Source organism: Eutrigla gurnardus, assembly GCF_963514095.1.
Source record: "Eutrigla gurnardus genome assembly, chromosome: 3".
In the NCBI taxonomy this organism is placed as follows: Eukaryota; Metazoa; Chordata; class Actinopteri; order Perciformes; family Triglidae; genus Eutrigla; species Eutrigla gurnardus.
In genome coordinates, this window is record NC_139917.1 from 20,839,423 (window position 1) to 20,978,280 (window position 138,858).

The 138,858-nt window shown below is 42.8% G+C and overlaps 15 protein-coding genes across 29 annotated transcripts in view; 5 read left to right on the forward strand and 10 right to left on the reverse strand.

Moving 5' to 3' along the window:
• The window catches only part of LOC311011032 (N-acetylaspartate synthetase-like), a 4,026-nt gene extending 1,533 nt beyond the window's left edge, over window positions 1–2,493 (reverse strand). The window contains exons 1-3 of one of the 2 annotated variants that reach the window (XM_084005721.1): window positions 2,254–2,493; window positions 1,238–1,402; window positions 1–494 (exon numbers count right to left, since the gene is read on the reverse strand). The exon at window positions 1–494 is cut by the window's left edge and continues 1,533 nt beyond it. In XM_084005721.1, the coding sequence (XP_083861847.1) occupies window positions 106–494; window positions 1,238–1,402; window positions 2,254–2,422 (723 nt within the window). In that variant the 5' untranslated portion in view covers window positions 2,423–2,493 and the 3' untranslated portion in view covers window positions 1–105. Of the gene's footprint in view, window positions 495–1,198; window positions 1,403–2,253 lie in introns of both variants that reach the window. The other variant, XM_084005720.1, reaches the window with a different exon arrangement.
• Window positions 2,494–13,143: 10,650 nt separating this feature from the next.
• On the reverse strand, window positions 13,144–16,478 carry rtn4rl2a (reticulon 4 receptor-like 2 a). Its single transcript, XM_084005767.1, has 4 exons — window positions 16,406–16,478; window positions 15,682–15,908; window positions 15,325–15,558; window positions 13,144–15,063 (listed from the first exon to the last, which is right to left on the reverse strand). Exons 1-4 carry the CDS (start codon window positions 16,461–16,463, stop codon window positions 14,203–14,205), a joined length of 1,380 nt encoding a protein of 459 aa, XP_083861893.1. The 5' UTR covers window positions 16,464–16,478; the 3' UTR covers window positions 13,144–14,202.
• Window positions 16,479–27,354: 10,876 nt separating this feature from the next.
• On the reverse strand, window positions 27,355–37,618 carry crybb1l2 (crystallin, beta B1, like 2). The gene is made up of 7 exons (XM_084006116.1): window positions 37,233–37,618; window positions 31,737–32,841; window positions 30,793–30,893; window positions 30,384–30,502; window positions 29,695–29,827; window positions 29,414–29,556; window positions 27,355–28,118 (listed from the first exon to the last, which is right to left on the reverse strand). Exons 2-7 carry the CDS (start codon window positions 31,957–31,959, stop codon window positions 27,947–27,949), a joined length of 891 nt encoding a protein of 296 aa, XP_083862242.1. The 5' UTR covers window positions 31,960–32,841; window positions 37,233–37,618; the 3' UTR covers window positions 27,355–27,946.
• On the forward strand, window positions 34,959–39,069 carry LOC311011276 (beta-crystallin A1-like). 2 transcript variants are annotated; one of them, XM_084006117.1, is made up of 6 exons: window positions 34,959–35,228; window positions 35,538–35,614; window positions 35,732–35,850; window positions 37,703–37,844; window positions 38,082–38,224; window positions 38,698–39,069. In XM_084006117.1, exons 2-6 carry the CDS (start codon window positions 35,540–35,542, stop codon window positions 38,843–38,845), a joined length of 627 nt encoding a protein of 208 aa, XP_083862243.1. In that variant the 5' UTR covers window positions 34,959–35,228; window positions 35,538–35,539; the 3' UTR covers window positions 38,846–39,069. The 2 variants fall into 2 exon arrangements, with proteins under 2 accessions (XP_083862243.1, XP_083862244.1); XM_084006118.1 differs by having other exon boundaries at window positions 34,959–35,220.
• A 158-nt stretch (window positions 39,070–39,227) lies between these two features.
• unc93b1 (unc-93 homolog B1, TLR signaling regulator) lies at window positions 39,228–48,819 on the reverse strand. Its single transcript, XM_084006115.1, has 13 exons — window positions 48,676–48,819; window positions 47,397–47,510; window positions 47,132–47,273; window positions 46,868–47,021; window positions 46,595–46,756; window positions 45,864–45,993; window positions 45,688–45,781; window positions 44,370–44,494; window positions 43,180–43,362; window positions 42,793–43,066; window positions 42,581–42,702; window positions 42,329–42,451; window positions 39,228–41,211 (listed from the first exon to the last, which is right to left on the reverse strand). The coding sequence occupies exons 1-13, from the start codon at window positions 48,676–48,678 to the stop codon at window positions 40,945–40,947; spliced, it is 1,893 nt and encodes a 630-aa protein (XP_083862241.1). The 5' UTR covers window positions 48,679–48,819; the 3' UTR covers window positions 39,228–40,944.
• Window positions 48,820–48,966: 147 nt separating this feature from the next.
• Window positions 48,967–52,280, reverse strand: timm10 (translocase of inner mitochondrial membrane 10 homolog (yeast)). The gene is made up of 2 exons (XM_084006119.1): window positions 52,065–52,280; window positions 48,967–50,220 (listed from the first exon to the last, which is right to left on the reverse strand). Exons 1-2 carry the CDS (start codon window positions 52,133–52,135, stop codon window positions 50,025–50,027), a joined length of 267 nt encoding a protein of 88 aa, XP_083862245.1. The 5' UTR covers window positions 52,136–52,280; the 3' UTR covers window positions 48,967–50,024.
• A 287-nt stretch (window positions 52,281–52,567) lies between these two features.
• Window positions 52,568–58,552, reverse strand: LOC311011548 (uncharacterized protein). The gene is made up of 5 exons (XM_084006582.1): window positions 58,135–58,552; window positions 57,123–57,209; window positions 56,365–56,821; window positions 54,138–55,985; window positions 52,568–53,333 (listed from the first exon to the last, which is right to left on the reverse strand). The coding sequence occupies exons 1-5, from the start codon at window positions 58,405–58,407 to the stop codon at window positions 52,951–52,953; spliced, it is 3,048 nt and encodes a 1,015-aa protein (XP_083862708.1). The 5' UTR covers window positions 58,408–58,552; the 3' UTR covers window positions 52,568–52,950.
• Window positions 58,553–60,422: 1,870 nt separating this feature from the next.
• Window positions 60,423–83,338, reverse strand: ctnnd1 (catenin (cadherin-associated protein), delta 1). Of its 8 annotated transcripts, none has more exons than XM_084005756.1 (23): window positions 83,275–83,295; window positions 77,498–77,645; window positions 74,396–74,470; window positions 74,147–74,272; window positions 73,627–73,913; window positions 73,376–73,466; window positions 73,041–73,231; window positions 72,440–72,701; window positions 71,859–71,930; window positions 70,891–71,041; window positions 70,361–70,562; window positions 68,705–68,822; window positions 68,010–68,166; window positions 66,948–66,965; window positions 66,635–66,700; window positions 66,304–66,431; window positions 65,637–65,787; window positions 65,307–65,502; window positions 64,951–65,144; window positions 64,730–64,777; window positions 64,471–64,553; window positions 63,018–63,072; window positions 60,423–62,547 (listed from the first exon to the last, which is right to left on the reverse strand). In XM_084005756.1, the coding sequence occupies exons 2-23, from the start codon at window positions 77,636–77,638 to the stop codon at window positions 62,489–62,491; spliced, it is 2,871 nt and encodes a 956-aa protein (XP_083861882.1). In that variant the 5' UTR covers window positions 77,639–77,645; window positions 83,275–83,295; the 3' UTR covers window positions 60,423–62,488. The 8 variants fall into 8 exon arrangements, with proteins under 8 accessions (XP_083861882.1, XP_083861885.1, XP_083861883.1 ...); XM_084005759.1 differs by having other exon boundaries at window positions 62,978–63,072; XM_084005757.1 differs by lacking the exon at window positions 83,275–83,295 and adding an exon at window positions 83,013–83,034.
• Window positions 83,339–85,634: 2,296 nt separating this feature from the next.
• On the forward strand, window positions 85,635–90,995 carry LOC311010828 (equilibrative nucleobase transporter 1-like; the record flags this gene model as incomplete). The annotated part of the gene is made up of 12 exons (XM_084005472.1): window positions 85,635–85,827; window positions 86,647–86,776; window positions 87,247–87,293; window positions 87,382–87,458; window positions 87,557–87,649; window positions 87,748–87,887; window positions 87,961–88,133; window positions 88,352–88,492; window positions 89,149–89,256; window positions 89,598–89,784; window positions 89,907–90,030; window positions 90,117–90,995. The coding sequence occupies 12 exons, from the start codon at window positions 85,635–85,637 to the stop codon at window positions 90,273–90,275; spliced, it is 1,572 nt and encodes a 523-aa protein (XP_083861598.1). The 3' UTR covers window positions 90,276–90,995.
• A 6,203-nt stretch (window positions 90,996–97,198) lies between these two features.
• LOC311010641 (equilibrative nucleobase transporter 1-like) lies at window positions 97,199–104,294 on the forward strand. Of its 2 annotated transcripts, none has more exons than XM_084005217.1 (13): window positions 97,199–97,320; window positions 98,231–98,593; window positions 98,693–98,822; window positions 99,818–99,864; window positions 100,945–101,021; window positions 101,129–101,221; window positions 101,683–101,822; window positions 101,910–102,058; window positions 102,593–102,736; window positions 102,881–102,988; window positions 103,074–103,260; window positions 103,831–103,954; window positions 104,137–104,294. In XM_084005217.1, the coding sequence occupies exons 2-13, from the start codon at window positions 98,401–98,403 to the stop codon at window positions 104,284–104,286; spliced, it is 1,542 nt and encodes a 513-aa protein (XP_083861343.1). In that variant the 5' UTR covers window positions 97,199–97,320; window positions 98,231–98,400; the 3' UTR covers window positions 104,287–104,294. The 2 variants fall into 2 exon arrangements, with proteins under 2 accessions (XP_083861343.1, XP_083861344.1); XM_084005218.1 differs by having other exon boundaries at window positions 103,904–103,954; window positions 104,137–104,267.
• Window positions 104,295–104,297: 3 nt separating this feature from the next.
• On the reverse strand, window positions 104,298–112,953 carry LOC311010640 (E3 SUMO-protein ligase ZBED1-like). 2 transcript variants are annotated; one of them, XM_084005216.1, is made up of 7 exons: window positions 112,664–112,953; window positions 109,868–110,199; window positions 109,606–109,670; window positions 109,313–109,470; window positions 108,687–109,202; window positions 106,812–108,307; window positions 104,298–106,402 (listed from the first exon to the last, which is right to left on the reverse strand). In XM_084005216.1, the coding sequence occupies exons 1-7, from the start codon at window positions 112,902–112,904 to the stop codon at window positions 105,725–105,727; spliced, it is 3,486 nt and encodes a 1,161-aa protein (XP_083861342.1). In that variant the 5' UTR covers window positions 112,905–112,953; the 3' UTR covers window positions 104,298–105,724. The 2 variants fall into 2 exon arrangements, with proteins under 2 accessions (XP_083861342.1, XP_083861341.1); XM_084005215.1 differs by lacking the exon at window positions 112,664–112,953 and adding an exon at window positions 110,659–111,192.
• A 666-nt stretch (window positions 112,954–113,619) lies between these two features.
• LOC311009431 (nocturnin-like) lies at window positions 113,620–123,802 on the forward strand. Of its 2 annotated transcripts, XM_084003598.1 has the most exons (6): window positions 113,620–113,713; window positions 117,451–117,704; window positions 121,127–121,254; window positions 121,371–121,545; window positions 121,878–122,209; window positions 122,296–123,802. In XM_084003598.1, exons 3-6 carry the CDS (start codon window positions 121,135–121,137, stop codon window positions 122,815–122,817), a joined length of 1,149 nt encoding a protein of 382 aa, XP_083859724.1. In that variant the 5' UTR covers window positions 113,620–113,713; window positions 117,451–117,704; window positions 121,127–121,134; the 3' UTR covers window positions 122,818–123,802. The 2 variants fall into 2 exon arrangements, with proteins under 2 accessions (XP_083859724.1, XP_083859723.1); XM_084003597.1 differs by lacking the exons at window positions 113,620–113,713; window positions 117,451–117,704 and adding an exon at window positions 119,720–119,894.
• On the forward strand, window positions 114,029–116,936 carry ccdc175 (coiled-coil domain containing 175). Its single transcript, XM_084005479.1, has one exon. The coding sequence runs from the start codon at window positions 114,135–114,137 to the stop codon at window positions 116,316–116,318; it is 2,184 nt and encodes a 727-aa protein (XP_083861605.1). The 5' UTR covers window positions 114,029–114,134; the 3' UTR covers window positions 116,319–116,936.
• A 3,143-nt stretch (window positions 123,803–126,945) lies between the features above and the next one.
• Window positions 126,946–138,858, reverse strand: part of elf2b (E74-like factor 2b (ets domain transcription factor)) — a 13,286-nt gene continuing 1,373 nt past the window's right edge. The window contains exons 2-10 of one of the 3 annotated variants that reach the window (XM_084004837.1): window positions 135,405–135,577; window positions 135,053–135,305; window positions 131,115–131,228; window positions 130,720–130,902; window positions 130,316–130,402; window positions 128,868–129,060; window positions 128,378–128,782; window positions 128,096–128,258; window positions 126,946–127,923 (exon numbers count right to left, since the gene is read on the reverse strand). In XM_084004837.1, the coding sequence (XP_083860963.1) occupies window positions 127,312–127,923; window positions 128,096–128,258; window positions 128,378–128,782; window positions 128,868–129,060; window positions 130,316–130,402; window positions 130,720–130,902; window positions 131,115–131,228; window positions 135,053–135,305; window positions 135,405–135,482 (2,088 nt within the window). In that variant the 5' untranslated portion in view covers window positions 135,483–135,577 and the 3' untranslated portion in view covers window positions 126,946–127,311. Of the gene's footprint in view, window positions 127,924–128,095; window positions 128,259–128,377; window positions 128,783–128,867; window positions 129,064–130,315; window positions 130,403–130,719; window positions 130,903–131,114; window positions 131,229–133,469; window positions 133,650–135,052; window positions 135,306–135,404; window positions 135,578–138,858 lie in introns of those variants that run through there. The other 2 variants (XM_084004836.1, XM_084004838.1) reach the window with 2 other exon arrangements.
• LOC311010245 (N-alpha-acetyltransferase 15, NatA auxiliary subunit-like) overlaps window positions 137,387–138,858 on the reverse strand; it is a 35,670-nt gene continuing 34,198 nt past the window's right edge. The window contains exon 21 of the transcript XR_014596755.1: window positions 137,387–137,403. The gene's annotated coding sequence lies outside the window, so the exon portion shown is untranslated. The remainder of the gene's footprint in view (window positions 137,404–138,858) is intronic.

The window sequence follows — 138,858 nt, forward strand, 5'->3', positions numbered from 1 at the left end:
AATCATTTTTGGAGTTAGGCCTCTGCTGCAATTCTATACTCTATATACCATTTATTTTAACCCTGATGACCCATGCTGTCATTTTTCTTGAAGATTCATTTCAGTTTAGTCTTCTTTACTCCCACCACGATTTGCCACATCGAGGTAATAGTGAAGACAGCGGACCCTGTAGAAAATCTGTTCCAGACAGGACCGTCTCGAACCAGGTGTGGCATACCCGTTGGTGACCCCCACACATTTAAAGCCCAGACGCTTGTAGAGCCGGTGGGCTGCTTGCGAGTATGCTGTGGTTCCCAGGAAAACAGAGGAGTATTCGTGAGTGACAGCAAACTCCAGAACCTTTTTTCCCACCGCTACACCGACTCCAAAACGTCGAACTCTCCAGTCAACAGACATCCGACGCAACTCAACAGCACCTCCTGGCTTCTGCTGGCTGATGGCTGCTACGACACCCACCACTTTGCCCTCCAGCACTGCTACCCACATGCAGGTGTCTAAAGCAGAGGACAGGATTACAACATGGATTTGATGAATAAAAGGAAGAAAATGGGAAATCATTCAGTTAAAAAGATAATTAATTTGACTTTCACAGTTAGCCTCCTCCCAATCACTTGCTGGTAAGTCACATGTCAAGAAGACATTTGGTTTCAGTGGGGGTTTTTTTGGTGTAGAATAACTCGTGGTAACACTTTACTCATTATTATTACTTATAATACCTTATAAACCTTGTTATAAGGTGTCAGGCATGATTATAAACATTTATAACAACTTTTCTAAAGGCTTATAAATACATTATAATGTGTTATAAATGTGCTCATGATGCATTATATACATGACCTACCTTATTAAGCATAACTTAATAATAACGAGGGGAAAAGATTACAAATTTTCTTTGGCTACAGAAATGATTCCCCCTCTTACTGCATTCATTTTCTTTGCATTAAACTGGCAGTCATTAGTAAGAATGTCTATATTTTGGATTCAAACACTGCCAGAAGTCTGGCTAAACAGGATTAGAAACCACTTACTACACTTATTATACTGTATGTTCAGAGGGGCATTCTTGTGTATCGGCGTATACTTAATCAGAGAATAAAAAAATGTATCAAGATTCAATAACATTTTACTTTCCTCTCTACTGTATACACCATCATTGTAAATCAGAAATGTTAGGGGCAAATTATTTTGCAATACATACTCAGAGAGAAATGTTTTATAAAATATAAACAATGTATGCCTCGGGATGTCTTGTAAAATTCTTCAATGTTGCCCATGTCTGTGCTCATGAGGTGCTCCAGGTAACCATGGATCACACGTCTGCTGTAGATGTAGCGCCCACACAGCACAATTGCAGGGACGAGTACTATCACCGGCCAAGACATGGTGATAACAAAACACACAACTGCAAGAGGAAAGAGATTGACAAAATGTATAAATGTGAAGATATGAAGTTGTACTGCTTGTTACTTCCTCTGTGGCTATATATAGAACAAAGGTGTGACCTGCAGAGTTGCAACACAAGAGAACAATACACAGCAAGCTAAGAATGAAAATAGATTTGAACATTACATTATAAATTACTTTAACCCAAGTAAAAAAGTGAACCAGAAAAAAATGCCTCCAGTTGTTTTTAAGAGAAATAGTCTCAAGGCTCCTATCAATGTGCCACCCTATATATGTCTTCCAAACTGCAGAAGCAATCTCAGAAATATGTTGTGTATGTGACCAAGTGCTATTCAATATTATACCAGAGACTGTGTACACAAAAATATCGATTGTATTTATTCTGCATGGGATGGTAACACACAGCAAGACTTTAGACTATATAGGCTAGATGTAGACCACCATCCAAGGATGGGTTGAGTAACCATTACATTCAAAACAAATCAAGGAAATAAACCAAACAGAAAATAACCAGTGTGGGCTAAACTGCACACCAAGGGAGGTTAGTGTAGAGTCATGCTTAACAAGGGAAGTTGACACAAAACATAGGCTACATAGTTAAGTATAAAATAACCCCTCACATAACAATCCATCACCAACATGCAGAATCTAGAAAAACAAATGCTTTCAATAATTCATTTTAATTTAATTTTACCAATTAAATTATGCATGTAGACATATATTTAAAAAGGAATATTCCACATCAAACAAACAAAGGCCGAACTTTCATGTGAATCAGTGGAAATTGACCCTCTGCCTGGGTCCTAGCGACCACTCCATACCTCTCTTCCACATATATGTAATAGTCACCTGTCATAGCAGTATAGAGCAGGAGACTCTCAGGGTGATGTCTCAAGCCCCTGAAGGCAGTGTCTGCTACCCTCTCCATCATACCTTCACAAAAAATTCGGTGTATCTCCTGTATGTCGGCTGGCTTAAACTCACGCACAACAAGCTTGAAGTCTATTTTCCCTTCCATATCAAATGCTTTTCTTTTAAAAAGGATGCAGAATGCACTAGTTGCTGAGGTTCAACCACTAAATGCTTCTCCGTACCGTCTCTGTTTTGCTCAAACGCAGTTGTTTTTCTTTAACTGGATAAACCGGATTCCTACAGAGTCTTAAACTAGTTAAGACATCAAAGCCTGTCTGATCACGCAGGAGAGGAATCAGGAGAATACACTCTTAGAAATAAAAGTGCTAAGTAGAACCATATAAGGTTCTTCGGCTTGTCCTCATAGGATAACCCTTTTTGGCTCCAGGTAAAACCTCAGCCCTTGTAAAAGAACCCTATTGGAACCCTTATTTCTAAGAGTGTAGAGCTCCCAACAGTGGGCAGAGATGGGAATTAGAATCTTGGGATGAGAATGAGATAATTTATATCATATATAATATATCATTTTTATGTTTGTACTTGATAATCTGTTGTAATTGTAACACTGAGCCAACACAAGACTCAGACTCAGGAGAGTTGGTGAAATCAAATGTTAAACTCTCTTGTTATCCTTGAGGTCAAGTTGACCCCATTCAATGTTTAACGTCCCTAAAAAGAATGTTAACATAATTAGTTTTGCTTGATAGTCATTGACTTATTTAGCTGTATTACACAGGTAAGAAATTGGGTTGTTTAGTATGATATTGAGGTAACTAGGAAATTAAATATAATGTTTAAAAAAAACGTCACATAACATGAGGAGGGGAAAACTTTCATATTTCTCTTTTTGGGAAAGGTTCTCACGAAAATTTCTCTTTTTTGGGGGATCTTTTTTTCTCTGCCTGTGAATTGAACTTCTCTGGAAATCATGGTGCTTAGTGGCACTTCTGCGTCCAGTGTGATCCTGCTGTTTGTCTCAGTGTTTCTATTATAGTTCATGTGTTCAATACGGTGATATTTATTTGCATTCAAGATGTTTTCTTCAAAGATAAAAATTGGTGGCTACTACTGTTCAGTGGGAATCAGCTGCTTTTTCACACTTTTCAAACTAAAAATGCGAGAGAAAAACCACACCTTGTATTTTGCATCTCACAGTATCGTACGCCTGATGTGTGCTCTTGTCACATTGAGTCGTCTCTCGTCATCTTTTCACTGAGCTCACTGAAGCGTGCATTACTAAATCCTCCAAAACTATGCCCTCCCAGGTGAAATACATGCTGATGCTGAATAACGAGTAAACAGATGCTTAGAACGTTTCCAAAACTGATTGTCAGCCACCTTAACATACAGACTGAAACTGGATGCATATTTGTGTAGAACGTCTTTGTTAGCTCACCTGAATCTCAGCAAATGCTTCAGAGAAATTGTTAATCACCCACTAAACTGCACAGTCTTAAAAAATTACACTGGCAAATGATAGAAGAAGGATTTGAATCAGTAGAGAACATACTTAAACACCAACTGTTTTAATGTTGGCTCATGGCTTAAGACTGAGCCACAAATGATACAGTTTATCCACGAGCACCACAAAGCAAACTAGCTGATATAATCCAGTGACTTTATAAGAATTTCTTCAGAATGAAAATAGACCACGTCGATGATGGCAGAAGGAACGCGGCTGGGAGGAGGCAGGCAAATTAGAGCGAGGGTGACTCACTTCTGGTCCAAGAACTCTCAAAATGTCTGTTGAGATCAAAAATAATCAGACAAGGCCAGGCATGCCAAACTGACATGAGGGTGGGATCAGTTGGATTCTATATTTAACATGCAATGACGCCTTTTGGTTATGATGCATTTGAAATTATACTGTCACAAATGTTGGTGTGGAGGAAGTCACCGAAAAAACTGTAAGGACGGTCAAACTGGAACTTCAAGGATCATTACCCGTTTCATTCTCAGAGCTCTGACGGGCACCAAACCAAAAACTTAACATGCAAATGAGTAACTGAACTGTCGTAGAAATACTTTATCAGTGCATCCCAACAAACCAATTCCTATCCACAGGTCCTAATAATCATGAAGCTACATCTCTCTGTAATGTAAAAACATTCAATTGTTTTTAAAACATTCCCTGAAGACTACAGAACCACAAACACAAATACACCCACACACACTCCTCGTTCTCATCTCTCATTCCTTTGTGCAATATACATACTACAAGACATGCTACCTCCCACTCATTAACTGTTGCTTTTCTTATGATAGTATCACTGAGTATTATCACTATTCTATTCTTATATCTTTAATCATATTCTTCAATACTGTACACTCCTTAGCATTTACACATTTACTAAAAAAAATGTTTTTTTAAAGATTGAAAAAACAAGATTTAACCTGCTTTTTTCTTTCAGGCCAGGCTGCTGGCTACATATTTGCATAGATATGAAAATGTTATCAATCTTGTCTGCAACTCTCAGCAAGAAAGGAAGGGAATAGCATTTATAAGCGGTAATAATAGCCAACATATTACCTACAGTAGCGGTGGTAATACACTGCCATCCGTAAAACCTTAACACATAGGATGTAAACACGCCATCATTTATATGGACAAAATCCAACTATGCAACCCACACTTTTCAAGAGAACATGAAAGAGTCAAAACTCAATAAATCTGTGCAGCGTCTTGCTTGCCACGACTATTCACAGGGCCTGTGTTTGGCCATTGAGATTTTTTTCGGAGGGGACAATAATTGTTGCTGATAAAAAACAAAGCAAAGCCATAACCCAAGGGGATTCAGGAGGTAGTGGCCTCTGCAGCCGTTTAAGACTTCATGCTAATTTCTCTGCTCTCACTGGAAAGCAGAAGAGAGAACTGGAAGAAAGCCAGGATCATAGCCTAAAGGCAGTTCTCTCACTTACACTGCAGGGAAACTGTCCTTGTTATCTTTGTAAGCGAGTGCTGCACTGAGTCAAATCCCAGGATGGCCCAGGCGCTTCAGATTTGTGCTGAGTGGGCTACACGGTGAGGAGGCCTCTGTCCTGGTCTGTCACTTCCCTGTTCCCCCGCCATGCCTCTGGTAAAGTTGTGTTTGTTTCTTGGTGAGCATTAGTCATCCTCAATGTAATACACAGTGATATGTTTTTGTACTTTAACCCTTTAGTGGCGAGGCCTAGTCTGACTTTCATCAGAACCAAAAGGAGTTGTTTTCTTTTGATAATATTCAATGGCCACATGCAATGATTGAAACACTTTTTAGTGTCAGTGTCCTTTATAGAATCAAACCCGATAATTAAGCTGTTCCGTCAGATTTGTTTTTTCTCCCTGTGTGGCCTCTTGTTCTCTTTTGCCACCACCAAGCTATGACGACTTGATCCACCTCTGTCTTCTGGTATGTTTTTAAGAATATAACATCCATCCATCCATCCATTTTCTACCGCTTATCCTGTATTTAGGGTCACGGGGGGGCTGGAGCCAATCCCAGCTGTCATTGGGCGAAGGCAGGGTTCACCCTGGACAGGACGCCAGTCTATCACAGGGCCAACATGTAGAGACAAACAACCATTCACGCTCACATTCACACCTACGGTCAATTTAAAGTCACCAATCAACCTATCCCCATCCTGCATGTCTTTGGACTGTGGGAGGAAGCCGGAGAACCCGGAGAGAACCCACGCTTACACGGGGAGAACATGCAAACTCCACACAGAAGGAACCCGGGGCCGACCCGGGGATCGAACCCTGGACCCTCTTGCTGTGAGGCGAGAGTGCTACCCACTACACCACCGTGAAGCCCAGAATATAACATATATAATAATATATATTTAGGATATAATAATGTGGTTTGTTGGGGACAAAAGGTTTTTGAATGACCATAATATGTGCACCACAAATTGTTCGTGATCAAGAATGGTTTGATCATTTGACCTAAATAGTTTGGTTTGCACCACCAGCCGTTTTGTAGTTTCCCATTTATAAATACAATCGATGTTCATTCAGTAGAACCAAGAGGGAAAATGAAGAAACAACAGTACAGTAGAATGCTGAGTAGAAATGTCTGCTCCTCTGTGACTCGACTGGTCATAACCAGTAAGAAGAGAACAGAGCACAGTGTACCCGAGTTTGACACAGGAGGCGGTGAAGGAGATGAAAAGGGAAGATAGAACAGGATCAGAAGAGAAGGAGTTGGAGAGAGAGAGAGTGAGAGAGAGAGAGAGAGGTGGGAAGATGTACATTCATTCTGCTCTACAGGCTTCAAGAGAGAGTGGTGATTAGGAGAAAACAGGTGGAGCGGTTCCATGTGAGTCTAAGAACACGTGGAGGCCAATTGGTGGAGTTGTTTAGTAGACATGTGATGTAGTTGGTCTGTCACAAAGACATAAATTAGGACACACAGGAGTGGGAACTGCAGGTAGGAAGACTAATGTATTGGTGCTATAGATCACGATTATATGAGATAGAAAGATCAGACATGCCCACCCCCTTAGTTTCCAGAAATATTTTCTCTGAGCTTTTTAGCCTCTAGCAGTTAACATTAGCCAAAATAATTTCCTGTGGGATAAACCACCGCTTCCTCAAAATAGTCACGGGTGTCATATACGAGTTCAATTCCAAATAACTGTGTCACCACTTCACATGTCAGGATAAAACAACATTTGAAGACACGACTTCAGTGCACCTTTCCAACCTGAGAACCTGATCAAATCAGACGAGTGTTTTGTGTTTTACTTTTAAGGTACAGAATTTAGAACAGTAAAGAAGACCTATTATGCATGTTTTGTGTTTCAGGTTACTATGAGAACATGATTACATGCTTTAATGCTCAAGAAATGCTTTATTTCACCTTGCTGGCTGTGCTGCTTCTCAGCCTCTCTCTGTTTGACCTCCCGCCCCACCCTCCCAAAAAGCCTAGTATGCTCTGATTGGTCAGCTGGCATACTCTGTTGTGATTGATCAACCGCCTAGTGTTTGTCAGAAAGCCATAACCAGATAACAGGAGTTGTACTGCTGAGGAATAGTGATTAAACAAATTTTAGCCACTTGTTCAAATTCGAACAGCAGGAAACCGTGTCTTCTCAACATGACATCGCCATGCTCAGCTCAGCTCTTACTAGCATTGTTTGAGGGTTTGGCAATTATTATGCACCAAGTGTTACTTGGTGTGTTACTGTAAAGACATAGTGAAGTAATATAGTGCTCCTACCAGTGAGCAGTGCTTGATTTTGGTTCAACTGTTTTCAATATGGTAGCCAGGTGACACCTTTTCTCATTTTACAGCTAAACAGTACACTAAAATATGTTTCTTAAAAAACATTTAAGGCAATCCAGTAACAGAGTTCATTAATTAAGCCAACGTGGAAGTGAAAAAAACTGTAGTTCTTCCGATGACCACTTGAGGCAGGCTCCAAAAGCGAGTCAATCTCCAAAGACCCTATGTTTAGATGTCCACCTTTACAACATGAATAAAGAAGAAGAAGAAGAAGAAGAAGAAGAAGAAGAAGAAGAAGAAGAAGAAGAAGAAGAAGAAGAAGAAGAAGAAGAAGAAGAAAAAGAAGAAGAAGAAGAAGAAGAAGAAGAAGAAGAAGAAGAAGAAGAAGAAGAAGAAGAAGAAGAAGAAGAAGACTGTTTTGGTTTATATAGCCATTTATGACGACTGTACATGGGCTGAATCTTTATATTACTCACCATTTAAATTATATTAAGGCTGAAATCCAGGCATAATTGAGATCACTCTGTGACAGATGGGTGTCTGCTCTGCTGCGTCAACATGGCCCGCCTTCACAAAGGCTCTTCAGAAACCCATGTGTGACGTCACGGAGACTATGTTCATATTTTATGCAGTGGACAGCTGAGTGTTTTCTCTCTTTTGTCTTTGCTGTTCTTCACACTTCTTGCTACCCTTCAGTTTGTTTTTGTCCCTATTTCTTTTTAGCCCATAGCTGTTGCTCTCTCTCTCCCTGTCCGACTCTTATTCTCTCAAATTAATTTAAATGACAACCTGACAGATGTTGTCAAAATGCCTGAGACAAATGACTGTGTCCCATCTGTTTGTACTAGTACATGTTTGCATACACGTGTATTTGGTACACTCAGCCTTCTGCGTGGAGTGTTTTTCTTCTGTACATCAATGCTTCTGTCAAAGGGTAGACTTTTGTAAAAAAAAAATATATATATATATATTTGTAGGGGGAACAGGATCACAGCAGAATTCATGACGTACTCATCGCCTGAGAGACACGAAAATACACACAGAAGTGTAAATCCATATGTCTTGGAAAACATAGTTTCAGAAAATGTGGCGTGTCTTATGCAAGTATGTATTTTGCTTGCATTCCTGTAGGTGTGTGTGTGTGTGTGTGTGTGTGTGTGTGCGTGTGTGTGTGTGTGTCTGTGTGTGTGTGTGTGTGTGTGGGCATACATGTGCGTGGATCCCGCTTGTGTGATGCGATGAGAAACGTCTGTCTCCCAGTGGGCCTTCAGCAACGGCAAACGCTGCCAAGGAGGGTGAATTTTCACGTGTGTGTGCACACTTAAGCCTTCCAAATGTTCTCGGCTGAGAGAGGGATCCAAGTACATGACTCAAACGTCACACCTCTTCTCTTGCTATCTTTCTGTCTCCCTCTCAGTTACACAAATTCTCATTTTCAGTTTATTCTGTCAACAGCAAGCTCTGTTTTCATCCCATATTGGCGTGAGTGACTTTTCACCTTTTTTCTTTCTTTTATTGAACACACACTCACACATACTGAGTAACAGTCTGTGCTCGCTACAGATAGTTATCGTCCATATTATTTGACAAGATCATGCATGTGTCATCTGTTTATGGTGGCATATTACACACGGTATCAGATAATAGGCCACAACTTCTGGGTCTGAAAAGTGAAGCCAATGCAGAAGTGCCTTCAACATCTTTCTAATAACAAGCAGGGGGCGATACTTCTAAGCTCCTGCAAAAGAGATTGAATTATTTATAAGTCCACATAAAAACTACCCTATTTCTCACTTGATTTATTTTAAAAATAGATTGTACACATTTTACAGGAGCAAGTTAAAAGATCCGGGATACTTCTCTCGTCAGTTTACAATAACAATATGTTTGGTACCGCTGAAAAATAAAAATGTCAAGCTTTCTAAACCATCTAAACACAACTCTTCTCAAAACAGCATCTTCCATTAACGGGGAACCGAAGCAGTCAAACTTCACATATTACTGTCACACGGAAAAATCTATGTTCTTAGATAATATTTAACCAAAGCTTATTATATTCCTCCGGCTGAGATGAAACTGTATATCCCATAGAACAAATTCACTGGAACTCTCCATTTATAAATGTCTTGAAAGCATGGAGCTCTTCAATCAGAAGGAATAAATACAGAACAGTCTAATAAGAGTAGCTTTCAAAAAAATAGGAAACTATAGACCAGAGGACCATGACAGATATTCCTGTTTCATTTTCATTTCGTTTTCTCCTAGGACTAGGGCTTCAGAGGTGTTAAGGTCCTGCGTTTTCTTATTTGTATTTTATTGTGCACGTGTTGCTTTTAATGGAGGCCTATCCACCCCTTGTATATGTATGTCCATATGTCCATATGTTCGTTTATACACATCCATTCATCAGCATCACTTAAAGATGACAGAGCTTCGTGGCTGCAGACAAGATCAAAAGTCTATTTCTCATATTCGCTTGTTAAAGCAAGCAACCTTTGTTCTCATCTCTTTGAAAGAAAGATTTAGATTGCTACCAGCTGTCAAGAACAACAAAAGGATAAAAATAAAAAGATGTGTGTACAAAGGGCTTTTTCTGTTGAAGAAACAGATACAGAATCAAGCTGACTGAATAGACACGCAGGATAGAAGGGTAACAGTGAGTGAGAAGAAGTGCATGAATCACAGGAGCTTGTCAGCTCATGTTGGAGGATATGTGATGCAAGAAAGACAAAGTGAAGAGACACCAAGAGAAGAGCAGAGGACATGACGTCAAGGACACTTTAGAGACAGGGGATATGTGTGAAAGCAGAGGCCTGGTGATATGGAGTATAAGTATAGATGTCAGATTTGTTATAATCTGGGAGGATCCAAAGTTAACTGCAGAACTCAAGATGCAAATTACGTAGGTGCATGAAGGAGTGAGAAATTGTTTGCATAGTTGTGAAAATGGGTGTGTGTGTGTGTGTGTGTGTGTGTGTGTGTGTGTGTGTGCGTGTATGGGAAAAAAAATAGAGGTGGATGAGGACCAAACAGGTGGAGGCAAGTTGTGACAAAGTAGTGACGCACTTGAACAGGCTTGCAGCAACCAGCCCCCTCCCCATCTCTGCTCCCGCTCTTCTCATGAATAAACTGGGAATCATTAATATTCATCTATTCAACATACTGTGGCTTCCACGGATATGTTCACATCCCGCCCCCAACTGTGTGTGTGGCGGTTGAGTGACATGGACGTCGCCCAATCGAGTCCCCGCCGTTCAGACGTACCCTACGAAGAAGGTGCGTCATGGAATTTTCCGCCACTGAAAAGATTGAAGAGCTATTGGGATGAGAAGTATGAGCTGTCTGATGTGCTTTTTTCATCCTTATATAGGCACGACAAGCTCTGATTCCACCCAATGAGCTCTTTGCCACACAGTGTGTATGTGTGTGTTTGCAGTGTGAGACTGTGTTAGTATGTGTGACTTTTGTATGCAAGTGAAGTCTGTAGGTTTGTTAGAAAAAGTAAAAGATTAGTAAGGATTTGGTCCCTGGTACATTTGTAACAAAAACATTGTTTTCCTTGTGTTGGTTTATTTACCTGCCTGTCCAATCACTTCCAAGTTCCCATGACAACAACAAACTCAAATTTTACTTATTTAAATTCACCAGTTATATTTCGGTGAATGTGTGAAGAATCGGGTGACGGAGACAGAACACAACTGCTGCTGTTAGGGAACACGACGATGCATGCAAACCAGTTAGTTTGTACATTTGCATTAGCTCAAGTTGGACAATGAAATTAGGCAATAACCAAAAACTGACATTTGTCCTGATACAACATGAAAAACTGCAAATACATTGTAGTTCATGTACGTTTCCCTTTACTTTTAGGCAAAACATATTATGCACAATAATGGACATGTACACAAGCGTTTGGTGAATATTGTTTGGAATAAACTGTGTTTAGAATAACAATCTTAATAATCATATCTACATGTGATGCTCAATGGTATTAGTGATCATTATATCATTACTATTATACATATAGTATATGTTTTGATTCAATGCTGTCAGCATATTGCAAGAGCAGGTGTTATTTATGTAATTAAAGCATTGTACCTGACAAGGTAACTGTGTAATAAATTGCACACTGCTCAGTCCTGTTTTCATCACCATGCTTCCTGTTCTCCATTTTTTTCTCAGCTCCACAGTTGCTACCTGGAGGAATTACACAATGGCATGTGTGTGTGTGTGTGTGTGTGTGTGTGTGTGTGTGTGTGTGTGTGTGTGTGTGTGTGTGTGTGTGTGTGTGTGTGTGTGTGTGTGTGTGTGATATGATCGTTTTTGACTGGACTAATGCCAAGACATTGAATGAAAAAACTCTAAAACACATTTAGTTAAAAACAGGTATGAATTTATTCTTTCTTTATGCTGCATCTTTTCAAAGAATAATTTCTTCCTTCTCAGATCCAAAACATGAATTGAACAAGGAGAGCACCCAGGCTCAGTTTGACTTTCTCCATAAGACTGAGACAAGACAAGAACCTAGATCGAGATGACACCAAATATGTCTGTAAATAAACCCTTAATGAGGCAGTTGTGTTTTTGTAACTCTCTGTGTCATAGGGCAAAGAGAAAGAGTATGTCAGGTTGTTTCTGTTGAAGCAAGAGGAAATGGTTTTGTGAGTTGATGTGTGTGTGTGTGTGTGTGTGTGTGTGTGTGTGTGTGTGTGTGTGTGTGTGTGTGTGTGTGTGTGTGTGTGTGTGTGTGTGTGTGTGTGTGTGTGTGTGTGTGTGTGTGTGTGTGTGCATGGGTGTGTTACCTCCTACTCTTTCACTCCTACTATATCTTGACCTCAGGGTCTGTTGATCACAGCCTTGAGATGGGAAATGGTGTGCAAACAGAAGGAAAGGAGTTGCTCGACATCAGCACACCTACAGAATCTTGCTTCCTACAAGGCAATGTGGAAACATGCTTTGAAGGGGGGAGGGATTTATGAACACCGCTGAAGGATGTGAATGCCCATATTTGGTGCCTTCCTCCTCCTCCTCCTCCTCCTCCTATTTTTCACACTATTTCTGCTGCTCGCTCAGAACATTTCTTCTCCTTATTTCACAGCCTTGACTTTTTAGCCCCCTCCTGTACTGTTTAACATGATCTCCATCAGTCTGTCTGCAGAGCAGTGTGTCTAAATTTGTCTCCTGCTCTCCCCAGCTCTGATAGTCACCAGACTCTCTCTTTGCTCTCTTGTCGTATTTACAAATCAGCCCATTTGCACCTCGTCTGTCCATCTGGCATTGTCCACCGATGAATCCGTGTAGTGACAAACCCGCTGACGTATTTGCCTTTTGCACAGGAGCCAGCGTGTGAATCCATTCATCCAGACACACACAGACAGATGCCCATCACAGCAAGAGGCATTCTGAGAATCTCTAGCTGTGATTAGGCCCATGTGGTCAGTCCTTTCACTAGTCACTGTTTGGTCACACAGCCGCAATCTGCTACGTCTTGGTTTTTGCTTTAAGTTGTTTTCTCCCACATTTGTTATCTGCCTTTTTTTTCGATACAAAATGGCCATGAACAAAACCTTGAATCCCTTTCTCAAATGTAAATTTCTGAAAATATTGTTCCAAAGAAAAAAGCATGATTCAGGAAATATTGAGTGTATTTTTCTTTTTTATATCAAGATCATTCAATTCAACAATCTTTACACAGTATATCAATATGTCACAGAAAGACATCCAAAAACCAAAAATCTCTGGCTTCCTGATAGGAAGCGAACTTTCCCTGTGGTTTGTTGAAACGAAACCACATTTACACAAACGGATGCTGTGGTGTGTGTTGGGGGGATGGGACTACTACTGATGAGTGGACCTCTTAGGTTTCTCCTGCAGGTTGCTGCTTCTACGGCCAACACTGTCCGTTTGTAGCCCGCCCTTTTCTAACTGCCTCTTTTCTTATTGCTGCACAAACACTGTCTCCCTCCTCCCTCCGTTTCTCTCTTCCTCTTTCTAATCCTGTTTTGTTGAACAACAACCTGCCATTTTCTCCGCCACCCTTCCGTCTTCGTTGGCGTCCCTCCCTGCATCACTGTCATCCGTCTTCTCCTCTCCGTCTCATAGTAGACCTCACTGTGCTCTATCCTGTAGAAGCACTAGCCTTTTCCCCTGCCGATGAAAGTGATTGTACCGGACCACAGATATCACAAAAATACATACCTATTTACATGACACTTTAAGTGGTTACAGTGTTGTCATTGCTGTGCACTGGTTCTAACAGTAGTTGTAAACAGTTAATTGGATGCACTAGTAGCAATAGTAGTTATAACTAAGTTGAGGTGACAAAATTGACAACATCATTCACAACTGCTATCAAATTGCACTATTAGTGATGGACTCAGCCCTCGTAGCCCTGATTGCAGGGAATCATAACGTGACACCATACAGGTAAGACACAGAAAGCCATACCTGTAGAGTATTGTAAATGTATATGAGCTGAGCTGAAGAACTCTTAGCCCTGAAAAGTGTTAAGCCCTGTAGGTGGTAGATTCAGAATCTGACCGTCCCCCCCATCTCCCTTGCTGTGCCTTGAGGATTGGCGTTCAGCAAAGTGGGCAAAGGGGGTATAGAGTCTAACAGGTATCTTCACAGCCTTTAAAACAGGCTGGAACGGGAAGGTATGTTGTACCTAGAGTCAGATTCAGCGAACTAGCAGGTGGAAGTTGATGAGGTGGCTTAAAACAGAAAGGGCTAGTAGTGTAAGGAAAGAGGGCAAGGAGGATGAGGGAGAGGAGGAAGATGGTGGCAGGTCGAACTCAGGTGGACAATCGAGCTCGACACATCGCAGGGTGACACCTGAATCCTCGTTGCCATAGTTTACCCAGTACTCTTCTGCTTCGAGTTTGGGCAGCGCCAGCTCTTCCTCCCCCAACTCGTACTTAACTACTGAGGTGGTTGTGGATGGGCCTTTCCCGTACAAACCAGCTTTCACAGTCTCTGAGGCTTTCTCGAAAAGACCTTTTGTGGATGACTGGGGCTTGTTCTTGTGGAACCACCAACGAGTTTTGGTGCTAAAGGTGGTCGTGGTGGAGCCGCCGATGGAGCCAGGGTCGGGCAGGGGGCAGAGGGCAAAGTCCATCTCACGAAGGAAGCGGAGGTCCTGGTTGCGGCGGGCGGAAGGGGAGGCGCAGATCACTTCGGATGAGGAGACACGGGCCTCGCGGAACCACTCCCACAAGGCGCGGGCCTCACAGCCACAGGACCAGGGGTTGGCGTTGAGGCGGAGGAACTCAATGCCCTGAGTGTCCCTCAGGGTCTGACTGGGCAGCTCAGCCAGGGAGTTGTTGAAGAGGAAGAGCATGGTTAGGCGGCCAAGGTCGCGAAAGGCGCGGCGGTTCACCTGCCTGACGCGGTTGTCATGGAGGAGAAGGCGGTCAAGGTTGACCAGGCCACGGAACACGTTCTCTGAGAGGGTGCGGATGCGGTTGCCATGCAGGAAAAGCTGGCTCAGGTTGATGAGATCAGAAAAGATGTCGTCCTGCAGGAAGTGAAGATTATTTTCCTGAGGAAGAAAATAAAAAGACAGAAGAGGTTTAGCATGGAAAATACAAATGGATTTGTAATATTTGTATGTCTGGGTGTCTGGGTGGCTGCGTGTGTGTGTGTGTGTGTGTGTGTGTGTGTGTGTGTGTGTGTGTGTGTGTGTGTGTGTGTGTGCGTGCGTGCGTGCGTGCGTGTGGTGTGCGTGTGTGTGCGTGTGCGCGTATCTAACTTTGTGAGAGAATATCTGCTTGCATGTTGTACGTCTCTCCAGCGCCCCTACCTGCAGATAGAGGAACTGCAGGCTGTAAAGCTTGTGGAAGATGTCATGGGGCAGGGCATTAAGTCGGCAGCGGTGCATGTGGAGGCTCTGGAGCTTCTCTAGGCCGCGGAAGGCTCCCCCCTCCAGCCTGTGGAGGTTAGGATTGTCCCCCAGGTCCAACTCCTCCAAGTCCCTCAGCTCACTAAAGGCCCCTGCCTCTATCCACGTGATGTTGTTGGCGAACAGCCACAGGACCTGATGGAAAAAGCACACGCATTTCATCAAACATGTGGAAAACGAACTTTCCTATGCCTAAAATGAAGCTTCACACTTGTCCTAGGCTTCCAACAAAATCCGTTTTTCCACACTCGTACTTACCTGAGTCCCAAAGCCAAAAGAGCCTACTCTAAGCTCCGTGATCCGGTTGTTCTGGAGGAATACGCGCTGCGACTCATAGGGCACTCCGACCGGGACGGTGGTGAAGTTCTGCGCCTGGCAGCTCACGGTCATAGGCGTCGGGTAGCACACGCACAGGTGCGGGCACGCCGATGCCGGACTTGGCTTGCCGAGGACCAGCCACACCACCAGCCAGAGGGAGAGGCCGCCTGGAGGAGAGCAGGGAGAAAGGAGGTGAGCGGGAGCTGTCCGTGGTGCTGATGTCAGCCGTTCTTATGCATCACACCAGCATACTCCAAAGCAGTGTATATGGCCCTTATTGCACTGGTGTCTAAGTTAGAATGATGAACTCTCTCCACACTTTGCAGCTTTTTGTGTCTACAATCATTCACGTTAATAATACATATAAGTGGCTCGGCGCTACACTACGCACCGACCATTACGCACAGCATGATCACAAACGTGTCCTCTCTCAGCAGCACCGTCTTAGTTGTAATACACATTTCTTACTATATTCCAGTTTACATTCTGCACTTTGACTATTATCAATCATAAAATAAGTCATTTTTACATTTAATATGAAACAGTGCCGCAGGCTTTCTTAGATTAGAACTTAGAAACTGTTGCAAACATTTATGAAAATCAGTTTTAGATAAGCTCTTTTGCTTTAGTGCCCATGTATCAAAACCAAAGAAGACAAACTTACTTTTGCAGTTGCGTATGATGGAGCATCGTCGGCTCCGAGAAATAGAAGAGGTGTCCATCCTGAACCAAAGCCCAAAGCGAGTTAGCCTAAGAGGGCGAAGTAAAGCCTGCTATCTCCGCTGATGCCCTGGTTCCTGAGTCGGAGCGACTGAGAGTGTGCCGTTTGGTGGCTACCAGTGTCCCATATATACTCAAGCAACCTGTTATTGCCTACGGCAGTGGGCACCGAGGAATCTCCTACGTCACCGATCCAGGGTCATGGATGAATGAGGGCGGCAAACGGAAAGGGGAGGGGCCGACCGTAGGGGATTCTCTTGGAGAGTTTCTAAGCGCGTAAAGACTGGTTGGAGATGTGCGCTCAGATGCGGAGAGGAGGAGACTTCCTCGACGCACATGCAACACGAGGGAGGGAGGGAGGGCGATAGAATGAAAGTAGAAACAATGAAGGGAGGGGTGAGGAAGAGGGGGGGCAAGGCACGGTGCCCGGTAATGATGACTGGGCTCTGTGGAGGAGCGGAGAACGGGTAGGAGAAGAGCGCACAGCTCGTTTCCTGGCTGGCTCTCTCAGAGACCGTTATGGCTCGCTTCCGGCGCGCTGCGAACAGACAGAGCGCTACAGAAATGGGCTTAGACGGTTCTGCCTTAAGACAGGAGGATGCCCCCGAATTATGATTCAACCACAAGTGAGCAAGCCGGTGCCAGAAGAGAGTCACTCAAAGCAGCCGTGTTTGTTGTGGAGGCTACGACATGCTCCAGTCAAGCTGTTCTACAATTATAGCTCCTGAGATCATTTCTTTGAGACATTTGGATCACTTTTAAACAGAATCTTTTTAAATCAGGCTTGTAAAACACAGGCCTATTTCTCTATTTTTATGGCATAAGACCAAGTAAATGGGTTGACAAATGGGCGAAGGGGGTAATAATTAAGCCAGAAAGCAGAAAGACAGCAAAACGCAACAGATAAGCCACTTATAGACTCTTATACAGGCTTTCAAAGATGACATCTTTATTTTGCACTTGTTTGTTTACCTGCGACCTTCTGCTTAATGTATGACTCACTTTTGCTTGGATCTGTCATTAATTACGTATGCATTGTAGGGTCTGTATAGTCCTTTGTGACCTTCCTTAAAGAGTGAAAGAAGAAGCTGTGAAGACAAACTCACTTTTATAGCAGAGTTTCTTGAGAGTATATATCAATGTTACATTACACAAGCAATTGTTGGAAGAGGAAAATAGGAGAGTCGGCCTTGGATTATAATTCTATGTCTGATGAATATAAGTGCGTAGCACTGCTCAGACTGAGAGTCATGAGGAGGTAGACAACAGAAGTGCTCCCGTTCACAATTCCGTGACATACAGGCGGCTCAACACATGAGTATATGAGGGAAGAAATAGTCACATTGAAGCGAGGCTGCACACATGCACGTGCACAGGCTTCCTTCTGCACGAAGCCTGAACTACAGGCATCATAAACAAATGAGTAATTGTGTGTTGTTGTTCCCTCACACCTCCTGCGTTGTCCTTATCTGGACTTGCCGACGAGCTTTAGTACCCACTGGCCATCCTGGACCAACACCTCACGCAGGCCTCCCCTTAACACACACCCACAGTACCAGCTGCATGTGCAAGTGTGTGTGTGTGTGTGTGTGTGTGTGTGTGTGTGTGTGTGTGTGTGTGTGTGTTGACTGCTGAGGCACAACTTTGTCTAAATGCCCCCACAGAGTGTCAGTCAATCAGTGTTGTGCCAGTCACCCACACAGCAGGTTTGCGGGACTGTGTAGGTCTCTTCAATGACTGTGATGATCGCCACGTTTGTTTGCTTAATCGCCACGCAATAACGAACGCGAGGCTTCCCCGGGCCGCACCCACTCTTGCACATCTGCACGTCTGTCTTTATCTGTCCCTCCGTCTGTACCTCACTTTAATGCCTGCGGGGCTTTGATCCACTGTTAGTTACCGAGTGAGGAGTGCGTCACTGCACCGGCCGGCACATCGTGGTCGTTATCTTTCGCCCTGTGGGGTTTGTGACACACATATCCACTGATTGCACATTCAATCAGCTGATTGAGAAGCCGGCTGATGATCAGCCTCCTGGGTTCAGGTGTGGCTGTGCAAACCTCTCCCAGATGACATCAACACGGATAGCTGGTCAGAGAGGATGTTAGTGTGGACAATGGGATACTGTAGCAGAGGTGTGTCTGTTGCCAAGGTAACAGCACGCATCCCTATATTTTCTGGCCTGTGATAAAGCTATTAAAAAGAGGTAATATCCTTCTGTTATTAAACTGCAGCCCCCTTTTGCACTATTCCTATTGGCTCAAGAACATTTGCTTCGCTTTATGAGCATCTTGGAGTTTGAGCAGTTTATAAAAAGATGGCTTTTACATGGTTCATCTCATTAGTGAACACAAAACACAACTTGTACACTTTGTGTCCCTGTGGGCAACACTAATGAGGATGTATTGGAAGGACAGTTGGAAAAGCACACAAACTCATGTGTCACATCAAGTGTGAGACAAAGCAAACCGGGGCATGTACTGTGGAAGGTGACCCGGTGCGTCATATGGTTTTGTAGGAAATCTGACACGTTTTTCCATTGGCACGGCCCGTCTGTCTCTCCGGCACGCATTCACAGCAGCGTCTTTCAGAGTCTATCCAATTGTCACCGACGAAAGACGCTTGTGTTATTCTACGGCTCACCTCCCCTCTCCTTCAACACATTTGTCTTTGTCTTCCAACACTCCCTCCCTTTTTCTTTTGCCTGTGTCGTTCATTCGTTCCATCCCTTGGCGTCACCACTTCCGCTCGACCATATACTGCTGCTTTTTTCCCCCCACACTCTGGCACACAGTCTGCAGCACAATGGTAACTGGTGTGATATGTAATTATTCTCTTGTTCTTCAAAAGCAACACGTTATTGACTTTCTAAAATGTTGGAGAGGGAAGACGTTATCACTTTTGTGTTATTAGGTTCCTCATTTTTAATGGATTTCTTGTCATTTACAAAGCAAACTTTTATTAACCAAAGCAAATGACACGTGGCAGATTGGAAAGCAGACTAATAAGGCAGCTTCATTAGATTCAGCATTTATGGCCGAATACTGCCCTCTGTGAATTTCATGTCTTAAAAATATAAAACTAACTAAAGCTTATAGTTTGTTGTAACCTGATTATACGCCTAAGAATACATATTTTTTATGTATTTTTTCGACTTCCCTGCAGAACAACAAGACGTTTCTCCGCCCAAATTAATTGTGTGTATTTTTTCAAAAAACATATTGGTGAGTGCATATCTTTCCTCGTGAAAGATTTCTAAAGATTATTCAAAAGCTGTGCATTCATCCACATTCGATAGCTTGTCGAACCAACTGTCAATATTCCGAATACCCCCAAAAAAATTGGAACACGTGTAAAAACCGTAAATGCAACATCATAAATCTACTTGTGACTCCACAAGTATTACAATGTGTATATGATTTCAAAAACATGCATAAAATGAAATTGTGATTTGTTAAATGTATATCCCTTCAAACTGGCTGGTTAACCCATTCAAGATTTGTATTTTTTAAATGGTCAGGAATGTTCATTTACACACAAATTATAGATGAGATCTATTGTGAATTGTGTCGCAATGATTTGACTTTTTTTTTAAATGGCTCCACAGAAAATACAAAGTTTGTGAAACAATAGGCTATACAGTGAGAATGCTGTAGTAACTCTGGTCTGCTCTTTGGTCAATGCAACGTCACGTCCTCCTCTTTCATCACCAGCAGAACAATTGTATAACACTCAGCCATATGTGTTCGCATTTTTTCAGATCAATGTTGTCCTCTCTCCCTCCTCTTCTTCCTCCTCCCTCACTCACTCCATTTCTCTTCAAAGTTAATGTGTTCAGTGTCCTCTCACAGCTCTCGCAAACCAGAAACATAAAAGCTTTTCCTCCCTCTTTGAATGTATGTATCTCTCACTCACTCTATAAGGTTTTGAATTTACACCTGAATTTGCCCTAAAACGTGGTGAAATAAACAAAAGTAATATCTAGGCACGCATAGCAGAATGAATTCCTTATTATTTGTCTTTATTCATTATTTGGGAAATGTTTTGGTGTAATGACCCTCATCGGGCACTTAATCATTGAAGTGACAAGCCCATATATATATATTACATAAAATGTAAAGCTTCCCACCATGCACTGGGGGAAAGGACTTATGGACCTGTGACTTAATTGGCTTGTTTTCCGGCATTGTAATCTTACGATGTGAGACCAGTGAGTGATGTTGTGTGTACGATTGGTGACATGTCCCCGGTGTGAGTGCGTAGACGTGTCTGCTGCAGCGCTGTTGCCTGTTGCTGCATTACTGAAGTAACAATGTCACAGTGTCCTCTGTTGCATGTCACATCATGTCTTTGCGTCTGTCCCCTGCAGATCCACAGCCACTGTCCGTTAAAGACAAATAAGAATCTTTAAAAGATAATGTTCAAGTGCATATCTTTTTCCTGTAGGAAATACATTGCAGATGATAGCCAGGTCTCAACGATACGCACAATGCATTCCAGCGAGTAACACTGAATGAAAAAGTAATTTTGGGAGTTTGTAAAACTCCACAGGGCACCTTTTTGTCAATGGAGCTATGACGACAATAGCACAGCAACCAGTCAACACCAGTTTTAGCCATGTAAAATCTTACAACCACATCAAAACAGGCTCACTACAGTGTCCACAGGGGGAAATCAGCCCGTCTAGCCAGCCACACAGATTACTTTGTCCAGGGGACATTGTATTTTACAGCGGCCCTTCAGTCACGAGCATCAAAATCTATTCTGGCCCCCAGGGAGAGATTTCAGGCATTACTTTCTTGATATCATCTCTGAACATTTCCCACAGAGAGAAAAATTTGTCACAGCAGATTGCTTTTCTCACCATGCAATGATCACATACACACCCTTCCTGATAGCATTGTTGTTTAAAATTGTGATTTTAAGACAGGGAGAGAGTGATCACTAATCCCATGTTTAATCACAGCGGATCAGAATCAGTCAGGTCATGCTGTATGTTGAATCACATATAGCAGTTTATTTTGTTAGTTCCTCTGATCTGTTGCAGTTATTTTCTTCACTCACCTCTCCGTCTCAGTCTGTCGCTCTACCTGTTTGAATTGGTCCTCTGAAGATTATTGAATATTTGTGATGGTGCCCTTACCCTGGCAAACGTGTGTGTGTGTGTGTGTGTGTGTGTGTGTGTGTGTGTGTGTGTGTGTGTGTGTGTGTGTGTGTGTGTGTGTGTCGGTGTTCCAAACAACCAAAGGAAGGGTGAGACGCCTATATATGGGTGAGACATGTTCATGACAGTCTCTACGAGAAGGTGTTGCACTTGGTTGGACACACAAAGAAGTGACAGAAGTTGAGTGAAGAATGAAAAAGTGGACTTGAAATGACTCGGAATTAACCCGTTTTCAGTTTAGGAGCTTCTATGTCATCATCCGTCACCAGTGAAGACAGAAATAGATAACAATTGTGATTATTGAGGATGTTTCCCATTACCTCCCAATACAAAGGATTCAGACACTCACATTAGGATCTGTGTCAACACTGAACCAGACGGACAGACAGCATTCAGTTACTGGAACCACATTTGTAAATGATGGACTGGAGAGAAAATGCATGAACAAACAAGCAGCAATTAGTGATCGATGTATTTCTGTTATTCTGCTGGCTGCTGCTTCTAAGGCTAGTCCTGCCTCCTCTCTCCTCCATATCCTCACCCCTAGTCATCAGTCTCCCTCTCCTCTTTCCTTGCATCCGTCTGCTCCCCTTTCATCTTTTATTTTTAACCCTCAGGCATGCCTCATGCGTGACGCAGATGGGTACGTAATGCGGACACGGTAAACTAAGGCCTGGGCTGCAGACATAGACAGAGTGGCAGCGACTGAGGAACACAGGCAGATCCAAGGGGTCTTGTTTGGGAGACAAGGAGGGAGCAGGACTAAGTTAAAGCTTGGGGACAAGATGAGACGGATGAAGAGAGAGACAGAAATGTTATCATCCTTTATGTGACACAAACATTGGAGCTAAACAGGTAGCATTCCCAAAACGTGTCACCTGTCACCTGAAACACCTGTCATATCTACCTGCTGTGATCAAAACTATGTGAGGAAAAAAAATAACCAGCATTCCCACTTCTTCCCTTTGCCTCTCTCCCTCATCCATCTTCTTGAAAGCTCCACACACCCACTGATTTGTCTGAGCAGAAAGAAGAGGAGTTACATATCAATCTTACATCACTCAATAGTCAGCCGGAGACTTTTCATAGAGGCACCAAGCATCAACATTGCATGACGCACACCAACTGTCAGGTTGAAATGTGTATGCACTAGCGCGCGTATACGTGTGCGCATATGCAGTATGTGCAAATCATTTTTTGGATGTATAGTTCATTGGTGTTGCTGCAGACCCAATCTGGAGTAGACAGAAAGTAGCTCCGCAGACTCACACAGCACAGAGGAAAGAGAGAAAGTTCTTACTCCTTATGGTCCCACACCTTCCCCTTTTCCCTCCAACTCACCATAATGGACAAACATTACTCATAATTAGACAATGAGACTAAAATTGTCAGTCGACTCCTACTCAACATACGTGTGCAAGCTGTTTCTAAACTTATACATCCTGCACGCAACAATGGCAGCATCCAAATTACTGTAATGATTAATAAGGGCTCACGTAGGACTGTATTATTCAAATATCACAGTAAAATTAGTACTGATGACACATTCGATTGCCGGCAAACATCTGTGATTTTGATAGCAATAAATAATACAGAGAAGATTCTGCTGGGGGATTTGATTTTATCTGCCTTTAATTCTGACTAAACGCATTAGGTTTGCTGAGAAATCGCTGTAGTGCAGTTGGTGGGAAGGAAGGTAATGACATCAGCCTCAAGTATGGGGGACCAAACATGACTAAATAACGGAAAGAAAGAAAGGAATTAAATAATAAATAGACAAAATGGTCAAATAAAAGTACAAATAAAGAAATTGAAATAAAGGAAATGATATAATCTTAAAATAAAATGATAAATACAAAATAATAATACATTTTCAAATAATAATAACACATTATTATTATTATCTTACGTTTACTGGGTCAAGTTTGGTCTTCCATAAAGCAGCTCTCAGGAGAATAATATGGCTATGCGAATAATATAATGTGAATATAAAATGTGTTTGTCCATTTTATTAATTCATTCCATTTTATTGAATTCGCTTGTCCTCCATAAAGCAGCTCTCAGTAGAATGATATGGATGTGACCATATGATCCCATCCGATTGAAGATCTTATTAAATTCCACTTTAGAGCCCAATTGTTTGAAGACATCATCCTTACATTTTTCCAATAAAAGTAGGCTACCGCCCCTATACACTTCCACTGAGCTGTTGTTCATCCTCTGTTCTACACAAATTGAAGATCAATTTGGTCTGTTAGAAGAAATGTGATGGAAAACACAATGTGACAAAGAAAGTACAAGCACACACTTCATTATCTTCAACAGCTATGTCTTTATCTGCAGTGGTGAATGACCACCCGTCTGAGTGTCTATTTTACTCCTTACGTGACTATATATTGATTAAATGCACATCATGTTGTATTGAGAAGACACCAGACCATAAACGCATGCTTACAATGCATACTGAGGGAATAAATCAAGTCAGAAGTGGAGTAATTGTCTTGTAGGGGTTCCTCCCCGATGGCTATTAGAAAAAATGCATGTTTAAGGCACTTCCACATCGGCTATATCTCAGAAGCAAAGGTTGCCTGCTTCTACCTCAATGATTCATTAAGCTCTTGTAAGCTATCCCATAATTCCCTGCTGCTGGGAGAGTCTCAATTCACAGAATGACATCAGAGGCAGGGCTGGAAATAAGGCATGCATGTGCTTGTGTGCCTGTGTGTGCGTGTGTGTCAGCCCGGCTCAGTTCTACTTACATATGAACACCCGTGTGTGTGTGTGTGTGTGTGTGTGTGTGTGTGTGTGTGTGTGTGTGTGTGTGTGTGTGTGTGTGTGTGTGTGTGTGTGTGTGTGTGTGTGTGTGTGTGTGTGTGTGAGTGTGTGAACGTGTGTGCTTACGTGCATGTGTGTGCGAGTCAGTCTGACGTCAATACTCCTCCAATCCATATTTAACTTCATTCACCAGGAAGCCACATAGCACCTTGTAGGTGTCTTATCTCTCAATGTATTTATAGTACTGAACTAAACTGGGTGCCTGTATGACAGGTGAAGTGTGCCTCTCCCTCTCTAGTCCGACGGGTGGAAGAGGGCTGAGCTGACAATGAGAGTTTATTTCTGGAGTGAGACTGCATGAGAATCTGTTCCCAGTTCTAAGAGTTTCATAATTTTGACTTTCCAATCAAAGACTCAGATTTCCTTTTCAAGGCAGCTTATATTTGTTGTATTGATGAAGCAAGGAGCGCTTCATGATTATCAAAACCCGACAAGTCTAAGATCCTCCAACTGCTGCAATGCTAACACTGTCTGTGCAGAAAGGATGTTTCAACATATATGGGATGTTTGCTTTGAACCTTGGTATTCTATTGGAATAACAAACTACTGGCTTACGCTACCCAGATCAAGACAAAACAACCTTTGACAACATCTGTCTGACAGAATCAACCATGACTGAACCCTGAAGGCTTCAAAAACGTAATATTTTGCAGTGGATCTGTGTTGAATTGCATCAGCTTGTGCAGGTGTGTTGTGAGAAGTGCCTTGACAGACGTCAGACTCTGATGGACATGTCTCCCTTGGTATCTTAGGTTATTAAATAATAAATTAATTAAGTCAGACTTCTTCCAATTAGCACTGGATAATGAATACAGTGTACTGAAGAATCACCCAGTTCCTTCTTTGTGTGTACATCTTTTGTTTGGGAGAAACAATAATGAGTCAAAGGATTTAGTGAATCATATTCATGCGCTGTACACGTCATTTCCGAGCCAACAATGATTGAATGATACTCTAATGCAGTTTACTGAAACACGCCTCATTATATTTGCACGATCTGAAGCAGTCTATTTAAAAGCCCTGTCCTCAAAGAAAAGGCTAATCATCAGAGACATCACAATGTGGGTCGACCACATGGCACATAGAGAATAGGCAGATGACATTATGAATGATGTGGTTTGTTGCTTTTTAATATTTTATCAGCAGTAGGGGAAGATTTCTTTTTTTATTTTATTTCATGAAAAAAAAAAAGTTTGAATGCTAAAATGTGGTGAAGTCCATTTAGGTGACGTTTGCAGAACATACTGGGCATCAATTCTCTTTGGTGAGAGAGATCAATAATGCATGAAATCATAGAACGCTGTTATATGGCAGAGGAGATGGAGTGCTTTCTTCTTTCACACATTAACAATGTTGGCTCAAATCTAATAGGCCTATATGTCTCTGCAGATAGCATTCTATTGAGTGATCAGACTGTGTGTGGACTGGGCATTGAAATCTTAAATGACCTCGATGTGTGCTCTGATAATATCAAATCCAGTTTGCTGGTTGATTTAAGTTATAAAAAGTGGATAAATAGCAGAAGTAAGTCACTAAATGTGTATTTTGTGTCTGAGAGAAGAATATGGCAGAAGTCCAATAAAAAAATATACATTTTGCAGCATCGTTCTGACAGGAAGTCATATTCCTTTACATTTACCTATAATAATGCCACGTAATGTGCCATTCCAGTTGATTAGGTTTTCAGCGAACAGGACGAGCTGCTTGTTTGGGCGTGGATGAATTAAACCTAAATATTATAGAGGCCCTAAAACCTGTGTTTGAAGTCTCTGCTATTTTATGTTAGAAACAACACGAGCTCAGTTAAAAGTCAGGATGTGTTGATAACATTTCTTTTTCTACTGATTTTTTAAACACCCCCTCCACTCTAAATTCTGTTTCCTTATGGTTCCTTTGCTTGGATGCTTGAGCTTCACTGTGTATAATTATGTATGTGCAGAGTTCAACAATAGAAAGCTATTTTCATCCACTGAAGGGAGAAAGTTTATCTGTGCTACTGAAAACTAGTTTGGAGCCAATCACGAAGCCAACATGCAAAACACACAAGTGTGATGTGGACACCTTGAAACCTCAGTGCACACACATTAAGAATCATTCACTATTTTCAGTGAAGTGAAATCTTATGTCTCTCAATAGTTTTCAATATGGCGGCTTGCAGCTAGTGGTGCTAACAGCACAAACAGTGCAAACAACAGCCAACGTAATGACAGATGCATCTCTCAATTGACGAAAACATAAATGCCGCAAATCGTTATTGCGGCAGAATATTTTTGTATGTCGTAAAACGTGTCTGGAGGGGATCTTCCATGATTTTGTTATTTTCCCCCCACATAATTCAGCACCATAATACTTTAAGAATAGCTTTAACTATATCAAATCTGTACCACAGGTACACTATGACGACTAACCTGCTGAACTATATTGTATAATATTAGTGGAAAGGTGTCACTGTTTTGAATATGTTAAATGTGCCGGTATCAACAAGCCAGTGGCGGCGAGCGAGAGCAGCAAATGGTCAAGCTAGCTTTAGAGTGAATGAAATGTCCCGAATACAGCAAAATAAGAAACCAAACTGCTATCAAAATTATTTTTCACATAGCAGTACTCCTAAACACCTGCAAAAATACTTTGATGCGTAAAATCTGTGACGTTGCCCTTTAACAGATTTATTGGCCACTTGGGGGCAGCAGACATGAGCTGTAAACAACTTAGACATATCATCTCCTGTTAAATTGATATAACAAAGGTGCCTATTTAGTATTTAAGAGAAACATTAGCATTCATTTGGAGTTGTTTTTCTGTTTTACCTGATGAATGTTAAGTCCTCCAACTCCCAAGGGAATTTATACACATCACAACCGTATCTGTTAAATAAGACATCATTTCAAGTGGAGCAGGATGTGAAATGCTTTATTTGGGTTCAGGGTTGATGCGGATGCAGGATCTGAGCTCAGAGGATGTGTTGTGGCTTTTGTCTCAGATCCTCCACCACACAAACACACACACACACACACTATCCACACTGGTGCCCTCCCTCAGTGAGGCTGTAATGGGTTGAGTGAGGGCTGACGTTGGTGGGATGTGGAGGAGAAGTACGTGAGGGGGAGAGAGAGGGGGAGGGGAGGAGAAAGAAGAAAGGAAAGGAGAGGAGAAGGGAGCGTACAAATGGAGAGGGTGAGGAAAGATGGAGAGAGCACTTATTATAAGATCCAGTCTCGACGGTCCATGTAATTATCTCTTCTTTCACTTTGAAAAACTTTTCATTGCTCACTAGATTACAATGTTCCAACAACTAAAAATAACAACCTTCGGTGTTCTCTCCATCCTGCATTCAAACTGCCAAGGGAGTTTGAGATAGAGGAGAAAATATTACACCCTCTCCCTCCTCTCCTTCTTCGCCCTCCCTCCCACTGCCCCTCCATTTCTGTGCCTGCCCTCAGCCTCCGTCGCTCCTCCGATCCCTCTCTTCCTCGCCCTCACCGGGCTTCACTTGGTGGACATGGTGTAGCAGCCGTGTGGGTGCCACTGCATGTCACGGATGCGCCTGATGGACTGCATCTGGGGGCAGCGGGCGCCAAACTCGTTGAAATGCCTGTATTCGCCCTTCTCCAGCAGGTACTGACTGCCACGGTAGCCGGGGAACTGGTAACCCACCCAGCTGGAGAGACAGAGGATGGGGAGATGGGGAGGAAAGAGAATTCATACTCAGAGTGGGGATGGATTGCAAGGTCGTATGAGACATGACAACTCAGAGAGTGATGAGAAAAAAAGTGAAAATGAATAGAAAAATTGATTCCCGGGTAGAAAACACAAGGTTGAACGATGTGTAGCAGACAAGTAAAATGTGAGAGAAAGATGCGCGAGGAACAGATGTAGAGGGAGGACAAACACCAAACAAATAAAGACATCGATCTGTTTGTCATGCTGTCAGATGCCAAATCACAGATGTTTCAGACGGCGGAGAGCACCACAAATCAAGTAATCACAGCATTAACAAGCACTGCCTGCTGCCTGGCCCACCTCTGAGAGTATCGACAGACACCGAGCTGCTGACGCTCATCACACCCTTGGTGAGCCGCTGATGAAAAACTCTCTATTCCTGAACTCGTTCACAGAGCTCTCAGCTAGTCCGTCGTTCTTTCTGCCACTTTGAGAATGACGTCATACCAGGTGGAAACGGTCTCTGACACATGCCGTGGTACAAGCAGCTGGACCTTTTGGAGCTCAGCTCCACGGAGAGTTAGATGATCGGAACGACTCTCAAGTTTGTACGCTAAATATGAAACGACAGCTACCAGGTGGTTAGCTTAGCTTAACATAAAGACCAAAAACAGCGGGAAACCATAGACTGTATGTAAAAGTGGAAGCCGTGGCCTCAGAATTGGTTTGGGGACAACCGTTTTGAAGTTTTTTTTCATTCATTTTGCAGACGCATCTTGATTTTTCGGAGACAGAAGTGACCATATTTGGACAAGAGGGTGGAGCTGGAAAGGAGCGAGTCTTGGCAGGCCAAGGGGCCATCGGCTAGCAACAGCCAAGTCTTTAGAGTGTCTTTTAGTACAACAGAACACCGTGGTAGTAATGCCCCTAACCCTCAAATCAACCATGCTTTTGTAGATAACTATTTTTTGTACCAGGCTTTTTATATATTATTAATTATCATTATTAATGTTGCTGGAGGTTGCCACTTGGAAGGAAGTTAACCGGGCATTTCCCACCAGCACTTTGAATGCTCACTCTTTAGCATGTTATATTGGTTTTATTTAATCCATACATAGCCAGGCTAACTGTTGTTATTCTTTATGCTAAGCTAAGATAAGTGGCCCTTATAGACATGAAAGCAGTAGCCTATCCATCTTCTCATCCACATCTCAGCAAGAAAGCCAGTAGGAGCGCACTTCCCAAAAAACGTGAACTAAAAAAATGCTTGTGGCATGTTACCAAACTACTCACGTTCCACAGCTGACCATGGTGCTGCCCACTCTGTCGGTGAAACCATAGGAAAACAGGCTGGGGACATCGTCGTCCATGATCTCCATCTTGCGGCCCTTGAACTCTCCGACCTCGTACAGGCAGATCTTGTGCTTCTCGGGGTCCTAGAGGATTGTGTGGGGACAGAAAACGAGGGGTAAGCGGTGAGGAGAGACGGAAGATCTAGAAAAGTAGAGCAAATGGATAGAAGCTGCCAAAAGTCACACCACTTGTTTCCAAAGCGGTTAAAAAGAAGGGTTTACCATGCGGACAGGCCTGAAGGACAGCAGGTAGTCGTTCTTTTGGCAGTTGCTCCAGGAGTCCCAGCGGGGGTACTCGCCCTTCTCCAGGATGAACATCTCTCCGCAGAAGTTCATCTGCTCAAAGCCCACGAAGCTGAGGGGGAAGGAAAGGTCACGAGGATGAGAAGGGAGAAAGGTGATCATTGCCAATCATTGTATCGACTAAGATCTTTTCATCACGTTGAGTCCTACTTAGCCCGTGACAATAGTTCAATGAGCTTTCAAAAGTTTGAAAGTATCCACTTCCTGCTTTGAGGAATAAGTTATATAAGTTGTTACTGTTTTCCTTCTTCTTTCTACTTACTTAGTTGCTCTTACTTTGAAAGGACTTATCTTCTTAATTGCTTTATTGTTATTGGTCCACAGTGATATGATAAAGTATCTCCACTTCTTAAATCCCAGTTCTTTACTGTTTGTTGCCCTGCCATGTTACTGGTTTGGGATACTGACGTTCATCCTACTCTTCTGCTCTCACCTATGCAAATCACTCGGGATAAAAGCCTCGGATGCACGCCTAAAATGTGAAGAGTGAAATGTCACATAATGATGAGCTCCAATTTCCGTGCTCGGAGGAGTACGAGTGTCGGGTACAGCATGATTGCTTGCAGGTGGGTGCACACGTGTGAGCTGTACGTGCACAGGCTACTTACGGTCCGCAGTCGACGCGCAGGGAGCGCACCCTGTCCATTCCCATGTCACACACATTCATACACTCGCCGTTGATCTCAATGCAGCGGCCCTGGAAGTTCTCCTGGTCATACACACACATCTAGATCGATGGGGAGGGAGTGAGAAAGGATGTAAAAGAGTGTGATAAGAGGAGAAAAGGTAGCCAAAGCAGAGGTCGAGTAAACCGCCCCCTCACTGAGCTGTAAGAACTAGTAGGTCGTGATAAAAGGTGAAGTTAAACTGTTGTCAAAAAGACTGTGTGGTATATGTCTTGCAATACATGCAATTCACGTGTGTGTGTGTGTGTGTGTGTGTGTGTGTGTGTGTGTGTGTGTGTGTGTGTGTGTGTGTGTGTGTGTGTGTGTGTGTGTGTGTGTGTGTGTGCTGTACCTTGTAGGACATCATGCCCATCTCAGACATTTTGTTCTGAGCTGCCTTCCCATCAGTCTGGGATGCGGACTTGGATTTCTCTCCTCCAGCAGACATGTTGACTAGAAGAGAAGCTTTGAATCAGTGTTTTATACGTCACCTTCAGGTACTGTATGAAAATGATTAGGTCAGGGAGCGGGGTTAAACATAATGTTTCAATTATTTAAAAAGCAAAGTCCACCTTACTAAGAGACAAATTATAACACTCTACCCACAATCTCTCAAAGTAATATAAAACTACATTTAAAGATTTAGATTATTCTCTGGGCAGTAATAAGGATAAAGCCTCACACCCAAACCCTAATCATTTTTCTTACAATCCCCATCAGAGCCGAATTCAGCTCAGCATGTAGCACCCAAATTGCTACTTGTTCTGCATTACAAACATGAATAGTATAAAACATTTAACTTAAAAAAAAAAAAAAAAAAAAAACATGAAAATAAACAAAATACAGTCCTCACTAAAATAGAAAATAGCAAATCCTACTTGCAGGCCTTCAAAAAAAACATTTGTAGCACATATAATATAAAGAGAGATTTTTCAAATTAAACTTTGTTCAGTTTTCAAACATGGAATTAAAAAAATGTAACATTCATGGAATTTAAGTGCTGTGTTTTTGGCCCCACTTGTTTTTTTAAGCTACATTTTAGGATAAACCATTTAAGCATTAATTCTAACATGTTTTACACTCAGAATAACTACATGTAATCTGAGTGTAAGAGATTTATTGACAGCTATTGATTTTGTGCAAAAAGAAATTCCCATTTGACTTTCACATTTTGAGTTCAAACGACAATAGACTTTCCTCAGGATTAGGTATTATCAGGTTGTTATCAGGTTATTCCTGCTCTCTACCTCTCGTCTTTCTTTTCTCGCTCTGAAGGATGTTTGTCCACTGTCTTACCTGTGGCAGTGTGTGCGTAAAGGAGTAGACTCTGGGCTGGGAGTGGTGATCTGTGTGTGAGTGTGACAGGCCCCTCGTCCCTTTTATATGCTGGCGCCCAGTGAGAGGGGATTACACACACAGAAACAAACTCGCTGAGCTCACAGCCCCCACAGAATAGAAATACCCCCATCATCAAAGAGAGAGAGAGGAAGGGAGAGACAGTGGGGCAGAAGAGAGACATATGTTGAAAGAAGATAGAAATATGAAGAAAAATCAATGTATATTTGGTCTAGGAGGAAGACAACATAACTTCAGAGTAACTTGACATCAATCCATGAGTTTAAGAGTGAATGGTGAGCAGGTGAATACAAAGCCCTAACCTCAACATTAGTCTCATTATAATGGCAGCCAGGCTGACTACCTTAAGAATATGTCACAAAATGATTCATTGCGCATCTCACCAGTGCCATAATCGAGAGGCGCTGGGACAAACAATAACAGGAAAAGCAATAAGGTGCGAGAAGCAATAACCTCGCCGTTCGCTCTCATCTCTGGGTGAGCGAGGAGGTTCAGAGTGTGCATGGACAATAATTTGTCTCATCATCACTGTGGGAGAAGGCTATTAAATAAAAAGCCTTCAGCCTTTTTATCTTGCGTAGGTGCAAATATTTTAGGGGGGCGTCTACTGCTTATTCCTAAAAGCACATGAGGGAACAAGCAACCCAGTCGAATTTAACTCCAAAGGAACAAGGCTGCACAGGCGATGCAACGTCACGGCCTCAAGGCTTCGTGCGTGCTAACAGGCGAGTAGCAGATGTTGCAGCTCTTCACCAGCTGAGGTAGAAGTGCTCGTCTTGAATTCGGTGATCGGCCTCTTTAATCCTGCAGTTTGAATACCCTCGAATCCTCGCGCTCAATAAAGCATCGGGGGAAAGGTCAACGGAGGAGTGTGTGAATGGCTGACCTGAGCACACGTCCCGCTCATTGATTGTTGGATGTTGGCAGAGTCACATGGATGTGGCACAAGAGGGAAAGTTAAGTGGGCAGTGCGGGGGCACCTCTCTTCTCCCTGTGGTCCAGCCGAGACGGAAGGAAGTCTTTCCCTTTCAACTGGATTCAGAGACTGAATTGGAAGGACGGAACATACAAATTAGTATTAAAGGCATTTTTAAAATGTATTCAAATTGTTATCAGATTGATATTGTTTTATTTAACCTTTATTTAAACAGGAGGTTCTTTGAGCTGCATCATCTTTTTCTGTAGAAACTGGGCTAAAATAGCGATGTAAAGTAGCCTAATGTAGTTTACATAATAACATGAGAAGACACACATAATATAAAACATTCAGCCCTGGAAGATATCAAATAAATGATATATAGGCATATTTAAGAGAATTCCTAAAGATGGCAACACTAATTGTGGCTTAAGTTTTAAGAACCTGTAAGTAGCAACCTTTAAATCCTTGGATTTTGTTTAATAATACACTTTAAGGTGAGAATGTCATACATAATATTAACAATGCAGCATACATGACGATATTTTATCATACATAAATATCTTTTGAATGCACAGTATAACACTATATTTTTTCCAGATACATGATCCGGCTCCTTCAGAGCAGACATCCTTAGCTTAAAGGAGAAGGATCTCTTCAGAAAGCTCCTTTCATCAGTGCTCTTGCTGTGCCTTTTAAGTACAAAATACATCTTCATATCCAATAAAGGTTTCATTAATCTTCATGCAGTTCGGAAATAGATAGCTGTGCATTGTGCCTTAAGGACATTCCACTCTCTGAGCAAAACCATCTGCAATAGAAGAAACTGTACCTTTAAAAGTGTCACACTTGACATATCAAAGATAGTTTGACCCCTTTCGGCAAAATAAGTGTTACAAAAGTGTTCCTGCATCCATTACGTGGAGCATCATGAGTGTTTTAACTCTAAATTGCCCGTATAGGAGTGAATGTATGTTTGTCTTTATGTGTCAGCCCTGTTATAGTCTGGCGACCCGTCCCCCCCAGATAATGATGTAAGATTCATGGAGTAAAAGGTAGTCCTCCGTGGGGCGATAATAAAGTGCATAATCCTGAAAAATTCATACTCATTTTAGTTCAAGAGTGACAAGACATCTGCTCTCCCTGAAAAACGCAGGTTTGAGATGTGCTACGATATTCGACACCGCTGTATACTGTCATTCACAAGAAATTCTGTTGGGAAACTGATGGCGGTCGTGACTGTGAGTGTGTCTCTGTGTGAGTGTAGTTAACATGTTATGAAGAACTTGGTGTCAGCCTTGTCATACGTTCTAAAGATAACAGACAAGGACTGAGAACCAGAGGAGGTTAGAGGGTATGTTGCTGTGGCAACTGTGGCCCATTGTGTGAAGTGATGGAATATATATATATAATTATTATTTTATTTTTTTTCGACAGGCCTTTATAGACTGAAAGTATTTCAACATAGCCACAAAGTTATTGGTTCCTTCTCCGGTGGTTCTATGTATTTTTCTTGCATTTTTCCATGCGTAATATTCTCCTGAAGCACTTCTGTTTCAATTATGAAAGAACGTTGTTATCATAGTGTTAATAATTATTAATTATCATCACCATTAATTGAATTCCTCTGTCCCAATTTCCTCGACTTTTGGGAGCCACCATTGAAACAGGATGGCTCTCCAAATCCTTCTCATTCTCTGCCTATAGCCCCGGCCATTGTTGCTCTATACGATGGCAGTGCTGACCTATACGAATAGACCAACAACAGGCCAGCATTCCCCAGCCTCACCTCTGTGCCTGCGCTGTATATGATCTGCTGAGTCGACAGGCCGCATAGGGTTACAAAGAGAGAGCGAGAGAGCTGAGCGGCGGGATCATCGTGCCCGCGCGCGCAAAGCGCGTTTTTTTGACGCACAAACACGAGCACAGAGGAACGCACGGGTGGTTCACCCCACCTGGGGCAAGTTGGTCACAGTTACCCCTAAATATACCAGAACGCTTCCGTCCTCTGCCTTCAAAATAAAAGCCTAAATATTCCTGATATTTTAGAATATTTGATTATTTCTTTAATGCAGGGCCGAATATCATTTAAGATCTGACATTCTGACTATGAATCTGCCAATACGTTTCTCAAAAAAACCTTTTCACAAATACTCACATTAGAGAGGCCTGAATCAGGGAATATTTCAGTTATTATTGTATTTGTATTTAATTATCCTGCATCAATTCAAATGATCACTTTAAACAATATGCGTGTTATAGTCTTCAATAGGGGTTTAATTTTGAAGCCATGAACCGGAAGTCTACTTCTGAATTCCGGCAAGCTTCACACTCGACAAACTCGCCTCATTTACATCATTGGCTTGAAGGGGCAACACACGCGCACACGCGCGAGCACGATGCCCCCACGTGGACGCCGGTATAAAACAGACGCGCCAGTTTCAGACAAAAGTCTCCATACAGAGGATTTGGTGTGTGAGTAGCGCGAGGAGAGCGGAGAGCATCCAGGTGAGCAGGTAAAATGCCTTTCCCACGGGATGGACTCACTAACCGGATTACATGTGTTGGCTTCTCCTAACCCAGACATGTTTAAATGTCAGCTTGTCATTAAGAACATGTAAAATTGCTTACATTTTTTAATATAGTTATTAACAACAAATGGAAACTATTTTAATCTGCTTAAAGTTCACATTCAAAGAAAAGCATAGGCCTACTGTTGTTATCCAATAAATCAAAATTAAGCCAGTACAGTTCTTTTTTTCTTTTCTTTTTTTTTTTACTGTTTTACTTGTACTTTATTTTTCTTGTTTTCCTTTTCACTCTAGAAATGAATAGATTTACTAAAACCCACGTGACCTCGCCCATGTACTTCCCCGGCATGGATACAGCCCCTTTCTTTAAGGTGAATTTTCACTCTCTCTCTCTCAGAGACACACACACACACACACACACACACACACACACACACACACGCACACACACACTCAACACAAACCAATGTGTCTTTCCCTGTGTGCAGGTGACTGTGTTCGAGCGGGAGCACTTCCAGGGCAAGTGTGTGGAGTTCACATCCGAGTGCTACAGCATCCACGACTGCGGCCTGGACAACATCCGCTCCATCAGAGTGGAGAGTGGAGCGTGAGTCACACAGCCTGTACGCCTGCACATCTCTGTGGACAGCTGACTGACTCTGTGTGTGTGTTTATGTAAGTGTGTGTGTGTCTGTGAGACGGAGGTAGAGAAATAACAAGAGAGGATGTAGTGTCCAGGCTCCCACTAAAAGCATATCGCCTCGGAGGTCACGATCCTACATTTAAGGGTGGACCTGGCATACGCCCTCGTGGGAGGAGGTCCTCTTCTTTTTGTGTCACAGCTGCCTTCTGCAGATGAAATACAGAGATTTTTTTCATGGTTAACTGACTTGGGTCAGCCTGACATGAATGCATACTGACAGAGTTTCCCTTTGTGAGGCCTATTCAGAGCTGATATACGTGCCTCACCAGTGGTCAACGGTTATCATTGGAATCAAATGGCAAGATCCCTCTGATGAAAAGCACACTCCATTTTTAGAGACTCTTAACTCCTCTTGGATATATTGAGATTAACTTGTAAAATATACACTATATACTATCCTACTCCTGTTACTCAGCACACACTGGCCATTTATTTCAGTCCTCTGAAAACTTGGCATCAAATATTAAAGGTGCTAAATAAAAAATTGAGAATCACATCCTTTGCCTCCACTTGGCAACAGGTGAGCCGGCGGATTGCGGCTAACGGTGCCAACGGCGCTATCAACAGCTATAGAGCTGACAGAGCTAACAGTGTTTACCTCAGGGCGAACCAGAAGGGCGGGTACTACGCGCGCACACGCAACCGGACGTGTCGAAGCGCAGAGAAACTCGGATTACAACACACACAGAGGGAGAACGACCTAATGCTCTGCTCAAGACATTACTCCTCGATATCTTTACATAGCTAATAGCTGTTTGATGCTATGTTAATGCTCTGAATACCCAATGGAGAACCTTCAGGTTATTAAATATTTATGACTAAATAAGTAACAATCCAAATTAAAGAAACATCCTGGATTATTATACGTGTAGGAAAGTATTTTACTCAAATACAGTACATTAAAACAAAGTGGACCTAGGAATGTAAAATACAAGCTAAGAGCAACCTCAGGATTATCACTGCCAGCTGCAGTGACTCCTAAGTGTGGTGAAATAAGGACCACAGTGACGTCTACTGAAGCGTTTTGCGTCAAGATTTAACACCATTTAATCACGTTTCATGAATAATCCCCAACAGCCAGCTCAGTATTCACTGTGTTCACTGTTTACCCAAGAATTAAACTATGTTGACACAATTTCAGATATACTTTTTGGAATTAAATGTATAAATATAATAAATAAAATATAAATACAATCGCTGAAAGTAATGCCAGCTATTTTGTAGGAACTGAGTAAATGGGTGGTAAATCACAAAGACTACAGGTTATATTCAGAACCAAATATTACCTCTTCCGGAGAAACTCTTTGTTTTCGTGGTTGTCATGTTGTAAGTCCCAGTGTCCTGCCGTGGTTGTTGAGAATTGTCCAATGGCTGTTGTTGTTGTTTATGGGGGGAAAAAGTGACATTTTAGAGAAAAGCATTTGTAATGTTTTTATTTTAACTCATCATTTTGTGACAATAGTGGACACATTTGGATAAATAGTGGTTATCTCCTTTTGGGGTTAAACTGTGTGATTTGGAGATCTTTTTTTTTTTTTTACTGTTGCCATGTTGAATGTAAAATGAAATGGTACGCTCACAATTTAACTTTGTGCAATATTTCATGTGACCACTAGAGGGACCAACACTGACAAACTGGTCAATCCCCACACAAAACTCACCTGTCCAATTTGTGTTTAGACTGATTTCAACAGTGTTTTTACCATTTTCCTCACCCACCTATTTACTATTTCTGCTCTTCAACTCGTGTTTTCAGTTGGGTGGGATTCGAGCACCACGACTTCCAGGGCCAGCAGTTCATCCTGGAGAGGGGCGAGTATCCCAACTGGGAGGCCTACTGCGGCTCCCTGTCCTACCACATTGAGCGCTTTATGTCCTTCCGCCCCATCTACTGCGCTGTGAGTGCCTGCACATTCGGGAAGGGCTAAAATGAGACATGGGAAGAGAGGAGTGGGAGTGAAAGAGCAAGAAAAGTCAAATGGCAAAGAGAAGCCAGTGAGTGACAGGAGGGAGCGTGAAGCTACGCAGAGAGCGACTGAAAAATGGCTCAAAAATAGAAATAAGACAAATCAGTGCTGAATGTCTGCTCGCCACGTGTGTCTGTCTGACAGGATTTAACCCTGTGTTCTCCACAGTCTCACCAGAGCAGCCGTATGATGATCTTTGAGAGGGAGAACTTCATTGGGCGCAACACCGAGCTGTGCGACGACTACCCCTCCCTGCAGGCCATGGGCTGGTTCAAGCCTGAGGTGGGATCCATGCACGTGCAGTGTGGAGCGTAAGTCAGAGCTTCCTCTCAACACATTCTGGTTCAGCTGAATTCATTCTAGACATTTCAGAGTGGCTTTAAAGAGAACAAAGAAAGAAGAACAGCACTATTCAGTACCAAGAATTCAATGAGTTCAGACGAAAATGATTATCCATCTTGCAAATTGGTTTTCTGTGCATGTCAACAGTTTAAATAGTCAGATTGCAATAAGGCACATGTGAGGTAGAGCTCAACCGATAAATAATATTAATGACACGTTAAGCTTGTGTTGGCTGACAAGAAACTGCATAACAGAGATACCGAAGACATGTTCACAGTAATATAGAAACACTGACTTTTCTATTTTGTTAGCGCAAAATCAGTGACTTTCTTAACTTCAATTAATCTGAATTCCTCGTGGAAAAACATCTTTATGTAGAGCACAAATCCCCCCAAAAAAAACATACTTACCCATTTTCCCTCCTTCCTGGATCTTTCTCCAGCTTTGTGTGCTATGAGTACCCTGGCTACAGAGGCCAGCAGTACATCATGGAGTGCGAGAGACACAGCGGAGACTACCAGCACTGGAAGAACTGGGGCTCCCACTGCCAGACTCCAAAGATCCAGTCCATCAGACGCATCAGACACTGAGAAGGAACAGATCCGAACTGGCAACGGCAGCAGCTCAGGCTAACACCTGCACGCTGTGCTTTAGGGGCCTGCCTGTGGACAAAAGCCTGAACTGAAGGTTTTGCTCTGAGTTTAAGGCTTCATTGGTCAGGACTGCAACTACAACACAAGTGATGTAGCAGCTACCTCTTTATCCCAGCTCGCATTCATGTTTCTGTTCATGCTAATTTTGTTTTAGTAAAAGTGAAATAAAGCTCAGCTTGACAATTTGAGTTATTTCTGTCATTCCCCACAAAGAGATACGTGCAAAACACACAGAGTAAAAGTGTAGGAAGTTTAATTATCTATTAGCATTTTTGATTGGTTAGAAAGAATCAAAGTTTGTAGGATTACTGATGACTCAACACTGTTTGTTGTGTTAAACACAGAACTTTATTCGTTTCTTCAACGTCAGTTGATTTATGTAAGAATTTCTACTCTTGCATAAATCAAATACATTCGTTTTAAACAAGCAAATGTACAAATTAATTGCAATAAGATGAATTTAGTCTTGCTTCTTTGGATTGGTTAAACTTAATAGTTTCCATGACAATGAGTTAGATCAGCGACTTTGACATCACACCACCCACCAGTCAACACATGTACGACAGCGGTTTAACTACACTGAATAAGTCAGTAACATGACATTACATAACAATTGTCCTCATTCCTTTTATTCCTAATTAACTTCAAGACACCTACAAATCGTCAGGGAAACAGAAGACATGCCCATAAGTAACTGCAGGCAGTGAAGTCGATACAGTAAGTTTAACATACAATACATTTTGTATCTTTACCAGGAAACGTATTGTTTTTTGTTACAAAATCATCAATTCAAACATTCATGATCAACAGGCCTGTTCCACCAGTCATAGTAACTAAAGGGTCCCAGTGATCTATGACAGTGAGCCAGCATTCACCTAAGCCACCTTTAATAATATTATTTATACATGTGCTGCTTCTTCTTCAGTCAATGCATTCAGCATTCTCATCACGACAAAATAATCTCTTACTTTTCCTCATTTTGAGGCCTGAATTTTATCCAAACGTTACAATACTTTTCCTTTTTTGGAAAGGATTCCAAGGGCATGTGATGCAGTCAGATGTGTGCACATTTTAAAGACAGCACGTGACCTTGTTACATCTATTAAAACATTTTATAAAATAAAATTCAATACTTATAAAACATCTGCACATCTAAGGACATCCCAATCAGGCTCAGCTGTACATTGTATTTAATGCCAATTAGCTGTCAGCATACTAACACGCTAAACTAAATTGCGAAGAAAGAAAACACACAGAAAAGAATCAACCTGCTAAATATCAGTAGGTTAAAGCATTTAGCTAACTAGAGTCCCAAGCGTGGCTGTTGACCCTCAATCTTGTTTGTTGTTGTTTTGTAGAATACTTGATTAAAACCTCCCACATATTAGAATATCCCTGAGGTCACTCTTCATACCTTACTCAATGGCGTCGGCCATGCATAACTGGCCGCCCGTACCTGTTATGTACCATGAAACATAAATCTACATTCACTTTCAACAAAAGCATGTTTAACTACCATCAAGAGACACACGTGTCTGAGCTTTTGATGACAGCTTCAGTTGAGTTGTTTTCTTTAAGCATGAATGAAGGGTTTGAGGTAAATAAAGACAGGAGAACAAATACAACTCAAGCTGTCCGACCAGGCACAAAAATGCACTTTCCAAACACGCTTTGAAAAAATCAATTCCTCATTCCCTTTTCTGTCACTCTCAGCTCTTTCTTTTCAGATAAGTGCACTTGCAACAATGAAACGAGTTTGCAGCTCACAGAATGTGTTCTGCTTGGCGATTAGCTGCTATAATCATGAATATGAGCCACAAGAAAAAGAGAAGCAGCTTTTTAGTTGTGTTTTATCCAGCGTGTGCTACGTTTATTATTCCTATAGCCATTGTTAAAAAGGAATATATTATTTACTTTTCTTCTTGGCCACTGTACCGATAATTAGAGCTTTTTAATTAAAGCTTATGCCGGGGGAAATTCTCTTCGGTATATATATCCGTCATCTGTCCACCGTCTCCCCTCATTTTTCTCCTCTCTCACCCTCCCTCACGCTCTTCCCTCACTCCCTCCTTCATATGGGCGTCCTCCCGTCTGCGGGGGTGACCTTCGGCCCCTCTCCTCCTGGCTCTGGGTGAGTCAGCTCCCTGGATCCCTCCGTCTTGGCCACCTTCTTCCCTCTCCTCTGTTCCCATCTCCTCCACCACATGCTCCTCGTCCTCCTTCTCCTCTTCGTCATCCTCCTCACTTCTCTCAGAGTCTGACTCATCCGAGTTGTCCTCTTCCAGGTAGCGGTAGCCTTTGACCTGCGGACACACAATGATATATTGATGGCTGAGGTGAGAAAGTGAGTCGCTTTTAAGTCAAAAATATGTTTGCTTTTAAGCTCTTTCTATAATAAGCTCCCCCACAGCTGAAGGATTTTTCCCCCATAGAGTGCAGGACATTGTTAGCAGGACCCGGATCTGATAATAGATGCATCTAATTATTTCAGGTTGTACCCAAGTGGGTGTCAAGGACTGACCACCAGACACTTGACAGAAAGCTCCCCTCCCCGCTCTGCTGGTGTTTTAATTCTGTAGCCATGAAAATACTTTTTTTCTAACTGGCAGGTAGCCATTAAAAGCATAAAACACAACATCTAAAACTTAATTCTGCTTTGGTCAACACGCAAGGTTTATTAAACTGAAGTTCATCATAGCAACAGCACTTCTAATTTGTGCTACATCACAAGACACAGTCTATCACTGACAAATGACGCATTATAAAACTCTGATGATGATTTTAAAAACAGCTTCTCTTTTTGCCTTGTCAAGTGTAATATTACACTTAGGTGTACTGATATACTGCATATTGAATATTTGATCTCTGGTTTCGACAAATCTATTAATATGGAAATACATTTGAATTTAAAAGATGCCTCCTGCTTCTGACCATTTTGGTGTATATGAACTGGAGGTTTCAAATTCCTGCATCACAATTGTGCAAGTTGCGTATTTGACCATGATTGGCTCCGAAGGTGAACGTGATGTCACGAAATCATGCTCCTACGCGTCTTTGAAATGATTTAAATTCAAGGCGACACATCCACATGATGTAACAACAAGCAAAACAGTGACAGCTGACTCAAGATGAGAGCGTCTAAGCTTTGATGGAACGAAGGCATTTTCACTTAATAGAAAATGACTTGGAAATCTATATATTATAAAACAAAACAGAAACTGCTTGAATAATGTTGTAATAAATGTACAGTACATGTACAGACTGGTTCTGGATGCTCCTTTGCATCACATGGACATGTTGGCTTCAATGGAAAATACATTCATACTGGCTATGTTTTAAGTAAACTACACTGAAATACCTTTATCTTGGGCTGTGAAGGTTGAATTAGGCCATCATTAGTGACAGATTATAATTGGTTACCTTGTGCCGTGGCCGAGGGATGCGAGGAAGTCTGAAAGGCACTTTCTTGGCCAGCCGACGCTCCATCACCCAGTAACAGTAGCAGGCCAGTAACAAAGTGGCCAACAGTATGGAGAGTTTGGCCTGAGAAGAGAAGTAAAGAAAGGAAAAAATGGGCACATTTCCTTTAAAATTAGCATCAAAACGATGGCTCTCTTCACACAAACACACATTAAACATTCTCTTACACACACCTACAGACACACATCATACCCTCATAGGCAGGTGAGACCAGAGGTAGACTATGAAGATGGCGATGGCCTGCCACCAGTGATAGATGGTGTAGACAAAGTCCAGACGTTCTTTTTCCTCGGCGTACAGCATACCGAGCAGAGCTGACAGAGAGGAGACAGTGTCATGGGTGACCAAAAGTTAGTGCAGAACACACTGCACACGCAGACACCTCGGCCGTGGTCATTACTCACTGCTGACGCCCGTCTTGTTCAGGGCCGTGCCGAGTCCCCACAGCACAGAGATCACCAGCAGAGGGCCGAGATACTCTAGAGATCTGGGAGGTGGAGAAAACGCCAGGAGAGTCACCAGCAGCACCGCGTGCACAGCAGCGCCCCCCATCAGACACACCCAGCGTGGGAGGCGCAGGAGGCAAAGGGAGAGGGAGGAAAAGACCGAGCAGGAGAGGCCATAGACGACTATAAGGAGCCATAGTTTTTTCAGGCCTAAAACGCAGACGCCATAGGACTGTGGAGGGAAAGAAATAAAGAAATTAGATGAATGTGTTCAGGCTTAGTACAAGACACTTGCAAGTAAGCAATGTATGCTATTCTACTGTTGAAACAAACGTCGTTGAGTACCAGGGAGAATCCAGTGACGGCAAACAGCACTTCAAATCCGCTGTAGATGAAGAAGGGGCACAGCAGTCGCAGGCGGTAGTCTCTCAGGTGTTTGAAAGGCAGCTGGAAGATGTTTCCCCAGCCGATGCTGCGAAGGTCGATCTCCTCTGTCGGCCGGTAGGCAGCACCGCACAGCACAAGGAACTGTGGGTTGCAGCAAACAACAATCCATTTATTTTGTATCATTTTTTTAATAATTGTTATGGCTTGGAAGCGCTTTGCTTTGAAACATAAGGCAGTTCTTCTCAGAATAACAATCAAGCCTTTATCCCTCATAAGCTCTGCAACTACCACTAGAAGGCCAAGCTGGGATAAATACATGGGCCAACTGAAGAACGCAATTTGTCTGTACAGTTACTACAATCCATTTCTGAAGCCAGCCATCTTAATTGCTCTAAAGGCAAATTCACACTACATCAAGGGAGCTGTCTAAAATACACACAAATACCCCACTGTATGTGTGTATAACATATCTACATCAGCTGATCCAGGCTTCCAGTCTATCAGTGAGCTTGTCTGTTTCACTACAGGCAGATTATCCTCACTTGTTACGGTGGGCAGGGATATGAAAGCAATGAATGAATGTCATAATCAATCTCTTTTGGTTCAGAAAATGCCTGCTGTCAGTCAGCTGCAGCTGAGAGCGCCAACGCGCCGCTCACGTCTCGCTCATGTCTCACCCATGTCTCACTCATGTCTCACTCATGTCCCACTCATGTCGCTCCTCCAGTGGGAATTTCTAATAAATTGTATGAAGGTGTAGATCTGACAACGTGTTTTTTGGTGTCACTATAACATTAAAAAAAAGACAATAATATACATTTCATCATCTCTAAATGTAGCACTTAAGGTAGATCAGCATATTTCATGAAGTCACTGTTTTGGGTTGTACCCACATGGTTGAATGCCCGTTTTGTACGTCACTTTGAGTGAAAGCGTTATAGATCGGTTGCCCCCAATGTATGCTGGGATAGGTTCAAGACCTGTGCGTGCCATGAACACACAAAGACTTGTTCTCAGTGTGTCTAAAACATACATTTTACAAATGACTCTGTGTGCTTGTAATGACAAACCAACAAAGAATTATCACCCACGAGGGTGTGTGTGTGTGTGTGTGTGTGTGTGTGTGTTCTGGGGAGTTCATATCTTACGATGATCATGGCGAGGAAGGCGAATCCCATGAGGACACTTTCCACCTGGATGAGCAGCATGGAGCGAGGCAGGTTGGTCAGCACAGTGGTGTTGAAGCCGGGGATGACTCCACTAATGTTTGCTCCTGTCAGAGGAAGGAGACAGGTCAGCCATTAGAAAGGAGGCGATGGGAAACAACAACCAACAGGCTTCAGTCCAACAATGCCTATATTCATTTGTCTCTGCTTTATGGAAATAACAAACTAGAATTGCTGCTGTATGCCTCAGCCAAACAGTCAACTGGCAGTTTGCATCCATGTCTGTCCAAAATGTCATCACTTCATGATTTTAGTCTATTAATATTATAATAATATTTATAATTTATAATAATATTTAATTTTATTCTATGAATTCTTGAGTTATGGCCTAGTCGATAAGGCAAAAATGTTCTATCCCATATTGTGATAATGATATATGTCGATAGCTTGTTTCTCGGTAGTTCAATAAATAAAAAGTCCATATAAAAATAACCACATGGTAAAGCATATTTGTTATACTCCAGTGTGAATTAAGTAGCAATTTTTGTATTTTCTCATTTAACGACCATAACAATTTCAAGTTTCAGTGACTTTCACCGACTATGTTTACACACATGCACTCACATACACTGCAATCAGATCAATACAACAGTTTGACTTAACTAAATTTGATCCGATTTTGTTTGTGCTTGTGTGCATTGGAAAAGGATAATTGATCAAACTGAATTATCGCCCAGCTCTACCTCTGTCCACAGCTGTTGCAGAGTCATAAAAACATGACATTAAGTTGCTAAAATGTACATTGAATGGAGGCGTGAACCTCTCTCCAGTTCTCTTTCCTCCTATTGCTGTTTACAATAAAAAGGAAGCGACATTGTCAGAAGTGAGCATGCCAGGAAAAAAACATTTTGGCTTTAGCAGAAGTGTTGAACTTCACTTGTTTCACAGCCGCTTTCTGAGGCCAATGTTTCCTTTAGCAGCTTGCTGCCTATTAGAACATGGATTCATTGGTTTCCGCCTAGCTTTACATCATGAGACTAAGTCACAAATGCCAATTAGTCTGGAATCTCACAGTTCATTTTCGAGTTCTAAGAGGCGTTAACAACAGGCATAGACCAAAATACCTCTGCACGCAATTGGATAGCCCGACAAGCAATTGGAGCAGTGAAACAACGAAAATATGTAGAGAGACTAGAGCCAGATTAGCAGTTTCCCCGGTGTGCAGTCTTTGTGCAAAGTTAAGCGAACCGGCTGCACTGTAACCATTCATCAGCAGAGGTGAGGGGACATATGTCTTTACCGCAGGAGTGCACATTATGGAGAATGTGTTGGTTTTCATGCAGGTAGCCATTGATGATGAAGACCATGGGGAACTCCGCGAAGACAAAACTTAGCTGACGAGGAAAAAGAGAGAAGACGGGGATCAAGCACCGCACACAACATGATATGAGTTTGTGAACAAAACTTGAGACTCACGTGGAAGATGATGTAGAAGACTGACTGGAAGACGATGATGTAGCTGTGGCACGCTCCCTTAGGAAGCTTCTTCTGCTCCTGCACGTGCTCCTCTTTGTAGTTGACATACTCGTAGTACTGCTGCGCCATTCTGCACGCGTTGGTGTGAGAGGACAAATTCACAACACGCCGAGACGTTCATCAAAACAAACATACTGTAGATGGAGCTGTGTGTTAATATGAAGCAAGTGACAAGAAATCGGAGGACAAGAAAGTAAAAGTACTTTAAATACAGCGTCACCGTGCAGGGCTGGATTACCAACAATGCAAAGTGAGTGAGCCGGACCTGGCCCCAAAACTCCAGGGGCCCCAAGAAGGTCCTGAATTACCGTGTCAACAGGTTTATGATGATTTAAATAAAGAATTTGTTTGCGAGTACCCACTTGATGAAGGGGGTCATGCTTTATTCTCATCTGATATTCAAGGATACACGTTTCTGTAAACCTGAGGAAAGGCAGCGTATAAAAACCATAACACTCCACAGTGTGGGAAGAACAGGGGGTTAGTGGGGGTGGTTATCATTTTTGTGCTGTGATGGTCATGGGCACCAATCTGAGACTGGTTGTCCTTCAACGTTTCATCACAACGGTTGACCCTCAGTAGGCCTTGTGTGCTGTTGTGTAATGAGCGTGACGCTTCTGCCTCTTATGAAACGTCTTTATCAAACCACATTGCCACGGTCTGTGTCTCACCTTGTGATATAATTTCCCAAAGAGGCCCAGAGCGGCACGATGGCAACGCCAATGGCTACGGCGGATGGAACCAAGGTGTAGTACCGCTCCCAGTAATTAGTGGAGACAAAGAGAGCATAGATTCCTGATGCCAGGAACATCATCCACTTGGTACCAAGAAACCTTCCGGAGAGATAAATATAGTATGTATTATCATTGTATAACAGGCAGATCAAGGACATTCATGTTCAAAAATAAATAAAGGTTTTATCAATTATCTTTGTGAGTGTGCACCTGATAAGTACGGGGGTGTACAGCAGGCCTATGATAGGTGTGACGTTGATGCCCATCAGCATCTTGCGATCGATGTCCTCCAGGCCAAGGTTACTGTACTTCACTTCGCGATAGGTCATATCATAATGGAGGATCAGCTGCATCTGCAGTAGGCCTAAAACACCATTTACACATACAAAAGTAGAAAAAGAAAAATGACATATTACAGTCTCTGCTACTCTCTTTCTTTGTCCATTTCAATGTCATATTTCCAATCAAACGCACCCATGTACACACTGTACACAATCATGGCTCCAACACTGGCTGCGAGAACATTCTTGATGACACCCAGCCTCTTCCTCCTGTAGTATTTCCTCTCCTCCTCCTCCTCGTTGTACTCTGCCGGTGGGGCCAGAAACTCCTCCATCTGAGGGAAGAAGGGGGGGATGGTGGTTGAATTGTTGTCATATTCATGATGAAATTCATATTTTTCAAAGGAAAACTGGAAGCTATACATTGTTTTCTCTCCACAGGACAGCAAGGAGCTCACCTGGCCCTGCATGTTGTCTCCTTGCCCCACATTCAGCAGTTCGTTTATGATGCCATTGGGAGCTGCTTCAAGCTGATCATCATCCCCGATCATCTCTTCATCAGATGCCTCCATCTAGTGACCAAATAGAGCAGTGCACGCGTGTTTACTGCTAATCGGCCAAACCAAGCAATCTCTTTTAAATGTCTTTGTAATGTTATTCAATATAAACTGTATGTCCTTATCGTGTTCGGACCGCCAGTCACAGGGTTGACACAAAGAGAGACAACAATCACTCTCTCATTCACACCTATTGAAAATTAAGAGTCTCATTTAACCTAACCTGCATGGAAAATCATAGGCCACATTTAATACACCTCACACATTTTTTAATTAAATAGAGAAAATAATAGACCCCCCCCCCAAAAAAAGGAAGAATACCACCAACGTGTCTGAGACCATTTCCTTTCCTAAAAACTTTTGAGGGATCCTAATCTGTTCAAAACTGAATATGAAAGTGTATTATGGTGTGTGTGTGTGTGTGTGTGTGTGTGTGTGTGTGTGTGTGTGTGTGTGTGTGTGTGTGTGTGTGTGTGTGTGTGAGTGAGTCACCGTTAACAATGATCAAAGAGGATATGACCCACAGCTGGGGCTGGGCAATGACAAAACATTTCTACCCCGATAATGCTAATTTCATAACGCATTTTCTCATTTAATTAAAAACTTTAGTACAAAATGACCCCAACAGTGAGAAATTAGAGAATAAAAGAAGACGTATTTCCAGCTGTTTGCACAGAGTAGGATTAAGGATTAAGACAACAGTTTAACTACAAGGGAGGTTTCTCCACCAGGTAGGATGAGCTTGTTATTATCAATTCAGACAACGTGTTTTCCACTGGAAGGTTGAATGACGGCCCAAGTCCATAACTTGTTACCCAAAATGTCAGCAAAACCACAACGTTATCTTACCTTAGACCTACATACACACAGCCAAGTACAAATGACTCAAGTTTAATTACTGACATGTTTCTCACAGGCTCACTGAACATATTTGAGATCGTTGTTAGCCATTTTCCTCCAGCATGGTCTTTGAAACTGCATTCGGGATTCCCGTCTGACTTAACTTTAGTATCCAGGTAATAAAAGTGTGTCCGAACTACTGTAATTGTATCGTTACTACCCTTTTATGTTTGACGTAACCAATGTTAGCTACACTTAAGTTTATTTCATTACTATTCTGACGCACCGAGTATGTGACAAGTCGCCAAACAAACACAACGGAACATTATCAATCATTTACCATGTTTCTGCGCGAAGCTCCTCGTTGTGGCTCTTGTCCACCTGCGTGACAGGAACACGGCACACCACCTCTGGAAACGAGTCACTCTTGGTTTCTGCTGCTGTAGCTTCCTCTTTCTGCAGGTATAAATAAGTTTCGCGAGGGAACTGAAAAGTCCATTCTTCACTTCCTTATTCTCCCCAATCTGCTACTGTCCGCCTTAAAGACACAGACATGTTGGGGGAAAACCGGCCTCGTCGGCCCCAGAAGTGCAAAGTTAAAATAAACATAAAACAAGTGAATAGAATACGATTTAAATACAATTAAGATGAATGAGTTTTATTAGAGTACTAAATAACAACAAAACACTGTAGAGCTTCTCCTGTGTGCAGACGCTGCGTCACTGAGTGTTAGCACATGGGAGGAGAAAAAAAAAAAAAATAGAAAAATGTATCACAGTCAAAAACCTGGTCCAGTCACATACAGCACAACACAAGTCTACAGCAAAACACAAACCCGTGTAGCCAGAATGGCCTGACTGGCAGTCTGTATCCGAGTTGCTGTAACAGACAACGTCAACATACACCACCCACGGCTGAGAGAGTAAACTATGCATAGTGTCTTGTGTCCAAAGTCAAACCATATTGCCGAACATAAATCATTCAGTGCATGATCCATCCATATTTGACTTACGCTATTTGTCTGCATAACAGACAACTTTGTAAATGTGAGCCACGAAGAGGGACGTGTTTGCTTACCCCCTTTAAAAAATGTAAAAAAAAAAAAAAGTTCAAAGGTTGATTTCGGAACGAAGACTAAATGCAAATCATTCTTCCTGTTTTTTTTAAACCTGCCACAAGTAACAGATGGTTGCCACACAAATCTTCAACAATGTATTCAAGTTTTTCTGCAGAAGAAGCAGAACCCTTCGCACACGCTAAACGGCTAAAAACAAGCATAAAGAATGAGTTAAAGATAATGTTTCATGTTCACTCTTTTCCAGTACATTTTCAGGCGAGTTCTTGAGGACCAGGACAAGATGAATGTCAAACTAATTGGACACATCCAGAGAGGCTGGTGGAGCGTTGAGTAGTTTCATGTTCTCCTTGTTCCGTCGTTCCACCAGGTCCTCCGGTGTTTCCCTCCGACACCGCATCCTCGACTGCAGTTGAAAACGCAGTTTCTCTCAGTGGACCCTAAAGCATTATTTTTTTTTTACACTTTTATGATTTCCAAAAAAAAAAAAGAAAAAAAAAAAAGCCACCCACTCAATAAAACACAAGCCTCTCATTGTTGAGAAACTAGATATGCCGAACCCATTCCATAACCTTTTAATACCCCATGATCTTTCAATCCTTTCATCAGCGTCTCTATCCGCTGCCCACGGCTGCCTTCCTCATCAGTTCCTCGTCCTGGACTGAGAGCTCAGTTAGCTTGCGTCCCAGCCGCTCGTGAAGGTCCAGGTATTTGGCCACGCAGCGGTCCAGGCACACCGACTCGCCCTTCGACAGCTCTGGCTCCTTGTAATGTGGCGGCACACACTTCCTGTGGCAGGCGTTGGTCATTCTGGGAAGAAAGGAAGCCCAGAGAGGGTCAGATTTTTAAAACACTTTCTTCTAATAATTATTCATATGTCAACACATTTACCAGGCTAATTGATTATGTGTTGAAATTGTTGGCTAAAAAAGGCTTTTAGTTTATAGTAGGGATGTGTGTTTTGGTTAATTTTGCTTTTAAAAAAAACCTGAAGGGATACGTCAAACGACTCATTAACATTTTTTTTTTTTACAGCAGACATTTCGACTAGTCTGAGCAGAAAAGGCACATGTGTAATTAATAATAATTAGGCAAGTCATTGAGACTGTTCAATTTAACCGTAAGTAGGCAACAGTGAGGCAGCATGCAAAATACCAAGGCCCTGTAACTGGTAGTGATGGCAAAATGAAGCCTCATGAACCAACAAAGCCTTCAATCCAATTGACTCTACGGCGACATCTGCTTGTGAAAGTTAAAGGAGGCACTGTGTCATGAATTCACATCCACATTGATTAGCTAAGATAGTCTATCTTTGGGTGTTGGGTAGGAATTAAATAATTAAATAAAATCACTGAATAAATAAAATCAGAGATGAATGAAGGGTGGGTATGCACAGTGAGTGTCTCCTCACAAAATATGTGGCACACTTGAGAAGGAAGAAGCGTATCAGAGGTCAAAAGTCGCATTCACCCCGAGTGATGGCTGCAGTTCAGAGGAACCAGCATCTTCATGCTTGGCCATATCATGCTCGAGGTGTTATTATAAGCCAGCTGCTTATCACAGATCAAACACTGGACATAATAAAGATAAAACAATGATTTTCAACTACTACAGATAGGCCTAGATGGACTTTAGCGTGGTCATATTATAGCTCATCTACATAGCCATTCTGCATCAGAATGGCAAATTACTATCCTGAAATAAAATAACCTTGTAGGGAGTCATCAGATGAAGGTGTTCCCACATCTCGGGCCGGCCTCTCTTTGCAACAGGTTGCATTGTATCAACAACAAACAATAACAATTGTCACTGAACTGAACTTTCTCTCTCAACTTGTCTCGATTCCTACTTGACAGCCCACAAGTGCACCGTCACGCGCAGGTTTGAAACATGTTTCGAAGCAGTCACGTGGGTGTGCAGAGGCATCACGGGTAACATCACTAAACAACCTACATGCAAGGCAGACAGTGGTATTGTTAGAAAGGACCAGCTGTGCAATAAGGATTCCCAAATCATACATGTAGGTACTTCACTTACAATGTTCATTAATTAGAACTAGGACTGCCCCATCTTAGTAGACTTATCATTCGTTTTATTCTCAGTATTTATATTGTCTTCAACCATATCCAGCTGATATTCATTATGTCATTCATTATTACGTTTTTCAACAACAAGTTATAGATGCATTAGTAACGTCTTAATAACTGCTACGCTGCACATGACGAAATTAAGCCCTGAGAGGCCAACATTTAAAGACGCCGACGCTAACTTAACGGTAACTTTGCTGTAGTTTAATTTGAGGTCAAGTTTAACTTTTATTTCATTCGTTCTGTGGCTTCTTTCAGGATGCAAAAAAACGCATGACACGTTTGTTATCATGTGTGGCTTGCACAGTGCTGGTGAACATTGCAGCTTTACGTAACGTTACTATGTCTGAGCATCAATTAATCTGTCACATGCGAGTTGGCTAGCCGTAAGCTAGCATCAACGAGGGACTTGCGTCTTCACTAAGCGTAGCTAACCTTGAGGCGTCCCTTTATCAACACATAACAATTATGACAGACTATTGGAATGAAGGTCGTTCGGTGGTTTACTACAGACAGAACGGTAGCATACACCAGAGAGAGCTAGCTTTAACGGTTAGCTTGTTTTACCGGTTGTACATGTCAGCCATCATCTCCACCTCCAGCTCCGCCGCCAGCTGCTGCGCTTTCATGGGATCCATGTCCGCTGTTCGGTGGTGCTCACTCAGCCTTTACCACAAAAAACGCCGTCTCGGTGACCCTCTCCAGCGGACAGCCGACAAGAAACCCACCCGGCGCTTCTACGTTAACCTTCAAACCAGCAAGAAAAACGTGTGTACCGTTTCCGCTCACACTTCCGGTGTCAATAAAGTTGGCTCAAGCGGAAGTCAATTGGTGAGATCCCGCCCTGCGTAGCCGGCTGAGAGAGACGATTGGTTGACACCGGGGATTGAAGCGGAATTCATAATAACGCTGCGCCCCATCATTGCTTTTTTTTTTGTACCATACATCTCCACAGATTTAATAGTTTGTTGACAAAAACAGTACCAGATTACATTTTTAATGAACCAGAGCTATGTCATTTACACAAAACATGCCGTGTGTTACAAATACAGGCTCAACATAGGGTTTCTTTTCAACAATAGTTACTACCAGAACAGTCTGACAATTCAAAACGCACTCAAGATGTTAAAATAATAGAAAGATCGACAAATGTGCCAAGGAATATGTTTTTCTCCTTTTTTTATAATCAATGCATATAGCATAATATTAATGGAAATTAAACTTGAACCTTGTATATGGAACTATATGAAGGTAAAACCAGCATGCAGCCTGTAATTCTTGCATGCGAAAGGAAGGATATAAAAATCGATCATTCATAGCTTCACAGCAAAATGGACTTTGTGTGGCTTCTCTTTGAACATATATAAAAACAGAAGAGAGAGAACATTAGTGGCACACCAAAGTGCTTAACTTAGTCACACGGTATAGTAAAAACTACGCACACATACAAAGGTTACTCTCCCACATCTCCAATTACATCAATCTCGTTCACATCTTCCTCCTCTTCCTCCTCTGGATCTATTTCCATATTTTCGAGTCCATTCTCACACTCTCCGGTCTGAGGCATTTTGTCAGGAGAGCAAACCAGAACATCCACCTCCACCTCCACCTCCTCCTCCACCTCCACCTCTTCCTCCTCTTGATCAAAGCCTGAGCTCTTGCTGAACCCAACAGCGTCCAACAGAAGTGGACGAGTTATCTCAGGGTTCTGGGAGTTCAAGCTGTCGTCCAAAGGCATTTTGTCTTCTTGAGGCAAGTGTGTCTCATTGTGAGACAAGATTTGATCGCTGATAGCCGTCTGCTGTGTTGTATGTTCTTCATCACAGGCTTTTTGTGCTAAAAAAAGAAGGAATTAAGATGGATTATCTAGAGTGATTGGGCATTTGGAAATATACATTGGTTTCAGGGTTTCAAAGCATTTTTCTTTATTCTTGAAACAGAACGGATAAAATGTTATCCAACTCCATGGTATGTATTCAAGAGGTTGATACGCCTCAGCAAATATATATCAAGTGTCTGCAAGGCAGTAGTGGAAAGTAAAAAAGTACATTAACTCAAATGCTGTAGGAAGATTGTGCCACTTAATGTATTTGACAGCTGGCATAAATTACAAAACAACATGTGGTATGGTTTAGTAGTTCACTGATTTAACTAAATGCTAATACTCTCATACTAATTATGAATGCATAATTATTTTGCAATGGAGTACTTTTGCATTGATTGTATTGATACTTTTTGCAATTAAATGATCGGAGTACTGCAAAGCTTGATACCACTAAGGCTAATGTGTTTGTGATTTGGATGAACTAAGCTTGTAAACAGGGTTCTCCTTAAACTTTGAAATGTTTAAGGTAACGCTTCATGTATCTTCATCATAAAAGCGCATCTTAAAAGGAACACATTATCCATATTCCATAACAATACAATCATCTTGTGGTCATTGCTACCAGTCAGTCTTATTCTTTACATAACCAGAAAGCACCATAGTAGGTTGTTTTTGTTCCTGTATATTTTTCTGCCTAACCAATAAATCAAATGAAAAAGAGATCAATAGTTGGAGTAAGTTTCTACTCTGTGCACACAGTAAAAAAAAAGGATTTGGAACTCTGCAAACCAAGACTTCAGGAACAAACACTTTACCTTCTTTAGGATTCTTCAGTAGCTGCTCACTCTCAGCTGCTAACTTGGTTCCTTCTCCTTCCAAGTCATCAAAGGAAGACACCGGATGGGACTCGTGAGCAAACAAATTGGTCTCCCTACTAGTAGAGCCGTTTGTCTCATCTTGCTGTGATTTGCCATACTCAGTTGGTGATTTATTGAAAATTGTATTGTGATTTTTATCAACTGTGACATCGAGGACGATGTGAGACTCTTTAATCCTGTCCCTGTTCGGAGGCTGAGCAACATCAAGATCTGTCTCTTTAGTGAATTCTTCAACTTTGCAACCACGTGTCTTCCCTTCTTCACCTTCGACATCTGTTGCAGTTGCATTTGCTTCCTTGTACCGGCTTTCTATTGCCTTCCTTGTTTTTGAGTGTTGGCGTTTGACAAGCTTTTGTAACTCCTTCAGAGAGACCATCCGTGGCATTTTAGGTGCACCCATTTCTTCCTCTGGGATTACATCACTGTTATTGTCTGCCTCAGCGCTTACAGTCTTCTTCAGTGAGACTGCTGCCACTTTACTTGGATTTCTTATTCGTTTGCTGCACCTCTTTGGTTTTTCACTCTCCTTATTTGACAAATTGCTTTTAATTTTCACCTTTTTCACATTAAGGCTCTCTTTTTTAGTGACTACAGGAGAGCTCTCTGTAAGGGTTTGTGGAAACTTTTTCTTCGGTGGTCTTCCGCGTCCACGTTTAGGGACTTGAGCTTGGTCCACGGGTTTTAAAACTAAACTTGCTATGCTTGGACTACTTGGGGTCTCTTCAGTTTTATCCAAAAAGCCCCTGGGCCTGATCTGAGTCTGATCAGTATTGAGATCCCCAGGCCCTCTGGTTTGCTCTCTCCGACTTTCTGCGATAGTTGACGGTTCATTTTGTTTCCCTATGAATTTGTCTGGCATGTTTGAAGTACTGGCAGCCATTTCTCTTTCCTTCGCCAGCACATTATTGCTTGACAAACTGACTGAACAAATGCTCAGGTTCATCTGATCTTTTGTTCCATCTCTGACTTTCGCACGTTTGTATGCCAAAAGAGAACCGGCCTCTTGTGGATAAACTTTCAGCCTCTTCTTCCTCCTTTTAGGTGCTGCAGCATCATCTTTACCGTCACTTTGTCTACTTTTTAAACTTGTCTCCTTCCCATCAGATTTCAGTTCTGTCGCATGCTGATGACCGGCTAATACTGCTCCTCTCTCTTCCAGGTCTTTCACAGCACAAGATACTTCCTCGGTTCCACCACTTTGTGGATTCAACTCCAGATGTTTTTGACTTTGCTTTAAAGAACAGCTGTGTGTTTTATCCTGCGATAAAGACACTCTGTGAATCATGGCACTGAGAGGAAATTGTAGTGACCTGGGGTTTACTTCAAGCCAGGGTCGCCCAGGTACAGATGGCTGTTGCTGAGTTGTGTTGCTTTGGTTCAGTGAGCCGTTGCGGGTAGGCTGACGTTTTGCTGATGAGGTAGATGCCTCTAATGGAGAAAGGCATCGAGGAAGCCGCAAATCGTCCATGCAAGTCAAAGATTGCGATGACAGTAGCTCATTTTCATTAATCAGGGGTAAAAGCTCTAGGATATTCTGAATGTGTTGTGAAGAGGACTCCTGATCTGTTGGGTAATAAGTAACGGTCGTAAGTTGTTTCTGCCCACTGGGTCCTTTAGGATATGGGCAATGTAGACTTTTGGACAGTAGCATGCCCTCGTGGCTCATTCCATCTCTTTCACCCATGGATGTGACAGATGAGTTATACTGAGGAAAAGGCTGCTGCTGGATTAGCACAGCAACCGGCTGCACAGATGAAATCCTTGAGCAGCTGTGCTGGTCATGATCTGTAAAACAGCAGCAGATACCAGTACAAAAGGTGATGAGACCACCGTCAATCCATCCTGACTTTACAAAACTGAGATTGGTGTTAGGGGTTTTGGATAGTATAAGATTGATAATAGTAGAGGTAGCAGTGTGGGCATTTAGATTGTGGTACGGTGTGCTAATGAACTGGAGGACTGGGATGAACTGAACAGAAAGAAGGATTATTTATGGTGAGGTCTTTGTTCTATATTTGCTTGGCAACTGCTTCACTTGAGCACACTGAACGCCACAATAATCAGCCATTTCTGATGGCGAACTGAAGCCATTATTCATGCTCTTTCCAAAGCCACTAACTCCAGAAAATGTATAAATCATAAGAAAACAAATGCGTCTAGATACCTGTATCTGTTGATGAGTGACCAACTTGTGTCCCAAAATCCTGGTCAGACACACACTCTGCTGCACTCACGGCAGCATGCATCAGACTCTGTGGCCGCTCGTCCTGGCAAATGGCAAATTTGTTGCAGTCCATCTCCAAGTCTGGCAAAATATTCAGTCCAATCATGATGTCCTCCAACAGCTTCTCCATCTGCTCATCACAGTCCTCTGCAGGGCCTGGAGGCTGGGGGAGTGGGACTGACTCAAGGCTGTCGTTTTGGTTCGGGGGAAAGCCGTCACTCAAGATAAGCTGGGAGTCAGAGTGGGTGTTGGTGTGAGGTGGTGGCTCGGGCGAGTTGGTGGAAGCAGGTTGAAGAATCGGGTTCTCTGGTTGATGAATTTGCCCTGGCTGGACAAAGGAGGGGGTAGGCTCACTGTTTGTAAGGTCTGTTTGGGGCCTTTTGTGGTTGGAGCCAGCCTGTAAAAAGATAAAGTGGTCAGCAATATTTTCAAGTGTATTCTCTAAAGATTCAAATCATATGAGAACCATTAATTACACCCCAACTTTTTATAATCATCTAATTTTTTACTTATAATTATCAGTATTGCTGTGGGGCTGCTCATCTCCTGTGGAGTCTGGGAGCAGATGATGAAACAGACAGACAGTCTCGGGAAACTAAATTAAGATTTTACCAGACATTTTTTAATCACACCGTCTTTTGTGAATTGGATGAAAAGTGTGTCTGTGTATGTTATAAAACATCGTCATACTTATCTACCTTTTTAAGGGAGGGAAGAACTGATGATGTCTCATCTGCATCTTGCAAGTCCACAACCTCCCATACTTCTCCTTTGTTCCTCCTCAGCTTCAGAAAAGAGAGAAGAAAACAAGTGGGCTTCCTATATGTTTGTTTTAACTGTCTGAAGGCATTATTGCTGACAACTCAGTCATGAAATTAAATCCTCAAATACTAATTTCCTTTTTTATCTCCTTTCTTTGTGAAATAACAAGTTGTATTTACAGCCATGGCTGCGTCCGAAAGGTTAATGAGACAAGGCTCAAACCTTTGGGCAACAGCAGTTGAGTGTTTGTGATAAGAAAATAAATCCTTCATTACATTAAGTAGCTGCAACCAAACAAAATCATCTTTAATCTTGAATTACCCAAATGTTCTTTCTTGAGGTAATTCAAGGATTAGAGATCATTTTGTGTGGTTGCAGCTACCTACCGAAGAGAACACATAAACTAAGTGCAATTCACAGAATGTTAGGATCACAAACTGCATGACTCAAATTCATTAAATCTCCTTCCCAGCCTCAGATAACAAACCAAACCTGTCTGCAAAAAAATGGCCCAAAGGCAGAGAAGCAAAAAAAAAAAAAAAAAATAAGGAAACATCTCATCTTTTGAGCACTTTTACACCTGAGAGTATACAGATGACACGATTTTAGAGAGATGCGTCAAGAAGATCCATGGCTGAACCTGAACTGGGGGCGTCGCGGGTCATGGCTGACATCTTTACCCCTAAGCCATGGCTGTGCCTCGGATTTTGCTATTTTTAATGCCACATTGGCACCGTTAGCAAGGGAAGTCTGCATACCCGAAGTGGTATCAGACTCCTGTCTACTGTTTAATTTTGCCTGCTAAACTTAACATCCCATCACCAGGAAGTTTGACAATCAATCGGTAATCTCAGCTAATATAGCTTTAGGGTTTATACACACGTAACTCTGGAAGATAATTAATTGCCAAGCTATTTTCTATGTGAAATAATTACTAGTCCTTCTTACCTTGACAGATATCGGTGTGGTCGCCGTCTTCACCATTCGCTGCATCCGTTTCATCTTAGCCAGGTTCTTCATCCCTACATTTGCATGTGCCTGCATTCTCTCTGTAGACTTTCCATTTTTGTCAGCCGTTTGGCCACTCTTTTTCTCATCCCTCGGTTCTGTCACTTCCTTAACAAGCCCCTGTATGATGTTCCCCAACTCACATGAGTGCAGGTAGGCTCTGTCTTCCTGAGGTGTGTTTGTATCATCATTGAGGAAAATGGGGACGGTCATCACGTTGCTGGGCAAAGCTGAAGTTGGCGTGGGATTTGTTACACAGTCAAAGGATGGGTCTAATGTAGACTCTCCGTCGATTCTTGCTCCGCTGTGCTCACTGGAAATATGTGGGCAAGAAGTGGAGCCAAAGCATTTATCAAGTGTGATGCTTTGGGATTGCAACGTGATCAAACCATCCAAACTTTGAGCTACTGGAGACGAATGATTAGCTGGGCCGATTGGAGTAAAAGAACAGTCCACTGCCTTTTCACAAGCGTTAACAGTCTGTGAGCCTGTGGACACGCAGCTTCTCTTTTCAATTAGGGAATCTGTACCGCTCCTTCCAGCCATCTCTGCCTGAACATGTGCATCCTGCATGTTTCTGCTTTCATTCCTCTCTTTATCTGCTTCTTCCATCTCTCTGCGACTCCCTAAACAATTTTTCTGGGGTTCTCCCTCCTCTCTCCTATTTTCCTGTCCTTTAACAAGGTCAGCGATTCCAAACTGGCGGGCTGCAGACAGCACATCGTTCAGCTCTAGACTTCCTTTTACGTCCACCTCCCCAGAGTAAAGAAGACCAACAAGCTTGAGCAGGGTCTGGGCCTTCAAAGCCCGGAGACAGAGCTCACGCTTCTGACCCAATGGAGGAGGCGGGGAGGCTGACAGCTTCTGAGACAGGTAGGGACTGAGTGCTGCAAGGATGCAACTGTGGGTTGGGACTGAAATACCTTTACAAAAAATTAAGCAAAAAAAGAAAAAAAGGTTAGTTTTTTTTTTATAACCCTTCCATTAAAAACTTTAGGTATACTACACAGCTCACCCTCAGTTTGAAGCAGGGTATCACAGAATTGGGCATTGTTTTGTTGTCTCTGCAGCTCTCCAAGAAGCTGCATCTGATAACCTGGCCAACAGTACCGCTGCATGTCAACATAGGCACTGGGAGCGAGGAAGCACAGATACAGGAAAATTGTTACATTTAAAGTACATCTTCCAGTACTGTACAGTGGTGAGCTTACATAAAATACACCTGTGCATCGTTGCCTATAATAAAATGTGTGTCCCTGCCTTGGTTTTACTATTTGCCCTTTATTTATGAGGTCATTTCAATCTTTGAATGCGTTTTTATCCTGTTTTGTTTATTTAATGTGCAACTTGTAAAGTCAGTCACTGTGAATAAAATGCCTCTACAGTCTAACGATCTACTCGTTCCCAACTATCACTAGCATATATCTTTTAAAAAAATGTTTTGTCATCAGCACTTAATTTGCAGCAGGTGGCAGCCGTGTCGCGCAGCACGTGGACATGGTCTGCGCTCGCGCAATGTCGATGTATGTGAACTTAGCGTTAAATGTCTGGGACATTTTCCTTTTCAGGGTATTTTTTTTTGGTATTTTCCTACTTCCAAGTATTCCATGTTCGACCATAGCAGTCTTCTTTTAGCCACAAACCACACATTTGACAAAAAATTGCCTTCAGAAAGTGTTAAGTCTTTTGGTTCTCTGCGGCTAAAAGTTAGCTATCGTTACGTCATTAGCAGACAAATGAAGGGGAAAAAAACATCTTATTCACAAACAGTACATTTATAACGTTACGATAGCCAGCTATAATGCAGGTTTAGTTATGCGGTGCAACTCAGTTAGCAAAATAACAGTTAGCTAAACCCGACGTCACAGTAGCGCTCCGCAGCTAAAGTGAGGTAGCGTCAAGTTTACGTTAGCGTTAGCTTGAAAATTACACTCACCAGTAACATGTCTGTTGTACGTGCAGAGGATGCTTTGGACAGTTAAACTCATCCACGCTATGAATAAAACTAGCCTCGATCACGCCAGTGTTCCACTAAACTCCACTAAATGCAGAACAATTAAGTTAAACTGTTGACACCTTCCCCTTCTAATAATCGCTGTGAAATAGTGAGGCGTCGACTCAGATGCGCCACCTACTGGCTAACGTAACGACGAAAAAGACTGACAAGCGACTGTTCTCAACGCTCCATTATAAAAGTAGGATCAACAAGAGGCAAAGGAAAACAAAGCTATGAGAAATCATTTTCTTTTTTATTAAAAATAGTATTGCTAGTTACATAATCCATTCATAAATGAGAATGTGCAACTTTAAGAGCCAAGGCAAAGACATTAAGGTGTAGTCCAGAATTAAATGTTGTTTTACCATTAGTGTTCCAGTATCTCATGACTGTATTGGAGGATTTTGTTTAGCCAACTTGTTTTGCATTTAATCAAGATATAAACTGAACGTTTTTAAATCAAAAACATAACATCTGATTGCATATGCATTCACCCCAAAAAAAATTAAACCCAAATCAATATATAAAAAAAAAAGATATACATAAAACCATTAAAATTAACAAATATTCTCTTGTGTATATATAGTTTAAATGTGCTTTTATTTTTCTCCACTTTTCCAATAGCAAATTGTGGTCTATGCCTCCTGACACTGTTGTTTTCTAACACAAACCCTTGCTCTCCTCTTTTAGTCCACTCTTAAAGGCAACTCGTTAATTTGAGAGAGAAAAAAAGGAAAGAAAAACACATTATACCCCCCTAGTGCTTCTTTTAATCATTGACTCAGTACGTATCTACATCTCACTCAGCACTAAGAATATGCATTCTTCTACAGAACAAGCACTGCACTTAAGAAATTTGGGCAAAAAAGGACAATGCTGTGTCTTCTCCCACATATTGTTCTGTTGTTGTAAAGTCAGGTAGGCTATGGGTTTGTGAAGTAAGTTATACAGAACTCAAGAGTTTTATGTTATATATAAAATAAAAAAAAATCCAATAACAAGAATCAACTCTTACATACATACAAGTTCACATATATTATTTTGCAGAATAGAAAACTGATGAGTTCCATATACAGTATTCCCAACTAGTAACCTGCTAAGAAACAGACACCTTGATTGGTTACATCATGTCCTTGTCATGTCGGGCACACACACATTAGACCTTTCCTGAATGAGAGGCACTCCAGTTAGCCCACACAGATGCCGTTAGAGACATTCTTGTATGTACACATTCATAAGATCACAGACCTGCAGATACAAGTAAATGCACCCCACAAATCCTGTGATAACTCCCAAGGAGCACAAAGTTAAGGGGCTTACATTTAACAGAAACATCACTTTTGAAAGACTATACCATCTATTCCAACTAGAAGAGGAATCATTTGTCTGCTCCATTTCTGTGGTTAAGAACATCCATACTGGAACCGTTTCCTTTTATATCTATGGATCATGATCAAATACAGAAAACGCAGCGTCCCCATGCAGCTTATCGATGGAGTGTCATCGACACAAGCTGCACACAAAACAAAGTAGGAGACAGCTATTAGTGTGGCTGCTGTAGAAGTTGCGTGTGTGTGTGCGTGCATGTGTGTGTGCGTGCGAAGTTCTTGCATTCAGTATTGGCAGTCGCAGCAGTAGCAGTGTCATTGGCACATGTACATTACTGTGGTACAGAGCAAAGCAAGAGGAACGATCACTACCAAGACAAACGCAGAAGCTCTACACATCTGATTAGATCATAAGACATTGGTTCTTAGTGGTAGGAAATCCTTTTTTTGTAGTATTTAATCATCGGAAAGAAAGAGAAACATTATGTTCTTCTAAACAGAGTATAATAGTCATTGATGTAAAATTTTACCAGTAAATAGACTTTCCAGTTAGCTGAATTAGTCCAAGTTTAGACTTCTTTCTCCAAGAAATAGAACATTTCTCATATAAAGCCACAGTCTACTTTATGTCGAAGAGAGAATTAGTGTTGTCCAAGCAAGTTGTTTGTTGTTGTAGTGTCGAGATGTAGTGTAGTGGCCAGGGTATCTGATTGAGTGGTTAGCGTTTTGGAGTTCAGGGACTAACAGAGCACAAAGTGGTCATAATGTCTCGTCCGGTTGTCCACAGGAAGCGTAGATCCACGTCATTTTTTTCTGTGCGGTTTCATTAGTTTGTCAGCTGTAATGGTGGAATGTAACAAAGGGAAAGACAGAGAAGAGAAGCTTCTGAAGAGTGAAGGAGGACAGAAGAGTCGAGTGTAAAGGATGGAGTTTAGTCCCATCGGTAGTGTAGTGGTCCCCCATTGTCAGTTCAGCAAGGGCAGTAGGTGGGAGGAGGCTGTCGTCTTGTGATGCACACAATCAGTTTTTCTGCAAGAGACGAAGAGGCACAAGTGTGGGAATTGATCACGTGGAGCAGCTAATGTGAGGTGTTCATGCCTAAGTGGGAAGAATGGCACATTTCAAATTCAGATTCACAGCAGTGGCTATTAAAAAAAAAAAAAAGAAAGTAGAAAATACAATCCACAATAGTGACTGCTGGCAACAATGTCACCACACGTTAGACAAAAATGACAAACTGAACAGAGAGAAAAAATATAATCACATCTCACAAATATCACGTGACACTTTTCAGCAGCAGGGGGAGCAAAAAACAGTCCAAATACAGTACAGTGGAAGCTTATTGAGCACTGAAACACTGGTCACTCTCAAACACACAAACAGTTAGAGATCTTAATACACAACTAAGATATTAGGCCATGCAGTGAGTTGAGAGGCGCAGCCAGTGGAACACACATACCATGCGCTGACATGCAGTGTGACAGTGGGTGTAGGCTAACCATCGTAAGAATCCATTAGAGGCAAAGAGGCCTGCCTCTCCCCATACATCCCTCCCTGAGAGTGAGAGAAAGAGAGTAGGAGTGTGTGATAGAGAAAGGAGAGATACCAGACGGGACATTCAGAGAGACAGGACACACAGTGAGGAGGGGGGTAAATACAGAAATAAGATGGTTAAGTGGGAATATCCAAAATGAGAAGGTGAGGAGACAAAAAAAAATGAAAGAAATATGGAGAGAAAAACAACAGTGAGATAGAGAAAGAGCAACAAAGTGGAGAGAAAGAAGTGCATCAGATGAGAAATGAAAGAAGGGTTAAAAAAAAAGGTTAGTTTAACATTAGATCATGTTTCAGTGAGAAATTATGTCCAGGAAATGGATCAACCACTGATTTAACAATACATGCATCGACATGCTGTCCGTGGGTGTGTGAGAACATGTCTGTTCACACGGTAACATTTTTAGCAGGGAGGAATGAGATTTGTCTGTGTATCATCCTGAAGCCTGGAACCTCAGAAGGTGTGTGTGCTGCACGTGATTAACTAGTTTCATATTTCCAACCATTTCCCATTGTTTCACCTGGGTGATCATGTGCTATCAATATCCAATCCAAAAGCACATTATCATTATTATTGGGCTTTGTGACAGCACAGACTCCACACTGACGCCTCCTGAAACAACTGGAATCACTCTCACAGAGATGATACGGAGGCAAAAAATATTGGCAGATGATAAGATAATATAAACATTTAGTAAAAGGACTGCTCTTCAGCGAGTGTGTTTCAGGGCGCACTCACACTAGGGCCATTTGATCATACCGTGCCTCGGTACAATTGCCCCCTCACAGGGGTTCCCCAGCCGGCTTGCACTCACACTGTTCCAGCCCAAATGGACCTCACACCATGAGTCTGAAGCCCCAAGCCCGACCCAGAACTCTGTGTCCTACACAGTCAGTCATCAACAGTATTTTCAGTCACAAATCGGCTCAATAGCAGGGGGAGATCTGAGTAGAACACTGAGCGATAATGAGTGGGACGGCTTGTCGATTAAAGCCTACGTCATGTCAACATTGCGTATCCGTGCATGTGCTCAAATCCATCTCTTCCAAGCGTGCCGGGGCAGAGGAAGCATACCGTTATTAAGTACAGAACGGATCGCTTACACTGGCCAAACGATCCGGACTTTAGGCTCAACCGTGCCTGGGTGCTGAACGGCTGGTGTAGTGTGAGTGCGCCCTAAAACACCCTTTTGAAAATCAAGATCCTGTCTGCACTTTTAGGCTCACAAATTTAAAAATGTCTAGAAATTGTAGGTGAGGCAAGTAAAGGGGTGTAGTAGAGTGAGGTGAGGGAGTTGTTCTCGTTTAAGTGCAGTCATGCAGGGTTGTGTGTATGGGAAGAGTGTAGTGTGTTTATGTGTGTGTGCGTGCGTATGTGTTCACACGGCCAGTATTTACCTGTACTGCATTTTTGTCAGCAGGTTCGAGTGTGTTATCCAGAGTGTTTCTTCTCCCTCTCTGGTCCAGTGTGGAGTAGGCATCTGAAGAGGAAATAATTATGTTGAACCAGAGGGAGATGGTGTGTGTGTTTGAAATGCGAGGATCTCAAAAATCACACAAAAAACTACTCTTTGACAAGTTTCATCTGTTACACATGCCAACATTAAAGCCTAGTGTGATATTGTCTAGTGTGTGTTTTTTCTGTTGTCACACTTGCCTGGTCCCAAGTCATTCATAGGAATCATTTCCCGGTCCCCCTTGCCCCCTGTGTATTAAAGACACAAATACAATGAGTATCGTTTGCACAGACAGGCAGTGGGAGAGGAGACTGAATGACAGTGAAAGCAAATGTTTGGTGTCTCCTAACTTAATTCTGAGATGTTTGGCCTTGCAGAGCGGCATCATTTACATGCATACATTTCCCTTTTGCTTCCCGACCTTTGTCTATGAGCGGCAGAGTGCTGTCCTCATATCCTCCGTTGGCCCTGGTGTTGTTGCTGGGAGGGTTTAGGTTGACCATGAAGTCCGTCTTCTTCCAACCGTCCTTCTCCAAAGTGCGCCGTAGCTCCTTGTAGCCCCAAACTGTCTGGAGCACTAGTCCGGCCCCACGCACCTCCCGCTCAGAACGATTACTGGTGATCCCAGCGGACAGGAGACACAGAGACAGGGAATTAAAAAGACGATTCAACTTATAAAGGCACACATAATGAAGGAAGGTAACTTAAAACCGCTCTTTTAACTGGCAAAAAAACAGGTTGCCATGGACAGAAATAATTGCAAAAATCAGCCCTTACCCATCCTTATTAATGAGCACCAGTCTCTCGATTCCCTGGGAGGCCCTGAGGGTCTTGGCTGCTTCCAGGCTGGAGCCCAGCACCTCATGGAGCGTGCTCAGTACAGACACCACTGTCTCTTCTGACAGCGCTCGCACTGGCTGACTCTGACCGCCGCCAGGCAGGTTGGCCACCAGGTGAGGCACTGCATGTTTTCCTGATAACACACGTACAAAAGGAGTATGAAAAAAAAAACACACACACTTAAATACTGACACTATCCTCTTCATTCACTAACTCCTTATGTGACAGCAGGACTGGCTCAGGCCCACAAAGCACTCCAAGTCTCACCTAGTAGCTCTCTGTTGCGTGCGTCAATGGCCATGTTGCGGAGGGCTCCAGACATGGCGCGGACCACGCGGTCGTTGCCGTGGGCCAGCAGCTCAGTCATCATGGGTAGACCCTTCTCCTGGCGCAGCAAGGCACGGATGTACCTCCCATACTAAACAGGCACAGTTTGTTTGTTTTCAGTTCAATTAGGGTACCAACTGCTGCTATACCTTGGATAGATGTATTTTCTGACAGTCTAATGCTTAAAAATCGTGACACTAACAAACCTCTGCATGATCATTTTCCAAGTAGTATTTTTTGCAAAGGGAACCAAATATTTGTATCATCTGAATCTACTTTTAAATACATCCATAAAGAAAGTGCACAGAGCACCGATGATGGTTAAGTTTGCATGCAGACAGCCGTACAGTACATTTATAGCATAGATAATCTTGTCCACAGAAATCTAAATTATAACACTGCATTAATATTCCCCCAGCACTCTCAGATTTGAATGACTACCATCTCACAAGTTCTGTTTTGCGTGCTGTAAGAGCTGTGTATAGGTCTGTGTTCATGTTTCTTCAGATTCTCACAATCTGGGACATAGTTTCCCTCCCTAGTGTGTTTACTCAGCACAGGGAGTTTGGTGAAATGGAACAGGATAATAATGAATAGCAGCTCTTACAGTCCAGCGTCCGGCACACAGGTTCTGAACAGCTCCAGCCGAGGCTTCCAGCACGGTGGGGTTCTTGGACTCCTTTAGCAGAGAGGTGTAGATGCGAACCACTTCTGGCTGGAACAGCAGCTCATAGCCTACAAGAAAGAAGAAGAGAATGGGGGAAGAGGGCAGGAGGAGAAGTGTGGAGAAGCAAGAAAGGATAGCAAGAGTGAAACATAGTGGAAGATGAACAAAAGGAGGGTGAAGATGGTTTTGAGAAGGATACGTCATGAATAAATGCATATTTTTGTACTGTATGATACATACAGTAAAAGGTGTTGAGTGGACTTATAGTTACCTTTAGCAGGTGCGGTCCTCTTTGGAATGTCTATAATATCTGCTGCTGCATCCTCATCTTTCCTCCCTGGAACCAAACATCACAGCTTCAGAAACACACACAACCTGAGTTCTACTGTTAGTAAATGACTCATAGTTTGGTTAGACGTATGGTATGACTAAAAACTGAGGTGCATGGGGCATGCATGTTAGTACCAAGGCAGTTACACTGACCCGTTAGCTCAGCTACTCTATTACTATTACTCTACCACAACATAAACAACAACATCAGGCGGCAAAAGCAAAGTTCAGTCATACAGAGTTAAAGAGCTTACCTTTGGAAAACCACTCATCTGTAGCCCAGCGCAAAAAAAGGGGGAGAAATAGAGGAGAGAAAGAGGAGAAAGACAGAACAGGAGGAAGAGAGAGCATTTACAGTAAGTAAGAGGAAAGCAGCCACAACTGAGCCACCCAGTTTAACACCTGCTTCCCAACAACAGCACTGCTGCCACCGCACAGAAATCAGCAATGTGACATGCCAAGTGTGACGGCCAAATAAAGCAAATAAAAAAAATTGAAAAAAGCAGCTCATATAACTATTTTATACACACACACACACACATTGTAACAGCTCTGTAAGGCACCAGTGTGAGAACTTGTTGCTGTGATTTATTTCTGTGCAACACACCTAGAATTATACAATTATAAATACACAGAAAAGCATTTACCCAACCACTGCTGATCGCTAATGTGATGTCAAGTGATCACACATTTTTTGTACACTCCATCATCCCATCTCTGTCTTGCATAGCAGCTACTTTGATAAAATCGTCTCCGTCATTAAGTAGTTGCAATTATGATTCTGTTGGCTATATCACTGAATGTAAAATCTTTTGTGGCACCAGGTGAAATTAAAAACCTGAGCACTTTTTTTTCTGTACAGATTACTGTTAGAAAGTAGCAATCACCCGAAGATTCTAGTTGATTCATAATAATCATATTATAATTATTTTAGAGCTTGAACAATTAATCAATTTGTTTTGGTTCATCGTTACTTTTGTTAGTCACAAAATGAAATGCCAAACATTCTCTAATTTGCTGCTTTTCTCTATTTCATATCATTGTACGCTGAATCTCTTGGGGCTGTGTCGTAGAGAAATGACAAATCAATACTCTCAGTGAAACACAAACAGAGCAGCAGGAGAGGGGATAAGCTTTCCTGGCAGTTGGGGAAATTGCTAACATTCCTGTGCGAGCGAGTGGTTTTGATTGTGCAAAATGTGTCTGCATGCGCATGTGTGAATCAGTCAAGTGAGACACTGCTGTGACATCACCGCTAACGTTCCTCCTACTGTCTGAACAAATACAGCCCATGTCTCTCTCACTCTGACACAGACCTTTGCTCTTGCGGGAGCTGAAGCAGCCGCCTTTCTGGCTGGAGGGGGCGGGGCCCTGGTTGAGGGGCACCGCCTCATGGTAACGCTCACAGCCGGGGATTTCACGATGCACCTGGTAGGACAAGTTCCTCAGCAGACACACGCTGTTCTCTATCAACTGCAAAGTCGGAGGTGAAGAACAGTGGGTGAGGTGGAGAAAAGAGATGAGAGACTTGTTAAAATGCAAACTCTCAACCTACCAAGTTTCTCACCAAGTACATCACCTACACGTAATCACACGCCTTCTTGTTTTAATTAACTCGTCACATTTGGTTTAAAAAAAAACACACACACTTTGCACTCCTCTAGCATTGCTGCACTCACAATGGAGAGTATGGAGAAAAAAAGGATCCAAATTATAATTCATTACGTATTCCATGCTTTACCCACATTGCACTTCACCCGCTGACAGTTCGGTATGAGATTCTAGTGCGTGACGCTAGTAGTGGTTACTGTAGCCGTGAGCGCTAGCCACAAGGAGAGATGACGAACAGGCTACAGAGATGCGGTACGCTCACTTTATTGTAACTTTACAACTCCGGATCCCTTTTTATTATTTTCTTACTTTCCACTCATTCAGCCCCAACCCACGCTGACTTAAGTGACATCACTTGAGGCAATGTATCAGACTCAAATAAAATCAGAGTTCCTCTTACCTTGTTGTCGACGTCTTTACAGTCAATCTGCGACTGGACAATGTACATAAGGGAATCAACCAATCCTGTACACTCCCTCAGCTTCCTCCTCGCCTCGCTTCGCTCTGAACTCACATTTCTTGGGATGAGTGGAAATTCGAGAAGAGGGGAAAGAATGTAAAACAAAACGTGGATTAACAGTCTGAAAGGCTGGAGAAATAATTGAGGCAGTTAAGAGGTTCAAAGGGAAGGGAAAGAGTCAATTTTAGTGACTACAAAGGGATTCCAGCACACAATACTTGAACATGCCCCTAAAGAGTTGTTTGAATGAAACTCCTGTTAAATCTCTTGGTCTACAAAGAGAGTACAGTTTAGTGAGATCTAGTTACAGCTCTGAACCAATTTCTTCAGCTGCTCTCTAACTCAGTCAGTCTAACATGGCTGGTTGGGCCATTGATGAAGAAGGCACGCAGAGGGGGAGAATGTGAACAACAAAACTCTGAGGAATAATTTTCAGTTTTGGTCTTTTGTGCTGGTGTTTTGTCCAGTGACAGGCCCACACTCACACAATACCAGGACACATTCCCTTCCACAGGAGGGGGCACTGATTCCACTTCACTGCATAGTTCAGAACATTTATTTACATGTTGCAATTGGAGAAAAAAAAATAAGTTTCTCAACAAAAAGGAACAAATTTCCCAAATTTAAAATTTATTTTGGTGGCAGTGAATCCTTTCTGTGCTCAGAAATAGAGTGAGATAAAACTAAACCAATTCATTATAAAGTCTCCTGTGCCGACACCTTTTCCTTGCACTTCTTAATTAGATTTTATAACACAGTGCAGATCTTTTACTACGGTGTCGGTTCTCGTAGTCTACCGAGATTATACTGTCCAGACCATTTCTGGAAATACCAAAGTTTCTAAGTGTTCAAGATTACCAAGTTATTCACACATACTTTTGTAGACCTGCACATGGACACTAATTAACTGTGTGGTCAAGGGGAATGCGTAGATAATAGACAGAACATACTGTTTACACTGTGTAAGTCAATGCCCTACTGTCCTCTGCTTGCACCCTCCCCTTAAACTCTGAAATTCCCACTCCCTCCTGATCTCAGAGTTACTGCGAGTCTGCACTACTCTTCAATTCAGTCAGTCTTTAATAAATAACTGACATCTAAACCGTGAGTCTTTTAATGAGCACTATATCAAATGACATAAGATATTCTGTTTATATGTGCTAGCAGATAAGACTGAAGGCTCCTGACATGCACAATAAACCTAACAACCAATAAGCCTAAAAGCATTACTCAGCATTACTCCACTACAAACTTTTGAATATGGTGGACGTGCATGGATCTTGTAGGCTGGGCTGGCGTATTCTGATTTAGAGGGACATGCTATGCATTTGTAATCTGACAGTGGAAGTGGAATTAAAAGACTTCACATGAAGCTTCCTTGCTCTCTCTTCATCAAGACCCCATCATCATGTCTTTCCTTTCTCTTCTGCTCCGTTAACTGCTCCCTTCCTTCCTCATACACCCCACTCCTCTGTCAGTCTGTTGAGCTGGCATGTTTCCATCTTCTCCCTCACTTGTCTACCATCAACCCTCCCTCGTTGCATCCCCTTCCTATCGTCAGTGGCAGTCCAGCAGCTCGGATCAGCTCTTCCATACCTCAGACAGCCTGCGGTGTTGGTAAGGGCCGTCTCCCACTCAAGATGTCTGGGCTTACAGTTCTCCTCCCCTCCTCCCGCTCCGTTGCTCCCTCGCTCCCACCCTGAATGGGGCACCATGACCTCGTCCGAGAGGGCGTGCAGTGCATGGTCCACAATCTCCATCTTCACCGAGTCGTGAGATGAAAGGTTCCACAATGTCCCTGCGAAAAACAGAAAAACGTGTGAACAAAAATGTGAACCAAAGTTTTGTTTTTATTGTATCCAATTATAAAACCAACTTCCAACATTTCCAAATGTTGTCAATGGCAATATAGGCCTATAGAAAACAGTAAAAGCTATATCATATTTTCACACAACTTGAATACAATAAACATATGTAGAGAGAAGCTTAGGCTTTAAATAAGTGTGGGAATTTTCATAGCATATGTCTTTTTGTATACGATTGATATTTTCAACACGTTCTACAGTGTGGTGTCTGTATCTCATTTTGGTCGGAGGCCACACTGTGCTGTTGCATGTGACTCTAACCAGTGATGGTGTCAGTGAGGTCCTGGTCGCGGGTCTTCCTCAGTAGCCTGACGAGAGCAGGCACGCCGTCACAGTTCTTGATGGCAATCTTGTTGTCTTGATCCTTGCCATACGAGATGTTCTTTAGTGCTCCACAAGCTGCATAGTGAACCTTTGACAAAGAGGCAACAACAGCTTACTGATCTATAACTTATAATGAAGTAAACAGTAGTAATGTGGTAAATGGCTTTGGTATTTCTACTCATGCAAGTAATTGTGTATAATTACTTATAATTACTTTGGCACATTTCTAACATATTTTCACTCTAAAGCAATTTTGATTACAGCACGTTAATGTGCATCATATAATCAATATCGCACGTCACTTTTGTTTTTTCAAACTCTATTACATACAATTTGTACTGCGCAATTAAAATGTGTTAAGAATGTTTACATGATACTTTAGAGCTTTTCACACAACATACCATACTAACACACACAAAGTAAGTGGAGTCTCTGGAGCCAGCAGTTTGTCCCATTCCTCCAGCCAGCAAGTCATCTGACAAACACTCAGACTTCAAACTTGTCACTGGCCGTAAGGCATGAAACGTGAAATTGCCTCTAGAGTGGAATGCATGATGTGGTTTGCCTGGTAATGCCCATACAAAGATCAGCAAAGTCCTGCCACAGCTTGTGCTAAATGAAAGGCAATCATAGGAAAACCACAAAGTGTTTCATCCGAAACTATATTTAGTACTCATGTTGACCTACAGAATTTGACCAAGAGTAGCCAAATACCTAATGTTTATTTCTATGTCCCCTTCAAAATGATATTAGAGCAGAGTTCACCTTATCTAAGGCCAATTAACTGTAACTATACTACACCCTAAACCCTTTAGCCTCACTTTTACCCCACCTAGTCCAATCATAACACAATTCTACTGGATAAGGAATGAACAGAAAGCCACAGAGAAAATCAGCAAACGCACCTCTTTGTTTGGGATGTCAAGCATAGAGACCAGAGCTGGAATGCCTTTCAGTCGACGGACATCACACTTCACCTGGAGGGCAAAAGGATCGACATAAGCACTTTGTGGCCAGACAAACACAACACAAAAGATCAATAAAGACACAGAGAGTCTGTCCAGCTTTAGACATAATTCCTGACTACATCCTTTTTTTTACGTTTATTAGGCTTTGCTGTATGTTTATGTTGCCAGCAATATGTTCGATTAAAATATTGACAGTTCTTCATTTGGAGCCAGTTCCAATTCAAAACCAGCTATATATCAAATGTGATCTAAAAAAAAGGTTTCTACTGTCTACTCCCTGAAATTAAACATTCTCTCTGGCTCTGATATATCCTCAAAAATACATGCCTCAATCATTCATAAAAAACACATGACTAGTCAGTTTAGGTCCTGCAAGATGGTGGTTTGACCTCTGCGCTCCTCAACTAAATGCTTTTAATTTACATATAATTTATATTTTAAGTCTATTCCAATCTACTTTACACTGGATGAGAGCTGTATACTATTCACATATATGGTTGCACATGTTCATCTCTTACTTTATCATTCTTGTAGGTGAGATGCTGCAGGTATGCAGCTGCATTGCTCCTGACAGGGTCCAACCTATAGTTCAGCATGGCGATGACCTCTGGCAGCTCTGGTTGACGCCAGCCACCGGGGCCAGGACCGGGAACTTTCCTTAGAGTGCTGTCCAATGAAGCCATGCTACCCCTTTCACCCTGGGCCAGTGGCGCTCCTCCTCCCCAATAGTATATGTCGCCTGGGCCACTCATGTCGCCATCCAAGGTGCCCTCATAACTCCTGGGGAGAGAGGAGTACATAAATTAATGCATTTTTTGAATAAACACAGACATCAATCAATACAAACTGAGAGGAAACCTGGAAAACCTGTACTTTATCAATACAGTGGTGATTTGAAAACAATACAAATTTGATACATTTTCCATGTACTTCAGCTTTTCTCTGAAATATTAATGCTTGTGGAAGGAATATTATTGTGTGTACTTCTTACACAAAATCAAACATCACTCTCAAAGATGACTCAAAGACACTATACAGAGTGCATACACCCAGAACTCAAATCTAGACCTAACTACGCCATGAAACACAAGCCGAGTCTTTACAAAACACACAACTTACCCAGTCCTGCGTGGTGGCCCATGGGGGAATGCATGGTGGTTGCGGGGCATGGTGCTGTAGTGCATTGGGTGTCCCATGCCATAGTCGGGCTCATCATAGCCCATGCTGCGTTGATCATCCTCCAGACCGTACGGCTCTGGGACAAACCTCGGGATAGAGGACAGCTCCATGGCACTTCCCATACGCCCAACCTACATGGGGACAGTATCCAAAATAATAGGTTCAAGCCAACTGCTGTGGCAAACCTATGCCATGGCAATTCTAAACCCATAGAATGGCAGCAAAACAAGTCAACCTTGAAGTGACCAAACAACAACAATGATCGTTGAATATACCTGTGGCTGAGCAGCATAGGGGTCCAGCTGGTTCCTGCTGGGGGCTCTGTAGCTTGGATCCAGAGTTCTGTAACCATCTGGATGGACTGGTCTGGAGAGGGGAGGTAAAGGGAAGCGTGAGAATAGGAAGAGATAGAAATACTGGCAGGATTATCAGTTTAAATCATAATGTTAATGTCTAGCCTGTCTCAAAGGCTTGAATTCTAGATTACCTATGTTTACATAAACATACGTTTCAGCAAAAAACATACCTGTAGTGATCATCCATGCGAGCTCCCCTGCTAAGGCTTGCGTAGGCCTCAGGTGGGGGTCCAGCACGGTAATCATCGTAGCCCCCCGGCGGTCCGTAGTGGTAGTTGCGGGGCACAGTGTGAGTGGGGTAGTCCATGGGCACGCCACCGCCGGGTCCCTGTCTGTAGACGATGGGTGCAGTGTAGCCCCCCATACCGGTCACTGAACCCCCACCATCCATGGAAAGTGTGTCTGACACAGAGGGGATGACTGTCCGAGTGGTGGTGGTCTTCACTACTTTCTTTACCTTAAAGACCAAAGTAAGGGAGGCAGGAGAAAAGATTCAACACTTTACAACCACAAGTTAAAAAGAAGGCACACAGTCAAGGTAATTCAGTCATACTGTTTTAAAAATGAAATGTCCCAAAGAACCCTAACCTAGACACGTTGCAAACATACGCAACACAAAACTGTTCTTCTTTTCGAGGCATTTAGTGCACACTTTGCAAAGTGAATTCCTTCCCCATCAACTGGTGTTACCGTAGTTTCTGTGCGCCGCGTGGTCCCATCATCACTGGTCTCCACAGAGACAACAGGTTGCACCTCCTGGGGATCTTCCTCCACAGTGTATGTCTCCTGCATCAACTGACCAGGCTCCATCCTGAACTACACACATACAGATACAGAGAAAAGAAAACCCTCAAATATAGGTCTCACATGGAATATCGGTGGGTTAACCATCTTAAGAATTAAACAATTGAAAAACAGAGTGCTCCGAAAAACGCTTACATGATGTGTCCCGTTGATGTAACCCTCGTTCAGCGTCAGCCTCTCTATGTCTGCATCACACGGAATGCGGCCGTTCTGCAGGGAGGATGAAATACACATGAACGGATTGGACACACACACCGATTGCCTAGAATTAAAGGATGAATATGTATTGATGAACACATACACACATCACAACATCGACTGAGCAGTTTAACTTTCCAACCATCCAGAGTGACAATCTACTAATGAACAGTACTAAAGAAATTAAAAACAAAAGTGAAAGCAGCAACCGTCGTCATCTTTCATTTGAATTTTAATAGCACAGCTTTATCTCGTGATGTTCAGGCACTTTAATGCTATGGTCACACGACGAGCGACAAGCCAAGCACTACTTTATGTAGTTTTGTCCTGTAAAAAAAGGTATAATATGCAATAATTTTCTGATTGATACTGATACAAAAATAATTCCTCTCAACCACCACTTATGACCCACGAGAAATGTCTCTCTCACAGACCTTGCAGGCGTGACAGAGAGGAAGAGAGGCCACAGCGAGATCAAACGTGCAGGTTTGTGAGGTGTGGATGTGTCTATTTGTGCTTCACGGCAGTTAAACAATCAGAAAATAACGTTTTATTCTTCATATTCAAAGCTTTGTTCTCTCTCTAAAGCCAGTGTCTATTAATTCACTCTCAAACTCACAAATTTAAATAGCACTGGGAACAGGCTAACGGCAACTATGTGGTTTTCTTCCATAGTTGTCATGACAGAACAAGAATTGTTGAGACAGAGAAGGGGACCTGAAATATTGGAGTGCTGAAAAAAGTCCTGCAGCGACAAGTATCAGGTGTCAGTTTCATCGGCTTCATGTCACCGGCTTCAAAAGAAAATTACTTGTAGCCTGCTGTTGTGTCGCTCATTGTGTGAAAAAAAAAGTCAGTGAGACCTTGGTTTGTAGTTTGCGGTGCGTTTCAGCCAAAAAAAAAAGGACTGTAACCCCTGTAAGGTTGCACCATCCTTGCACTTTTGCTTTATACATCAAGCTAATAATTACAACCCAGAATCAATAAATAAGCAACAATAAAAGAAAAAACATGCTTTTAGGAACAAAAAGGTCAGATAATAGGAAAATAAACATATGATAAATGTTTAATAATTAAAAAGCGTAATGTAGTAGTATTTGTTTATGTGCAAAAAAAAACCTTTAAGCACATAAACCTTATAGAACCTTAAACGCTTCAGGATAAGGTAACTCCCGTGAGACGCAGCTGAGATTTGAGCCCGCACGGAGTCGTGCAGAGAGCTGCATAGATTTGAATGAGAGCCTATCTATGCGAAAAACGAAAAACGTGTGTTGACATGCTTGCAGTGTAGATGAGGGCAAAGAATGACACTAGATGAACTCCAAAAGGCATGCAAAAACCCTGTATGTCAGCTACACAAACAGAGGCTTTCATGTATGCACACTTCACCCCTAAACACAAACAACTGGATCCAACCAACAAGTCATCCAACTGCCATATAAATGGACTATGATAATGGAATGAAGAAAATTAGTAGTGAAATACATAATGAGCGAGACAAACAAAAAGACAAACGTCTTATGAGTCGACACCAACAGCATTGCATGCCGAGGAGTGGTGATGGGTGTGGTGCACTTCCCATTCCAGCCACAGGAGGAGCTCTTCTGCAATCAATTTAATCTCCACTACGATGGGGGTAATGGGGGCAGGGATGGGCAGTTGGAGGAGGTTTGTTTCATTCAAACAGAAATCCTGTATTTTTAAATAAAATGCTGGAAATAATGCTTGTGAGAGAAGCAATGACAACCTTTTTAAGTTCCACTCAGCCCAGATCAAATAACCAAGATTTAATTTAAGCAAATAAAGACACTTTATCCCAGATAAGGACTCTGTCAGAGAGAATAGTATAAAGTGCTGGGCAGATGTGAGCGTGTGGGAACTTGTCAGTAAAGACTGAGGTCGTCTACACTGCCTGGGAGAGTGGCAGCAGCATGCCGAATGCCTTCAGGCTATGTAAACACACACAGCACGGAGATAAGAACCAGCACAGGATACATTTCTGTCCAGCTCTCACCATGACACACTACCTATATTTCTGCTCCTCGTCATCAGCCACTAGATTTACCTGGGACGTGTCCTGGAAAAGGTGTGCCCACACACAAGAGCAGCCAACGACAGAGCGAAAGTGAGCAAGTGAGAGAGCCCAGTTGTTTATGAGAGTGTTTCAAAGGTTGCCTTAGGGCCAAGGTGTGTGTGTGTGTGCGTGGGGGGGACATGTATGCTAATGACCATACATGTCAATAAGGAAGCGAAAGAATGAGCAAGAATGCGTGGGTGTGGCTGCGTGTCTTAATGTGAGGTAAAGTCTCGGAAGTCTATGAACCACCAATGATAAAGAGGGTGCGTAAGCAGCGAAACACACAGATTAGCTATGATAATTTTTAACCAATAATGTACAGCTGAGGAAACATGTCTAACTGGTACCAACTGAAAAAGCAGTGATATCTTTCTATTACTAAAAAATAATACAACAGATAAAAAATAAACCGCTAACTGAAATACTGGCGCAACAAAGGCTGACAATGGTCTAGGAAAAGCCCAATATCACAACAAACAAAGCGCCAAGAATAAAAGAATCGCTTTGCATGCAAACGTTCATGGACAAGTAAAGACAAACAGGATGGGTTACACTGTTGTTAAGCTTGATTGGTGAAGGGATAGGATGATGATGATGGGAGCACTTATTTTGAAAAAGATATGGGGAGTGACTGAGGAGCAATGGAGGATGGAAAAAATAGTGATCAACAGAGGGTGCAAAGTAGGAAGACTGTATTGGAAGGTGCTTCGGTCGCTTAATTTGACTCAACGTTTAACACCCAAAAAGTGCAATTCAAGACTCCAACCCGACTTAAAACTACAGAGGAGGTATTTTTCGCCACAGGTTTGATTTAGGTTCTGCTGCCATCCAAGCACACAGATGGGATGACGGGGTGACCATGGAGATGACTTTGGATGAACTCGCTCGGATCAATGACTTTTTCGATGGAAAATGTGCATGAGGGTGGGTGGAAATGGAGGGCAGGGTTTGTTCCGTGTTACCTGCATGTTGGGGAGGGGGCGGGGCAGGGTGCCGGCACACGACCTCCGCTCCTCCTCCAGAGCTCGGCTCAGCATCTCAAACTGCCTCTCCTGCTCCCGCACCGAGGCCAGCAGGGAGGCCGTACTCGCACACTGCTCCATTCACACGCTGAGAGCAGAGCAGAGCACAGGACAGGGCAGGACAGGACAGGACAAGGTCAACACCAGAGAGAAGAGATTCAACCAACACCAGGATTTAATCAAAGAACAGACATACAGCAAGTCTGAACCATTCATGGACACAGATATAAAAAGGCAGACGGTCCCTGTCACTAGGACACTTAAGTGCTAATGAAGAGGAAATTTAGAGGTTAAAAAGCAATAGGAACTGATGCAAGAAGGCAAAGCCAGGGAAGATAGCAGATACAGAGAAAATGTGAGCAGAACAAGAGCAAGAAACACATTGAGGACAAACAGCAGGAACAAAGAAAGATCTCACAAGTTGAGAATTAATCTTCAAAAGATCATTCAGTTCAAATTCAAGGTGAGACGAGCATCAGCAGAGCAGTGCATGGAAGTCAGCTACCGACAAGTGTTCAGTGCGTTTCTTCACCTTCTGCGTGCAGGGTTTAAAATAGAGACAAAGTGAGATAAGTGACAAGAGATAATTGCAGCCAGTTCTCATTTCATGGAGCTTGTTAGCACTTCTTCATTCCAAGGATTCAGAGAAAATAAGGAAGGAGAGGGGAGATGGATGCAAGTTTAAGAGCATTCAGAGGAGTTATAAAAGGAGACAGCATCACACCATCAAGTTACAGTATATTTAAAAACCCAGAGGTGCTTCGAATTGACCGTGTTCTCCACAGCGGGTAAAGTTGTTGAGACACTTTGTTTTCCTGTTCTACTACATTTACTATACTTGTGAATATTCTTCGTCAGCCGGGACGTCGGTGAGGAAGGAATAAGGAATTGGGGGGCGACTGTTTGGACAGTGTCTAATAGTATCGAACAGCAACTGGATGACATGAGTGTGGCTCATCTCCAAACCAGGGCAAAACTAATTTTCTACTTCAAAGTTCACCGACTCATGTAGATCAATTGGCTGAGGACTGGCTGAGTGAACAAAGACTCCTGTATGAAGTTTGAGTATGCACAAATGCCAGCGTGTGTGAGCACAAGTGATTGTGTATGTGGGTCAGAGACATAATAAAGATGGCAAGTTTCCAACGGTCATATCCTTGACAAGTTTTTGTGAGTTTAATGGTGCCTTGTTTCTTTTTGTGCACACACTCACACTCACACACACACACACAAACGACTGCCATTGTCATACATTCCACAGTGAGATTTAGCGTGTCATATCCTGTCTCAGCTGTCCTAATAAGGGAGACCTTCATTCTCATTGTACTGCTCTCATCCACCTCACACAACAACATTTTTCTCTCCCCAGCCAAACACTTCAATCCTCGAAAGAGAGAGTGGGCCACATTACATTCTCTGACCCTATCAGGCCACCCGACCACAAACCGACAAAGTGCTACTTTAGCGGATAATGTTCACATGGTTTTGAAATGATCGCAAGTGGCTATATGTACCCTGTATAAAGCAATGACTATCTCTCTTCTAGTATGGATGGTATGAAAAATCAGTTAACTCCTGAGCCTAACCAAGATCTCAAACTTGTTAACGGAGTACAGACAACACACATCAGATAAGTGGGAATACCACAGTGTCGGTCATTCTTTGTGGCTCTGTCAAAACATCACTTCTCTGAGAGCATAGAGGAAGATGGTCTTTTGTGCCTCCATGCAACAGACGGAGACCCACACAACCTCTTCAGCTTTGCGAGCTCCACCACTAACATTCTTGTGGCGGGAAGCTTTTGCTTATGAGAGTTTTAAATGTCTTTAGCCACTTAAAGCCTGGGCATTAGTCAATAATCTATTGTAAGGTTATTAGCAGCAACGCAAAATCGTATCTGCTAATGGAATAGCCCTAGACTTAGACTGCTAAGCTCCTTACCATCCTGAGCCAACACCCAACACAGATGTATACACATTATCAGTGTCCACAACTACTCATTGAAAACTTTGTGAGGTACACGCTCACAGCCAGTTGGTCTGTCTATCACCCAGTGCCCACTGACTATTGTGATGGGTGTGTATTCCAACATTATCACTGCTATTTCAGCAACTTAGTCCCTGGTGGTTGTGGCAGGCTCACGCGCATTCTGTTCCAATTTGCGCACGCGCGCACAGGCGCACGCACGCACGCACACAGGCGTGCGTGCGCCTGCGCACGCGCACAGGCGCGCACAGGCGCGCACAGGCGTGCGTGCGCCTGCGCACGCGCACAGGCGCGCACAGGCGCGCACAGGCGCACGCACGCACACAGGCGTGCGTGCGCCTGCGCACGCGCACAGGCGTGCGTGCGCCTGCGCACGCGCACAGGCGCGCACACACACACACACACACACACACACACACACACACACACACACACACACACACACACACACACACACACACACACACACACACACACACACACACACACACACACACACACACACACACACACACACAGAGCTGAGGTGAATCTATGGTAAAATGCTGTTGTGGCTTGGCCAACTGCTACGCTGACTCAGCCTCATTTAAAAATGGTCACACAGAGATTTGGCCTCTGTGTGTGTGTGTGTGTGTGTGTGTGTGTGTGTGTGTGTGTGTGTGTGTGTGTGTGTGTGTGTGTGTGTGTGTGTGTGTTAGCCTTGGCCCACATCCAAATACTACCATATCTGCTACCCTGACTTAGAACCGCTTAGTTTTCAGCCATTGTAATATCGTGTGAAAACTTTTAATGTTGTTTTCCAGTTCTTACATGCAATATTATAGTTAAGTGACAAAAGTTACAATAAATGCCTTGGCTTTCATGCCCACATTACAAATTAATTTCTCCCCAGACACCGAATGAGCTACATTATAGTTTGGGTGAAATGCAATAAATTGGGTGAATACTATTAATTCCTATTTTCATTATTGAATATTCTATGCTTTAAGTCTGAGATTAATAATTTAGTCCATGAAATGTCAAGGAGATTAGACAAAAATGGCCAACACAATCTCCCAGAGCCCGGGGTAACGTTTTCAAATTGCTTGGTTTGTCAGTCAACAGCCAAGATATTGAATTTACAATGATATAAACAGATAAAAGAGAAACAATCCCTCACAGTTGAAAGGCTAGAACGAAAACATGTAGGATATTTTTACTTGCTAATAACTTAAATTAATTTTTATCAAAAAAATGTTGGCTGAATCTACTAATTGTTTCGCTGTGTGAAATTGAAAATGCTATTACACCCCATTAGTAATTTAGAGGGAATAATCTCCAGCTGTATTTAACAAAAAGAGCAGAGACCCATTTCACACAACAAACGCCTATATTTAAGCTAAGACAACCGTTATTAGTCACCCGACGGGGAAATGCGGTTTTAATGAATGCGGCTATTGATTAGTCATAATCTACGAAAAAAATTGGCCACAAGAGAAGCTTCATCAGTATGTGTGGCTAACCTGAGTCGGCTAAACATTCAGCTTCAGCCAATAATGAGATGTTTACTCATTAAAAGTCGCAAAAACACATAAATTACATAATATTACATTTAAAATGTCAAAACATGCAGCAACAGCAAAATGGCCAAGCAAAGCACAGTTCAGCAGTTGGTAAAGATTTACCAATGGCGACTCGCAATCAGTGTGACCACCACTTAAACAAGGAAGTGGGTTAAATTGCTACAGTGATGGACAATAAAAGAGCTAGCTGGCGCTCAATCTTTCCAAGACGTTAACCGCCAGCACTGAGGGAGGGTACTGTGCGACAGTTTGCTTCACAGCTTTGGAAATCTGTCCATTTTATTTTGCTCTGTGTATACTATCTCACATTACACAGGTCCCCCACTGCATGGAAAGCGAGCTCATGTGCTCACCGTTCAAATAAAAACACAGACGGTAGGTGTAACCGTTGGAAGCAAGATAAACTGACAGACAGACAGACAGACAGACAGACAGGGAGGGAGGAGCCAACACAAGAAAACCCCAGCTTCTGTGTGTCAGCGGGACACACCCGTGGTGTGCTCTGAAAGCCCGTCATTACAGAGGCTCACAAATGATAGCCTTGGTTAAAACAACTGGCTAAGAAGCAAGACTTCAGCACCCACAGACAAAATGGCAAGGAACACATTCTAGGCAGCAGAAGAAATGTCCAACATTTTTGCCCCTCCTTTTTACATCTTAACAAAAAAAGGACATTTCTGAGAAGGCAGCAACTCGCTCACAATCTTTTCCATCTATGTTCCAGCAGGCCAAAGCAGACATGCCTGCAGGGCGTTTAGAGGAATATGACAGGCATTTCCATGCTACAGGAAAAGTCACCAATCAGCCGACTGGACCAACTCAAATCAACAGTTCACAACAATTCACAATTACGTCAGACACACAGTCAAACAGGTCTTGGCTTGGTTTGTACGTTTGTTTTCGTGAACCGTCTAAACTAAAGACGACCAAGGACTGAAAGTAGCAACCTTGGTCCAAGAGTGAACCACTAATGTGGATTCAGCCAGGCCCCTCTGAGCAATCCAACATCCGTTAACACTGAAGAACTGTAAATTGAGATGGTGTCTGTGTAGCAAGGGACTTAACAACAAAGCAACAAACATGCCTGCTACCTTACCACACCCACACATCCAGACCCACACAACAGGTTCTTGCTTTTTTTTTTTTTTTTTGTCCCTCGCTGCTCCCCCACCACTCCCCATCCTTTGCCTGGCAGACCACACCAAAAGACCACCTTTCACAGTAGACTTCCAACACACACAAATGAATAAAAAACTCAGATAATCTGCCGGAACCGCACGGCATGCGAGTTTAGTCACCTGAACGCACCACGCAGCTTCACCGTCCGCAGAGAGTGGACGTCTCATAGTAAGTACATAACAGGAGATTGATAAGTAAACTGAGACTGGACTTTGACTCCTAACGTACGGACTGTGACGCGGCCGCTCACTTCCGTGTTCTCTCACCTGCTCTGAATACCTGAATAGCTCAGGGTGGAGAAACTGATGTAAAAGTCTGGTATCTTCGGTGTTTAAAAGCAGCAAACAGAAAACATTCAACATGCAACGCTAACGTCATACCGTTAAAACAGGTACCCACAAACCACACCAATAAACCAATATGTTAGCTAACGTTACATCTACAGGATCATTTCACGTTTAGCGGGATATCAGGCGGGTTTTAACTGCGTGTATGAGTTTTGTTAAACTTTCCTTCCCATGTCTCACTTCGAATTAGTTATTCATCAAAGCAGACGACGGGAATAGACCGATGCTAGCTATATTAGCTTTTTGCTAACAGTAGCTATCCTGCTAACGCTGCGTTGTAACAACCAAGTTCACCAAATTAAAGGTCATTCCTTTCCCCCACCTACAACACACCCAACCGGCCGCATCGAGCACGAAACACCAAAAAACACACGACATTACCGAATCTGGCGAGTGTTAGGCTTGTTTTTCAAAGTCCATAAGTGTTTGCGAGGTGGCTTCAGGCCTAGCCGGAGCCGAGTGGTGGTGCTGCTGCTGCGCTGACACGATCCAAACCTCAACCCGAAGCTCGGGGGAAGAAGTGATTTGAGACGAGACAACAAAACACCTCGGCGTGGTCGAGCAAACCTTCACAGCTGCACAGATAAACTGTCCCAATACGGGGCGAGAGTACTCCCAATGAAGACGGAGAAAAAACACCCACCTATGCAATTTCCTCTCCTCCTTTCCTCGGCTTGTTGTTCACTTGTCTCTGCTCTTCCTCTCTGCTGGGGGGGGGGGGGGGGGGGGGGGGGGGTGATAGGTTGGGGCGAGGAGCGTGGAAGGGAACAGCGCAGAATAGCACAGTTCACGAAATACTTAAAAATAAATACTTTTTCATTAGTAACTCACTAACTGATTTTCTCTGATAGCTTTTGTTGATAGGCTACATCACGAACCAGTGAACTCAAATTAATTGGATATTCTGCGTGTATTTTGATTGTTATTGATATTGAATATGTACTATTATGAAATCATGATTGAATTAAAAATAAACCACTGATTTAATTTCCCTTCCTCCATCATGAATTAAAACAACAAATTCTATTTTGAGAAGAAAGCTTCTCTGAAAATCGTTTTTGTAGTACAAATTTAAAAAAAAATAAAAAATACTATAAATTGTTGAGTTAATTACGGCCTTTTTCTGTCGTGCACGTTCGGGATTGTCTGGAACAGCTCGCATCATTTTTGTTTGGCATATGGAAATAAAAATAAAGATGCCACTTATCAGCACAGTTCCGATGTTGCCCCCATGTGGTCATTGTGGTGGTATTACAGGGCAGAATAATAGCCAAGGCATTATTTGTACTAAGTACTGAGTACATACTGAAGTACTGTGAGAAGAAAATCAGGTACCTGTACTGTACTTGAGAGGTAGACGTTGTGCTTTTACTCCAATACATCCATGACAGTATAGTTAGAGGCTTACTATACTTTGCAAGTTTGTATCCCAAATACAGTATGAACTTTGTCCTTGGTTAAACTACCCATGAAATAGTTAAAACTGCATGGAATGCTGCATATATCAATGAAATGGGTCATTCTGTAAACAGTAACTCTACTACTGTTACTTTAAGTATACTTTGATGTTAATACATAAGCCATATAGGCTACACGCCAGTTTTGAACAGAAAAAAATCCTGGATACTAAAGAGAAATCCAAAGTCCATTATTTGGTTAAAAAATATTATTTATAGCATAATAATGTGGAACTTATATAATATTGTGTGTGAGGGGGTGTTATGGGTGTGTGGGTGTGTGTGGGTGTTTTTAATCAATTCATTAACAAAAAAATAATTTCACACTCCATTACTCTTGCCTACAGGGATAATTGAAAATGAGAAAACAGCTTCCTACGATGATTGATAGTTGACAAGAAAAATAGTTAAACAACAGTTAAAACAACCTGCCTTGGACCCAGGCAATAATGTGACCCCAGAATAAAAATGTGTTGTTATCTTTAAATGTAAATGATTTCATTCAGATTTCTGATCACTCTCTGCAGGGTTTGTAATTGTCAGTTAAATCCCCCATGGCAGCCGCAGTGTTAGCACGCCTGCAGCCAGGTCTCTCTAAAAAGTCGATCAGACAGCTGCAGTTAATTCAGAACGCTGCTGCTCGAGTCCTCACTAAGACCAAAAAAAGTGGATCATATTACTCTGGTTCTCAGATCTTTACACTGGCTTCCTGTCTGTCAAAGAATTGATTTCAAAATACTATAGTATGGTATAGTATTCACTCAATTGGGCGTGTGACCATGCCTATTGTATGTGGAGAGATATGCAGAAAGCGGCATATCTCAGAAATCTATCAATTCTTAATGTCAAGTATAGGTAAATGCAAAACCTTCTCCACTGCTTGCATTGTTCACATATTTCCAACCAACCTGTTATTATAGGACATAATGTATGTTTTAAGGTTGTTGGTTTTGTTTAAGAAGTTGTCAGACTTTAAAGAACACAATTTTACCCATTTAACAAAACTGTTTTTCTTTCTTTCTTTCTTTCTTTCTGATTGTTACAAGTAAAAAAGACTATGTGAGCACACAGAATCTGCATAGTTATTTGCATTCATTTGAATTGTTGAGTGAAAGGAGAACAGCAATTATTTACCTTCCTGGCAACACCCTAAACAACACCCTTTACTACATTTCAGTAAGTTTTCACTTGAGTTACATTTTTCTCTGAAATAGAAGCGCCAGACCCTTATTTTCATTTTTGAGTTTTTCACGTTTAATGCTTTATTTCCTATGTTTCAAGTGTTTGTTGACCTATGTATTTACTCCCACGAGGTGTGTGTGTGTGTGTGTGTGTGTGTGTGTGTGTGTGTGTGTGTGTGTGTGTGTGTGTGTGTGTGTGTGTGTGTGTGTGTGTGTGTGTGTGTGTGTGTGTGTGTGTCACACTTTTCTAGGTAACCTCCTTGATCCTGGTTATTGCTGCAACAGTTTTACAGCTCCACAGGATATTCTTCATCATTACACAACTGGTCCAGCTGCTAATGCAGAAGCAGCAACGTTTTCCCATGATGGTCAAATGCCAAGGACGAAGAGTCAAGTTGCGCTACTATTTGACACTGCTGTCGGGATTTGTAGAGAGTTTTCTCTTCACAGGAGTCGTCTTCGGCTGGGCCTCTCTGGTGTTTGTGCTGAAACTTGATGGATACTTTGCTGGACACTGCGTCAACAGCACCAGCGATGAGGACAATGCTGTGTATATAGGTTTGTGACCATTCCTATTGTATGTGGAGAGATATGCACAAAGCGGCATATTTCCAAAATCTGTAAAAGAATGTCAAGAAGTGAAATTAAGGATGTATGTTTGATGTATTAGTCAGCTGGAAAAGTATTCTTTCTTTCTTCCATGTACTATACAGGAATGTTTAAAAGTAACGTTAAATTGCAGTTAAGCGGAGCCTGAGTCAGTTTAAAAACTGGTTTCCAGCAGGTTCCTGTTCTGCAGAACATGAAACATAAACCACGGTATTTTACATAAAGACAAACACAAATAGAAATAGTGTAAATACTTGAACAATACATGAACCATCATTGAGTGCAAGTTAAGTGTTGAGAAGGTGAAGTTTGTGTGTATTTTTGAAATATGTAGTAGATGTGTAGATGGTACATTTCTGATGTGATTTTGGTGTATGTATAAAAGAAGGATTTCCAACCATAGTTATTTTTGTATGCAGAGACTGGGATGAGTGCCTGTGAGACTGACCTAGTGACGGGAACTTGTTGGCGAAGTGCTGTTTTGAATCTGAAAATAGTATGTAATAACGTGGCTGTGTAATTCTGAAAGGTCAAGGCATTGAGTGCAGTGTGATGGTGAGACCACTTTGAGAGTATAGAATAGGTGCAAAACCTGCTCCAGTGCTTGCAATGTTCACATATTTGAATACTGGTTTGTGTGCTTAAATGCCCCACAGGATATGTTTGTGGTTGGAGAACAACAATCCACCCAACCTGATACTTTTCAGACTTTAAAGAACACAATTTTACCAAACTTTCTTTCTTTCTTTCTTTCTTTCTTTCTTCCAGATTGTAGCGGTCAGGATGAGCAGTTGTCTCAAGTGATGTCCGTCGCTTGCATCGCCAACATAATTTCACACTTCCCCATTGGATATGTCTTCGACCGTTGTGGAACCAGAGTAGCAAGAATAATAGCTGTGTGAGCACACCATGATAGAATCTGCATTTTGATGTTCAGCATGTTTTGTTTGTTAAGATCCATGCATTCATGCAGGCGTATTAGTATGATGCCATATTAGGACCACTGTGGATGAAAAAAAAAAAAACAAAGCCGAGAGAGGGGGGCAATATTCCAAGGGAAAAAAGTTAGTTTATAAAGTCGCAAATTTGCTAGTTTTAAGTCATATATTTATTTATTATATATATATTTCTAATTAATATATTCCAACGTGTGACAACTCCTCGTTAAGGTCCTTAGGTCCTGCCAATATGAGACTTTTTTTCTCAGAATATACAGTGGCCCTAATATGCCATCATACTTCTGGGACCTTCAGGCTGTAAATTAAAGGGAAGTTTCTTCGGAAGTGGGTTTGTATGTGTTGGCACCTTGACACCCTGAAATGCTGCCTGAACTGGTTCAGTCTGATAATCACATTTATCTTCATTCAGATCTTTGTACTCCGCTGGGACATTACTCGTCACATTTTCAAACACAGGTATGTTGTTTTGCACATGGCAGATCCAGAGCAGATACTGTACATTAGCAACCAAACCCTATGCCTCCCTCTGCTCTCTCATAAACAGAGACGTCTGTGTTGCTGTACCCTGCCATGGCATGTATCCTTACTGCTGGAACAATCCTCTATGCCACCAACGCTCAGGTTCGTCGTCACCAGCCTTAAAACTTGCTTGGCCCGAGTGGGAATGGATGTGCAAAAACAAATGCAATACAAGCAAATAAAAGACTTTATCTTTTAAGGTGGGGAACCTGTTTGACTCTTATCGCTCCACCATCATCAACTTGTTCAACGGGGCCTATGACTCATCAGCCGCTGTCTTTTTCATTATAAAGGTAATTAATAATCGGTGCAATGAAACATTTTAATGTGCTCTTCTGACCACAACAAAATGTAAAGTGTACATCTTCTCCTTTTGTCTTTCTGTCTACAGCTGCTGCATGAAAGAGGAGTGTCTCTTCATTCATCTTTTCTCTTCCTCACCATGTGTAACATAATCCACCTTCTACGTACTTTCTTCTTAATGCCCAAAGGACATATCCCCTACCCGCTGCCAGAAACATACACTTATGGGTTAGGACCAATCGCACCATGCCAGTGAAATTTAAAGTTGGATTGTTCTGACTCTTCACCTCTGTTCTGACAGAGTAAGCTGCCCTGGGCGAAGGAGAGGAAAAAGAGACGAGGAGGAGAACAACGAGGAGGAAGAAATAAAGGAAGTGGATGTGAGGAGGAATAAAAAGGACAAAGGAGCAGAGGCTGAGATGTCAACCTTGCATCGACTGAAAAAGCCACAGCACGAGCCCAAGCAAAAGGAAGGTGTTGTGATTTTTTTTTCTTGAAAGTGACTTAAAAAGCACAATTTGGATCTAAACCTCTCAAAATGAGCAATGGAAGTTTTAACCTGATTAAGCTGGTCACACTGTAGGAGAGCTACCCTGACCTTACTACTTGAGGTCAATATCTAACTAGAGCCAACCTTTCCCTCTAAAAACACTGACTTTCCTGTTGTCCACTCTTATTTCTCTTATATCCAGCTAGTTTCCGCAGCTGTGTGATGTCCTGGCTCTTCCTGTGGCACCTGGTGTGGGTGTTCACCAACCTCCTTTGTCAGTTTATGTACTTATCCAACGTCAACCCCATGCTCAACCAGCTAGCCAATAATGACCAAACCTTGGGTAAGGTATTACACGATTGCATTTCAAGAATGCCACTCACAACGGGATAGTCAAGGTCACATGAAATGTGGTCATCATGACTTTTATCATGACGGTGTTGATTTCACCAGTCAGTGTTATAGTAGTTTTTTAATGAATGTTTCCCCCCATGCCATTAGAAAATATACTACTTTCTGACTAAATAGTATATGTTAATTAAAATCTATGAGGAAACTTCAAAAGTAACACAAGTAAACAGTTTAACCACCGCTCTAGCTAGTACTCTGGGGATACCAAACAACCGTTGCAGCTGCTACCATAGCAACGGGATTCAGGCTACGGTACATTTTACCTGTGAAATGAATACAATCATTGTTTAACCTGACATCAAGTCTTCAAAATCAATGTCAATTAAATGAACCATTGGCAGAGAAAATGTCATATTGTGTTTTATCAAGGAATTGTATATTAGCGCACTCCATTATGTGTTATATGACTTTCAAATTAAATTTGTTTTTTTTTATAAACTTAGCTTATCAGACCTATTCAGGTTTATCATCTGCTCGAGGCTAGAGGCTGCTTTTGCTCACCTCAACCACATTATTTGACATACATTTTTCTTATTTACAGTGTTTACTCCTTTAAACTAAGCTTTTGCTCTCCTTCCACCCCTCCAGTGAATCACTACACCAATGCATTTGCATTCATCCAGCTGTGCGGAGTGTTATGTGCTCCCATGAACGGCCTCATCATGGACAGACACAAGCGCAGGCCTCTGGCTCCAGGTTATTATCTGTATTATGTCTAGGTTAAAGGTAAACACTTTGTGTTTGCCATAAGAGACACAATAGTGTATTGTTTATGAGCCTCCATCGCCTGGAGAAGCAGACACTTTAACCCAGATCAAAGGTGAACCAATTCATAAGATGACATGTATTAACACTGAGGGAATCAGGTATAGAGACACAATGCTGTTGTGGTATTTCCTTGAATATAAACTCCAAAAAATAATAGAATATATATAAACATTATCTTTGACTGCATCGACCTTGAGTTGTTTTTCTATTGGCAGTTTGTACGAAGACTCCATAGTTCTGTTACCCACAATCATCTTCTCATTTCTTAGGAGAGACCAATCGTGAAGCAGACCTGCATTCTGCCCCTCTTGCCCTCTTCCTGGCCTCCCTGCAATGTTTCTTCCTATGTGTGTGTTTCACCTGTCCCGTCCTCCCTCTGCAGTACCTCACCTTTATCCTCCTGGTTGTCAACAGCTCCTTCTTTTACGGAGGCCACCAAGCCTTTGTCAGCATTGCGTAAGTTTACATTTCCACCACACTTTACAGTAGACAGCAAATTCAGTCATCAATATCCTTCTTATCCCTCCATCTCCCTCTCTCTCCTCTGCTATTGTCTCCTCTCTTAATCTCTCCTACAGCTTCCCGATGTCTCATTTCGGGAAGATATCAGGGTTGGCGAAGTCATTAGCAGCTCTGGCGCTCCTCGTCCAGTTTCCACTCCAACATCTCATCCAGCACCAGTTCCACGGCGATCCGTTTTATGTAAGTGTCAAGAGGTTTTGTGACACCAGTCAATAACCAATGTGTCTCTTTTACCCCCTCACGTTCCTTTTCTGTCATTCTCACAGGTGAATGTGGGTCTCACCTTGGTGTCTCTGCTCACATTTATTCACCCAGTCCATGTCAGCCTCTACACCAAAAAGCTGGCCAAACAGAGGAAGACAGAACAAGAAGTGAATGATCAGGGGCCGGAACACTTCATCAAGGAAGAAGGTTCCCCACTTTGAAACAGACAGTTATCTGTGGAAGTGTTTTATAATTAATTTTATATATATATATATATATTAGAACATTTGTTTATTGTGTTTTTCTGCACAAATTAACAAAACAGATGCTGTTGATCTAGTTTAGGATCCAGCCAACTCTTAAAATCCCCTCCTAAAATAAGGGAATGTGAGGACATGTCTGGTAGAGTTGAGAACCATATACGTTTACCAGAAGTACCCGAGTGTCATAAAGTTCACCAGTAACCATCAAGTACCTCCCATTAGAGTCTGCAATCACATTAGTGCATACAAAGGAATTGACTTGTGCAGTATAATAGCCTCTAGATTTACCTTGAAATGAAGAATGATACTTGGCCAATCCAGCTACATTTTAACCTTGACTGATCTGAGACTTTAAGATGAGTTTCTTGTAAATAAATGATCACCCAAGTGATGGAGATGGTGTTGCGTTTGATAGGATTGTTAATGCCCCCTTTTTGTAGTTTTGATTAATAATGATGCTAAAATGTGCACAAAAATGCCTTTAAAGCACATCAGCAAGTTAAGATGAGATAAGTTTGATGCCCAAATTAAATAAGTGGGTTGTGGGTTTCTCAGAATACTGTGCACGCCTAATTTAAAAAAGCATTTAACTTTAACTGCATCAGAAAACATTTCAAATGTCAGATTAGAGTACGATGTACCACTGCAAAGCATGATTGTACACTTTTATTGTTTAGAACAAAAGTATTAGCCAATCAGGGGTGTGTGGCACCAAAGCCACTTTGAAACTGTGAAGAAAATTTAGAAACCATGATTAAAAAGTGAAATGTAATGATGTGAAAATGTAAAATGTAATGTAATAAGCAACCATAAACCTGTGTGCTGCTGAAACCAAATAAACTTGTGTTTCTCCTTGGTCCAAAAGTAATGCCAGAACAGATGCAGTCCTAATATGGTCATTTGAGGCCTTTTTGATTTTGTGGACCATAGGGAGCCTGTAGGCTGCAAATTTACAGTCAAATGTGAGGCACCTCCTAAAGAACAACCCAAACAGCAAGGTTAACATACAATATTGTTAAAGCTTATATAAATTTTAACAACTTTTGCTATTGCTGTTTTTCCTCCTATACTCACCACCACCCATCTGTCCTCAGTCAGGACTCGGTGAACAGAGCTTGTGCCTCTGCAGTACAACTCTAGAGGACAGCAAAACTCTACACACACAAAAGCATCTCCATATGTATTGATATTGTTATTAATATCTACACTCGTTTCAATCGTGGCACCACCTGCAGGTCGTACAGGAATTTATAGTGTTCAATTTAATGACTCTAATGACCACTATTAATTAGTTAACAACCAATCAATATAATTTCGATAAATCAATCTCACTTCTTCAGTTCATAAGCCCTTGGGGAAGGGATCTTTGTATTCTGCTCAGAAGAAATGTCCACTGACAACAACTTTATGATATAGGGGTATTTATTGACTAACTAAGGATTAAAGAAGTGAATAAAATAGTATAAGTAGAATTAACAAACACACAAGAAGTATAACTTAAAGAAATTGATTAACCATAAAGAAATATAAGATAGTGCCTCAACAGGTATAACATATTAACAAACGATATTAATTAGTTATGCCCTTCGCTTCAACTCTGGTCACTTACTGAATGAAGCGACCAGTGGTGTGACGTTGATTCTTGAATAACTAAAATGTTAGTAATAGTAACAATACCCAAAAAATGCAAAAAGAAGAATTAGCCTAACGGTGAAAATAAAACCAAATTTGAAGCAAAGAGGAGCAGAAGCCAGCCAAGCGTCAGCTTTGACCTCCTTCAAACCCCACTCCAACTCATCGAGCTATTGGAAACGCTCTGTTTTATGCTACACACAGGCGGCGTGATTATAGTTGAACCAGATCCCGAGGAGGGGCCAGTTCAACTATCGCCCTAATGCTCCAATTTGGCTCCTTATAACACATTTTGTATAGTTCTTCTCACACAGAATGATAAGTCAAAACAAATGAAACATTAGCTGTAAACATTTCTCTGTACAAATCATTTTGAACTAAATATTTTTGAGTTGAAATGAACTTTGATCTAACACAAATGTAAACCTATCAAGCTAGCCCAAACAAGTTTGGTAACATAATCAGCATTTTGTCCTCGGTGATGCAGGCAGATTAATGAGTGAACATATTTTTCCTCTGACTGCATGAGCGCAGTAGTAAATCCATCACAATGACAATGTTAATTTTAGCATTTTTGGTAACTTGGAAAGACGGGAAGTTCGCCAGTATGCTTATAATTCCTTAATGATTAATACGGATGGTTTTAAACTAATGTTGAACATATATCTCTTCCTTTTCTTGGTGTAAATTTGAACATGATTTCCTACAGGGTTCTTGCGTAGTGCGTGGGTCCTCTCTGACCTCGTATCTGCATGTTGCAGGTCAGCAAGAAGGGGGAAAACCCCCCTTCCCTTCGTTTCCACAGACCAAGGCGTTAATTAATGACTCCAAGAGGGGAGGAAGGGGTCTTCATCTTGACTTGGGAAAAAGAAGGGACACCATAAAACAGATTTATATATGTAAGCCATGACCTGGGAAAGAATGGGGAGAACGAGATAAGGTTTTATCTTTTAACTCCAAGATCCCTGTCTAGAAGAAGAGTTAAGTTAATGTTTGACGTCTTAAATACTTTTGATCAAGGTATTTCCTCCGATACACGCTCCAAAACATCCTTATTTGCAGACCTGTGTTCCAAGATGATATAAATAACAAACATTTTATATTTTTGAATATTTTCCTGCTTCCCCCTCCTTGAACCGACACCTTACCGTGGTGGAGGGGTTTGAGCACCTGAATGATCCTAGGAGCTATGTTGTCCGGGGCTTAATGCCCCTGGTAGGGTCTCCCAAGGCAAACAGGTCCTAGGTGACAGGTCAGACTAAGAGCGGTTCAGAAACCCCTTATGAAGAAAAACCATAAAAGGAAGTGTACGTCGCCCGGATTGGCGTCACCGGGGCCCCACCCTGGAGCCAGGCCCGGGGTTGGGGCTCGCAGGCGAGCGTCTGGTGGCCGGGTCTGTGCCCACGGGACCCGGCCGGGCGCAGCCCGAAGGAGCGACGTGGGCCCGCCCTCCTGTAGGCCCACCACCCGCAGGAGGGTCCATAAGGGGCCGGTGCGGTGGGATTTGGGTGGCTGTCCTGGGCGGGTGCCCCGGCGACCCAATCCCCGGACGGTGACTCTAGCCATGGGGACATGGAATGTCACCTCACTGGGGGGGAAAGAGCCTGAGCTAGTGCGGGAGGTAGAGCGCTACCGGCTACAGGTAGTTGGGCTCACCTCCACGCACAGTCTGGGCTCTGGAACCCAACTCCTTGAGAGAGGCTGGACTCTCTTCTACTCTGGAGTTGCCCGCGGTGAAAGGCGCCGAGCTGGTGTGGGCTTGCTTATAGCCCCCCAGCTCAGCCGCCATGTGTTGGAGTTTTCCCCAGTGAACGAGAGGGTCGTCTCCCTGCGCCTTCGGGTCGGGGATAGGTCTCTCACTGTTGTTTCGGCCTACGGGCCAAACGGCAGTGCAGAGTACCCGGCCTTCTTGGAGTCCTTGGGAGGGGTACTTGAGAGTGCTCCAACCGGGGACTCCATTGTTTTACTGGGGGACTTCAACGCTCACGTGGGCAATGACAGTGTTACCTGGAGGGGCGTGATTGGGAGGAACGGCCTCCCCGATCAGAACCCGAGTGGGGTTCTGTTATTGGACTTCTGTGCTAGTCACAGTTTGTCCATAACGAACACCATGTTCAAGCATAAGGGTGTCCATCAGTGCACGTGGCACCAGGACACCCTAGGCCGGAGGTCAATGATCGACTTTATGGTTGTGTCATCTGACCTCCGGCCGTATGTCTTGGACACTCGGGTGAAGAGAGGGGCTGAGCTGTCAACTGATCACCACCTGGTGGTGAGTTGGATCCGCTGGCAGGGGAGGAAGCTGGACAGACTTGGCAGACCTAAACGTGTTGTGAGGGTCTGCTGGGAACATCTGGTGGAACCCCCTGTCAGGGAGGTCTTCAACTCCCACCTCCGGGAGAGCTTTGACCAGATCCCGAGGGAGGCTGGGGACATTGAGTCCGAATGGACCTTGTTCTCTGCTTCCATTGTGGACGCGGCTGTTCGAAGCTGTGGCCGTAAGGTCTCCGGTGCCTGTCGTGGTGGCAATCCCCGAACCCGGTGGTGGACACCGGAAGTAAGGGATGCTGTCAAGCTGAAGAAGGAGTCCTACCGAACCTGGTTGGCTCGGGGGACTCCCGAGGCAGCTGACGGGTACCGGCAGGCCAAGCGTGCTGCAGCGCGGGTAGTCGCTGAAGCAAAGGTTCGGGTCTGGGAAGAGTTCGGGGAGGCCATGGAGGAGGACTATCGGTCGGCCTCGAGGAAATTCTGGCAAACCATCCGGCGCCTCAGGAAGGGGAAGCAGCCCTCCACCAACACTGTTTACGGTGGAGGTGGGGAGCTGCTGACTTCGACTGGGGATATCGTCGGGCGGTGGAAGGAATACTTCGAGGATCTCCTCAACCCCACTGACACGTCTTCCATTGAGGAAGCAGAGGCTGGAGACTCGGAGGTTCATCCACCCATTACCCGGGCTGAAGTCACCGAGGTAGTTAAGAAGCTCCCCGGTGGCAAGGCACCGGGGGTGGATGAGATCCACCCTGAGTACCTCAAGTCTCTGGATGCTGTGGGGCTGTCGTGGCTGACACGTCTCTGCAACATCGCGTGGCAGTCGGGGACAGTGCCTCTGGACTGGCAGACCGGGGTGGTGGTCCCTCTATTCAAAAAGGGGGACCGGAGGGTGTGTTCCAACTATCGGGGGATCACACTTCTCAGCCTCCCCGGGAAAGTCTATTCCAGGGTACTGGAGAGGAAAATTCGGCCGATAGTCGAACCTCAGATTCAGGAGGAACAATGCGGTTTTCGTCCTGGCCGTGGAACACTGGACCAGCTCTATACCCTCTGCAGGGTGCTCGAGGGTTCATGGAAGTTTGCCCAACCAGTCCACATGTGTTTTGTGGACTTGGAGAAGGCATTCGACCGTGTTCCTCGTGGCATTCTGTGGGAGGTACTTCGGGAGTACGGGGTCGGGGGCCCTCTGCTAAGGGCTGTTCGGTCCCTGTATGACCGGAGCAGGAGCTTGGTTCGCATTGCCGGCAGTAAGTCAGACCTGTTTCAGGTGCATGTTGGACTCCGGCAGGGCTGCCCTTTGTCACCGGTCCTGTTCATTATTTTTATGGACAGGATTTCTAGGCGCAGCCGTGGGCCGGAGGGGATCTGGTTCGGGAGCCACTGGATTTCATCCCTGCTTTTTGCAGACGATGTGGTCCTGTTGGCTCCTTCGAGCCAGGACCTCCAGCATGCCCTGGGGCGGTTTGCAGCCGAGTGTGAAGCAGCCGGGATGAGGATTAGCACCTCCAAATCTGAGGCCATGGTTCTCGACCGGAAAAAGGTGGCTTGCTCCCTCCAGGTCGGGGGGGAGTTCCTGCCTCAAGTGGAGGAGTTTAAGTATCTTGGGGTCTTGTTCACGAGTGAGGGAAGGATGGAGCGTGAGATTGACAGGCGGATCGGTGCAGCGGCTGCAGTAATGCGGTCGTTGTATCGGTCCGTCGTGGTAAAGAGAGAGCTGAGCCGAAAGGCGAAGCTCTCAATTTACCGGTCAATCTACGTTCCTACCCTCACCTATGGTCATGAACTTTGGGTCATGACCGAAAGAATAAGATCCCGGATACAAGCGGCCGAAATGAGCTTCCTCCGCAGGGTGGCGGGGCGCTCCCTTAGAGATAGGGTGAGGAGCTCCGTCACACGGGAGGAGCTCGGAGTAGAGGCGCTGCTCCTCCACATCGAGAGGAGCCAGTTGAGGTGGCTCGGGCATCTGTACCGGATGCCCCCTGGACGCCTCCCTCGGGAGGTGTTCCAGGCATGCCCCACCGGGAGGAGACCCCGAGGAAGACCCAGGACACGCTGGAGTGACTATGTCACCCGGCTGGCCTGGGAACGCCTTGGGGTCCTCCCGGAGGAGCTGGGGGAAGTGTCCGGGGAGAGGGAAGTCTGGGCGTCCCTGCTCAGGCAGCTGCCCCCGCGACCCGGTCCCGGATAAAGCGGAAGAAAATGGATGGATGGATGGATGGATTTTCCTGCTTCGACAATGCGTTGTATCTTTTCATCAGCAGTTCTTATGAAGACCAAATGTTCTGTTAACCACTGTTGCGAGGATAAGGACAATCACTGAAAGATGAAGAACAATGTAACATGATAATAATGTTGATGATAAAATGATTTATAACCTTATAATTTTAATGGATAAAATTAATCCTGAAACTGTTCTCATGACTGCCAGGGATTTGTGCTGAGTGGCAACCTTCACTTTATGACATGGCATGGATAAACAAAATATTGAGTACACACTGACCATTTGAACTACTTTTTGACTGATGACCCCTTTCATTTTGCCACCAAAATGTATATTAATGTTCATGTTTAAATGTCTTAGATAGCACCACAGTTATTATTTAGAAACTCATAATTAGAAGTCGGAGAAACAAACAGTAACATCATTAAGCTACAGGCGGGAATCTCGGGAGTTTGATGGTATTTAACGAGTTTGATGGTATTTAACCTAAATAAATTAAATTAAAATAATTGGAGACTACAAAATAATTTCCCCATATGTAAATTAAATGAAGAATTTGAACCAAATTCAACTGCTAAACATCAAACAGAAAAAGTCCTACCAGATTCAACAACCGCTAATGAGCTGCAATAGCTGCTATATAATAGAGGCCCATGCGTCCCGCTCTGTGTCCACCTGTTGCGATTACAACCGGATCCTCGACCGGCAGACGGACTGAGGCGCAGATCTGCGCGTCAGATAATGCGTCTCGGTGCAAGGTGCATCACTGCCCACCAGAGTCCCTGCACAGGAGGAACGTAATGCTTTCTTTCTCGAACCATCATTCAAACTGTGAATGGTGCGACGTGTTGGCGGAGTGATGCGTGTTTTGTCACAGAGGTGAGTTGACTCAGCGACTCTATAGAGAGAAATGATGTGTTTCTACTCATGCTCACGATATCAGACGTCCGCTCGTGTTGTATGTGACGATACATGCTATAAAACGATGCAACAGTCCCATTGTAAAGGTCGAATACCAGGCTGTTTGTGTCCACGTGCTATGTGTGTCACTACACATAGATTAAATTGACTAATCTGGATTATAGTCTGCACCGCCTGGCGATAACATTTTAGAACGTGTTGGATTTGGGGCACAGAAAAAAAGATAGGGACATCTACAACGCAGTCTACTTGCATGTTCCTCTACAGATGATAGTTTCTTACCTTTGTTGATAAAGTGACGGCTATTAGATCCAGTATTCATCCTTGGACTTGCCCGTCCTCCTCTATAGCCCCTCTCATCCCCCTACTGTACTGAACTCTTCAATTTCAAGTCCAAACGATTTGATGGCTTTGATTTAGAAAATGAAACCATCTTCCTGCCCACTTGATATACATCTTCTGTGTTTTGAGTAGTTTTCTCCATGAACTTTAGAGGGTTTTGTAATCATTGTAATGTCCTCTGTTGCCGGTTATTATTCTGTTTTAGCACTTCTCGACCTGAGGTCTGCATTCAAAACTGTAGCCCACCATATCTTGATCAAGAGGCTACAGGGCTGGGTGGTGTTATCTGGCATTGGTTTTCACCTTATCTCACTGATAGAAGATTTACTGTCTGCATTGGTGATAATGTGTCTGATTCCACTCCACTGGTTTGTGGACCTCTGTTATTATCTTTATATCTTATTTAGAGGAAATGAATTATAGTGCAAGTCGTTTTCTCAATGCTTTAACCTGCAGGGTTAGAGTCCATACTGTACTGTCTAGACTGTAACTGAAAACACCTGTTTTGTTTTTGTTCTGTTAAAAGAAAACTTTAAACTAGCAGAGACCTTCACTGCCCTGGACTTGCTGATGGGAACCCTACAAGTCTGCTTGAATTAGATGGACAGCAAAGAGAAAAAGAGAGAAAACAACTTTCCATGAGGATTAAATTCACACCCAAACTAAAGCTGTTGGTTTGGAGGAAAGGAGTGAAGCATGGAAATGAACGACTACGTTGGTACCAGGCTGCGCTACAGGCTGACTCTGGCCTCTGGGATACTGGAGTGTCTTTGCTTTGCCGGTGTGGTGTTTGGATACCCCTCCTTGGTGTTTGTGCTGAAGGACGAGGGCTACTTCAGTCATCTGTGTGTCAGCGTCCCAGGTACCGAAAGCAACGTCACCAGTACAGGTGAGCAACTCTGCCATTGACACACTTTGGTGTCCACCATCAATTTGCTAAATATCCCATAGTATCCAATGCTTTCTCTTTGTATTCCCTTTCTTACAGACTGTAGTTCACAGGATGAACAGTTTTCTCTGGTCTTCACCATCGCGTCATTCCTCAACAACTTCCTGAATCTAGTCAATGGCTACCTGTTTGATCGATTTGGTACCATGGCGATCAGGCTGGTGGGAATGTGAGTCTGTCTTTTTTTTTTTCTCTCTCAAGCCACAGAGGGAAAGAGAACATCTCAAGAACATCTCTAGTTGGAGCTGAGAGATGATCAGCTTTTTTCACAAGTAGCCAGTTAACAAACTCATTCTAAATTAATGGAATTAGATTTTGCATTCTCATACAGATATATGTTTAAAGAGATGAGTAATGTCATGGACATATTATCTTAAAGGTTTTAGTTGGCTGACAAACTTATGGTGAGAGACAATTAGAAATCAGATTGCGAAACAAAAGCTTCAGCTGTTCAGTAGGAAGACAACAGTTAACAGTTTGAAATAAGTTAATATTCAAAGCATGATGCCCACACTGGATACATGAGCCAAATTTGTATTTTTCATCTCAGTTTGCAGTTCAAGTATCTCTATTGTTTACAATTAGGATAGTGCTGATAGTGGGAACAGTACAGATATAAAAGCAGGGTGTGTCACAGAGAGATAACAGTAAAGCAGAGCCACCTCACTTGACCCTACTCCTTATGTGACTCTTGTAGTACTCTGTAATACTCTGAAGTGTCATCATAATCATAATATTTACAGCTTTTTACTAAGAACATTATGCCTGGAGATCTATATGCATGTTGGTATTGGAAAGAAGCTAATAGTAAATGTGTCTTTCAGAAACCAATTATATTCTCTATTTTATCCTGGAGTGACACATTGGGGCCAATAAGGGATTCTCTTTGGAGCATGTGAAGTTTTTGCTTTACAGATTGACAATTAAGGTTACTTATTTATTGCTCACAGTGCATATGAGTGCATATCAAATCATGTATTTCAGTTTATGAGGTTAAAGAGCTTATTTTCATTCAAAGCCCCAAGACAGGTAATAAAAACAGAAACATTATAAGTGACCAAATACAGATGCAAATATATAATGTGTGAAAATAGCTGTTCGTGTGTCTGAATGTATGTATTTCTAACAGACTGCATTAAAATCCAATCCTATCTCTCTCTCAAGATCTTTGTACACAACAGGAACCCTTCTTGTGGCCTTCTCCAAAGCAGGTATGTGCAGATAAGCATTCACATGCTTCAAAATTACCAAAGAAGTGTTCAAGAAAATACTTTTTTTTTCTACAACATGTTTTGGATTTGTGTCATTTATAATCTGAATCTTTGTCAGGTCAGACGTTGATCCGCATCTCCTCTTTTGCACTGTCATCCTATGACTAAAATGTTTGTGCTTAGTCAGGTGATATGGGCATGAGTGCCACATGACATGAGATCATTTCATTACATCTGTGTTCTGTACATCTTTCCTTTGTAAGACAGGACACGACTCATCTTTTATCTACAGTATGGTTCCTCCTCCTTAAAATGGAGATCCCCTATAGACTCAGGGTCCTTCCTGCGGTCTCTGGGCTTTTGTATGAGAAGGCAGGGGTGAACATTATTTTCTCTGCAGACGAAAATACTTTGTCGAATAAACCATCGGAGAAAAAGCTGATCCTGGTTGTTGATCTTGATTGGGCAGATTCCTTTTTCCACTACAAACATAAAATATGACAGTTTTTATGAATTTTGAAGTTGCTAACACGTGTCTAACTGTAATGTAACACTCAGCCGTTTGCATTCACACTTCAAAAATCAGAAATGATCACCAATTCAAGAAAACAAGGTCATATAACTCAATTTAGCCTCCTTGCACCGGTTCCCAGTTCACTTTAAAATGTTAGTGTTGACCTAGTGTCAGAGCTCTAAATAACCAGGGCCCTAGTTTTATGATAGACCTAGTGGCCTTTTTAAGATAGTGACTAAAGGCTGTCAGGCTTGTGCAATCCAGATCCCCACTTACCATTACATGTGCATGTGAAAACATGGGACATTTCTCCTTAAAAATGCACTTACCAGCCATGACGGTGAATGAAGTTAACTAACATTACTAGTAACATTACGACCATAGCAGTAATGTGCTTTTTTGCGCTTGGTTCAGCTGTTCATTAGTGATTTAATACCCAACTTTTCTGCTATTCTGGCTAATATATGATTCTGTGAAGGGGATGATTGTGAGTTCAATCATGTCATCAGCAAATAATCAAGGAAATTATTATATCTTAACCTGTAAAGTTTGTCTTCCACGTGCAGCGTTTTCAGAGGTGCTTTTCCCTGCCCTGTCCTGCATCAGCGTGGGAGGAATTCAGCTCCTTCTGACAAACATGCAGGTGAATTCAGATACAAAATACATTAGATTTCAAGCACCTTTGAACTCCCCAGTCACCCCTTACTATAATCTCTGTATGGCTGAAATGTGTCTCTGTATGTCGGGAAGGTGGGAAGCCTGTTCCCCACTCATCGCTCCACCATCATCACTCTCTACAATGGTGCCTTTGACTCCTCTGCTGCTGTGTTTCTAATCATCAAGGTAAACATAAGCGGTCATAAAGCTATATTTTGGCATCATTTTCGAGATGGATGGTTGTAAAAATGATATCAGTCACTATTCAGTCGCTTATTACGTTACATTGCAGCATAATCAGAATCCACTATGAAGGTTAAATCATTCTCACTGGAGACAGATGCCTTGCTTCAAAGTGGCTGAGGCATAATGGCTACATCGTGATCATGATTTCACACGTCACATCAAGACAATGCTAATCTATTTTTTTCTGCTAAGTCTTCCATGAAGTGCAATAATATTTTCTCTACAGCAAAAATAAAAACATGGAATTTGGTCTCTTTTTTTAAAATGCAAATTAAAGCACACATATTGCTCTGTGCTTCTCTGACATTTTTATTTGAGTGGAAATCAATACGTACATCAACTTCTACAGTATTGCTTCTCCATTTTCTTGAATGTTAAACAGTTGTTCTTCTGCGGTCCAGGTTCTGCATGAACAGGGATTCTCTCTCCGCTCCTCCCTCCTTTTTTTGTCCTGCTGCAGCGTCATCCACCTGGCAAGGACCTTCGTGCTGATGCCCAGGGGCCACATTCCCTACCCTCTGCCACAAAACTTCACCTATGGGTGAGGACCTCAGCTTGTCTTTGAAGTAGCTACTGTGTTAGGTGGCGCATATTTACAGACATGACATTCACTCATCCTGATCTACAGATTGAGTTGGGGAAAGGCCAACACCTACAATGTGGAGCAGTTTGAGAGGATGAAGGATGGCGCCATGACAGTTTCACAGGAGTCCTGTGGGAGGGACAACGTGCCACAAGCAACTCAGGACGGGACAGAGGCTCAAGACTCAGGAAATGGTACTTAGCCTCGTCGTTGCTATCATCTCCAGATTAACATCGTCAGGTGTGGAGAACACGGTCGCACAATAAAACTGCACACAATCATTGTAAGATAAGTCTCTCTTATCTTTTATCAGTCCCGTGATGGGGAAATGAACATGAAGTGGGACTTAAAAAATAGAATGTGTTTCCCTATATTAAATACCATACGACCATAAACCAATAACCCTTCACTCAGCATGCAGTCTTTTCTTCACACACTGTCAGTAAGTGAGCATCTGTGTGTGTACGGCCAGAGGTATAGAAGACAATTATGAAATTATATGAATTTTGGACTTCTTTTTTTTATTTTTTATTAATGGAGTTAATGGACACGAGTATTGAAACTAAAGATACATTTTATTATCAATTATTCTGCCTGATATTTTGGATTTATAACCTTTTTTTCCGAATTAAACTATTGTAAACTACTCCATTAACCTGAGCAGAAAAGAGCAAACACTGATCAAAATGCATTTCAAACATCATTCCCGTCACTGTCCGTGTGTTTAGTGGCGAGTTTCCGGAGCTGCGTGCTGTCCTGGTTCTTCCTGTGGCACCTGTTGTGGTTGTCCATAATGCAGCTGAGGCACTACCTCTTCATTGGCACACTCAACGCTATGCTCAACCGGCTGTCCAACAACGACCTTGACCTGGGTAACTCATTATAAAATGCATTGACCGGATACTTTCATTTAAACGTCTCTCTTCGTTCTCTGACTCACTCCTCTATTCCCTCTTCTCATCATCACTACTCCTGTTTCGGTTTCTTTGCCATCCCTGTGGTGATATCTCCCTCAGTGAGTCAGTACACCAATGCCTTCGCCATGACCCAGCTGTGTGGAGTGCTGTGTGCTCCCTGGAACGGACTCATCATGGACAGAAACAAGGGAAAGCCTCTAGCTTCTGGTATATCAATGTCTGCTTTTATAACCATGTGTATTTGCAACAGAGCTACTCCACTCATTCTTTCACTCACTTTCCCTCCTTGTAGGAGAAACGGCGCAGGAGGCCGACCTGCGCTCCTCCTCTCTGTCTCTGTTCCTGACCTCCCTCCAGTGCCTGCTGTTCTCTGTGTGCGCCGCCGTTCCTCTCCTCCCACTGCACTACCTCACCTTCGTTCTGCAAGTTCTCAATCGCTCCTTCCTCTACGGGGGAAACGCAGCATTCATCAGCATTGCGTGAGTAGCGATCACACAAAACCACACCGACCTGGTTGTTCGGTTACTTGTTGACACTACCAGACCAATGGCCAGTTACGAGTCGAAACAATATTTCCAACAGATGCAGCACGCTGCTGTAGTTGTGAAGCAGTTTCACGCATTTAGTACGCTCACTGGTCACAAGGAGTGCTACTCAGCCGCTAACAGCAGGTAATAATGTCGCCTGTTCCTCTGGAGTGGTGTAAATTGAGCGACAATGAAAAATGTTGCTTTAGTGCCTCACACTTTGTTAGCCAACATAGGCTGGCGACTGGTTGCAAGATGAGATTGTATTTAAGTCTATAGAAAACGACCCTACTCATGTAAACATAAGTGTTTCAAGTCTTCAATACAGCATGATTTAGTAAATGAGGTGAACTCCAGCCTTCTAAACAGCAGCCCACAAACCAAAGGGTGATGTCACCGTGACAACGCCTGCTTCTTCTATACAGTCTATAGTGATGATAATGAGCTTTTATACATTTTTTGGTTGATGAATGATGAATGAAGTGAAAACAGCAAATCTCTTGGTCTCTCTCTCACTCACAGTTTTCCAGGCTGTCACTTTGGGAAGCTGTACGGCCTGGTGATGTGCCTGTCTGCTTTCGTCTCGCTGCTGCAGTTCCCCTGCTTCACCCTGATCAAAGGGGCTCTGGGTGGAGACCCCTTCTTTGTAAGTACTCAAGTGTTTAAGGATTCACTCGGTGAATATTAAATCCTCATGGAGGAAACATGTAGGTAGAGGGCACAAGAATAGTGTGTCCCATAATTGTGTGTGATCATGTTATGTTATGTACTGTACAGTCAACCGGTAACACTAAATAAATGGACAACTGTCATTCTGCTCTGTTACAGGTGGACATTGCTCTGATTGCCTTCAGCCTGCTGGCGTTTATCCATCCCGTCTACATCTTCATCCACTGCAGGAGAGTAGCCCGCCACAGAGAGGCCAGCTCTTATTCGGACCCCGCTAACGGCTGCGAAATGGCTGAAGCCAAGTTCTAATTACAAGGATATTCGTGCAAGTGTCAAGCTTTACTTTTCAGGTTTTCTTAGAAAGAAACGAAACCCCAAAACAAAACATATTTACATTGCCTTTCTGTTCACATGTTTAAATGAGAGTTGCAACATTGGATCTGTATTTATCCAAGTGCACCGAAATAATTTCAGATGTTTTTTATGCTTGTTGGAGCAGATACATGTTTTTTTTAATGTTTTGTATAGTTAAAAATGTGTGTCATATCATGCAAAAATGTGTTATTAAATAACTTGTTAAATGTTTTCAAAAATATTGAGTGCTTTACTGACAATTTTTTGCTTTAATACGCAATACTGCATGTCCAGGTTTTTGTATTAACAAAAGTACACAAAGCACAGTTGACTACTGAATCGTCTGCTATGTTTACACAGTCTATTATTGATATGGTAATAGGTTTTTCTAAAAAAAAAAAAAGATGTGGCAGGTATATTTACATTACAGTGAGACACCTTAAAAAACAAAACAGTTATTCTGCACGTACATGAAAGACTTCAAGAACATCACACTCTACAATACAGACATCATGCCAACAACCTTCATCCAACATGTTAACAGTGCACCATTGTTTTTAATGTTTAGGTTTCCCATAGCCAGACACCCGTCTCCACAGCGCTGTTCTCAAGAAAGGTTAAACACATTTAAACAGAACAGAAAAACGCTCTAGCTTGTTCGTATTGCTTTAAACCAATCATGATCCCCTTTATTTCCCAATTTAAAACATAAATCATTAAAAAAAAAAAAAATAATAATCAAGTTACTTTCATGAAGAAAAACAGTTGCATCTATAAAAATGTTAACAGGGGAACTAGGAATCCATCACCTATAACATGTCAAAAGTAACCTCCCCAAAACTGCAGTCTACATCTGGTGAGTCTTTCCAAATTACAGCAGTAACAAACGGTAAACAATGTCTCTCTAAAATTAAAATAGCAACTTATGTTCCATAAAAGTAGCACAAACTAAGCTAGTCATCTTTGGAGTCTTCTTTCACAATATACTGATTCATAAAATGTGTAAAGGCAAAGGCGCACGGTAGCAGTTTTACACGATGCTGCCATGGAGAACCTGTCGACAGACAATCTACACACTTGTAATCACAGCTATGCGAGAAATTAGCATTAGGGTATAATTGTGTCCCAAAAAAGGTAAGGCACTAGGCGCTACAAGGTACTTAATACAAGTTAATTGTAGATCAGCCCAAACTAGACAGGGTACAAAATTCACTCTCTTTCTTTCGTCACTTCAGTAAACAGAAAATAAAATATCACATCACTGTTACTTTGGGGAGAAACTGCAGCTTAAAGTTACATTTTAAACCTTTGATGGACAAAGTGTTACATATGTAGCCGTTTGTGGAAAAAAAAAAAAAAAAAAAAAAAGGGGAAAGAATGTGGTTTGTGTGTTTTACGAGACCTTTTCAATCCCGCTGTTCTTGTACTCATTCCTAACTGCTTTTTGCCCGCTCTCAGTGGTGGGCGTGTGGTTGTGGTGCAGAAACAAGATTGTGTCCAAACTTTCTGGTGGAATGTTTGCTCTCTTCCTGTACATGGCTCCCGCTCCTTCCTGCGCAAAGTCCTTTGCAGCGCTACCCGCCACTGCCGGGGCAGCCAGGTAGGCCCGCGCCACTGTGGCCAACAGTGGAAACTGCACCGCCTTCGTCCGCCACCACTGCAGGGGCTCCACTCCCAGCGAAGCTCCCTTGTCGGCTCTGAAGACCGACATCTCCATCTCTAGAGACTCCTCCACAGAGCTCTGCCTGCTCTTGGGGGCAGAGCAGAACAGGTCTCCCAGGAGGAACTCCATGCCAGAGAGTCCGCCCTGAGGGCCTGGATCTGCTGACTCGCTTTCATCAGCCTCACATGCATCACTGTCTTCATCTGCATCTTCCATCTCTCTGAAGTTAATTGGGCGGGATTCTTTGAGGCGCTTGCTCCTCCGTAGGATGTCACTTTCTGACTGTGGTGACCCAGGTGAGGGGCTTCTCTTGCCCTGGCTATGCATCTGACTTTGGCTTCTCCTCCCGTCCTCCTTCACAATCCTGACGGCCTCTTTCTTCAGCCAATCAAAAGTGTCTTTCCGCTCCTTAAAGAAAATCACACACACAATATAATAATATTGTTTTAACCGAGACTACTGAGGGTATTAGTCAAGAAAAAAGAAAGCAGCCTCAAAAGTGAACACGATTCCTTCTGGCCTTAGTTTTTAGTTGTAAAGGCTGTGATTATCCTACAGGTCACAAACATTTATACAGTGACGGCAAGTTTATAAAAAAATGCTGTCAAGACAATGAAATGGCTACTTTGGGGACAAATATCATCGCACAGAAATTAAATTGGGTTCATTGGATCCACAGGATTTCAGTTTGCTGAAATCAAGGCTCAGATTTCCAGTAAAACTCACGTTATGCTTTGCAATTCCGAGAGTGTTTAAGGGCTGCAGTATGCAGAAATATTCAAATAAACCATTTTCAAATAGCCACAGTAAGACTCACCTTTTCCTCCATGAACCCCAGCCCATGGAACTGGGGGTCGAGGGAACATGCCACACCAAGAACCCTGTTGACAACAGGGTTTTCGTAACAGCTCGCCAGGTTGCGCCTCATCATCCTTTTCACTTCCTTCAGGATGGATGATGAATCTCCCGTCCGTGGCACAAGGTGGCGGGAGAGCAGGCCTGTGAGAATGGGTTTGATGAGGGACAGACGGGGGAATGCCTCCTTGGCAAGAGTTCGACACGCCACGTCCAGAGGTCTGAGCACCAAACACAGCTCTTCCACGACCTTCCATTCCGATCGCAAAGTCACGATGCTTGCTATGGATGTGTTGGAGGTAGAGTTAGCGTGGCAGCTGCCAGACAAGCTAGATTCTGAACCCGTGTCTTCTTTAGACAAGCCTTCACTTTTAATCTCTTTTAGCATATCACAGAAGAGGCTTTTATGTTTGATGAGCACGCTTAGTAGAGAGTACAGCTTATTCCATGTTGGCAAGCTGTGAGCCCACGACATCAAATCTGCCTGTTCTTGTTTCGTCAGGGTCTGCAATAGACTCTGGGTGTCATGCTGATGCAAGCCTTTGTTTTGGGCAGGTGGCAGGAACAGGGCAGCGAGAACATCCTGGAATTGGCTGAGGGTCTTGGAGATAACGGAATGGGACATCACTTCCTCAATGCAGCCTTGCACAGCACTGAAGAAACATGGCACAGATGGTAGTCCTTCAATTGAATGCCCAAGCTCTAAGCTATGTGCTTCCTCAGGTGAGACAGGGTCCTCCCTCTCAAGGAATGTTGTCGAGTTTGGGTGAGGATTGCTTCCTGCAGCCTCTCCACATTTACCGCTCTTCGTTGGCCCCAGCTTTATCTTGTTCCTTCCCTCCCCTCCCAGCAAGACCAGATTCGGCAGGGCGATTCCCCACTCCTGGGCCATCACTTTCACTTGAGCCTCCACTGCTTGAAGGCTGTGGTCTTTCGCACCACTCCCTGCCAGTCTTTGGGTTGTGAGAGCCAGGTTCTGAAAACTAAAATGACAGTCAATGTAATGTGCCCAGAGGGTGAGGTACCGCTCAGTGTTGCCCTGCCAGTTGTGGAACCAAACATCCACACTTAGAGTGACAAAATGAGGCACTTCCCTCCGATGGCTGGGAGGTCGCCGACGTCTCCTGGACTCGAACTCCATAGGAGCAGTGTAGTCATATATCTCCTCATTTTCACTACTTTCCATTTTCTTCCTCAGCAGCTGAGCCACGCACATCTTGCCTTTGGTGTGATGTTCTTTCAGGAGGCTCTCGAGCTGACGAGTCGAAGGCAGCTCCTTGTAGGAAGGTAGGAGGGTGTGGATCAGCTGTTTGAAGCCGTCCCCTCCTACCAGAGCTGGGGGCTGGAGATCCACGATTAGGAAGTTGGCGATGGCATCGGTCACATGGGACGACAACACCAGGGGGTGCGTACTGACCGGGCCGCTGTTACTTATCACTGGCTGTGAGCGTTGCTGACCTTTTGTGAAAAAGAAAAAAATCTTCAATCAGCAAATGAGTTTTAACACATTGTATGAAGCCTGTTAAAGATGAATCTTGAATTTTGACAACATAAAACATATTCAGGAAAATTCTGTTTTATGAATTTGGGCGATATGTTAGATATGCTAGCAGCCAGGGGCACTCTACAGTTTATGGAAATCTCTGATCTTTACAACTGTTTGATAGATTGTCATGAAATTTGGTACACACATACACGGTGATGATGTATCCTAGTAAATTAGGTGATCCTCTGACTTTTCCATATAGTTCCATCATCAGCCCAAAAAGCCAGATACTTTAAAAAGAAATGATATTCCCGTCAGCCAGGTGTACTTTTTGTTTACAGTACTAGCTACCTGTTGTCGGAAGACTGCGATCCTTGATCCCGTCGCGTGGTGGTCTGATGTGGTGCTTGTTGATCAGATGGCCCTGGAGATCTGCTGCTCCTCCTCCACAGCCCACATGTTCCCCACACAGCTTACACACTGCAGTGCTCCGGTCTAGAGGCCGACCGGTGGGGTCCGGCTCCATCCCGAAAAAGTACCACGGGCTGTTCGATGTGGCATTCGGGTTAGTCAGCAGTCTATCAGTTCCAGGCATGAAATCATACTTTTCAAAAGAATGAGAGCTAAGGGACGGCAAGGAGATGAGGGAGGATGGGAAGGCAGAGCCGGAAATCATGCCTGAATCATTAGCTGCGTCTGGGTTCGACATCGTCGTCACATCACTGATGACAAGCATGGGGCTCTGTGATTGGCTGTGGTCTGACCACAGGGAAGAGCTGCTGGGCTCCGGGAGGGTGACCAATTGGATATCTTGCAGAAGACGCAGGACTGTCTCTTTGTCTCCAAATTCACACTTGACATTGTCACCTGTATCCCACCCCCATCAAAAAGGAAATAGTCAACTGTTAGTCAAATGTAAATAAATCTGCAAATCTGCTGCTAAACACGCCAATCCAGGGATCAGTGCATGAACTCACCCAAACCGAGGCCCAGCAAGGTGGCATAATCCTTGCCGATCCAGACCCTGAGCTCTGCTCCCTCAGTGATGTCATGGGAAACCTTGTAGTAGATGTGGCGGTAGAACTGGAAGATGACCAGGTTGTGTCCTTCCTCCCTGCTGGTATATGTTACATACCTGAAATGAAGAGCAAACATGTATAGGATGTAAGTGTGAATAGGAAAGGAAGAGCCAATCTCTGAATGAAAAAGAATAAAGAAAGAAATAAAACAGAAGGGAGAAAGGAAACGACTTAGAGAGAGATCTGCCCACCTCATCCAGTTAGATTTGCTTTCATCAGAAGCGTCGATGTAGACAAAAGCAGCATCATCTCTGATCTGGAGATGGGAGCAAATGTATATTAACTATTCTGTATGACCAATTATATATGGAATGCCTGCTGGTTCTCAATACAAGTCACAAATTACATTATGGACTAGTGAGTTTTAAATGTGACTGGCACAAAAAGTATTATTTTTTTCTACAAGTCGATTTTAAACTACCTTGTTACGTCCACTCAGACCCGTCTACTTACAGCCCAAGCGTATTTGAGGTTGGTCGGCATTTGTCCTTTGCACACTTCTCCTACAAATGGCCCAAACATGACCCCCTGCTGGAGGTTACACTTGGCGTATACTTTCATCTCTCCCATCTGCTCGTCGCCAGAAAATCCAGGACTAGACATGCCAGACTCGGCGTCCCCGCACAGAAAGAGGCAGGAGGGTATTGACAGCGCTGCCCGGGAGGGGCCGCCGTGGAGCCATGGCTCTCCAGGCGGCAGCACAGCATCTGGGACGTAATTTGAGTTTGAACCAGGCTGGAGAAACGCAACATCCTCAAGGAATTCTTCATTATTTAAATCCAAACCTGCAAGGGCAAAAAAATGATTGAGGTGAGATGTTATTGACAATCCAGAGGAGGAGCATGTAGCATGTTTACAAAATAGAGATGATGGAATTAAGCAACACAGAGAATGGAGGCAAGACCTTTGGTTGATGTTACAGTAAGGGCTGGACGATTATGGAAAAAATAATAATCACGATTATTTTTGATTGATATTGAAATCATGATTAATAAACACGATTATTCATTGATTTCAAAAAAGTATTTATTGAGCCACCAAAACTCATTTTTGAAAAAACAGAAATGAATTAGTAACAAGTAAAAAAAGTAAAATATATTAAATAATATATATAAATAAAAAAAGCTATATAAAAAACAAATAAAAACCAATAAATAAAAATAAATAATTCTTCAGCGCGACATTTATCGTACAAAGCAGGCAGCGCAACTCTGCTGAAGTGTTTGCGTGATGGCAACACGTACCCCTTGTCCAAAGTGTTGACCGGTGTCTTGAAGCCTGGTTGCTAACTGTACTGATGGGGCACATGTCCTTAGCTAGCATGAATGTCGCAGCCTCCGTTATCGCTCGCTGTCGCCGGTAGCCGGTGGGATACGGAGCGGCATCGTTAAGAGTGTCCTCAATGGAGGACTGGGTGGCGGTGGCTGAAGCTCTTGCACTTTTTTGGGTCTTTTTCTCCTTCAATACTTTGTAATGGAGGACTGCATGGCGGCACTTTAAATGGTTAAATAAATTTGTCGTGTTGCCCCTTGGTGCAGACACCACGGCGTGACAAACTTTGCAAAGAATGTCCTTCTGCTCCACGTCCGACGATTTGAAGCCAAAATGTCTCCAAATGACCGAAGTTGTCCTGCCTTTCTTTTCAACTAAACGCTGCTTTCCTTCCATGTTGCCAATCGCTCGTTCCACAATGATCCACACACTCACTGCTGCAGCTGCAGGCCACACCGATGCGTTCACTGTGCTTTTACAGCGCGGTAATTTGCATACACGCCGCGCGGCGGCACATTAATCGTTTTTCTTCGATTACAGTGTTTTCATGATAGTGAGAAGCCAAAATAGAAATCGCTATCAAAATTCGATTAATCGTCAGTTACAGTATTGGAATGTGATCTTTACTACACTAAATTGGACAGATGCGTTAAAGTATGTGCAAAACGTTTTCATTATTTATAGGAAAGACAGAAGTTTTGACTTTGTTTTGATTAATTGTACTTTGTTCCCTACCAAGCAAAATGTAGATATCTAAAGCGTCCTGTATCCAGGATCATGTTTAATCATTTCATCACTTTCTGTAGAGTAGAGTTGTCATGTATCTTAACATTTAAATCAGATTGCATTTATTACGACAATGAATCAGTTGCAGCAGCGTGTGCTTGACTGAACTTCTGGGTGTTCACTGATCTGGTGGTCCCCTTTCGTAGCTAAACAGATTTCCGACGCTCATTGAATACGTCACACCGTGTTCCGCAAAACCGGGGTGCTATTCTATCTAAACGCAGACACCATTGCGCAAACAAAGTTCTATCTAAACGGTCCATTTCGCGCCATATTTTGACTCGCCTTTCCGCCTATTTCCGTATAAAAGGGGCAAAGGGGCTAGTGCTAGCCCCCCCTCTTCGGATCTACACGATTAACACAAATTACCTATTTTTGGTTAAAAACTGCGAATTTCGCTGAAAGGTGACTAGTTTGCACTGCAGGTATGAAGATGGCGGTGTGACTGCACCGACCTCAGACGGCTCCGGGTCGTGCCCCACAACTCCCCTGGTAAAATCAGTGTATATCACGGCTTCTCGTGGCTTATTGTCTTATTTAAACGCTTTAAATGGCGGATATGACCGCACCAACACGAAGAACAACACTATAGTTACACTATACTACACTATAGTTAGTGTTATCTGGCACAATAACAGCGGGGGCCACAGACACACATCTCTTACTCTTCGGCTGTTTACAATGGGAACGTAAATGAACTTTTTATGCAATACCATGGTAACAACACTGTCGTAAAACAGGCTTCCAGCGCTGGGGTCTCCTTTGCGCATGCGTACATGCAAGACCGTTGTCGCTAAATGTGTGGAACTTATTATTGTATGACCTGACATTAGATAGCCTCCTTAAAAACTGCATTGGTGTCAAGTACACCACACTCGAGTGTAAGGCCTTATCTTCATTAAATACACTCTTTGAATGTGTCTGATGCCATCTCAATTCATGGTCGGAATGATACGTTGCATTCATAGAAGTGAAACACTAAATGCACTAACATCAATCAGTCTGAATATTCTAGCACTACCACGTGAACCCACCTTCAACTGTTAGCGTTTAAAGACAACTTTATAAACCCCGCTGCAATTGTATAGTGTAAGTTTGACGGGGTTAGTGTATAGTGGCAGAAGTGTTCTGTGGTTTGATGCACCCCCTAGATTCAAGATACTTGCAGTGAAAGCGCTGGGTTTTGTGTACCTTGAGTCTCAAACAACGCCGCAGAGGTCGTGGAAGAAATGTTCTCGAAGAAATCGGCACGATGTCGACGTCTCAGGTGACTTCTTAAATTCGTGGTATTTCCACCTTTTGCAAGTACTATTTTACGGCACAGGCGACAAATGGCCTCGCCAGAGTTCAAAGGTTGTCCCTTGTCGTCTGCTTTCAAGCCGAAATACAACCACACGATAGACTTGCTTCTTGGTTTACTGATTAGATCCATGTTTCCGTGGCCCTTCGCAGCCTTTTTCTGCAGGCTGTCCGACGGCTAGCTAACTGGCTGCGGCACTGCTGCAAGACTTAGAGCGGATAGAAAGGAAGCCACGTGGAAAACCACACCAATTACGTTCATGTACTATATTACGCTTTGTTTTGATAATAATGAGAACTTTCTGTGAGGCTCAAATGCATATCATAATGACCAGTGGATGTCTGGGATATCTGTGATTTCTATAAAACGGTGTCTTTACAAAAGAAGATATTCCATCCTCGTAATGTATTTTGTGACAATAGTAACACCGTCACTAAAGACGAAAGGCGTTCAGCTCCTGAAATAATACAAATTAAAAAAGAAATATGTATTTAATATTAAAGGACAGCCATTGAATATATGTAACAATGTCTACCTGCTCTATTTCTATGCACGATACGTTTTTATTTGTGGACCTACGAAAACATAGTGCGACGGGCCAGAGTTGCCAGTCCCGTTGGTAATAGACCTGCACAAAGTTCCAGTCGGAATCTGTAAAGTAACTGCGCATTTTAATCGTTAAATAAATGTGGAGAAAAAAAGTCAAATCAAGCTAATCTAATTAGTTACTTTGCGGCTCTATGCACCATATACGTGCGACCACTTTCTTAAAAACGTGATTTACGTTAAATCGTCAAATCTGGCAACGCTCGAACTCGCTTTCACTGCTACTGCCACCTAGCTACGTTACAGCTTTATATTCGAAAGTGACTTCGTTCTCAGCTCATGAACACATCTCTGGAAGCCGAGGTTGTTCCCAAATATCAGCTCTGGTGTTTCAGGTAATCACTAAACGCGCTGTTAATGATATTAACGAGAACAAATAACATGGCGGTATTTGTCAGGATATAAATTCACGACATGCTCTGCTTCTAGTTCTAGTAGGACCACACATTGTTTTCATGCTTCATACGCGAAGGTCACCCCGACTCCTCCGTTTATCTTAATTTAACTCAAGCTTGGTTCCTTGCGGCAACGTACAATCTGAGTGACAGCAATTGATAACGTTTTAACGGGCTGACGAGTATGTTATGGGTAGCCACCGCTAACGACATTTTTGACTTCGCGCACTTGCCGTAGCATGTCGTCTTCGTGTTAGGGTGAGTTGTTGCCACGGCGACCCCGTGTTATCCATGGTCGAACTTACTGCATACACACTAGCACACATTAGAGCATAAGACACAAAAGAAAACGCGGATAAACATGGCTTTTTGCCTGGTCCCCGACTTCCCTGCCGTTATGGTGGCTCTGGAGCATTTAAAGGAACTGGAAAAGCAGCTGAAAGGGGAGGAAGTACCATTCTCACCCGAAGCCAGCCTCCACCTGACTGAGATAACGACTGCTATCCCCGTACTAGAGGCAGCTCGGCGTTCTGCTCGTGAACATTTGGAAGTAGAAACCATAGAAAACAGCAAGCTCAGGACCCAAATCAACAATTTAAGAGAGAGAATCAGCCAGGAAATCGTGGCGGAGATGGAGCAGCTGCACAAAGACCTCACCGCCGTCTCTCAGCTGCAAGAAGCCACTGTGAAGAGATGGGAAACCCTCTTGAGCCAGAACGAAGTTCTGTACCCGGAGCGAGAGCAGGCGATGGCTGAACGTGAAGAGATGGTCGCTGCTCAGAATGATCAAATCACCTTCAAGTGTGGCTTGGAGATGCAGCTGGATCAGACACGGGATCAGCTAGAGGAGCTTAAGTCCCTCGTCGCTGCGGTCGAACAGGACAAGCTGAAATGGCAGCAAAAGATGGTGCTGGACAGAGAAGCATTCGCTGTGAAAAAGGACACGCTGTCGAGAGAGATGGACCAGGTCGAGGGGGAAATTGAGCAGCAGAACCAATTGGTCATGAGGAGCAGAAGAGAGCTGGACAGACTGAATAACAAGAAACAAGAAAGCCATGACAGTCGGGGTGAGATCACGATTGGCCTGGCCAAGCTGGAGAGCAACTTAAAAAGACTGGCAGCATATCGGTGCCAGGGCAGAAAACAGCTGCAAGGGGAAACCCAAAAGCACCAAGAAATGAAGCAACAGAGAGAAACGATGAAGAAGGAGTTGCAGGATTTAGGGGAAGCTTTCAACAGTACCATTCAGCATCTTAAAGAGGAAATTGCCACAGTGGAGGGTAAAATAGAAGAGGGTCAAGCATCAAGACTGGTCTGTCAAGACTCCCTGCCTAAAATCTATGAGATATACAGGCATCGGTGCGATGAAGAGAAGGAAGTGAAGGCAGAGCATTTCCACGTCTGGCAGCAGCTGGAGCGATCCAAGCTGCAGCTGGAGGAGGGCATTTCCTCCCTGGTCAAACACAGCAAGGAGATCAAAGAGATGAAGAAGCAGATCAGAGAACTCCTGGAAGCTGACAAAATCACCAAGCGTGTGTTGGAGAAGAATCAGAAAGAGCTGTGTGAGAACGGGGATACTGTGAGGAAGAACTTCAGCCATTTTGAGGAAGAGAACAGGCGACTAACAACGCTCTGGGAGGAGTCCCAGAGGAAGCAGGAGGAGCACGTGGCGAGGATGACCTCTGATATCAGCAACACCAGGAGGAGATACCAGGAGTTTCGACAAGAGGAGGCCACGCTCCAAGAACGCCAGCCCAAGAGTGTAAATGCTGATTTGCTGATGAGCCATGTGACCCAGTGTGAGGTGGAGTACAGACAAAACGAGACCAAACACCGTGAGGATTTAGCTCAGTGCGCTGCCAAGTATGTGGCCATCACGAGCAGCCAGGAGGAGAAGCTGTCAGAGGTGGAGGAGAAAGAAGAGGTACTCAAGGAGCTGAAAGCGAAGTGGAATGAAGAGCAATTCAGACATCAGCGTCTGAAAACACTGACCTTCGAGTTGAGGAGGAAGAGGAGCGATCTGGAGCTGTCGATCGCGGGGCTGAAGGAGAGAACGCCCTGTTTGCTTCAGCCCAAAGAGGAAATGAAGGCTGAGCTGAAGGAGATGCGAGAAAGTTACATGGACATGCTCGGCAAATGGGCCTCGGAGCTGAGAGCCATAGAGATCAGCATCTATGACAATAGCGTGAAACTGGAGCAGGTCAGCATGGAGAACAGCAGGCTCCATCTCTGTATCAGACAGATGACAGACGATGTTGGCAGAGCCAGGGAGAACAAAGGTCGATACTGGCGGGAGGTCCACATGTATAAGCGGGACATAAAAGCCTTGTCCGAGAGCTTACAGGGCGCATGGAGAGAGGATTCATTGCTAACTCGGGACTGTCAGGACAGCGACGGTGTGCTTTTGATGTCGATGAGTTGCCTGTTGGACCAACTGGAGACCAGGAGGCAACAGTTTGGAAATGTCAGCACACTCCTCCATCAACAAATGTTAGACTTCAGCAAAAGACTGGGGGAAAAGGCAATTACAGAACAGCACAGTTGAGTTGACCTGTAGTGTGTACGCAAATTCAATGAAATATAATGATAAATCTCACAGCAACAAGAAGGTGAAATGAAGTCATGCCAAGTTCATTTTGAATGCAAAATCTGGGACTTATTCTTCACTCTTTTGATTTCTATTCATGTTGACATGATTTGAGTAATTGTGTAGTGGATGCTGTATTAGTTGTATGACATCTTTCACATCTTTGACTTGGCAAACACGAGTGTCACTATCAACACGAGTCATTGCTGCATTGCCTTGATTGCTGAAACTATTGTAAAAGTTATCGGTCCTTCCTTCTTTTTTCTTTTTTTTTTCCTGCTTTGAGAACTCAAAATGCTACCGTGGCTACTCCAGTTTCTGGGTTGTATCTTGCATGCTGGCTTGGACACATTAATAGGACACATCCACTGTTAATGTTATTCCTAACACACCTCGGCTTTCCCCACTATGACAACTCAAAGTCTGCTGTAAAACTGCTCCATTTTGTCATTCACCAAGTCATTTTCAAGTCAAGTATCTTCGGTTAGTTTGTACATTTTTGTATTGAAGTATTCAAGTTGAAAAGTAAATTAGCAGTATCAGGTGTCCACAATTGAAATAGTCACTTTTTGAACATTTGTGCTTTGGTTATCTCCGTGATCTCCTGAAAGTGTTTCTTCACCCACTTGTAGTTTAACTTAACCAAGTATAAACTCAAACATTTGAGCACTTTCTCCACTTAACTGTCATTATGTTTTAGTTTTTTCCTATTTGTCATCATTAATAAAAAACAATGTGAAGAAATCAACAGCATTCTCTCTTCTAGACTGTCTTAATATTTATATATAAACAGTTAGTTACCAACTTACATGGTTGTTTGAGACATTAAATCCACAAACGTCGACTTGCCTAACTGAGAGCCAGCTGTCACCCAATATGACTGCTTTTTCTTATTTAAAATGTAGGCTTTTTGTTTTATTGATAAGTGCTTTATTGTTGAGGCAAGTTAACCAAACCAAATGACCAATATATTTAACTCGTTAAATGAGTGTAAATTATTGATCGTCAAGTTCGACAAGTCAAGTCACTTTTGTAACGGCTGCCTAATATATATTTGTTGACCAACCATCAAATCTTCTTTTCTCTTTAGACTGTATGACGTTTGACACTTGGCCCCTGTGTACCAGCAGATGGCAGAGGAGACCAATTTACTCTCCACCGTGACCTTTCCCTCCAGCTAGAAGGTCAAGCAACTGCCCATTGAAGAAAAACACGCAGACGCATGCACACTGAGGTACAGTCCCACCGTCGATGTCACACACACAAAGAGGAAGATTGCTGGAAAACGAGGCAGCAGCTGGAGTGGAGCTCAACGGGAATAGGCAATTAATTCCAGTAAGGAAGGTAAGTTCTTCAGGTAAACTCTGCTCTGAACTGTGCCATGTGATCTGGCAGCTACAGCATCTGTGTCTCTATGTCACAATCAGACCGTATCATACAGCATATTTGACGATATTCTTTGCATGCAAATGACTTTGGATTCTCTAAAGTGTGTGTAGCAGAACTGTTGCCACGGTGGGCACGCTCAGCACCAACACAGACATGACAAGTCTTTCTGACAGACACATCAATATCAGTATTGTGTCTGCGTGTGATAGATGCCGGAACACAACTCTCTTCTTCCGGGAGATTTTTGTACACGGTTGCCGTGGGAACTTTCTTGATGCTTCTCACATGTTTTTTTTATTTATGTTTGGATAAAAATGTGTTGTTTTTTTAAGGAATGATGTTTTTAAATAGATTTTGGATTTAACAATGCTCTGGAGTTATCGGAAAAACGTGAGTCGGAAACAATCCTCCGCAGCAACCACTGGAATCTGATTCTATAAATGGTACAATAATATTGGCCCGATATTAGTGCAGCCTGATCTCTATCAAATTCAAATGTCAACATTATGAATGAAGCTTCAAGCTATACGGTACAGCTCTACTAAGATAATACAGTTATTGTCTACTTATTACCACTTTGAATTAAGTTCATATTTATTTTTGATGTGCTCACAAGTTTGATTCACACCACCGTTGTTGCAACTGAAACACAGTTGACATCCAAGGGGAGATGTGATCACAAGGAAACAGGTGATTGGACAAAAACACAAAACTACCATTGTAGTCGACAGAACGGAGACTGGGAGGAAAGCCGGGGTTGATATACTAAGCAACAGATTAATTTACTATACTACACATGTAGCTTATTATAGTCAGATCTATTGTGCTGTTGATGGGACGGTGATATTACAAGCCTGTTACACATTCACACAGTCAGTGATTATTTTGCTAGCTGTCCTTTCTTGCATTTGTCAGTTTAAAGTGTTTCTTTTAGTCTGGATTATGACTTTATCTTCTTCATCTTTGTGTATCGCTTGTTTATTCAAAGTTTAATCATATTAAACAGGTCACAGACCAGATTCAACACTGCACTCCCTTGGATCTGATGAGCGGTACTCAAAAAATGTTGATAGTTTTATAGTTAGTTTTCACAAAAAGGAGAAAAACATAAACATATAAGTAGTTATACATTGCAGAAATATGTTTTCTAATAACAAATGACCCCACCCATTTATGCCACGAGCCCTTAGGGGAGCCACGGACCACAGTTTGGGAGCTTCATGTTGTAGTCATCCTCTCTCAATGAACAGTTATTTGTCACATTGGAGAAGTACAATTTACTACTGTACATGGAAAATAACAGCGCTGAATGACGTTCCATTCGTGACAGTAAATAGTGATGAAAGTTACCTGGGCGTTGTTACAACATGCAAGCTGAGGAAGTTATTTTTGCAAAACACGCTCGGCGTATTTGTTTAGTTGCACAGTCATGGTTGTACAGCAGTTAAACTGTGAGCCGTTGAAATGTGACCCTAACTTCTGTGTGTCTTTTTGTGTTGTTATGAGGGTGTGACTCCACGTTTATGCCTTTGTTCAGAGGTAATATAATTGAGTAATGAGTAGTGTGTGTGTGTGTGTGTGTGTGTGTGTGTGTGTGTGTGTGTGTGTGTGTGTGTGTGTGTGTGTGTGTGTGTGTGTGTGTGTGTGTGTGTGTGTGTGTGTGTGTGTGTGTGTGTGTGTGTGTGTGTGTGTGTGTGTGTGTGTGTGTGTGTGTGTGTGTGTGTGTGTGTGCGCGCGCGTGCGCGCGTGCGCGACTGAGAAAGCAGTGGTTTGGATTACGCAGTGGTTCTCGCTCGCTCTCCTTCATCAGCACATGACCTGTAATACACCATGTGGTATGTAGTGACGTCCGTGCTTGCTAATCTCTCTCTCTCTCTCTCTCTCTCTCTCTCTCTCTCTCTCTCTCTCTCTCTCTCTCGCCCGCCCCCACCCTCCCACCCTGAGACTTTATAGGCAGGACAGCGAGACTCATATTTCTCCATTCACATTGACAAACCGACATCTCTCACCGTCTCCTGTTGAAGTAAAAACACTTTGTGCTCAGATAGTATCTGGTTGGCAGACAGTCGTGGTGAAAGGAGGCTTTAAGGACAATTAACTCAAGTGCAGAGAGGACATAGCTGTGGACAGAAATGGAGACTATGGGTAAGAGACAGCTATGTTTTTTATTTGAATATAGGTGATGTGTGGATGTACAATATGTACTGCACATACACGACTGTCATGGTCAAGGGGATCCGACGAGAAGCACCAGAATTGAACAGGCTTTGGTGGCATACCATGACAGAGAAGTGTGTCTTACTCTGTTTGTATTATATTGTAATATGTAGTCTAAGTTGAACTAAAGCTTGACTCAAGTGTTTTTAATATCATTGTTTATTCGTCTGAAACATTCGGAACTGAACAAGCCTGATCTTTGCAAACGGCCGGTACATTTGACCCACTTTGGTTTGACTTGCTGTAGTTCAAAGTTCTCGTAAACAAACAGACGCCATGTTGAATACTCATGGCGTTCTAAACTACATGAACAGATGGTGTGTGTGTCTGTGTCTGTGTCTGTCTGTCTGTGTGTTTCTACCATAAATTACACAATTTCTCTGTGTAATTCTAATATTTAGTCCTATATTTTAGACAATTAGTCTCATGTTTTGCAGTAAAAGGCTTGACCTGTTAACAAACAATAATAATGATGATAATGATAATAATAATAATAAAGATTATTTATTTAGCACCTATCAAAACAAGCAATATATTTACAAACAAATATAAATAAATCTGAATGTTGCCGACAAACCACAGGTAGCCTACAGATCGCACCTAACAGGTTGTAACTATTTCTGTGACTTCCTGTATTTGAAGGCTGCTGTAAACCTTAAAACTGGACCGTGGCTCTTTGTCAAAGCCCCCAGCTGCTCCCGTCTGATCTTGTTTACCAGGCGATGTCACTTTGTTTGCACTGCAAAGCAAACCAAAAAAAAATGTTGTTTTTCAACTCATTGTTAAAACTGTTAATACTCTCTGTGGAGGTAGCTGGAAAACAACTTATTTTTAGGTTGCATTAATGATTCAGGTCACATTTGAGTGGAAAGATGTTGAAGGGGGACAAAAAAGTGTCCTGAGCTGCACCCATGAGGTGGAAACACTTCAGTCACTGTGTGAACTGAAAATACAAGGATTTGTCACAGCTGGGCTGTGCCACATGAGCTGGCAACGGAAGTCGGTTAGAGGTGCTCACTCACCCGTCTCATGATAAGAGCTGAAGGTCAACATACTCATTTAATATAAACCAGCATCACCTGCTCTCCTTCCATTGACTCACAGATGGCATTAGAACTACAAAATGCTTCATGTTTTATGTTTCCATCTTCTCCTTTCAGTGTGTCAGATGGGTGGAGGGGCCACCAGGCTGTATAGCGTCCTGACTCAGACCAGCAGCAGCTCTCCTCTCCCCCTCCCTCCGTCCCACCAGCCTGCGGACACAAGCCTGGATCCAGCTTTCTGCCAGGTGACTCCTTCTCTTCTGATCACTATTCAGATTTCAAAAAGTGACGGAAGCAGATATCTATAGGGATCTTCCTCGTCATGTGAGATGAACGCTCAAGTCTCGTGTCTGTCTTGCAGAAGCAGGAGGGGTCCCCTGTTTGCCCCCCGGATCCAGTGGAGCTGCTCCGACAGTGTGAGGAGGCCCTCAGGGACAGACCGTCTCGCTTCCAAAGGAAGTTCACTCACCTCTCCAATGGAGACGGCGTAACCAGCAGCCCCATCAGGGTGATGCAGTGGAACATTCTGGCCCAAGGTAGAATGCTTTTAGCCCGCCTAATGTCACATCGGATTGTTGGATCTGATTTATCTAATGACATATTTGCTTCAAAAACAGATATGTGGATGTGGCAGATCAAGTTATATATGATGACAGAGGTTTACTGTTTGGATTCACTCTGCTGTTCTAACCCTTTTCTAGCTTATTTCACAGATAAACACACTGTTCACTACCCCGCCCGGCACCAAACTTGCCAAGCTGGTGGATTAAAAACCCTTTCTTGCTAACATAAACTAGTGAGCATTGTTTAGCTACGAAAGCTTAACTCCACACTGAGGTCAGATCTCCCTCTTTTTCGTGTCCTTCAGCTCTTGGCGAGGGACTTGACAATTTTGTCCAGTGTCCCCTGGAGGCCCTCAGCTGGTCCCGCAGGAAGTACCTCATCTTAGAGGAAATCCTCTCCTATCAACCGCATATCCTGTGTCTGCAGGAAGTTGACCACTACTATGACACCCTCCAGCCGGTTCTGGCGGGCCTGGGTTACAGCAGCAACTTTTGCCCTAAACCCTGGTCACCATGCCTGGATGTGGAGGGCAACAACGGCCCCGACGGCTGCGCCCTGTTCTTCGATCAGACGCGGTACGAGTTGCTGTACAGCGAGAATGTACGGCTCTCTGCCATGAGGATTCCAACCAATCAGGTGGGTAGAATCTGTGTAAAGCCACGCTTGGATACATACATAAAGCTTATAACAAGCACCGCTAATGAGCTGCTCTCTTGCCACAGATTGCGGTGGTGACGATGCTGCGTTGTCGGAGCACAGGGAGATGTCTTTGCGTGGCCGTGACCCACCTAAAGGCTCGTTCTGGTTGGGAGTGGCTTCGCAGCGCCCAGGGTTCGGACCTCCTGCGGCACCTCCAGAATCTGGTCCAGAAACATGCCAATGACCCCGCGGGTTACCCCAGCGTCGACATTCCTCTGCTTATATGTGGAGATTTCAACGCGGTCCCCAACGAGGAGGTGTACCGACGATTCACTGCGTCGCCTCTCGGTTTGGACTCGGCCTATAAGAAACTCAGCCAAGACGGTTTGACCGAGCCGGAGTACACGTCGTGGAAGATTCGACCCACAGGGGAATGCTGTACCACTCTGGACTACATCTGGTACAGCCAGGACACGCTGAGAGTGGACGCAGTTTTGGACATGCCCACTGAGGAACAGATCGGGCCGAGCAGGCTTCCGTCCTTTAGCTATCCATCTGACCATCTCTCTCTGGTTTGTGACTTCAGCTTCAAGGAGAAGGAGTGAGGAAGGAAATGATGAACTGGCATACAGGAAGAGACATAGTCGGATCCTGGTTGGCTTCATTCAACAAAAGGTGTGCAGATGAGACGCCACCTGGGAGTGTTGGGGAGGATGAGGACGGGAAACGGAGAGCATGGGGAAAGTTGGATAACTTATGATGCAGACTTTGCAGATGTACACACTGCAACACATAGTCTACCTCCTTAAATTCTAACACTGCGTTTTGAGAGAGAGGGAGAGAGGGGAGTTATCTCTGGTTCCGAAAAGTGAAGTCAATGCAGTGCCTTAAACTTGCATTCTCTCTGCTGGCCATCAGGGGGCGACTCCTCTGGCTGCAAAAAGAAGTCTGATTTGCATGGAAGTCCGAGAGGAAAAAAAGGACTCTATTTCTCACATGATTTATTATCTCAGACACACTAAACATTAGTTTATGGTCTCAATCGTTATTTTAATTTACGTTATTTAAGTCTTCTTTAATACAGGATGATGTTCATGAACCTAAAATAGACGATAACGCAGTGTATGCTTTAGGGCGTGGCTCCCTTGTGATTGTCAGGTTGCTACTACGCTACCAATGCAATAACCTACTAAGATTACTTTAAAACTCGAATAAGTGCTACATCTCCTCAAGACCCAGGAGGAGACACAAACTAAGTTCCTGTGTGTTGTTGTCAGCCAGCTGATAATTAAAGATAAGGCGGTTAGCCCCAAAGTTAGCAACAGCTCTGGCTGCTCCGGGCCCAGCGCACTTAAGGCGGGCTGACATTTAAGGTGAACCACAACTGTTCTCCTGTAAGCGAAAAGCTGCTCCTCTGAGTCTTATTTCGCTTTTTTTTTTATGTCTTTTAACTGTTTCACTGGTAGCACAGTTCATTATGTATGAGGAGAACAAACTTGAATGTTAAACACAGCATTAGTTGTATTTTTGATTTGTTGCTGTCAGAAAGTGAAGAATATCTGATGAAAATAAAACATGTTTTCAAAGTCATTGTTAGAACTGCAATGGTATTATTAAGATCTCATATCGGTACTCTGTTTTGGAAAGTACTAATATGTAACTACTTGTACTTGGTCTGGGGGGGAAATGGTATTTACTCTCTCTGACTACGCTCTCTGCTGTTTCAGAAAACACCTCACTGCTGAATGTTCAAAAAGTAATAATTCTTTGAACACTGTAAAGCTTATTGAGTCCACTCATACTGGATAACAGGGTCCTATAAATGCGTAATGAGTAAAAATGTAAGTCATGCCTTCTGAAAACATTTCTGAAATCAAAGACATTGTATTGGGGATTGTGCATTTAGCACCATTTTAAAAATATGGTATTCATGACCATCTTTTCAGCTACAGCACGTCCGAATATCTTTTTCTACCTTATCTGTGAAACAATGAGTTCAGTTAACTGAAGCAACTTGATGGCAGGACGTGGAAAATGACCACAAAAACAGTCTGCACTCCATGAGTTTCTGATACGTTTGAAAAATGTTATCGCTTCTCAGAAACAGCTGACTGCCAAAAAGATTTACCTCGAAATCTAGGTAGTCCTTCCTATTTTATCTTGAACAATTCTTGATATTTACAGTGTTACTCAAACCCTTTATGAATAATATTTTTAAGCCTTGTTTCCCAGTGGAGACATTTTTGGTCTTTTACATTTTTTTCGACATTCTTCTTTTGAGACGCTGTACTATGCCTTTATAAATACATTTTTCGACATGCTACACCGTGACTTTTTTTTTGTTTTTTTTTACCTTTTTTTGACATTATATTGTGATTTTTATGACACTATTTTCTGACCTATTTATGATTTTTTCCGACATGCTAGCCTGTGACTTTTTTTTACTTTTTTTCGACATTATATTGTGATTTTTTAATTTATTGTTTTCAACATGTTATTCTATTACTTTTTTAATACATTTTTAGACATGCTATATTAGGATTATTTTTATCGACATATTATCCTATTACTTTTTTATGATCTTTTTCAACATGCTGTACTATGCCTTTTTTCAACATACTATATTAAGACTTTTTTTATGATTGTTTTCGACATGCTAGCCAATGACTTCTTTCGACATGCTATACTGACTTTTTCAACATTCTATCTAATTTTTTTTTATTTTTTCGACATGCTACGCTGACTTTTTTATGATTTCTTTTCAACATGCTATACTATTACTTTTTTCGACATACTATGACTTTTTCTGAATTGTTTCAACAGGCTATCCTATTACTTTTTTAGGATTTTTTTTCGACAGTTATGTAATTCATTTTTAGGATTTTTTTTAACATACTATCCTATGACTTCTTAATGATTTCTTTTGACATACTAGAATATGACTTTTTTCAACATCCTATCATATTATTTTTTTTATTTTATTTTCAGCATGCCGTACTATGACTTTTTCATGACTTTTCTCGACATGCTATTCTGACATTTTTTCGACATGATAACCTGTTATTTATTTTTTTTTTTTTCGACATGCTACATTATGACTTTTTTTATTTTTTGACATGCTACATGATGACTTTTTATTATCTTTTTCGACACGATACATTATGACTTTTTCAGGATTTTTTTTGACATGCTAGCCTATGACTTTTCTTTTGACATAGTATATAATTAATTTTAATTATTTTTTTTTTCGACACGCTGGACTGACTTTTTTTCCGACATCCTATAATATGATTTTTTTATTTTATTTTCGGCATGCATAGCCTACTTTGACTTTTTTATGACTTTTCTTGACATGCTATTCCGACTTATCTGACATACTATACTATGACATCTTATGATTTTATTTTGAACATGTTATACTTTGGCATTTTTTTTTCACATTTAGTTTTGTTAATTTTTTCCCCTGAGCACAAATGCCAAAAGTCTGCTATTGTGTTGTGTGAAGAATAAATATCAAGAGTATATTCCCAATGAAAACGTATTTAAAAGCCTGGATTAAATAATTAAAAAGATACTATTATTTTGACCATCCTCATAAAGCTCCTGCACAAATCAATGCAATATTTTTAGAATAAATCCATAAAACTGATGGGAAAAAAACACAACTGTCAGGATTCAAATGTATTTTTTATATTTTAGTAAAATCTACTTTAATACACTTTGAAACAAGAGTACAACAAAATAGAATATACTTCAAATGTTGAATATAGAAACAGTTCAGTCTGAACACAAACATCTTCCTCTTCCCTCTTTAGATAAGAAAAAAAAGATGAAATGTAGGGGCAGGGCCAAAAGGAAGTAAAAATGTATGCTGGCAAATTGACCCTCTGTTTTAAGTAAAGTGACCTGGGATCCACAGTGGTTATATTTTCGCAGCTATTTTGCATAATCCTCTTTAGAATAATTAAAATAATTGCTTTAATTCATTCTCGATTTCAAGACATGGCAGCATGCATCAGTTGAGTCACATTTTGTCTCATTTCCGTGCAGCCAGACTATGTAAGTTTGTGAAAAGAGCAATCATCTGTCAAAAATAAAAGGACAACAAATAAGTCTGAAATTCAAGCCTAGAGATTTTTCCAGAAGCGTGAGGACGCTACACTACAAAGAAATCTGGCCACATATTGCTGTTTCAATCTATATGAGCGTTGAACAGCCTGATAGGGACAGAGGAACTAATAATGATTATAAAAATATTAGTTCCCCTAGTTTCAATAATACTGTGCTTGGTACAAGGTATCAAAACACAAAAACAAATTTCAGTTTACTGTTCAGACAATACATGATAAAGAAAGTCAAAATTAAAATCTAAGGCTAATAACTTTTGCTCCGTAAACTGTATATAGTATATATATATATAAATATGTACATAATGACCATTTTCTGTCTGATATTGTTCCTTCTTAGAGCATCTCGCAGCTCCACTTTCTCCCTCCCTCACTCTTTCAGCGATCGCATAGCACCACCCACACATGATCTGCACAGTGATACAAGTAAAAAAGAAATGGTTGCTGGTTTTAACATCTGTAGAGGAAAACTTATAAACAATTGGTCTTCTACAAAAGCTTCATTACATCCCCATTGTGTACATTTTTTGATAGTTCACATTTTGGTTAGTTGTAATTTGCCTCGTTTTGTAGTGTTCAGCTTTTTTTTTTTAATATATATATATATTTTTGACGGTTCTTTCCTTTTCCCCCAATTTGAGTTTGCGATGGCAATCCATTTAGAAGGCATACATTGTAGTGATCAAGGTTGGTCCCTTTACATTTCCCATCGAGTCCCTTGAAAGTCTGTGTGTATTCTTGTGTTGCGTAGTACAGTATGTCCATACGTGACACTCTGAGGTTTCAGTGTGGTTCTGAGGACCTGGTTCGATCAGTTGAGTTCTTGGTAGCAACAGAGAAGATGTGAAGACGGGTTTGTGACTAAAAACAGGCCTTCAGGAGTCTTTTAAAGTCTCACAGACTGCTGCTGGTTATTACAAGAGTAAAATAATGTCAGACGTATACAAACTACCACTTTGAAATGTGTACATTTCAACACTCGGGCTCTTCGGTCTTTATTCTCACGTCAGGGGTTTCCAGTTTGATAACCACCTCAGCGTCCACGACCTCCGTTTGGATGTTCTGGACAGTTTTGGGGTTCACCTGGTTCTGCTGGACTGTCATCGGCACATGCACAGTTTGGACCTGGAGTCCTGCGGCCTTCAGCTTCTCCATTGTGACTCCTCCAGTTCCTGGTCCTCCTATTACCAGCTCTGAACCATTAATGATGCCGCTTATGATCCGAGGATGTGCTGTCATCGTCTGATTGGCTGATGATACCGTTACTACGCCTGCACTGCTCCCTGGCTGTGACACCACCAGAGTCTGTTGTTGCGTCTGCGTTGGCACAGTGAGCCTCATCACTTGGGTTCCTGGGCCGACGTTGACCGGTGCCAGGGCCCGGACCGTCAGGGGGCTCCCAAGGAGGTTGATACCTGCTGCAGAGCTCCCGACACTGGTCTTGTTTGAGCCTGTGGAGGTCTGGAGGTGACATTGAGCTAGCTGATGGGCTGGGATTGTGATGATCTTGGCCAGCTGGACAGTGATCTTGTCTCCGTTCTCTGCTGTGGCCGGGACCATGGTGGGGATGGTCTGGATCACAACCTACCAAAAGACACAGGGATACGGAGAAAAAAAGCATTCATTATTATGTCACATTGTTTTGCACTTCCCTCCAGTATATACTTCTAATCCCTATTCATATAATAATGCTAATGGTAGGGCAAATATGATGCTGTGAATGCTTGTCAGTGAATGAGTTTGCACATATGCACACCTTCTGTTGAGAGTTGGTGTTACCAGCCGTGGCGTTGGCGAGGAGGCTGGTGTGGCCGGCTGCCCCTGTGGTTCCCGTCGGCTGCTGCACAGTAACAGTGGAGATCTTCTGACCCAGTGATGTTGTCATGACTACAGGCATCTGCATTGCCACACGCACCGTCCTACAGACAAGAGGTAAAATAGAAGTCAATATTTAGTGCTGGCAAAAGATGCAGCCATTTGCACTAGCATGAGAACCCCTCGAACCCTCTGGAGGTCCTCATCTCATCTGGAGTCTAACCTGGGCCCAGTGGCGGTAGGGATGATAGCCGTATGGGAGTGCTGACTCCCATCCAATGCTCCTGGAACAGACATTATCCTTTGTATCCCCGCCACAATCGATGCACTGCCTCCTGCCACTGTCGTGCTGCCCGTGGCAACAGTAGCATGGCCCACGTTGGCCCTGTTAGCGCCCCGCAGGATGTTGGGCTTCTTGGAGGATGACAGCTCGGTTGCCTGCAGCAGCATGTCTGGTGAAGGCAGCACACGCTCATAGGACACGACCTCAGAAGCAATCAGATCCTCGGCGGAGGGCAGATCTGTCTTGTCATCGTCGATGATGACTATGTTTTTGGGCATGTCTTTGAACTGGTAAACCAGCCGCTGGCCCTCTACCTTGGCAAGGATGCCACGCTGGTAGTAATATCTGAGGGAAAAGGATAATCAGGAGTTATGATACTATTTCCAAAAAATTCAAATGTGAAACACACACACACACACAAACCTCTCACCTGAGTGCCCGCCCCATGGTCTCATAGTTCATATCCGGCTTGTTCTTGTGTTTGCCCCACAGCTTGGACACAGCCTTTGAGTCAACCAGTTTAAAGATGCCCTTCTCCCTCTGGGTCCACTTGATGTACCTGGGACAGGTGTTTTTGTCCTGGAGGAGGTCCAACAGGAACTCCCAGAGGTACGTTGTGCTTCCTGCTGGAAATTTAAGCAAATTCAATGCACTGCTACATAGTAACCCATATTTATCGGTGCATAACATTACCATGAGAACAGATTTAAGTCTTCATCCTAGTGCTGGGCGGTATGACCAAAAATGTATATCACGGTATTTTTCAAAATGATATCGGTTTCACGGTATTTGACGGTATTTTTTTTTTCAAGCACGACTGGGTGTTAATAGACTGGCGTCCTGTCCAGGTGAACCCTGCCTTCGCCCAATGACAGCTGGGATTGGCTCCAGCCCCCCCGTGACCCTAAATACAGGATAAGCGGTAGAAAATGGATGGATGGATGGACTGGGTGTTAACCTAATTTTCTAATAATTTAGAGAATAATTACTGCAGTAAATTGGCTTGGACTGACATATTTTAATGTCATAAGGAGTGAATATTGTAGAAAAACATTAATGTCCACACTAGCATTAATGATGTGAAGGAATCAGAATGCATGACTGTTGCAGTCAAAATACAGAACCCTTTATTGTTTTGCAACTTGAAAAAACATCTTTTGTAAACCAACTGGCTACACAATGTAAACAATACGTCTCCTGTAACTGCAATATGAAGACTTCTTTATCCACTGGACATCAATTAAGGCAACATCCATAAATAATATTGAAACAAATAAATTAAAAAAATAAATAGTTCCACAGTTTGCTTTTCTTGTCGTAGGCAGTCCCCCTAGCAAACGCATCTTTGAGTGACATTTGACTCGTCTCTTCTCCCGCAGTGCGAACAGCGGCTACAACTTTAGCCCGACGGCATTTGCAGAATATTGTTGTTTGTTCGACGTCGATTTTTTAAAGCCGAAGAATTTCCAAACAACAGACACGGCTCCTCTATTTCCGGCACAAGTTCTTCTGTTTCATTGCTTGCTCGTTCGGAACTTTCGGCGAAGTTTCGGCGAAAAAAAGAAATGGATAAACACGACGAAAGTTTCGGCAAAAAGAAACTTTCGCCGTGTTTATCTATTTTTTCACCGCATCTTACGCTCAACACAGGCTGTGCTCTCGCATGCTGCTTGTTTGGTGCAGCTGCTAAACAGCCCCCTCTCAAACAATGTCCGGCGGCGCGACGTTCCGCCGCTCTGCGTTCCCGACTTTCATACGCTACACACTCACCGGTATTGGGGTATATGAAAAATGCATATCATAAACAAAAAAAACACCGGTATTCGGTATGAACCGGTATACCGCCCAGCACTACTTCATCCACATTTAATATAGTACCTTTCCCTTCTCTTGGTTTCTTCTTGATGCCAATGTCCAGTGAGCCGTTGGAAATAGCCGACTGATGCGTCTTTGGCTTCCGTCCAGCTATAAAAATCAACAAACATTTTAAATATGACACTAAACCAATGACTTCTGAGGTTGAATTTAGACTCAACAGTAAGAGTCACCACTAGATGGTGCTCTTGGATAAACTGAATAACTAAATAACAGTGTAACTCAAAGTTTTGATGTGAGGTTTGTGGTCTGGCTTGTGAAGTACAGTTAAACACAGAGCTCCTCACACACCACAATATGGTGCATTGTGGGTATACTTTGTCCAAGGCTTTGTTATACTGGGGGGTTCACTTTATAGATTAATTATTTGTGGACACAAACAAAAACGTTAAGCTCTTTCTGTCTACCTCTCCTCTTCCTGGCGGGCTCGTGGCCTGGCTCTGGTTCTTCAAGCAGGGTGACCATCTCCTCATCTTCCTCCTCGCAGCACTCCTCTGTTGATATCTCTACCTCCGTCTCTGGAATCATGTCGGGACGCATGGCAGCATGGAGGAAGTCTGGCGTCACTATGCAAGGTGGGATAAAAGCTTCTGAATAGAGAAAATAAAGAGGGAAGAGTTAAGCTTTAAGAATTATTTGGGCAAGAATACATTACATCCTAAAGGAAATTTAACAAACCAACCACATTTAGCATGTAACCACACCTCAACATACAGACGAATACAATTATTTTGAGTTAATTATGAAACATTACAAGTATTCTTGATTGTGTTTTAGAGTATTATCGGTTAGTGCATGTTACCAGGGCTACGGTCTCCTCTGAGGCTGGATGGTGAATCCATGCGGAGCAGAGCTTCTGCAGCCTCTATGGTCTTATCAGAGCAGTGGATACTGGTGCCGTGGACAGAAGCCTCCACTGAAAAACACACAGAATCAATAAGCAAATAGTTTAGGGAAAATATTAGAGATGCACAGATTGACATTTTATTTTATATCATCTTTTTTAAGTCTGACATGCCGATTCCAATATATTTGCTGATTTGGATTTTCTTTCTAAAAAGTATAAACTAACTTTTCTCATCTCATACAAGTACAAATAATAAAACACAAAAAAAGTATTCCTTTTAATTTGTTATTGCCATATATAATGATTATGTTCAAACAATACATTCATTCTGATCCAGGGCCTGTATGACTTGATGTAAAGTCCAACCTTCACAGTGGGAAATACCTTTATTAGCTTGCCCTTTTTTGTTTATGTTAAACGAGTAATCATGACATTGTTGCACTGCACATTTGGCTTTTGTTTGAAGTTGCATGGTACCAGAGTGACGTGAGGAATGTCGTTCCTATTTAGGCTACTATCTCAAATATTGCAAGACATGGCACAAAACGACAATGATGTTTAAATAAAAGTGGGATTCAGCCTGAAGGAAATGGTACATGGTCCCGTCTGGGAGCCTGAGAAGGAACCCAGGGCACCTGCTGTCTGTGTCAATCACTGGTGGGAAATGTGAGAGCTCATTACACCCTGCCCTGTCCATGTTTGGCTATCTTACTGAGGCAACAGGCACAGCACAGGGGAGAAATGGACTATCTTTAGATTGTCCCCCTCACAAACAAATAGAACATGCTGGTAGCCGTCACAGCAGAGACCCTATAGCTAAGAGTTGCTCCTAATATCAGGCAAACTTGTGGTAATAAGACCACTAAATGTTGTGAGGTCAGCATCTGCATCTTGGCTTGACCTACATTGCAACATTTAAACATTTTGGTAATTTGTGTCCAAAATGTTATGATTTTGATTCATACTTTAAGATTATTATTATTTTTTTAAATAGAGGATTGTGTAACAGGTGTGCATTATGCAAGGGTAGTATGTAATGAAAGTAAAACTATTTTCACACATTAGTTCAACGCCTATTATGAACCTATACAACCTATATAACGGCGCCAAGAATAGCAGCAAGTCCGACAAAAAGTAGTCCCGCCTCTGATGACTTCCGTGTTTACAGTCCTCATCCTTTCCCTCCAGTTCTCTTCGAAGAAGCTCACAAATCCCCCTGTCACTCAATAACCGCCTCGCCTCCTATTGGCTCATTCACCGCTTAAAACCCCGCCCACGGTAAAATGTGATTGGACTATTGCTGACGCTTTAACCAGAGCGCATACTATTGGACGTAGGGGTAAGTCAATCAACACACACCACTCCCTTTCCATACACAATGCTTCCGCCATCGAAATGGGACAAAAATACTTTGCAAATCGCAAAAGAAAACCCACAAAAAAAAAAAACCCAGAGGGGGAAACGACACGGTGTTTCCACAATACATCGACCATTAAGAGAAACGGCTAAAACCGCGAGTTGAATCAGATAAAAAGTGTACGAGCAGGTCAGTGCGGTCGAAGCCGCACTTGAAACAAGTACAGGGAAGAAAGCGAGTGAGCCAGGCCGTCCCACGCTTAAATCAGTGGCTGCAACACACGATAGCGGAAACCGAAAAAATATACTAATATATTTAAACAATTCTGCCATTGGAAATGTCTGCCCAAAATACTTTTTGTATTTAATGCATAAGGTGGCCATTACTTTTCAAGTCTATTGGACTGATATTCGGGGAAAATGTGTGAAGACCGCACACAATTACCATAAACGGACCAACCTTTAGCTAGCCACGTTGAAATAATACGACGTACGTCTGTCATGATAATACCGGAGGTGAAATCTGGCCAAACGTATGCTCGTAAAAATAAACCCACATGTCCTTCCGACTCAGACAGCGTGGCAAAGACGTGGGAAAGACAACATCTTTTCACTTCCTGGTTGTGCATAGCCGATCTGCAAACCGTTATTTTAACCAACATCGCGGTGGGATTAGTCTGGTACAACATGCAAAACACAATTCGTGCAGACATTGATCCGTTTGTGCAGACTGGCAAGCCCTGCGAGAGGTTTTCGCCTCTTAAACCGGGTTCGGTAAACCACGTAGCAACGCCATGCAGGTTGGCTACCAAGGTGATCACTTCCTGATTGCCCTCCTCCATTACTCCACCACACTACTGAGCGGACTACGGCGCAGCGAACAAGGTTAAAAACACAACCCATGCGCTAAAGTTCGCTCCCGGATCGAGGCTATAACACACGAGGATACGTTACCGGCACGGATGAGCAGATCGAGCTGGTTTGCGTGTCCCTCATACTGTGAAGTCGCCATGTTTTCCCCTTGCTGCAAATTCACATTGACTTCTCACTGAATTGTATAGGAAGCTACACACGCAGATCACTCCGCCGCGAATGGGACATCTCCTCGAATTCAACGAGACACACCACGGCGGCCGAGGTATCCCTCCGCAACAGACACAGGAAATCAACCCTTCGCCCGCCCTCACTTGCGTAGTGACTACGTCAATTACAGCTTTACCGTAATATACGGTTTTTTTTTTTTAATTCACTGAATTACACAGCAGGTGTTCTTTTTAAAACTGATTTAACGATGTTTTATTACAAGCAAAATGCAATTAATTAGTGTAGGTAATTGTGAATTAAATTATTTAAACAGCTTCTTTTGTAATACTTTATATACTGTTACTTATGGAGGGCAATATTTCAATTATGTTAATTAAACTGTTATAAGTCAAAGCTAACTAATAACTCCAATTGTGTAAATAACCATTCACATTTTTTAGTTCAGCTTGCTATAAAAATGATGTATTGCCTAAACAGAATCCAAAGTGTTACAAGACAAATTCGTAAATCTCGATTGACAACTCCATTATCCAGCACTTGTACTGTGTGATTTGATAAGAGTTGGACGTTTAAAGAGTTGATGCTGGATATCTTCGCTTGTACAAAAACCATCCACAGGGTGGCAGTGTATGAACACAGGCCTGTAACACTCCAGCCTACTTGACCAAACCTTGTCAGACTGATTCTGGCAGGAGAATTGTGACAAATATGCTGCAATTCAGCCCAACCACAACAAACAGAAGCAACACTTTGTAAGTTATGAAACCAATGTGTGGATCTTGAATCCAGATCTAGAAGTTTTCATTAAATGCTCTGATACAATATACCGAAACTTTCGGGAAAAAATTACTGCAGGAACAGCACAAAAACAAAACATAAAACAACAACGTTGGAGAAGCTACTTTTCAAGATTGAGGGGGGGGGGGGGGACATGGCAGTGCTACCCTTTATCTTCTTTATTCTTTGCACTCATAAGTGAAACATTAGCAATTGCCATTCGGCCAAATGATAACGTGAAGACCACATCCTCACCGTCAGGATAGAAAACAAACTGGTCGAAGTCTGAGGTAATTCCCCCATCAGAACTCTGCCCACCTAGTGTTAGGCAGGGATGTCAATTTAAATAGCAGCCATCTGGTCGAACATATCTGGGTATAAAGCTCATTCCTCACAATATAGGGCCTTGTGCAATAATGGTGACTGACGTTGAATGTGGCCGTGATGGGATTGTTGAAGTCCTGTGAATATGGCTGGTGCAATACGTTAAAGGTCAAGTGTGTTTATCCTGTTTTTGTGTTGTCATGTCAATGAACTCCTCACAGAAAAACTGTTTCCCTGAGGGGACAATAAAGTACCTATCTATCTACCAGGGCAGCATTATGAGAAACAATTGGACTTAATTATTAAATCTTACCGTGCCATGTATTATCAAAATATAATATTTGCTTGTTTGTCGAACCACATTTTGATAAAAACAGATATTTATGTCTCACCTGCCTCCCCTTCCGTCTCCACCTCCTGCTCATCGCCCACTTCCTGCATCAGGTAGGCTTCGTCATTATACACGAACACCTGGGCTGAGTAACCTTGCTCATCGGCTAGGCTGGCACCAGGTACCTCCTCCACTATGACTGCTGGGAAGTTCTCAGCCTCTTCTCTGTCCTGTACTTCCTCATAGACCTCCTCAGTTTCACACTCACCCTCTACCTCTCCTTCAAACTCCAGGTCCACCTCACACTCTCCCTCCTGCAGGGGACAGGGATTAGGGAACAAGCAAGACAGTCAGAAACCTAAGAGGACAGATATGAGAAAATATTAAGTTCTGAACTGTTGTTGCGGTGTTACCTGCTGGGGGTACTCCTCTTCAGCTGTGACATACTCCACCACCGTCCCACCAGTGTCGACCAGCACCACTGAGGTCATGACTCATGCTCCACAGGGATCAGCGCGTTACAGCCAGTGATTCGCCACGGCACCTCCGTCTGGTGGACTCCCACCAGTTTGGTGAGCAAAGGCCACTGGAGAGAGATGACAAACTTTGTTGAACAAATTAAAGTCTGTGATGCAGATTCAAAGAGTCAAAAGTGTATTTTAATTTGAGATTGATGATGACAGAGGTCCACCTGTTTCCCTGTGTATGATCCATGATGTTGTTCTCGACCCGACTCTGTGCTTTACCACTACAGCTGCCAAGACAGTCTGACAGACCATATGGGTCTTTAAAAACAAATGCAAATAACTCCATTTAAATAAAAATAACAAGCCTGAACAACCTGAACTATTCCTCACAAAATAGATATCCCCTGGCTTAAATACAACCACACATTCCCCAATCTGTCCCAGCTGTCGACCCATACCTCATAAAAGGCAGGGATCTCTTGTATCACTTCCATCTCTTTCCTTTTAGCTTTGGTTTGCAGGAAGTGCCTGCCTGCTATTACGGGAAGACATGCACCGACAGGAAGTCAGTCCCATGAACACAGTGTCCAATGGAAGATCTAGGCAGGGCAGACTGGAGCCATGGTAATTGTTGCTAAGAACCACAGGACCCTCAGTCTGTCTTGTGCTGCCCTGCAGGATGAATACATAGAAGCAGACAGATGTACACAAACTGCATGACGCCATTTAAACTGATGCTCCACCCATTCTGTCTTTACCAGGTTTTAAAGATTGACTTGGCCACTGGCCTAATGGGATTTGATATATTGCTACACGGATGAGTCTTTGCAACAGCATCCCTCCTTGGAACAGCAGCCTATGTGGGATTTTATTATGGTAAAACCAAAAACTCCATGGCAAAGTTGTGTTTGTCAACTAATACGAAGAGTAAACTACAAACATTAGCATATGCAGGTAACTATCTTGCTACAGATTATGTTTTTTTTTTAAAGGCCCATTCATGACTCCATGAATTAGTTTTGTCTTTCTCTTTATTGGATTTGGGGAGGTTTACACTTAAGCAATCCTATCCAAACTTATTACCCGAAACTGTGTTAAAATAATCCAAGGAAATCAGGACAGAGTACTTCATACTTTGTACTACAAGTTAAATGTTCTGATGTTAAAGTTCATTTTCTCACTCCAACCTCTATTTCCTCTCATCCTTCCTTCAATTCTAACTTTCTTTGTATATTTCATGCTTCACATGTTGCATAGCCAGGAATCTGTCACAGAAACAGGCTAACCAAATGCTGCAGTTTATACTTTTGATTATTTGCTGTCAAACTGTCAGAAGCTATTATGTAAACTAACGCAAGATTTGGGCATTGTGACACACTGGGTTTTTAATCTATCAAGCCCATTTCGATAATTTCAGTAAAAAGTCGGAAAGAGGACGTGCAGGAGCGCATGCCATACGCACGTATGCATACGCAGCCGACCCCGGTACAAATCCCGACCGGAGGTCCTTTGCTGCATGTCACACACCCCTCTCTCTCTCTCCTGTCTAATATAGTATATAATAAAAGGCGTCTATGCCTGAAAAAAAGTCGGAAAGAGATTGAATTAAAGGGAGGGTCATTGTGCAGAGTGCTGTATGGGGTGCCTGTACGTTTTTACTTGGTCAACAGAATAATCGGGCACTAAAATGAAAGCATATGTAAGCATGGCAATAACCTCTCAATGCAGCGCTGTTTTTAATTGTATTTTTTTAATATCCTTTCTTTATTTTCACCTGCTAAGAGAGCTCACTATCTTGTTACTTTGACAGCCATCTATTTGAACAAATACAGAAACCAAAAATGGGTTAAGTACATGTGTGTGTGTGTGTAAAATGGCCATTCTGTTATCATCCTCTCCCCCCTCACCCTCCTTTCCCATGAATATACACAACTGCACACATGCTCTCAACACACACACACATCAAATAAGCACTGTAAGATCTGTAAGGAGCTGAGTCTTTCAAGCAGGACTTGCAGGTTGCATCGATTCAAACAAGTAATACCGGTACTGCTGGACGCCTGCTAACACGTGGCTGCCTTGTTGCTTCTGAGCTCAAACATAAATGAGTCAAGATGCTGCATTATCATCACTGCAACAAACCACTTAATTTAAAAACTACTAGCTGATACCTGTCATGTTGCAAGGAAATTAATAAATAATTCACAGTTTAATCTGTGAACTTTTCACTTCTTATATTTAGCTACTATTCGTGGTGGTGTTTTAGGAATTGAGACTATTTCTCTTTCAATTAAAGTAACTCTGAGTTACAGCAGAGTTACCAGGGTGCAAACACATGAGCTTGACAAACACATCCAAAATAAAAGGGAAAAGAGTCCAAACTTGCCTTGCCCCAGAAAAAGTGATGTGAATCAAAAATGCAGGCTTGCATCTTTACTTGGCTGCTGTTTAATAATCCACAAAGACGGTGAGAAAGAAAGAATGAGAGTGGTGCTGTTGCTGGAAAACAACAGGACTCTTTCTGCACCCTTCTCTCTCCTGCCTGTCTCTGCCTCTCTCCCACCTCCTCTCTGTCTGACATCCATCCATCTGGCCGTCCATCTCCTCTCTCTGCATGTATGCTAGCTGTTCCCTGCATGGACAGAACTTCTCAGAGCGAGTTCGCACTTGTCAGACCCTGCCCATGAGCTCAGATCACATGACAAGGGTGGAACACATGAACACGCACACACACACACAGTCACATGATCCTTCAACAACAGAGCTTTTGTTCCAAGTAACTGAGGCTGCTGGTAAAGATACAACGCCCTGCCTTGTGCCCTGCCCTCTAACGACACACAGACAGACAGACACAGAGATGACACAACTTGCAAATACATGGCAAGCATGACACACACACACACAACACCACACACACACACCACACCACACCAATTCAGTTGTTACAATGATATAGTCATGAAGTTGTGTATAAATCCAAATCCTGCAGTGTAACAGTGTCTGGTGTCGAAATAAGCCTGAAACTGTCACGGTCTGTTTGTCAATACAAAATAGTCTTGATTAATATCTCAACATTTACACGCTGATGAGGGTTGGAGGAAAATGGCAAGCAATTATATTATATATATACTCTCACATAACCAATACATAAAATGTACAAAATGACATTCAGCCTTGGCATGTCAAGTCATTCAGGGAGCTCCAACTGAATTAAAAAAATGCAAGTTTGGCAAAACTATCCCTTTAACGTTACATTTCCGTTCTGAAACAATAAGTACAGTAATTGATCACCTGGTCTACCAACGAAAAGGTATTTGCCAACTACGTTGACAATAAATTCATCCTTTAAGTTCTTTATCTCACATGAATGCCAAATACATGCAGGATCGAGCCTCACAGA

What these genes read in the sequence shown, in the direction of transcription:
- LOC311011276 (XM_084006117.1), top strand. Translation starts at nt 35,540, where the DNA reads ATGAATAGATTTACTAAAACCCACGTGACCTCGCCCATGTACTTCCCC. An exon ending in ATACAGCCCCTTTCTTTAAG is followed by an intron (nt 35,615 to 35,731) that starts GTGAATTTTCAC and finishes CCCTGTGTGCAG; the next exon opens with GTGACTGTGTTCGAGCGGGA. An exon ending in ATGCACGTGCAGTGTGGAGC is followed by an intron (nt 38,225 to 38,697) that starts GTAAGTCAGAGC and finishes ATCTTTCTCCAG; the next exon opens with CTTTGTGTGCTATGAGTACC.
- unc93b1 (XM_084006115.1), bottom strand. An exon ending in TACACCCCCGTACTTATCAG is followed by an intron (nt 46,757 to 46,867) that starts GTGCACACTCAC and finishes TCTCTCCGGAAG; the next exon opens with GTTTCTTGGTACCAAGTGGA. An exon ending in CCATAATGTGCACTCCTGCG is followed by an intron (nt 44,495 to 45,687) that starts GTAAAGACATAT and finishes TTCCTCTGACAG; the next exon opens with GAGCAAACATTAGTGGAGTC.
- LOC311010640 (XM_084005215.1), bottom strand. Translation starts at nt 111,082, where the DNA reads ATGGAAGGAAAGCAGCGTTTAGTTGAAAAGAAAGGCAGGACAACTTCG. An exon ending in CTTGCTGGGCCTCGGTTTGG is followed by an intron (nt 109,203 to 109,312) that starts GTGAGTTCATGC and finishes GGTGGGATACAG; the next exon opens with GTGACAATGTCAAGTGTGAA. An exon ending in TCGCAGTCTTCCGACAACAG is followed by an intron (nt 108,308 to 108,686) that starts GTAGCTAGTACT and finishes TTTTCACAAAAG; the next exon opens with GTCAGCAACGCTCACAGCCA.
- ctnnd1 (XM_084005756.1), bottom strand. Translation starts at nt 77,638, where the DNA reads ATGGAGCAGTGTGCGAGTACGGCCTCCCTGCTGGCCTCGGTGCGGGAG. An exon ending in AACACCGCAGGCTGTCTGAG is followed by an intron (nt 68,823 to 70,360) that starts GTATGGAAGAGC and finishes ACTCATCCCAAG; the next exon opens with AAATGTGAGTTCAGAGCGAA. An exon ending in ACGCAACAGAGAGCTACTAG is followed by an intron (nt 65,503 to 65,636) that starts GTGAGACTTGGA and finishes GTGTGTTATCAG; the next exon opens with GAAAACATGCAGTGCCTCAC.
- rtn4rl2a (XM_084005767.1), bottom strand. Translation starts at nt 16,463, where the DNA reads ATGGACACCTCTTCTATTTCTCGGAGCCGACGATGCTCCATCATACGC. An exon ending in CATCATACGCAACTGCAAAA is followed by an intron (nt 15,909 to 16,405) that starts GTAAGTTTGTCT and finishes GCTCTCCTCCAG; the next exon opens with GCGGCCTCTCCCTCTGGCTG. An exon ending in TGCAGTTCCTCTATCTGCAG is followed by an intron (nt 15,064 to 15,324) that starts GTAGGGGCGCTG and finishes TTTCTTCCTCAG; the next exon opens with GAAAATAATCTTCACTTCCT.
- crybb1l2 (XM_084006116.1), bottom strand. Translation starts at nt 31,959, where the DNA reads ATGTCTCTCTTCTGCCCCACTGTCTCTCCCTTCCTCTCTCTCTCTTTG. An exon ending in TGGGCATGATGTCCTACAAG is followed by an intron (nt 30,503 to 30,792) that starts GTACAGCACACA and finishes CCATCGATCTAG; the next exon opens with ATGTGTGTGTATGACCAGGA. An exon ending in CTGCGCGTCGACTGCGGACC is followed by an intron (nt 29,828 to 30,383) that starts GTAAGTAGCCTG and finishes CTTCCCCCTCAG; the next exon opens with CTTCGTGGGCTTTGAGCAGA.
- timm10 (XM_084006119.1), bottom strand. Translation starts at nt 52,135, where the DNA reads ATGGATCCCATGAAAGCGCAGCAGCTGGCGGCGGAGCTGGAGGTGGAG. An exon ending in ATGGCTGACATGTACAACCG is followed by an intron (nt 50,221 to 52,064) that starts GTAAAACAAGCT and finishes CTTTCTTCCCAG; the next exon opens with AATGACCAACGCCTGCCACA.
- LOC311009431 (XM_084003597.1), top strand. An exon ending in TGGATCCAGCTTTCTGCCAG is followed by an intron (nt 121,255 to 121,370) that starts GTGACTCCTTCT and finishes TCTGTCTTGCAG; the next exon opens with AAGCAGGAGGGGTCCCCTGT. An exon ending in GTGGAACATTCTGGCCCAAG is followed by an intron (nt 121,546 to 121,877) that starts GTAGAATGCTTT and finishes CGTGTCCTTCAG; the next exon opens with CTCTTGGCGAGGGACTTGAC.
- LOC311011548 (XM_084006582.1), bottom strand. Translation starts at nt 58,407, where the DNA reads ATGACCGTCCCCATTTTCCTCAATGATGATACAAACACACCTCAGGAA. An exon ending in TTCTTCCCTCCCTTAAAAAG is followed by an intron (nt 56,822 to 57,122) that starts GTAGATAAGTAT and finishes ATCTTTTTACAG; the next exon opens with GCTGGCTCCAACCACAAAAG. An exon ending in ACTGAAGAATCCTAAAGAAG is followed by an intron (nt 53,334 to 54,137) that starts GTAAAGTGTTTG and finishes TTCTTTTTTTAG; the next exon opens with CACAAAAAGCCTGTGATGAA.
- LOC311010641 (XM_084005217.1), top strand. Translation starts at nt 98,401, where the DNA reads ATGGAAATGAACGACTACGTTGGTACCAGGCTGCGCTACAGGCTGACT. An exon ending in CCACAAAACTTCACCTATGG is followed by an intron (nt 101,823 to 101,909) that starts GTGAGGACCTCA and finishes CCTGATCTACAG; the next exon opens with ATTGAGTTGGGGAAAGGCCA. An exon ending in GGGAAAGCCTCTAGCTTCTG is followed by an intron (nt 102,989 to 103,073) that starts GTATATCAATGT and finishes CCCTCCTTGTAG; the next exon opens with GAGAAACGGCGCAGGAGGCC.
- ccdc175 (XM_084005479.1), top strand. Translation starts at nt 114,135, where the DNA reads ATGGCTTTTTGCCTGGTCCCCGACTTCCCTGCCGTTATGGTGGCTCTG.